At 39.3% G+C, this 144,179-nt stretch overlaps 1 protein-coding gene across 3 annotated transcripts; it reads right to left on the reverse strand.

The window, feature by feature from the left end:
* Positions 1-22,472: 22,472 nt before the first annotated feature.
* Positions 22,473-98,359, reverse strand: ADGRL4 (adhesion G protein-coupled receptor L4). Of its 3 annotated transcripts, none has more exons than XM_075156120.1 (17): positions 98,248-98,359; positions 97,664-97,868; positions 96,017-96,166; positions 58,974-59,126; positions 52,523-52,678; positions 51,940-52,010; positions 50,035-50,208; positions 49,758-49,941; positions 47,558-47,674; positions 46,275-46,468; positions 44,842-45,012; positions 43,124-43,327; positions 41,880-42,100; positions 41,719-41,785; positions 26,488-26,579; positions 24,732-24,900; positions 22,473-24,197 (listed from the first exon to the last, which is right to left on the reverse strand). In XM_075156120.1, the coding sequence occupies exons 2-17, from the start codon at positions 97,683-97,685 to the stop codon at positions 24,135-24,137; spliced, it is 2,208 nt and encodes a 735-aa protein (XP_075012221.1). In that variant the 5' UTR covers positions 97,686-97,868; positions 98,248-98,359; the 3' UTR covers positions 22,473-24,134. The 3 variants fall into 3 exon arrangements, with proteins under 3 accessions (XP_075012221.1, XP_075012220.1, XP_075012222.1); XM_075156119.1 differs by having other exon boundaries at positions 97,664-97,724; positions 98,248-98,353; XM_075156121.1 differs by lacking the exons at positions 52,523-52,678; positions 97,664-97,868; positions 98,248-98,359 and having other exon boundaries at positions 96,017-96,160.
* Between the last annotated feature and the right edge of the window lie 45,820 nt (positions 98,360-144,179).

Consider the following 144,179-nt stretch of genomic DNA (forward strand, 5'->3'; position numbering starts at 1 on the left):
TTAGATATGCATATGACAGGCATCTGAAAGTCCAAGTAGCACCTTTCCTGATTACCAAGAAGCTCTAGTACAAAGCTTCATATAGAACAGTGACATGCTTGAAAATACCTGTCAGCAATCATACTGTATGATACACTAACTTTTCTGATGTAGGTATGAAAAGGAGGCAAGCAAAGTATGTTGGAGCTACTTGGTGCAGTACAGTTTAAGCAGGAGTGCACTTACTTCTGCACCTGATTTTTTAAACATTTTTAATAGTTTAGTACTGAGGAAAAAGGGCATTCTTATCTAGCACAGAAAAGCTGTAGTGGTATATAAGCTTGAATTCAAACATGACAAAACACAGCAAAGTTACAAACATCGCTAGAATGAAACAACTCTTTTGGCTTCAGTAAGACCCAATTTACAGGTACTAAGAAAAAGAGACTGTGAAATATTTCTGAGTTCCAATTGCTAAATAGCCTGCAGGAGTCAAAAAACTTGGTTTCATGGTTGAGGCACTGGATACAGCCTGGGAAGAACTGGTTTCAATTTATGGTTTCATGTTGCTCTTAGAGCAAATCACTCTTAATACATAATGTGGATAGTATGTCATGCCAATTGGACTATAAAAGTTTTAAGGCAGGGAAAATCTCTCACTAGGTGAAGACTTGGCATCTACCTCAAAGAAATATCTATCTTGACTGAGAGGCTGAGGTATCCCTATGTTAGAAATACTGATCAATAACAAAAACAAATATTGCTGTCTCTTCCCAGCCTCTCCTGGTTGCTGAAGCTTATCTCAGATGTGAGATTGGGTACACAGATTTTTTTCTGCACTTAGCTTTGTTGGGATGCCGGGGGCAGACAGCTCTTGCTTGCTGAAGATCAGGAAGGCTGGCAGAGACGAAAATGAACCAGAGAGGTGAGGGAAAACAGAAAGGAGGAACTGATGGAAGAAAATGTGCTGGTAAAGATATTCTGGTGGGCAGATGGCTGAAGACCACTTTGAGACCAGGGCGTGATGGCTGAACTAATGCTATTGAAACGAAGACAGGGTGCTGGCAAAATAGAGGCAGAGGCTCATGTGAATCACACATGCTGTATGAAAGGCATTTCCTTGTCCACATGTTTATAAGCCAGGAACAAGGGCTTTCCAGATTTTTTTTGCTTAGTGTCAGTAAGGATCAGTGCTTATCCCAAGCGATTTCCACTTCGTAGTCTGGCACCAGCTAGAATAGAAAGTTCTCAGGGAATTAGAAAATGCTGTTTTCACCTCAAAAGTAAACCAAGTATGGGGTAATGATTAAGGGGAAAAAATGATTATATAGTCAAGTATCCACAGTTCAGAAAGAGGGTACAAAGAATAAGAAACAACAAGGATGAGAGCTCTAAGTCTTTTTTTCTAGCCAGCAGTCAGTGCAAAAACTAACCCTTGCTCTGAATTATCTTCTCCTTGTTTCTGTATTTGATGCTTCATGCAGTCCTCACCATCCCACTTTTCTCATCCTTTCCTTTCACAAATCCCTGCGTCCACAACACTGCTGTGCCTTGCTTTAGGACATAACCTGGCACATGGGATGAGGGCTAATGGTTTCAACAGACATATATACTTTTTGTTCAGAATGGAGAGGGCATAGGTTAGAGAATGAACTGCCCCTCTCTATCAGCCTTATTCTCTTCCTTCTCTAAGGGACATTTGGGGTATAATGTGGTGGGAAGACATGTTACAGATGGATAAAGCATGGTGAGAAGTTGGTTTTATCTGCCTCAAATTAGACATGGAGATAGAAAGGACAGCAGTTTCTGAATATTAGAAAGAAGGTTTGTTTGGCAGGGGTTTTGAAACTTGGTCACATATTTTTTGTTTAACAGCTTACAAGATAGTGTATTATAAGACTGAGTGAGTGTTTATGATCTGTGCTGGAAAAGGACTATGGGATGAAGGTTGCTGGTGAAAGTAGTTTCAGCTTATGTCTGAAAAGGCTGGCAAGGATGAAGGAGGCACTATTTAGCTTGGCCCTTAACCCTGGAGAACTGGACGCCGACCAGCCTACTTCTGCTCCATGGCTCCTCCTGGGCCAGAACAATAGTCGCTACCATTTCACCACGAGAATTCAGCACACAATAATTACTGCACTCCTGTGCTTTTGGAGGAGGACAGCAACTTCCTTCAGTTTATACAGGCATATGCATTTATTGCTAAGGGAATCTAGCTTCCCATTAAGTGCCTCTCAACTCAAATAGCTCCGATTGTTCTGTCTTAAAGATGTGAGACGTGCTTTTTTGTGAAAGCATGTAGAAAAAGACCTATACTACCAAAGACAACTTTTCTTGCTTCTTACCCTTTAAAGGCTTTGCAAAATGTTCCTATTTAATAACAGTTATCTTTATGTAGTAGCTGAATCTTTTCATAAGCTAATAGTTGTAAAGCACTGTCTACTTTGCTTAATGATACTATTTTCCCAATATAAAACAGGGCTAATGGGTGTCAAATGTGAAAGCAATATTCCTGCAATTTATCACTTAAGCCTTCTTTCACTCTTTTGGGGTGAATTGTTGTATTTTTAAAGGGAAATTGATTGCCTTGAGTGAATTCTTTTATTCTTCTACATTAACAATTCATGAATGAAGCCAATAGCTGCAACACAATCTTCGGTTCCTTGTCCCACCAATAACCTCAGCTGTGTCCTGGAGGGTAAACTCACACTGCATCAATCAACCGTCTTCGTGGTCTGTAGCATAGCCATGTGAACTGTGGCTTACACTATGTTCTCGTTTGCTCCCTTGACTTCTGGCAGTTGAGAACTGCACAAAAATGAATTAACTGTTACAAAGTTTCCTGGCATGTTGTACTTTACATGATTGGAAAGTTACATTACTAGAAAGAACAAAGAATATAGACATTTACTCTGAGGTTCGGAACCAAATGCCAATGGTCAAATGATCCTTGTGTACCTTTCTTCTCTGCTCTCCCCCTCTCCCTGCCATTGTTAAGTGTTGGGCAAGTCCAGTTAAAAAGATTCTGGGAGATTAAAGAGATCTCAGTTAAGGGACATTTTGGACTACATATTTAAAAAAAAAAAAACCACAAAAAGCCCAGCCCCCAAACAGCACTATAAAACTGAACTGGGAAAGGCAAAGAGGCCAGCAGTTTAAGAATACATTAAGATTACACCTGCAAATGAGTTCATTCACTTCTTTCCATGAGCAAACCCAGTGCTTCTATTCCCAAATGAGAAATAAACACACAATGTTGGGCAGGCAGATATCCAAATGCCCAGACTTAGTGTAACTGTGTGCCTACAAAACTCATACACAGAAAATGGAAGCCGTAAACGTGGACTTCAGACTAACTTGTGAAGCTGGAGCTGTTGTGGAGGTAAACTAATCAAAGTGTGGTGTACTGGCTGCCTTTGAGTCACTGGTAAAACTTATCTCTGGCATGTCCCTCTCCTTGCCGCTGCTGACTCCTCTCATGAAAGCTACCTGTCCTTAAGCACATTTTCCTCCTTTACCAGCTTTTTTTCGCTCAGAGTCTCCACATAAGCGTGTGTATTCACGTGCCTTTTGCTGTTGTGGCTCCTCTCCAGCCAAATTTATTGTCTCTCTATGCTGCAACCCGTACCCACACACCCACACACAGCTCCTGCACAGGGATGTTGCTGGTCTGCACACCCCAGGCTGTGCTACAGCAGACTTCACCCAGGGGTAACCCCGTAACCCCTTCGAATTTATGGACACCTGAGCACATTTACATACTCAGCAAAGCATCACTAGTGTCAGCACATAAGAGGTTGCTTCTAAAATGTGGGGCTGATTTTCAGCTCATTTCTACTAGATCTGTACTGATTTAAACCTGTGAATTAGTGCGTGTCTTAAAAGAGAGACACACATATATGCACACACAAGCTGTCTATTTATGATTTTTTATAATAATTTTCATTATTTTCCTGTATTTCCCTATATATGTGCTAACTTTTTTCATCAGACACTTATTTCTAGCTCAGTTTCGTCGTGGCACTTGGTGTGGCTGGTTATATAGCTCTGTACAGCAAAAAAACCAAAACAAGTGGTTTACAGAAAAATAAAGATAAAAATCTGAATGTCTTTCATTAAAAAACCCATTTTTTTTGGTGACCAAAACCCAATAAAACTTAACGAACTGTTACTATATTTTCTTAGGAAAATAACAAATGAAAATACAAATAAGTAGCCCACCCTTGTCATTGAAACTATATTTAAGAGAAGCTGCTATGGCTTCAGTTCTGAAGCATTGGACCTCCTTGGGACAGAGGGGATACAAAAGATTTTTATTTGTTTGCAGATTGTAAGATAACAAGCAATACAGCTGAAAATACAAACCTGAGATGACTATTCTTACAAATGATCTCGGGAGGAGAGGAACAGATACAAGAAAAGAAAAAAATGAAAGAGGCAGAGAAAGGAATGTCAGGCGTGCAGGTTCTATGAATAAAGAGCTAAGAAAAGACCTGTGGAAATAATTTCTTTTTCTGATTCACTACTGACATTTCTTAAAAATCCCCAAGTAATTTGATGTCCACCTGAACCTCATTTCTTTTTTTTTCCAGACTGATCCACAGTTGAAAGAAAAATTGCTTGGGGTTAAATAAAAATGTTTAATTTTATCTGAATTATTTTTTAACTTTGATTTGAGGTATTTTCTGAGACTTTAAAAAAATAAAATAAGAAGAACTTGAAAACAAAGGATTTGATTCACAGGGACTTAGGCAGCACTGCTAAAATTGAAGAAAGAGAAGAACAAGTAATGATGGTGCCTTTCACAAAATGGAACAGGGACAAGGTCTGGGATGTGGAAAACCCAGGCTCAGATTTCACCTCTACCAAAGCTGCCGTACAGACATTAATCTAGCTCTCCTTTCCTATCCTCATGTAATTTATTCAGACAAACATTCAATAAGATTTTGATTACATGTTCATTATTCAACATGTTACAAAATAATGTCTATAGACCCCAGCTGAGATCAGGGTCCCACGTACACCAGTCAGCGTTAAAGAGATGACATTCCTCCAGATAACGAAGAGAGAAGATCTGCATCCTGTTCTTAAGCTGTGGCAATACACAGAAAGGTTAAAGGTTTCTTGTTTGTCCAAAGCAATGCCTGCAAACTGAGGTCAGAAATCCCAAGTGCTGGTTCAGTGGCTTTTCTGAAAAATATTCCACAAGACTGCTATAAAGATTCTCTCTCTGATGACCCTCTACCCCTTTGCTCCATGAACTGGTGGTGCTGAGACTCCAGGAAAGCTCTGACCAGATAACCTTGATTGACAAAACGTTTTACATGGACAAGAGCAAGGTAAACTTCCCCAAACTAGTCTGCAGTGTCATAAATGTTTGCAGGATTGACTGTTCCCTCCAGAGGCAGCCCCAGGCTTCACAGTCCTTGCTGCATACAAATCAAGTCACTCCACAGCACAATCGAGTGCATATGCTGTGGTGTGACCTCCTGTTCGGTGACATCCATCAGTGAAATGTTCTGTGGTAGCGGCTGGCTGAAAATCATCTGGTACATGAATTTTTACTCTGATTTCACTAAAGCCCAATCAATAAGGGCACATAGCTTTAGTGTTCTCATATACCTGCTCTGTGAATGAAGTAAATGAAATATTTGCGCAGACTTTTGTGATTCATTTTGAAGGGCCTGACCAGAAACTGGAACGTGTTGGGAGCTAGGAGGAGGGGACTACTGACAAGCAGCATTGCGTGCACATGAACGGCAAAGTCCTCCCTTCTGGGTAGAGGAAAAGGAAAATAAACCCAAATATGAATGAACACTTAGAAAAAATCCTGAAAGATTCATTTGGCATAAGTTAGTATTCACTCTGTGATGCTGGACCCTAGTAAGCATGTAATTCTGATTAAATTAAAGGAGCATTATACTTCAAATATAAGTATATAGCCCAGCTATACCTATATTTGCATAGGAACTTGTGAAAAAGGTTCTCTGGGCAAAATACTTGTAAGTATATTATGGGGGAATTTTGTTTTTCCTATAAAAAGTAAAACCATAAACCAGTCCAATTACCTTTTAATTATGGAAAGATTAGGTAGCAAGGGAAACAACTGCTCACTTTGTATTCTAATAAGAAAACTGGGGCAAGTCAAACAAAAATGCAAGTAACAGTCTCAAAACAAAAGGAGATTCCTCTTAACTGAGTGTGTCGTTAAGCTCTGGGCTCCTTTTCACAAAGTGCTCTAGCTATTGAAAAATTTATATGACTAATTGGAAAGCTTCTGAAACAACTAGCCATTAAGCTAATACAGAGCTGTCACACATGGATCAAAAAAGACCCAATGCCCCTGGTGGCAACACTGAGAAAATATCATATATGTTTTTATTTTCTGAAGCTCGTTCTTAGGTATTGTCTTTTAGTTAGTCTCACAGACAGGACGTGTGGCTTTGCGAGTAAGAATAGCAATGCCTACGTGAGGCAGTAGGATTATTATTCCTAAACATTAGGTTATTGTTCTTAAAACATTCTTCTGCTAAAAAACAATGCAAAAGATATAAAAACCATAGTAGTATACTCAGAAAAACAAACAAACAAACAAACAATGACTTTAAAACAACTCTGGGAAATGGAGAGGAGATTTTGCAAAAGAGCTCTTGTTCATTTTAAAAATCGGGCAGGATATTATGTTTTGCTTTGCAAGGGTTTACATGGGAATGAACCCACAAAATGGCTAAGAGCAGAGACCAGAGCATTTTAAATGAGCTGTTCAGATGTTTGCTAAATAGATACATGTCTTACATCAGGGACAGGTGATAGTAACCCTTCCTTCCTCCAGGTTTTCGATTCTCATAAAAGTGTGGGTAAAAGATAAACACATCTGCTCATGTTTATTACTGTTCTAGTGAGAGAAAGACATTTGATTAAAACAGTAATTTACTTTCTAGCTACAGAAGTTATATGGTAGTCTTCAGTGTTCAGTGAGAGATTGTTATGTGATCTCAAGCACTAAAACCGGTTGGTGCCCTGTCTTAAAATCCTTCATCTTCTCTCCAGTTTTCTTAATTTTTGCTCCTATCTTATTCCCTAACTCCTTTTCCAGCTGCCCACAATTATAAAAGTAAGTGATTTCAATATGATGTAAAAGAGTAAACAAACCCTTACCCTGCAATTGTTCTAGGCACTGTGAAAGAACAAATAATCATTTTGACAGGTAGACAGGAGACAGGTCAAAGTGATCTGCTGAAAGTCTGCCTTCAAGAAAGGTCAGCATTGTAAAGCTCCTTTCTCCTTTCTTTTCTTCTACCTCTTTGTTTTCCTTCCTTTCCCCCTCCCAAAATTTCAGGGTGACCCAACAGCACTAACAGATATTGAGCTAAAATAATCAGTGACTTTATTCATAGCAAACCACTTCATTTCTAAGGCAGGTGTTGCAGAAATATATGATCTTTTCTGTATTTTTTTAAGTAGTAGTATGAGATCCCCTTGCTTTTGCATAATGATATAAAAAGCCAGTGCCATTGTATAAAAAATTACAATAAAATACACTCTGAACAGTAACTTGTTAGAGGGATGGTAATAAGTAACTTTCCTCTAAGATGAAAAGTTTGGACACTGGAATGGAAGTCCAGTTCACCAACTTTTTCTTTCTGCTTCTTACTATTGCAAGAAGAGCTCCCATGCTGTTAAAACAAGGTACATTCTTTGAAATAATGATCCAGAGCCCTAAAATACGCAGGGTAGCTTAAAAAAATCGTGCAGATACTGCAAAATATTTATAGAGACATCTAAATATATGTATATCTTTGTATGAATAATACATTTTTTATTCTTTTTAAGTACCTCCTGTCTCTTTTTGTGAAAATTCATTCATGTTCTCAAGCTTTTGCCCTCCCCCAGGCTATGAATATTAGACTTTTCTCCCCTCTAATGGCAGCTGGCACCATGCTGCAATCATTGCTTCCCAGCAGCTGGCCTTTTTTAGCTGGTGGACAGCCTTATCCTGATCTGGGGACAAGGGGCAGTTGGGACAGTTGTTCTGGCACTCATGGCCTCATGTGATTCATGGGGGATTGCAGCGGGAACTGTGACAGGGAAGAGGCAGTTCCTGGCCGCAGCGTCCTGGGAGCAGGGTGGTGGCTGGAAGTCCTGCTGCCCCTCCGAGCAGGGCTGCCACGTGAGGAACGGAGGTGTCAGGGCACACTGACGGCCCAGTGCTGGGCACAAACGTGACACAGACTCAGTCCATTTCTGTGTGTGTATGGAGATGGGTTCCAGAAGGCATCACCAACCCACATTGGAGACCTTTGTATTCTGGTAGTGCTCAACTATACAGTTGCTTGTGTTATTATTTCTCATGCTAGCTGGCTTAAACTACCAAGGGTAATTCTAGGACAAGCTACAATTACAATTTCTTTATGCTGTGTAGACATGACCTTTGACCATTTGATTGCAACTGGCTTTGGATCAGGGCCTGTAGCCAAAGCTGTGTCACTAGCATAACATGCAACACTCTCTGCAGAGCCTCCAAGTATAAGCCATCACCTCTCTGATCTAAAATACACATAATTGCAGTGAGCTGGGAGATCCTCCAGCATTTCACAGCATATAGAAGAGATTTATTAACAAAGATTTTCTGTTTGCAGATACAGAAATACACAGAAGGCCAAATTCTTAGCTTGCATGAAGCAGTGAAGTTTAACCTGTGAAGAAGGGATGAAACTCTGGTGTATGTGTGCGCGCATGGGGACACACCGTTTCCATGTACCACTCGGTAGTTCTATGAGGATAGATCTGTGAAGGAGCTGGAAAAAACTGACAAAATGATTGTGGCTTCACAGTCCAATTTAGGCTAAAAGACCACTATTAAAAAAGGTGATTTGGGCATTCCACATTCTGTTGCTGGATAAACTTGGGTCCTGCCTTTTACATGCAGTGCGATGGCAAATTCTTGTTAGTATTTTATACATATGCCAGAATTACAGTTCTGAGTTCGTGGAAGAGCTGTGGCTAAGACTAGTTCAGTAATCAGAGAAATACGAGGAGTATGTCAGCATCTCAGCTTTAGGCACAACATAGGGCCGTTTGGATGAGTGAGCCTCTGCCTTCAGCTCTCCTACGCTGTGCAAGCCTACTCTGACTCTAACGACATAGTGGGTCTGTCAGAGGAGTGCTGCAGCTACCAGTGCATTGAATATCATCGAAGCTATCAGCAACAAAAAAACCAAACCCAAAAATCTCTCTCAAAAGCAACTGCCCTGTCAACCTCTACATAATCTGATTTATCTGTCACACACGCTTTGTAAAAGCATCAACCCATTAATTTCAACAGGGTCAACTTCGCACTCACTAAAAATGGAACAGGATGCGATGAATAGGTTTTGGTCAGGCACGGTACAATATTTATGACCTTTTTCCCCCACTGCAATTATGCTACAAATGCATTTTATGTGAGTAGATCTCGTTAGACAAGCAGGAGTTTGCAAAACATTGCAAATGCAACAGAGTATAATGAGTACATTTCCAGAGAGGATATTCTAGTACCCTCCAGGCCTTGATCAGGCAGCTCATTTAAACATCAGGTTAAATCCTGTTTAAGTGAAGTGCCTTATAGAAGTTTTTCAGCAGTGCTCTTAATGGCTGCGAAAAAAATGACGGGAAACAGAATGAAGTCGGTTCTCATTTTCTTTCCCTTTTTCAGCTAGCCACCCCAAGCAACCTTACTTTCATTTTTTTTCAGACACATGAATTCTGCCTGGCCTTATTCCCTCCTCCCTCTCCTGCGAAGTGTCATGTCCCCTGATGCTACACCACCACCATTCGCTTGTACGATTTTTTTGTGCCTCCGGCTGCATCGGGCCCAAACCTTATGTCCCCTCTGCCTCCCCATTCACCTTGGGCTGAGGTTTTCCGCCGGGACCCGCTGTATCCAGCTGCTTCCAGCTGTGCCAGCCGCTGCCCCTCCGCGGGGCCTGCTCTGCGGGCCCCGGGAGCGGGCGTCCCCCGGCAGGTGGCACTCGGGCTCCGCCGCCGGCCCCGCGCCCCGGCCCGGCAGGCAGCGGGGAAGGGGCGTTCGCAAACACCTATTTCGTCCCTGGGACAGAGGCAAAGAGGCGCTTTCTGTGCTTAAATTGCTAGCAGCGCCTGCTGTTGCGGGCGCGTTCGTGCCGTCCCGGGGAAGTGAGGCCGCGCTGCCAGGGATAGCCCGAGGCGGGCGTGCGGCCGGGGGGGCTGCAAGGTGCACCCCTCCTGGAAGGAGCCAGGGCTTAAGTCTGAGCATGTAGTAGCACAGCAAACCATCATGGAAGCAGAATTTAAAACGTAGTTATTATCCTCGGGGGAAATCTCTGCATCAAGAGGGGAATATATGTGCATACTGTAGCTCCTATTAGTGCTAATGGGAATTATGTGTGTAAATCCCCAAATCCCAGTGTACGAAGATGAGAGTGTCCCTGTAAGGGTCTGAAATATGCATTTGAATTAAGCTTGACTGTTGGGAAACTCATAATGCTGTGGCTGTTATTATAAATTTATACTTACTAGGACTAAGTTTCACCTGAAACAACAGAGCCTGAAGTGTTATTTGTCCCAGCAAATTATTTTGTTAGATGTGATAATCAGTTCACAGCAGGACTATGAGAGGCTACTCAGATTGTTGACAATTCTGGGCTCCATCCAGCTTCAAGCAGCTTCTGAAGCAGCTCCAAAGGCCACAGAGGGGACTCCCAAATCCAGCTCCTCAGGGAGACCTGGCCAGGGCAAGACTAGCTGTCCACAGCTACTTCCCAGGACAACCCTTTCCCAGGGGCAGAGTTACCTGTTCTGCCAAGCACACTCCCACCTCAAATGACAGGCGAGACTCAGCAGAGGTGCTGCTGTTCCCAGCCCCCTGTATTTTGCCAGGTGGATGAGATTTTCTTCTTATGAGCTAAGTGCCTAAGGCACAGTCTGAGGTGGAGGAGGAGCTGCAAATCAGTTCTCCTTGACTTACTGGGCTACTCTGTAGTTTATTTCAGGAATTATTTCAGGAAAGGGTATGCCTTCCATTAGCATCACCTTTGAATTAGAAAGATGCCTTTCACAGAAGCTTTTGTCCCACGTTTATCATCTCAACCTCAGATCAGATTTAATCCCAGGGTATCCCTCCTCTCAAGGCTGCACATTTTCCCTCGGGGCTGGCAGGAAGGAAACCCTGTCCTGACCCTCATGTGTCAGCAGCTGTGTCGGGTGAGTAGTCATAGCACTGCAGGAGGGATGCCGTGGGGTTGAGGGGGCTCCTGATGGGGAAACATAGGTCTAAAAAAGCCATGGCTGTGGCTTCAGCCTGCCCTGTGTCACCTTATTATATGACCCAACACCTAAAGGGATGTGCAAGCATAGAGGACAGGTGTGGAGGGCCTGAGCCAGCAGTGTGTGTATGGCAGGGAGGAGTCCTCTTTCCAGGGGTGTTCAGCTTACATGCTGCAGGGCTGCAATGGTGCTGGGTGCCAGCATGAGCCTCAGGGCCACTGTGTATAGGGACTGCCACAACCATGGTGGGAAACACCTGCCAAACAGCCCCTCACACCCTCCCATTCTGTCATATTTTCTCCTCCTTCCTGTCTCTTTTCATATCAGTGCCCAGACTCTTTGTTCCCCTTGAGAGCAGCCATGTGTGCCCTTTAATCCTGCGCAGTCCCAAGGTTAGGCTGAAGCAGACCTGCTCGTAATACCACCCTGGATTTAAATACCGTTCATAGAGACAGGGAGTTGCTTTATTCTGAATGATTCCTTAATCTATTGAGTTATTTGGAATAGCACAGTTTTAGTTAATTATTTTAAAACCCCACTCTCCTACTTTAAGCCTGGGTGTGACTCCAACAAATTCACTTTTGAATCTTGTAATGGAATAGAAGTATTGCCAGTCCTCATTAAAACACCGCAAAAGCCACAGCAGCAGCAGCGCTGTGTTCCTTGTAATGATTTGTTTCACTGATAGATCAAACGGCTTGTTGACAATGGTTGACTGCGACTGACAGCCTCTTCTAATAAGATAAAGAAGTTGTACATTTTATTGATTATAAAGCAAATTGGGTTTTTGTCCCTTTAAATTTTTTATTGGCTACAAAATGGAGGACTTATGCCTTTGAAATTGCAGCTTGCCATGACATTACAATGAATTATAATCCTAACCTATTCATGCTTCCTCAAAGGCCTAACCCATTTGCCTGCCTCGCAAGCATGTTGTAAAATGCCCTGCATTTACATACATATTTTCAGGAGCTTTTTATTCAAGAACTGCGGCAGATTCGAGAAGGGGAAAGAGGCTGAATGGGCAAGAATTCTCAAGATCCTGGAATTTTAAGAGTCTTGCAATATCTCATCACAACCTACGAGCTCGAGGCAGACATTTTCGGATAAGGTTCTTAGTTTTTTGTACACAGGAGGTGACGTTTTTAATCCCTTCTGGCTCTGAAGATCTATGTTGCTGAAGATTCTGGGAATGGAGCTCATATTGCCAAAATAAATCTAACACTTTCTAGATCAACATTTAGGGTCAGATCTTATAGAAGCGCAAGGCACATCAAGGAGCTCTTTAAAGGCCAACCACCAAAATCAGGACCCCCAAATCTGCTCTCAGCATCTCTCTTGCAACCCTAGATATCTCCCTGCCTGACCCCAAGCCGTGCAGGTGCCTCCAGCTCTGCCTGTGCCTTTGCGCAGAGCGGAGCAGGTACACCTCCATCTGCGGCGATGCACTGCCCAAGTGGTACCCGAGCCCTCTGTGCAGCAGTGTTCAAAGGGGGAGTCCAGTGAACACCTATGACTATCAGGGCAGAGTGCCTTAAAAGCACATAGTGTCAAGTTTAGTCTCCTAACATAGTGAGAGAGGGAAAAGGAGAAGAAGGCAGTTGCTTGTCCCTTCCCTGGTACATCTTTTTGGGTAAGAAAACCAGAGCACTTGACTTTGGTAGTAAAGTCACAGAGTTGAGACAGTGGCAGGGAGGAGTCCTGATTTCTGGTCTCTAGTCTCAGGGCTATTTCGGTTCTCTCACTCTAGTTCTGCTCTTTTCCTGTTCATACCTACCAGCTGGACAATATAAATGGGCAGAGGAGAAGAAAAGGAAAAAAATCTTGGAAGGAGCTGTCAGAGTACAGGCTTCCACTTCCTGGCTCAGTGCACTTCCAAAGGGAGAGACATTCAGGCCCCTCTTGGCCCCATCATTTTTTTGCTTTCAGTAGCTGAGATTTGTCAGGAAAACATGCCCTTACCCAGCCAAGTCGTAGCTCATGGGTAGATGTCTGGCAAATGCCCCCGACAAGTAAGAGATGCAGATCTGAACCCTTACAGGAGCTGGGGCATGCCCTACCTAGATCCACTGCTCCCAGCTACTAGGGACTTATGTATAGGTGGATCAGTGTCACCATTGCTGTTGGCTGTGAATTAAGAGGGGGAAAAACAACCCTTGCTCTGTTATCAAGGAACTGGATGTAGGTTACATCTCCCACAAACGCTGGATCTAGCACATATGATGGCAGTTGCCTTCCTAGCAATCACTTCTGTAATGAGAGGACAGATTATCCCCATGCTCCTCCTTTTTCAACCTTGTTCTTATGTATGAGAAAATAGTAGAAAATGTCAGATACCACACCACCCTGAAGAACATCACTCTGGACCAAGTACTTTATCCATATGCATGACCCTTTGCATGTTCTTGTCTTCTGCCTCTTTCAGTAAGGAGACACACTCAGACACACACAGAGCCCACAGTAGGTGACCAGGGAAACTCTGTATTGGAAACTCAGTTTCCAGCTGCTTTAGAGTGGGCAATTCATGAGCTGCTGCCCACAAAGTGATGAGGCACCACAAACAGATGCTACTGGCCTGCAACAACCATGGGGCTTTTACCTCCCAGGGACTACCCTCCCCATGCGGAGACCAGCTCCCAGATCAGCACATCTGGTCTATCGGTCTGGAAACTGGAACTGAAACACAACTCTTCAAAGTATTTCCACAAGTGGTGACCAACTGATTAAACCCATAGCTTGGCAATTACATACCTTATTCTATTTTAAAATTAGTACCTGAAGCGGTTTAGTAACTCCACCATTGATTTCAATGCCAGTGTTTGAGCTTAGGACACTGGTTCGAAATTCTGGCCCAAGTACATGGGTTATTACCAGGTAACAGCCATTCACTCACAAAGAGGATCAGTTGAAAGAAGCTTGCAGTGCAGCAGTTCATGCTATCTCTTTCCTACAGGGGTTGAAAGTCCTTTGGTTTCCTGTTTGTCGACCGGGTAGTTTCACCAGTGCTCAAGTCAGTCAAAGGGAGAAAAAAAAAAATTAACAGAGCTTCATAGATATATTGCATTCTTTCCTAGAGTGGAGGCAAAACAAACAGAAGTTTAAAGTAAACAGTCTCTACCAGCAGATCTTTTCCCCTTTTACTGCATGAATTACAATGCCCTTCAGCCAGCAGAAGGCGGAGAAAGTTCTGCCAGGAAAAAGAGTTATTTGAAAAAGTTTACTTTAAACTTCTGTTTGCTTTGCTGCACACACACACACACAAAGAGAGAAGAGAGACCCTTTCTTCTTCCACTTTAGTGCTAGGTAGAAAGAAAATGGATTTCTCTTTATCGACTGGTATACAGCTGGCAGAAGTAAAGGCAAGTTTCCTCCTGGCCATGCCTCTGTGCCCCACCATGATCTGGAATAACATTTTGAGAGATAAAGCAGGACTGTCCTGTTCACCTAGGACGTGCAGACCAGTGGCAAAAACCAAATACGAGCATCTCTGATCATTCCACTGATATAAACAAGCACAAAGCTACCAAAGCCAAACAGCATCATTTTACTCTAATAAAACTGCTCAATGAATCTTTTTCTTCTAAATCTCTGTCCCTTTTGTAATGGAGACAAAAGTTGTGGTCTGTTTTCATTCACACTCCTGTAAATCTGGAATAACTGTAAGTCTGCTGGAAGAGAGCTAAAAAAGCTCTGTAGTTGGTTAGGACAGAAATTCTGCATAAAAAGTAAAGCCATCTCAAAACAACAACCGTCACCTTTTGTGAAAAATGTTCCCATTTCTGATCAGTTCTAATGTTTCCATTTGAAACAGACTCCTTGATCTGTTAAAAGCATGTCATGTGAAATAGGCAGAGCACTTTATAAAACATATAAGAAAAATAGGGTTGTGTCCTGAAGACATTATAACAGGCAGAATAAGAAAAAGAAAAAGAGACAAGGGAAGATAAAAAGAGACTTCTAGTAATGTATAAGCAAAGCAGGATAAAGCTGAATAGCAGTCGGATTAGTGCAGCATGAGTTTGTTTTTAAAGTACATCCCTTTTCTGCACTTCCACCCTCTCCAGTCTGCTCCACGGCCCTGACCTGTTCCTCCCCATTTCAAAAGAGCCGTCCCTCCTTATTTCCCTTCCGACCTGCATTCCTCACCGCTGGCTGTAATGTGGTGATAAAGGCACCAGTAAACCCAGCCAGCTTGCCTAGATGAGACGATACGGAGGGTGATGTTAGCAAATTAACTGATTGGTATAAAACAAAAGGGGGAAAAAAAGTTGTCAGGAAGCTGAGAACTTTTGAACCCATTTAAACAAATAAGTGGCAGAGGAGCAGGCTTGTCTGTCACAGGAATATCATCTCCAAGAGCCAAGCCAGAAGCTACGACAACCAGACGCAGCCCCCAAGAGCAGCCCCTGGCAGGGGGACAGAGCTGTTTAAGAAAGGGGGGTTCCTGCCTTTCGCGAGGCAGGGCGCAGCGGGACGCTCCCCGCTGCCATTCCCGCCCCTCGCGGACCTGTGCTTGATACCCTCAGGTCGCTCCAGTCTGCAACACGTGCAAAGAGACAATGAAGCCTCTTTGTGTGCTCCCCTTGTGATTATGCTTTCAAGGGCCCTGGGCTGGTAAAGAAAGCGTGCTGTACTGAAAATAATTGCAGTAAGGCTTTGAGATACATGCAGACTCATTTATTTAGTAATATTAACTGGCTTTCCTGCTTTTCCATCAACACTAAGAGGGTTAATACCTTCCTCCTGGGCTGGCCTCCAGAGATTTTGCTCTCTGTGGCTCCAGATGGCTTTCAGAAATCTCTAAAGTTTTGCTGCCCTCATTAGTGACAGATGTGGGAGTTATAATTAGAAATTTAGGTTCACTAAAGTAAAGCATTGTGAAATCCCAGGAACCCGCAGAAGCACTCTTAAATGGGCCAGTGGTACAGATCACAGAAAACATGCTCTCGTGTAATGCTGAACAAGAGACTTTGTTACCAACAACATCACTTTCCTTTTCCCTCTCCACTTTATCTCAGAGTTCTAGTGCAGCCTTCCCTGGGAGCCCCCCCCTCGGCTCCTTGCTGCCCCCCTAAAGCAGCACCCCCGGAGCCTCGCAGCCTGGCGGGTCGCTGCGGCGGGCACGCCGGTAACAGGCCTGGCAGCACTTTCCCCGGGGCCGGGTCTTGCGTGCCTCCCACCCCCCCAGCTCGGCGCCGGCCTCCTGCCTCGGGCCCTCACCCCCTCCCTCAGCCGAGCCAGGCGCTAGTTCCGTATCGGTATCAGCCCTGCCTCTTCAGCAAGTTTAGTTCAACGTTCCTAAAGGAACCTGAACCAGAACCCGTCTCAACCACTGCTTTTGGCACAAAAGTGGAGAGGTTTTTTCATTACCTCCACGCAGCACGCTTGACAACCACGTCCAGAGCATGCTTTCGTTACAAATTCCCTTCCATTCTTCCTGCTATAGAAAGGGGAGATCCGAAATGTGGCCGCACTCCGGGAGAGGATGTTTGCTTTGGCAACCAGCCCGTAACACTCATCTGCACGACCTGGCAGGTAAAGTCTCCGCGGTCAGCCTGCATTGGTCCTGTACAAGGCCTGGAGAAGACACTATTGCTTCATTGCCGTTACGTAAAGCCCTTCACCAGCAACCCTTGTACACAGAAGAGACACGGTGCAACTGTCTCTGGTAACATCCTCCATTAGTATTGCTTGAACTTTGATCTGGGGGAGGAGGCCTAAAATAGCCATGCAGCGCGTAATCGCTTCTGAATGGGCTTGAAGAAGATGGTACATAGTTGAGAGAATCTAACTTTTTGGTCATTCAAGTAGTTAAGATAACATTGACCACTTGGAAGGACAGCTTACTTTAAAAACTGGTTTTATGTAACTGTTGTACACTACGTATAAGTACAGAGTACATTTCTGTTCATCCTTCTCAGCACACATACAACACATGCAGAGAAGAATGTTTCTGAGATGGATGCACCCTGAGGTTGTCAGATCCGGAAGGATGCTACTCCTTTGTGGCTTACAGCGTATGTATTCCATGCACACAATTCCTTTCTGAAGAAAGCAATGTTTTTAAAGGAGAAAAAAACCATCCAAACAAGACCATTCAAGCCACGTGATGGTATAAGCAAGTCCCATAGGCTTACATGGTTTCATGGAAGCTGAGCAGAACCACAGGATCTTTCCCTTTTCTTCTCTTATTGTAAACTTTTTCCTGCTGTTTCTGCAGGTTTATGCTGTCTGATTCACTAGCCTGTAATATTTTTAGCCTAGAAGTCTTGCATACAAATCATTCATTAAAAAGGTAGCATATAGGATATAATTGGGAGTTGCTTTAAGATTCAGTTGATTTTTTTTCAGTTTTGTTTAGCTTCAGGGGAGACATTCTTGCAGACTGTTACCATTTGATGCTTCTCCCATTTTCCCAATAATCCATAAATCTGGTTGTGGTTTTTTTCCCCTCCTTTAAATGCCACCATCTCCTCTTCCCCATCACTATTCCCCTTTTCTGTTGTCAAGTTCAGTTATTAGACAGGGAAGCGTGTGGTTCTCTAGATGATAGCTCTCAACTATCCATTTTGTCCCAGAATTCATTATTTCATTTTTTTCTCCCTCTTTGAAAACTTCACATATTTGGGTTAGGAGACACTCACGCCTTAGTTCTGTTACCCACCAAGCACCACCGTTTTTATCCTTGTATCCCCGTTCTCTCTTGTTCTGCCTCCCTATTGCAGCACTTACATCCCTTACTCACTGCAAAGTCAGATGTTGCACTCCAGCCTCCTCAGTTGTGTGGTTAGACTGGGGACTGGAAGGCAACTGCAGGTAGACTGTGGGTGCTGGGTATACCATGGAGGGGTGTCCTCATTAGTACCTGCCAGAGGAGGGTGGATACATGGCTCTGCCCCATCCATTTAGAGAGGGACTGTATGCTCCACTGCTTCTGAGTACAAGGAGTCAAGCCCCAAAGTCTTTACGATTTATATTATAGGCATTAAGTGCCGATCGTAACAGCGACAAACCAGAGCTGAGCATAAGAAGGAAGGTTATCCTTCACTAGGACGTGCACTATAATTTCAGTGAGGACATACCTTGCTTTTCTCTGCTTCCATGCGACCCACCTGCCGAAGAGGTGCACAAGCTGCCTCTCCCTTAGCTGACATCTATACTAAATGGGTTACAGCTGCTACTAATTTCATTTAGGACCTAACCCTGTGATGACAGAAGCCATGACTTGTGCACAGGAGTTTGATGAGTCTTAGCTGGGTATTTGCACATGGTATTTCTGCAGCGCTCTTATACAGCAAGGAACATATTTTCAGCTTAAGAAGTGTGACCTGATCTTTCATCACTGACGTAAATGAGCTGATACTAACATGGGTAAGGTGGGCATTTATAAGTGTGTCAATAGGAGGGAAAACCCCCACATACGTTAAGGAAGACAGGGATGAAATCAACAATGGCTCAGGAGTGGCAAGAAAAGCAACTTTAAGTTCACCTTAAAAAAAAAAATAAGAAAAAGGCTCATAACATCAGTAAATGAAAAACAGCTAAACAAATTTCACTATTGATGATGAGCAGGAAACCCAGTGCTTGGGATCATGAGTTTATGCAAATCTATTATTACTGCAAATTGGCATCCTAAGACCCTGATCATGTAACACTTGCACATATGCTTAACTTTATGCACATGAGCAGTCTCATTAACGCCAATGACTTAGTCGTGCATAAAACTGAGCAAATGCATGAGTGTTTGTAAGACTGGGATTTAAACACAAGGGATAGAAAACAAATTTACTGTATCATCAACAATTATTTCTGAAACCCATCAGAAGCCAAGGTGGTACCAGAAGTCTGTTTAGTGCAGAAACATTCAAAGAGAGAGAGGAGTGGGATTTTGAAGATTGCTGCCTTTAACTCAATCCATTAGGCCCAATAATGGTGGGCCAAACACAGGAGGAAAACATCCCTGCCCAGATTAAAATATATCTGATTATGGATATTGGAGACATAGTATTTCCCATCACATTTTACAAGATAAACTGGATTGCTTCTTAAAAACACGATTTCAAACCTGGTTATTGTAAAGAAGAACTGGTTATAATCAACTTAGATTTGACTAAATTATTCAGCAGTGTCTCACAAAAGTCTTACAAAATTAATTTAAATGGTGTTAGGTTTATGTGGATTCAGAGCTGACTGCAGCATTTATATAAATAGTTACAATAAATACAAAGGCTTACATTGGAGGAAGGTGCCTGTTGTGCTGCAGTAAAGGCTGATGGCTAGTCTTAGAGCTAGTTTTAATTAGAATATTCGGCAATGCTTCAGAAAACAGAAGAGCTCCCTTATGTTATGAAACCTGATGAAAATATGCTATCTCCTTGGGAATCCAAAAGAGTAAATACAATAAAATTTGAGTACTTACCAGCAAGACAAGAAAAAACAAAGAGCTGTAAAACAACATCTGCAGAAGTAAAGCTTCTGCCAAATTTAAAGGGATAGTTCTGGAAAAGGAATTCTGGGAAAAGTGCAACCCTACATTTGGAAGATGTAAAAATAAGGCCTCGGCAAAAAAATAAGGTCTTGTTATCATAAATATAATCAGTCAAAAGCCATGTTTATGTTTCATGATAATTTCTGTATGCTTTTTAAGCTTTTTTTTTTTTTGTTCTAGTCTGAAAAAAATTAGTACACTCTCAGCAGTCAGTTTTACTGCTACTTTTTGTTGTGTGGGTTTTTTTTTTTTTGCATACTTTCTGTTCTTTTCACCCTATAGAATTGCTGCTGTCAATTTTGCTGTGTAACAGTAAAGTTGACGGAATTATGGTACTTTCTGTTTGTCACATCTTGCAGCTTGTTTCAAAGCAGCAGTTCCAGGACCTCCGGGTACCATGCGTGGCCATGTATCTGACTCCTGGTGAAGTCTGGATATTGCAAGGGCTCTTGGTTCTCCACAGGGTTTGTTCGGGAGGGTTGTCAGGGAGATAGAGAGTCTGAAAAAGGCAGTACGGTCTTTCACATGGCTGCAGTCTATATGGACAGGCTGCCTACAGCAATGGCCATGAGAGCTGAGCTGGCAGGGAGCCAGGCAACTCGTGAAAATGCTTTAGCACATTTGCACTTGACATTTTGGTTGTGGTTAAATGGAGTATCGGTGCATTGATGACCAGCTGTTTTCAAGTCTGCATCCATCTTAAAGGCTTAATTTTATATAAAAATGGTTTTGGGGGATGACTTTGGTGAGGTAGCTTCTTCACTTCTGTAATCTCACAGCACAGTAATGCTGCTTGTCCTGAATGCATGAAAAAAAAATGAAAAGAGGAACAGAGGCTGGAGCAGGTTGTTGGCTAGGAGCCCTCCTCCCACTAGCTCTTTTCCCAAAAGAAAGTAAGTTTTAACTTTCTTCATGGGTTAAGTTTTGGCTTTTTTATCTCATCTATAAAGGTTTCAAAGAAGGAGGTAGGACTTCTCCTGTGACTAACTGGCATCTGGCAAGAGTGTGATTCTGAGTGTGATTTTAAGGGACTATCATGACAAAGATATAAAAAGTGGTATTATTGGTGAGAAAAGTGATGCTGGAGGCGCAGCAGCTGGAGGAATCAGCCCTGCAAATATTTGTTCATTCTGCCTAACGCCACCATGTGCAACATTGCTTTATATGGCTGGTCAATAAGATGCAGGAGTTTGAAATTCCTGGCTTTGGGGCACCACCATGTTCTGAGTTGAAGGACTGTGACAACTGGAGAGAGGAGGAAAGTCTGAAATAAATTTGAACAGTGTCTATGGTGTTTTCAATGCCTATCCGCTTCATTCCAGTAGGTAAAGAGTGCAGACGATCAGCACAGCTCTGGCAGACAGAACCTCCCAAAGGCTGTGATGGTAATTCACTCCTAAATTTTACGGTTTCTTTGAAATACACTTCCAATTCTTTGAGGAAATAATTATTTCAGAAAAAACAGTCTTTCTTCATCCAGACCCTATTTATTATATTCTGAAGCACACCTTGAAATGCAACATTGAACACGAATATCTCTTTGATTAGTTTAATGGAAACAATTTTTCTCTTCAGCAAGCATTTGCTTTCAAAGTGAAACCTTAACATTTTACTTTTTATCTGTCTTGTCAATCACAGATTTTTTGTTTTTTTCCTGCTGGCCCCACCTGGAGATGTCATATACCTCTCAAAAACATGTAATCTGAAAAGATACCGAACGAAGTTTTTATTTTTCAAACCAGTCAACTAGTTACCGGTTGATCCGACAAATATGTCACAGAAATTTATTTTTGGAAAAAGTTTTTTCAGCTGATGCATGGCACTTGAGTGCAAGTTTGCTTAACAAAATCATAACTAATGCCCAACTGTTATTTTTCTGATTTGATATTTTGTACCATAGACTCATAGAACAATTCAGGCTGGAAGGGACCTCAGAGGGTCATCTCTTCCACCTTCCTGCTCAAAGCAGGGTCAGGTATGAGATCAGGTTGCTGGGGGCTTTATCCAGTCTTAAAAGCCTCCAAAGATTTTAACACAACTGCACGACATCTCTGGGCAACCGTTTCCAATGCTTGACTATCCTCATGATGAAAAGGTTTTTTCTTCATAACTTTATGAAACCCTTCTTCTTTCAGTTTATGTCCATTGTCTCTCCTCCTCTCTCTCTGCTGGGTTGGGGCTCGTGTTAGTAAGGGCTGTGACAAATAAACCTTTTATTTCTCGCCAGTATTTCTGCATGCATTAGGGAGGACAATTACAATATCCTTCAGGTTCTAAGGCAATGAATCTAAACAAAATTTTTCTGCTCCTTATGTGCTGTATTAAAAGATGAAAACTCATCCTTGCATGTAAAGAAAACAGAGTTTCAGTGAAGATCTGACCCAGAGACTGGAGAGCAGAGTTTTCATATAAAAGATGTTCTTTCATTAAAAAGACTATTGTAACCTAAACACTTTATGATATATTTTCTTTCCAAGGAACTTTTTCAATCTGACTGAGCATGCTGAAGTCATTATATAGTTACTAGAGATGCTTCTTTGTCCAGACAGACTTACTATAGGTTACACTTCTGCAGGAGATTAAAAATGATATATTAGTAGATATCCTTCTAAAAATACTCTTTTAAGTAATATGTATCTGCATCTTCCCAAGCCTGGAAGAACAATTACAACAGCAAAGGAAATACAGCAAATAATTCAGGGCAAATAATATATAACCATGAGAACTTTTACTACAGTATTTATTTAAATGAAGGGAAACGTCAAAATATGAAAGCTAAGCACTTCAGTTTATTCACATACTTTACATTCAAAGGACCAACAGAAATAATTTTTTTTCAGAAAAAAAGATTCCTCTTGTGGTTTCCAAAATTTTGACAGAGACATGGAATATACTTAATGAAGCATGTCACTGCAGTGTATACAATGAAAGCCTTGTGTATATGGAAAAAAAACCCAAACAAATTTAACCATTACCAAAAAACCATTTCCTTTAATATAAATAAAATTCAGAGTAGTGCTTTATTTTAACAGACAACACAACAGTGGGATTTATTAACAACTACATATTTACAGTGCCTCACTGGTAAAAATACTGGGCTTCATCTGAGATCCTAGACACTTCCTGAGAAGGCAACGTGGACTGAGAATTGCTCAGGACTTCACATAAGCTAGGTGCTAAAAGGGTGAAATTAAAGCATACTTTTAAAATAAGTAAGATGGTAAAGGTGGAACTGCTGATGCATCGTGTTTATGCGCTGATCCAGCAAAACTTGCACTTCAAGTACTCCCTTTGATTTCAGCAGATCTATGTATGCTCCTCAGGTTAAACACAGGATAAGTGTTTCAAAACCAGGAGTCTCAGAGGAAGACAACTGCTTGACTCAAAGATGCTATGAGTAGAGAAAACTGCTGTAATTACAATTTTACGTGGTATGGAGGCACACGACCTTGAATTTAAATCTGTATTCTTCTGCACGGGTGATTTCTACCACTTTAGTTTTAATTTGATCCTACAAGGTCTGGATTCCAAATATCTCTATCGAGTGACAAACTTGTGAAAGCATCTTCTTCCCACAGCCTCCAAAATCATAGTGCCAGTTTAGCAGATCTCAGTCTTTTTTGCAATTAAATAAAACAAGAACCAGATCTTTTTCAAAGTACTCGTAAAATAATCTTTCACTTATAAAATGGCTGTCCCATCGTTCTTGTATCAGATCTGACCTCAGCTCTTTAGATCTAAACAGTTCTTTAAAAGTTATAAAAATAAAGAATTGATTAATATACAAATATATATTTCAGAGTGATAAGAGAATAATATTAAACAAATTCCTTTTTTAATCTACTTTAAATTAAAAGAAATGTTTTCAAAAGTCTGGGCTGAAGCAGATCTTTATCTATTGACTCTTTAATGGAACCCATTCCCTGCAGATGGCCACATACAACTTAATGTAAGAAGCTCATTACTACAAAAAGGCAGTGAACATGTTTCCACTAGCAAAGCAATTCATAAAATCTGCTGCGCCAGTTGGTTTTTGGTATCTTGCTTTCAAGAACTGCAGATATTTCTAATATTAGAAACAAAACTTAAATCATGAAAAGTCTTGAGCTTCTTTAGAAATTTGCTTCTTTCCCTGATCTTCATTAATATTTTTTTTCAATAGTCCACTTTGTTTTGTATACTGTTTGTATACAGCATAATATAAATGCTCTGCATGAATGCACACATATGTACAACACCAGTCAGTAATTCAGTTAAGAGATATGCCTGCTCACCGGGTCATTTCACACTTTCACGATACCATATTTTTCTGTAATATCCATAACAACATCATCTAGGTTGCTCCCTTCTTCCAGTGAGATGCTCACGCATGTTTTCCTTCCATTTATCTCAAGCAGCCAAAACAGCAAGGAACATTTTTGAACAACCTATAATACTCTTCCTGAATCTGAAATAAAAATATTGAATTCAAATATGGAATAGATTTATTAATAGGTCTATATGTCTTTTAACTCATTTTGTACTGCTCCTGTCACTAGATGTTTTAAGGTGGGGCTGCTTTTGACTTTAGGACAGGATACTGAAGAAAGTATTGTCTTGGATGGTGTGGGTAGCGTGAATCCTGCTGCTAACTGTAAAGACTGAAAGTGAGTTTTATTGCACCCATTGCGTTATTTCATTGGGTTAATGGCACTATAACCAGTTTTACAATTTTAAAAAACATTTTTCCATGTTTCATACATTGTTTCTAAAACTGGGAGAAAATATGTGAGAAGGTAAGAACTGGGCAGAGGTTCTGTCTCCACTGAAGGCAATAGCAAAATTTCCCCTCTTCCGTCCTCTGCCCCACCAATGGCACAAGGATTTCCTCCCTTGCTCTGATAAAACGTTTGCACCAGGGCTCTGCTTCAGGGCTGGGCACCTGCCTGTGTAGGTACATGTGACTACCTGAGTCACTTCCCACAAGGCATGGGACACTTACCTTCCTAGACAACACGCAAAGAAATATGAAGATGAACATCCCCTGGAATGCGTTGAAGATTGTAAAAAGATACGCAGTAACCACAGATCCCTGCACGACATGGAGGACCCCAAAGATCCACGTAGCCCCAAGGAGGAACAGGAGAGCAAGAGCACCTCGGGCACAGGATCTAGACGGGAAGGAAACATTCTGAACAACATGCAGGCACTTGCTATTTTCCTGCCTTCACCGCTTTGGATGGTGAATGCTGCCTGGGCAATTTTTTTCACAGCTGCAAAGGCCTGAGAAGTGCAAATGCATGGGCTGCTCTTTAGGGTGTGCTGTAGCACTGTGGCACGAATAGGCTCACGTAATCACTGCAGAAGAGCAAAGGAGTAAGACTGGAGGGCCTTAAAATACTGGCTTCTTTAATCTTCAGATATGTTTTCTCTGGTGTACTGCAGCACCATATGATTTGATTTAAATCTACTGTTAGTGTAATTCCCCAAGGAAAAACATATGTCTGTTATGAAGCATTCCCCCACTTTTCCTCCTCCCCCTTATCCTCCTCAAAAAATAACCCAGAAAAATGTACAGTATGCTCTTAGGTCAGTACATGTGCATGACATCAAAGGGTTCCCAGGCTGCCTCTCAGGTTCACTGCAGAAGACGGTGCCAGTTGTAAACTTAGACTTTCTTTCTTTCATTCTTTCTCTTTCAAAAAAAATTATTTTTGTTTTTAGAACACAAATACTCTCAAATAGTTCCTGGGTCAGCATATTGATGCTTTAAAATTATAGGAACTGATTGGCTATGATTTTTTTTTCCAACACGCTGTAGAGCCCTGCTCACAGACTTGAGCAAATTACAGCATGTTGTCTTGGAAATGAAGCCACTGATTACTTTCTTATTCATTCTCAGCCCAGTCATTGCAGGACTTCCTTTGAACAACAGACGTTTTTAGCACTGTTCCTCTGAAAATGAATAATTTTCAACTTCATTAAAACCAGCTCACCACATGAAGCTACGAAGGGTGAGGAATAAGAGAAAGTAATCAATCAAACAATTGCTAAATCCTAACTATAAATCTAATGCAATGCATTGAAACTGCAGGAGTGTTCCTAAGCAACACAAACAGTAAGTTGTTTTCAGTGTTCCCTGTAGTACACTTCAGCTTTTCCCACACAAACGGTTTTCAAGGTCCCTATAAATCAGTTTTAAAGAGAGTAAGCTGATGGAAAAATCATAGCAGCATGCAAAGTAAAAATCTTGGAGAGAATCTCTCCCCCCCACCCCCAACGCCACAGAAGCACAATGTCCTACTGTAGATTTTTTACAAATAACATGAATGGCTTGATTCTCTTATCACTGTATTACTTGTTACTTCAAGGCAAATATTTTGGTCCCAATGCAGGCATAAGTTTTGAAATCTGGTTTGACTTGCATAAGGGCTGTGGAAAGTACTTAAGAAAAAAGGACAATTACTTCTTTAACCTTGCCATCAGGCTTTACCCTCTGGTTGATACGGGCCACTCATTGTATTCCTCATACACCTCTCACACAACCCCAGCGTTACTGTACAAGGTATTGCTCATTGGGAATAAAGATTGCAAAATCTACCTCCAAATCTATATGAGGGGATAACAGAAAAAAAAAAAAAATCTTTCTTTTTCTACAAATCTTCCAGAAGATTAAATTGTTATTTTTGAATACTGTTTTATCTCTGGCTGTATTTAAACTTACAGAAGGTAGAATTTGTACTAAATGGCAAACTTACCTTATATTTTCATAGCAACTAACTTCTGGCTTTAACATTGCAGTGTGTCGAAATACTTTATAAATAATCACTCCAAAAGCCAACAAATTAACCTGGGGGGAGTGAAGAAAGGAACTTTTAGTGCAAACCAGGATGCTTTTGAATTTCAATAACTGTTACACATTTAAATGAAACAAGCCGGATAAAGTTTCTGTGTATATGAAACCTACAGAATCCAGTGCCGTTAGGTGAAAAAACCCCACGCTTTTCTGATCCACTTCTATTAAAAAAATATGAGCCCTGTAATAAACATTGATCAAACAAGGCTGTAACTCTACCTTATCTTAACAGTATCACTACCAACAGTCTGCAAATGTTTATTGATTTTATTGGTAAATCTCTTAGATTTCCTGCTGAAATTTTTTTTCTCTAAGTAGAGATGTTTAAGAAGAGAAGATGAAAAGAAAAGAAAAGAAAAGAAAAGAAAAGAAAAGAAAAGAAAAGAAAAGAAAAGAAAAGAAAAGAAAAGAAAAGAAAAGAAAAGAAAAAAAGAGAAAAGAAAAGGGAAATGGAGAAAACCAAAAAAGCCCCTCCTCCATGGATTTTATTTTGTAATGTATTACATAGATCTTGACAAAATGTATGTCTTTTGTTGCTCAATAACATTAATAACATCATATATTCTGAGGTCTTTGGGGTGTGAAAACTTTCAAATGGCACAAAAAAACCTTTGAGGTTTACACAAAGAATTTTTGAAAAACTAACTTTGGTTGAAAGGCTCCTTGCTGCGTATTCTGTCTTATATTTTGTGTTTGTTTCATAGGTGAATAATTTCAGTATGTTTTTTTCCTGCCTTCTTTATAATGGCATCACTTTATTTGAGTTTGAAACAGAAAAAAGCAACTAAAAGAAGCAGTTTTGCAAATGATGCTCAATTATGGTTCTGAATCTCTGTTTGCTTGGCTAGGCTTCACTGATCTTTCATTTAAATTTATACTACATTCCTTTAACAGTGTGGATGGGTTTGCTTTCTTGCTTTTTTAAAAAATTCTTTTTTCGCTTTGCAGCATTTAACATCAGAATCTACTAAAAATGTTAGTAAATGAACCAAATTTTAGCTAGGTGTCATCCAGATACTATTTGTAGATTCTTGATTGTAACCCCTTGGTTGGTTCCTGTGGGCTTCCAGCTGTAGAATATGTAGAATAAATAGAATTAATGTATTCCCCAACTTGTTTCTCCAGAAAGACTGTGTAGTTTTCCTCCCTCCTTCTTTTTCTTAAAAAAAAAATCCTCTGAAATGCAAACAAAAGGCTGCTGTAGGAGCACAGCATCACTTTAAAAAGAATCACTTTCATTTGTTAACACTTGTTATGTGTGTCCTTAGAACATTTTTGTTGTGTTAAGGGGGGAGAATCTGATATTAAATGCAGGCTCTGCTTTAATTAGCTGCATGCTCGTACTTTAATACAGCACAATGTATTTACAATTTGATAAGACAGGAGATAGAGCTGATTAGCAGTTTAGGGAATTAATCCTTCACTGAATACCTTGTACTTGCGCTGATCATGAGAGCTATTCTGAAGCTCCTTATATTTAAAATTGTAATCTATAATATCTCCTAAACCAGCAATTTTTCAAAGTTAATTATAAGTCAGTCAGCAGTTGTGGGTAATTATATGCAGACTTACTTTTTATCTTATATTTGTTGGTGAATAATATATCAAATAACTTAGTGCACGCATTGTAATCTGCATAACCCACCTAATGTACTTATTAATCTGAAAAAGGTAGGGTGAAATGTGATCAAAGTACCACGAGCAGGGAGAATACACACCGCTACTTCTTCAGAAACTGTTATCAAGATCGCAAGCACAAGCCACGCGACCGACCTTCCTCTCTGCCGGCCCCTCAGAGAGGGGTCTTCCTATTGCCATTCATAGGCTCTGTAAGAAGCTCTATGGGCCAAACCCCCTTATCCTTTGGCCACATATACCAGCTGCAGAACTGGAGAGGTTTTGCTGAGCAAGGATGGGGCGGGCAACAGGCCGATGTGGGGCCTTGCGGCAGCGGACTCCATTTCTCTTTGTCCCAGCAGGGCTCCTTTACACAAATACTATTTACACCGTCCGTTGCACAGTATAATAGGATTTGGCCCTCTGCATTAAAGTAATACCCATTAACTATGATCTTTTCATTCATCAATCCATTCTAATGGGAATAATCTGTACGTATCGGGGGAACGGGAGAGGCTAACTCCAGCTTCTCGGAGTCAGCTGCCAGAACACAATTATTGTACAATACGTCTCAGGTAGCCTCGCAGGAGGTAGTGTTACAGGGTAATAAGGGTGAGCTTAACTTCTGAAATACCTGGTCATTTCCAAGATTTATTAAAGTCTTAAGTCGGTTTTTGCCCCATTTTGAAGCACTCCATTAATAAAAAATATCTATAGCAAAGTGCATAGGCTGCTTTTACACAACGTTCAGTGTCTCAAAACAGTAGCTTTTAGGCAACGTAGCATGGTTTTTTTTTTCTTTTTAGCCTAAGTTAGAGGCCTCTGGAACTGCATTTTGTCCTTTGGGGGACAAAAAGGTAACAACAAAGTAGTTGTATCTGTCCCGTGACAAAGAAATGCAGCAAAACTTGAGGGAAAACCATAACACGAACTCATGGGTAAATCCAGGAGAAAAAACTAGCTAATGTTAATAATGTGTCAGAAAACTGGTAATCCAACAGGTATCCTAAACTTAACATATTCTGCTTCAACCTGGTACTCTGCATGTTCTTTGCTATGAACATACCGGTAGCCTCAGCTATTTCTGGGAAATGTGAAGTAAAAAGGTCATGTTGGATGGTTGGAGTGAGTAGGAATTCTGAGAAGTTGGACTGAGCAGGACTAAAGCGGAAATGGCCTTTGTATAACTGATATCCCTAAAGACCCATACGTATTTCAACAAATGGGATGGGAAGTCAAATCACCCAAAATGCCTGGCCAAAGATACAACCACTTAAGACATTTGAATTTGTATCCAAAACTGAGCTTCAAATGAGCAGAAATGGAGGTAGTAGGCTATAAAAATCATCCAAAATAGAGATCGGCACAAAGAATCCTGGATCCCCAAACCTTCCAGTTTGGACAAACTGAGGGACTTCTGGATGAGATACTCTGAAACATCTAAAAAGGCTTCAGCTGCTACTTATAGCCAAATATTGTGTTTGATACTTACTTTGGTTGTAATCGCGTGTTTTCATTTTTGTAATTAAAGCACGATCTTCAGATCTTGTTGAATAAACCTTCGATGACATTATAATTAAGGCTGCCTTAAGGTGACAGGCAAGGTGAATGAGAATGAAACGGCAAACATAAGGCACGCTGTCTCCGGAGAGGCAGCAAGCTGGAGTAGAGCAAGACGTGCGGGCCACTGTGAAACCAAGCTCAGGACAGGCTTTGCACAGGCCTGGAAAGGGCCAGCCTGGGGACCGCTGCTGCCACACGCCGGCTTCGGGGAGAAGTTACCTGTGTAATGAGCAGAGCTACTCTGCAGCTTTGGGTGAACCCAAAGCGTGAATTGTTGTGGCATGGCTACAGTTTTATCAAGTGAATAACGACGTTACAGTGTGACACCATAAGTTCTTGTGCCTTTGTTTTCGGTGTTATTACATGGCTGAGCAGTCAGAGATACTGCTGCATGTCCTGAGAGTGGCTTCTCAGCAAGTCTAATAGGCTAAAGGGGAATTGCATTGATTCCAAGCCCAGAACTGAATTCTTTTTTTTTTTTTTATTTAACAAACCATCCCAAACTGCTATTGGGCAAACAGTGTACTCAGTCCTTACTATTTCACAAAGGAAACCTCTGACTTTCTCCCTGCAAGCCCAATTCTGTGAGGTGCTGAGCATCCTCAGCCCTCCCTCCCTCTGAGTTTCAGTGGGAATCAGGTTTCACTCAGTATGCTCAGGTGCACTACAGGACTAATCTTAATAATTAATCTATTCCTTTTTTTTTTTTTAAGTGGTTAATCAAAGACAAGGGCTGATATAGGAACAGCCTCCACTCGTAGCATCTTCAGGGAATCATTTCTCCTTAAAGATACTAGTAAAAGTATTTTTAGTTTTCTTAAATTCTAGAAACATTGTGGCATATTTATGAGCAAATGGTAGGAAACTTAAAATATATTTACGTGAAATAGATATTAAATAAGGGCAATTATTAGGATCCTGTGAAATCAGGATTTTGTAGATATGGGCAACTACATTTATGTATCTGTGTAACCCAGGATAATCTCCATGGAGCCACAAATCTGGATGAGCTAGGTGTTATTGTACACCTGTGACTGAGTTTAAAGGGAGGATGTAAGTGTTTGGTACATCTCTCTTGGGGAGATCATCTGTGTGAAGGGTCACGAAGATTTAGGACTTTGGAGCGACTTCTGGCCCCACTAAACCAACGGCAGAACGGCATTGTTAAATGCCAAATGGCATTGTTAAATGCCAAACTCCCATTGCCTCCAGCGTTGTCAAGGCTTTACCTCTACAAATCATAGAGAGCGACAGTCTCAAGGTATTCACGGGCAACAGTAGACACTGCCGTGGGTTTCACCCTGCAGATTAGCACTTGCATGTATCATGGATGCACACTGTGGTATAGAGCAGGACAGTGAAATTTTCCTGCAGCTGTGTTTTGGGGATCTCTGTGGTAGAGTTCCCATGTTCACAACTGCGATGTTGGTGGGTAAGATAAAGCAGGCATGCAAGGAAGAGTTCAGAGCTGTCTGGAGTGGTACAACTCCTAGGATCAGATCTCACCCACAGCCACAGCATTGGTCTGGATAATTTCCTCTTGTAAAGAAATTCGCAGGAGAGAAAAAGCAATTGCAAATTCAATGAAATTTCCTGGTGCTTTCCTAATCATCTTGTCAACTATAAGGAGGTTTTGCCAAAGGAATTAGCCTGGGGAGTTCTGTTCAATCAATCACATGTATTTCAGGATAGGATGGGAAAAACTGTGTGTGGTGTTAACCTACCTCCACCTAGAGCTAGGATGGCTCTGTAAATCTGTTTGCAGATGTATCCCTCCCTCTGTCTCAATACTACCACAGCTAACTGAACAGAGTACTTCTGCATAGGTTTCTGTAATGAAGGAAAACTGCCTAACAGTGGGCACGGGTAGCACAAGATACTGCTGCTTTGGCTTCTACTCCCAGCGGTTCTGGGACCACCGCAGCAGAATTTCACCCATCCACAGTTTGTAGAAGAAAATACTAGAGTTGTATACATATCAAGACGTAATAATATTTACTTGATTCTTTTTCCTAAGATAAGGATCCAGAAGAGCACTGAGAAACAATCTCATCTATTGTCTAAGCAATGTACAAACTTCCCTGTTGATTACTAACTGTATTTTGCAAGCTAAATAATAATATAAAAATGAGCACATAGGTCCTAAAATGCCAAATGTTCCAAGCTGTTGGAGTTCTGCTAATAGCACATTGCTTAGCAACTGCTATATTTAAAATAGGTCCTTAATTCCACTGTTAAATGTATGTGTTTTACATACTGGCAGAGTAACATAATGTTCTATCCTCAAGTAAATATGATGTTAGTGCTTCACACTGCATGAAACACCTCTATATAGGTACAGAATGATAGTTATTTTTAGTTGAGCACTGAATGGCATAAAATACACAAAATTTAATAAAGCATGCAAAGCATCTGCCTGCAAATAAAAATATTTGCACTCATGTTGAAGAGTTGTAGTTTCTTTCATAATTAATTACAATTAAATTGTAAGATACTGAGTGAAGTGATATATCATCATTTTGCCCCATCAAGGTAGCTGACAGCTGTCAAATTTGGCAACTAAGAAATCTTTTTTCCTTCCTCCCCCCCTCCCTTTTTTTAAGCAAGACAAAAGAGCACTTGAAAGCTCAGAGGGAAATGGTCCATCTTTCATGGCAGTAGCTGAGTTAGCACCTGGACATCTGGTAAAATGAAAGAGATCAAGATGAGAGGCATTCAAGAAAATTTTGCCCAACATTTTTTGTTGAAAAATGTCAGTTAATTAGCACTAAAAGACATTTACTGTTTTAGACTATACGTTCACCAGCGAAGGCTTCCTGACTAGGACAGCTTTTCTGATTAAAACCAGAAAGGACACTCCTGAACAATGAAAATCCCTGTGGACAGGGCATTCATACAGGATGTTGGAGACACAGGCACAATTTTCTCTTGTACTTAATATTCAGACTAGGCTATGACCCTTAGATTCTCCAGCCTCTGTACCAGCTATTCACTGCTATTGCTCCATCAACCCTGCTGGATCTATTCCATGCCATATAAATAATCAAATATTCACTGGAGCAGGGAGACCTGGATCTCCCTCGTCCCCCAGTTCCTCATCCAGAACTATCTGAAGATAGTTCTTTTTTTAACAGTGGAGTAATTGTTTAATATAAGACTGAGTTTTTGAGGCTATTTCCAATACACATGTATTTATAGAATGAAAAAGGAATTGGTAATTTCATATATGATATCCTTGTGTAAAAGATACACTCCAGCCTTTCAAGTTATTAAAACACTTTAAATACCAGTCTTTTAAGGCTCTCTAGTGTTACAAAGAAGAGAAGGTATAAGAAAGCAGCAGCTAATTCTAAAGATTCAGACATACTAGTTCTGATTCAGTCCGAGCACTTTACATTCAAACTTCAAAAACGAAACCCCAAATCATTCCCTTTTCCTTTCTTAGTCTCTGTCTCAATAATTGATGAAACCATCTATATGCTGATGTCAGATCTCACAAAAAAGAATGAGAAAATTTCTCCTGCTGCTCTCTTAGGCATATACTTGAATTTTTTACATATATCATATTGAATTTGGCTCTTTCAAAAAATGTCTGAAGTTCAGAGCAGCTGTATCTGTATCAGTCTTTACAATGACCCTCATTATGAGTGTTTGAATTAATGAGCTTGTGATGGTCTGAATTCTGCCACAGAGAGCAATACACTTCTATCTCTCTGGCTGTATGGCTAATGGCTGGGTAAAATGACAACATTCAGTGGGTCATCGTTATTTCAGTCGGGGAGAACGGAATTAAGCTATTAACGATAGAAGAGTTTAAGCTTCAAAATGAAAATGTATGCCATATTAATTGCATAAAATTGGACACAAGCTGGCAGTCAAACAGTCTGGGTTTGTCTCCTGACTGATTTATCTCATTATCATGTCCCCAGTGAATACACCTTCTCGAATGTTTTAGGTATACAACACCAGTCTTACCTGAGAGTAGAAAATGTAACAAAAACATTAACAAACCCCCTTTAGGCTATATTTTGGGGAAATGTCTTCAATAATGCAGGATTAGAATTTTATGATTCTAAGATTTTAATAATTTCACTTGTTTTAAAAGTTAAAACATAGCTAAACGAGTTTATTTCAAACCCTGTCTCAGGAAATACCTAATTTTCACATAGGGTTTCTCTTTATATATAAATACTTCAAAGTTGTTCTTTTACATACCTCAGGCTGTAGATTTAGACTCAATTGGATGTTTCCTTTATATTTTTAGAACACTTATAGCAAGCTGTAAATACATAAATAAATAAATAGGTGGGGTTTCTATGTTTTTCAGAATAAACAGCTTCTCAGACTTCTGGATGTGATGTTGTTTCTTATTGGATTGCAAAGCTAATCACATATTGACCTAAATATTTTTAGTTAACCTCAGTTCTACAGCCAAGGGCAGGAGGGATGAACCAATAGAGCTGTATCTGACCTCAGCCATAAATGTTAGACCAACTAGATCCAATGGTAGGACTGGGGTCCATCATGCTCGCAGTATAATTAATTACTAGATTTACTCTTCTCCTTTTCCAAGAAGCTTTTAAGAAAGTGTGTTTACTTGGGAGTTGGTAATGGCATAAATCAGGCTGTTTAATGAACCGATTCCAGGTGCATCAAAGAATTCAGACTACGTGTTACACATCTCCTACGATTTCTTTGCATAAATGCAAACCTGTCTTAGGCTGCATCTAGAGTCTTATGCAGGAGCCCTGCAGAATTATTTTTACCTGGGCAAAGAGGAGTGAAATAGTATTATCTTTTAGCACAACTAGCATCAGTGAACCGATGAGCTACCAGGAGGGAGGCAGCATCAGGAGCACGACTCATACGTCGAGTCTGACAACAGGCTATATTTGCCATTTTGGAGATGTGAATAGTTGGCAGAAAGCTGCCCATGCCTTCCACAGTTTGCCAAATCCTCTAAAGGATTTGTACCTTTGGTTTTTAGAAATACTAATTATTCTGCTGTGGATCTGGTCACAAAATCCCATGCTGTGGCTTACGATCTTACTCAAAGCCACAAAAAGTTCTTTCAATGACCAAGTGAGATTTCCAAACTGAGTATTCACATGCAATTACTACTGTGAATTTAAATTTGCTTCTCTAAATGCCTGCAAGTGATGAATCAAAAGGTCAGTAGAATAATGGAAGAAAATATGATTTGAGTGAGAAAATATGTAGTGTGGATGTAGTCGTTACGTAATTACTAAGAAAGTCCAAAAAGACATCATCAGTCTATGTTAACTATCTGAAGCAAACCTATGGTGTCCTTTCAATGAACAATTTAGGGTAAGCATATGTGTTTATAGTAATTGTGCTTATAGCAAGGCAATGTAAAGAATCACCAAGAGCATATTAAGCAGTTAAAAAGAAATAAAAATGACTGATTCAAACAGTTATGTGGCTTTCCTGAAAAAAATCCTCTGAGGCTTAATATACATGGCTCCATTAAAATAGTGGGCACAGTTTATCTTGCTAGAAAAGAAGAGGGATGCCTGGGACATCGACCTGCACCGAGCTGTGGGACGTCTCAGGAAATCTGCACAGCCAGCTGGCACCTGCGGGTGCTCTTCCCCTTCCCCTTGGAATCCACCTGTACTCCCTCACCTGCTGTTTCTGCTTGCTTCACTCTTGACAACAGAGGACACGCTTGACTTTTCAAGTCTAATGTCCTTTCAGTGAATCTGGGGGAGAACTTCTTCACAGGCTTTTTGTTATAACACTACTAGCTAAGTCGATTTTTTTAAAAAAACCTTTTATATGGAACATTCTTCAAGGATCTTTGGGCTTTACGTGGTGAGTTTTTTCCTATGTAACAACATAAGAGCAAGTAATTTTCATGTTGTAGACTAGTGGCCACAACCTTTTTTTCAAAGTATTTCCAGGGACTTTAGAACAGGGGCTTTAATGACAGAGGGAAGGAAGGAAAAACCTTAGTTTCACATGAAAGCTCTGGTCTTGCTGAGAAACTGCATCCATTGGGTATGGCAGTATGGAAGCTGTGGCTTGGAGATTAAAGCTGATCCTGTCCGCTGAACAGGGCAAGTACTTTCCGACTCAGTGATTATTTAGCACAGCAGGTATTGTTGTTGCTGAACAACACTGCGTTTTGAACTAATCTGTTCCAACCAAAGTTACAGACTCAGTCTTTAATGCCATTATGTAATTAATTATCTCCACTTTATCCACAATGGCATAATAAATGCAATGGAGACACCTTTAACTGAAGCCACAGAGGGGCTAATGAAAAGGGGACTATTATTCTTTCACAAAGAATAATAAAACCATTGCTAGTCCCTGTAGGAAATTTATTTCCACTAAAAAGGCAGACTGAGAAACAAGAGTAGATATAAAAAAATGTTTAAAACAGCTATTTTCTGAAAAATGTACAGTAAACAGTACAGAGTAAACTTTTCTCATCTATCTAAGAAACATAACCAGGCATTTATCACAAATAACCCTTTGGAAAAAAAAACACTGAATTTTCCAAAGCGTAAATATTCACTAAAATATGTGAGGTGATGGTATGGTTTGTTGTGATGGAGTCGGAGGTCAAACAACTTTTTTGATAGCAATCCTTAGAATATCAAGAAATATCAAGAGTAACGAACATGAGCTGCTTTACTGAAGAACAGGAATAATACTGTGAAGATGCCAGAAGAGGCAGTGTACCTGATTACACCAGCGTGGTGTGATTGACCTCAGAGGGGCTGCTTTTATATTTTTTCCTTTTTTTCTTTTTTTTTTTTTTTTTTAATGGGAGCAATGGACTGTCAGATCATGCTCAATATTGAAATCAGGGAAAATGTAAAACTTTAAACTCTTGAATATTTACTTTTCTACAAGAAAGATGTTCAGTTTGAATGGCCTAGATTAGAGTATTAAGTACAAGATATTTGTGAATATATGAGAAAACAGCAGAGTAATGGATTTGCCAGGAAAATTTTCTGCATTGATTGCAGCAGTATTACTAATCCTGAATCAACCTAAATGTACAGAACTGAATAAGTATTAGAGCTGTCCAATAAGATTTGATGAATGCACTATTCCATTAATTTTACCTTTTTTGTTGAATAAATTATTTGACAAATAATGGTAAAATTCATCAAATAAATTAACTGATGAATATATTTTTTAAGTAATCGACTAGCTCTAATGAATATGCAGGCTGTTCCTTAATGAAAAGCATTACTCTACTGTTAGCCTGCTTTCATCACTCATATGTCACTTTTTTGTATTTTGCAACTGCAATCTGTATATTTTATTCATTTAGCCATTCATTTATACATGGGAAGTTCAAAACAGTATGGTTAATCAATCACTGCAATTCTTAGAATATTTTTGCTTTACAGTTGATTATTCATTACATTTGTTACATACAGGAATGCTTAATAAAAAGAACTTGGTTATTCTGAGGACACCTCGCCCAAGAACTATTCTTGGCTTGTATGTTCCAAGTCAAGTTTACAAGAATGCTCTGAAAATTACAGGGTCCATTTATAAGCCATTTTTGTAGTTGTAAACACTACAATTACCAATTGTTTCAAGAAACTGGAGCTTGAAGCCAAGCCAGACACCTTCAAGGGCCTTGAAAACACGCATTAGAGGAGTAAAACAAGGAAGAGCATACAAGAACCACTGCACAGCGCTAGGATGTTTGGATAAAAGCCACAGAGAGGATTATTTGGATGATGTTCAATTTTGGAGATGTTCCAACCTCAAAGAGCAAGTCTGTATTTTGTTATTACAGAGGTCATCTCGACAAATGATACTGATAGATTTATACTGTTAAACAGCAAATTGCACCTGTTAATGTTACAACATGTCACACTTCTGTGTCCTTGTTCCTCACAGAGGTACGCCAATTTATTGTGGCAGTGACAGTAGGTACCATAGTCAAGCCTACATGACTCTGTCAATACGGCAAAGGTGCAAATCATGTTATAATGGGTGACTTTGAACTTGCTGCATGAAGCTCAACTGAACAGATTTAATGGGAGAAGGTTGTGGAAGAGAGGTATATTAGAAGGGTTGCCTATTGCTGCACTTGGAGTAGCAGCAATTCTCTTCCAAATTTTCCTTCCAATAGCTTGTAGACTTTCATAAGTACAGTGTTAATAGTCTTTGCCCAACCTTTCCAAACGACATAATTTCTGCTGCCAGCTGGACAACTAATATATAGCTATTTCTCACAATAGGTACAAGTGGAGGGACTTATCCCGCGTCCAGAGTTTAAAAGATGAATTTTCCACAAACATCAGTGATGCAGAATAAAGCCCTTACATAGGTCTGTTCCCACTCAACACAGAGCGAGCTGTCATGCCAGAGGTGGGAAAGCCATGTAGAAGTCCTCCACAATGGGAAGGAGTCAGTTTTTGGCTGACATTATGCTCATCAAAACTGCAGCCGCATTACCCTGCAGACAAATGGTTATTTCCATTCTACGCACTTCCTATTACAGGGAGCTTATTATTGTAAGAGTGTATTACAAAAGAAAAGAAAATGTTCTAGGGATTTTTTTTTAAATTTTCATACCTTTTATCTCTGGAGCTTATATTTGTATTTGCCTCAATCAGACATGGGTTGTGGTGTGTGTGAACGTTTGTCCTTTAAAGCTTGTGATAAACTCACTTTTCTATTAAAAAGTTTAAATACTTGTTATAAATAATTTCTCCATACTTGTATGCTTTGATCTAATCTACTGCATAGTTTTAGCTAAAATTGTTGTGGTTCTAAAGATTGCAAGTATTAGGAGGAAGAAATAAGTTGTAGAAATTATCTTTAGCTTGCAGCTTGCTTTACAAAGGTTTAAAATGCCCTTTCTTTCCTAACTCCATCTAAAGAGCTTCTGACCTGCTCCTTTTCATGTACAGTCACCAATCTAATAATAATAATAATAATAATAATAATAATAATAATAATAATTTTTAGATGGGATCAATAAGGCCGTTGCTTTACACTTAAGAATTCTAATAGAACCTTAATATTAATAAGCAAACACCTTCAGAAGTTGTGTTACCGCTTAGGTGTTCAGAGAACTTACTTTGTACTCCTGATAAACACTTGAGCTCCCTGTGCTTCACTACTACTGCAGATTTAAAGCCCAGGGATGTGTTTGAAATAATGTGCGGAAAATCCATTGGGACAGAACCGGTTCTGTTCTTCATCGTTTACATGCTGTCTCAAAGGCATATTACGGTATAATCCAAACCACAAATCTCCTGGGCCCCCATTCACAGAAACTAAAAGTGCCATTTGGGTACCTGGGCATTTGTGCTGACAATGAGTTTAATGATTTTGTGCAAGAATCAGATTTGTGGTGAGCAGCTCTCCAGAGGTTTGGTATCCAAACTCTCCAGGCTATCTTGGAAAACCTGCAAACTCAATGGTATTAATAGATGAAGCTCAGGATTAAAAGTAAGCTTGAAGCTGCCAGATTTTGCAGCTTTCTAGATGAAGGTTGTGGTTCTCTAGCTGGTTACCCCAGAACAAAAATAACATTTCCTTTTCAGAGTCCTTAATTAGTAATCTTTTTTTTTTTAATTAGCTGTGGGCAGAATGGGACTCTTGGAAAGAGATTGACTTCTGTAATGAAAGCGACTTCCTGAGTGCCACTACTTTGGAAAGAGTTTAGTCTTTGTTATGGTGGTGTCCATGCAGCACGCTGCACAAGAAGACTGGACAACGGAAACAGAATTACCACCACCAACGTGCCTTCCACAGAGCAGACATCTAACACCAACTTTGTCTTCTAGAGTCAGTACCTATTTTCATAAAGTTTTCCGTATTTTCCTTAAACAATAACCTGGCTAAGGCACGAGCAAATTAGCTACCTCCCTAAACTCTTTGAAAACATCCCTGTTGCAGTTCAGGCCTCAGTTTGCTATCACCACATCAAAACAAGCTGTCCAAACGCTAAAAAAAATCACACAGCAGATGAAGCAGCTTGCTGAAAGTGGGTTGCCTTTCCTCCCCAGTCTAGTAGTGCATGATTATGAAGAGACAATAATAAAGGTATGTGAATACTGTGAAAACAAGTTATCACAAGATACTTCCATAACACAAACAAAAACAGCAAACCAACCGCAGGGCTATTTGCAGTCCAGCTACAGCTCCTTGTGTGGCTTCATTTAGGCAAAGGAGTGGGAGGAAAAAAAAGAAACTGTCTGGCTGTTATCCTCATCCAGAGGAGGACTGCATTGGTGCATAGGGCCTGTATCAAGTTCTAACACTTCCCCTTTTTCTTTTAATTTGCAGGGATTGCTGGAAGATCTGGAGAGCTCAAAGAATGGCTACAGGCCTCAGAGCCCCGCTTGCCGGATTTGCCTCTGTGGCCAGCTAGACTGCTATCAAAGCCACTGCAGACCTTCTCTGCCTCTGTACTGCGTACCTGAGATCCCGCGTCAGGCACAGCTCAGCTGGAGCTGAAAACAAGGTTACAGATGCACAAATTTGGGGCATTTTGTGTATTTTGATAATGCAGTTTTCCTGTACTAAGAGTGCAGTGATACATCACTGCCCGTAAATCTCCACCTGAAGGCAGATGAGGAACAGGAATGAGAGCAACAACAAAAAAATCCCAACCCTGCTGCCTTCATGGAAGAAAGAGATAAGGTCCAAAGAGGAAATAGGAAATTGTCAATTTAAACCTAAGAATTGTAGGAATTTCCTAGTAAAGGATGTCTCTCCCCATGATTTTGTTTTACCATAGTAGCCTGTCGGCCGTCAGGGCCACCTGGCCCCAGAAGCCCTGAGCCAAGGGAGGTTACGGTGCCTTGCCTCTCTCGAAGTCTGCTCTGCTCGCCAGGAGGGCGAGGTGGGGAGGCATCACCCTGTAGTTGCATCTGCCATGTTTCTCCCAGCCTATCCCCAATCTACAGTAGGAATTTGGAGCGGAATTTAACCAGAATTATACCTGATACTTTATTCAGCTTTGAAATCGCTAGTGCATTGAAATAAAATCATTTTACTATCATTTTGTGTGTGTTAGGCACTGCCACTTCTTCCTTTTTACAAATCCTTACATTTATCACCAAATAGCTTAAAAAGCAACGAAGGGTTATAACTGACTTGACCATAGATGTCACGAGACCTCACCATTGCACCTTCTCCTCCTGTTAGCTCTAGCTATTGCCAGATCACTGTCAACCCAATCATACACAATAATGCCCTATTACAGTTGGAATGGTTTGTTATACTTTATAGCACTTAGAAATGTTCCCAAGGCACCAAAAATGTCTTGATTCAGAATTGAACATATAATACCTGCCAAATTTGCAGGTTTGAAACCACTTCCAATAAGAATTAAAAAGGCCCTCTTCACAGCTGAAATAGGGCTATCAATACTTGACTTGTCTGCCCATGTGAAATAGCGGGTTCTTTTCTCTGACGTCGCAATTTACTTTAAAATAGCTTTGGTGATGACAGGGTACACGCGAGTGATAAAACCATGAAGATGACAGTCCAATCTTACAAAGATGACCGATCACTGATAAGAGATTAAGTCACACAACATTTGAAAAACCAGATTATCTGTCTGCTAGGATAGTGTCTGTGTACACCTCCTGCCGAGCCATGCTGAGATGCCAACGACATACAAAGATGCTACTTCTTAAAAACCAGAAATGCTTCACAGAATTTCTCAAACCCTTGGGTTAAAAGAAAGAAAGCAAGTAAGAAAAAACGCTCTGATCTTAGATTGAGCTTTTTTTGTCAAACATTCATTTTTCAGGGCTAGTAAAGTATTTAGATGTACAGCATATAAATAATTTAGAGACACTATAAAAAGGTCTAAATTAGCCAATTCTGCCCTATAATTAGCACTCACAGCTATGCTGGCAATGGGTGGGTGATTATTAAACACCTTTTATTATCGGTTTTATGTACTACAATAAAAAATTAAAATTATACTTACAAGAATTATTAGACATGCTGGTCCTATAAAACTCCATATAAAGTTATTCTTTGTGCTGAGCCAACATCTGAAAAGTAAACAGCAGAAAATGCCTTGAAATGTGCTGTTGTGACTGTTGCACTCTTATGTATGTTGGTTTGGACACAGAAACAGTGACTTACACTTCTGTGGTGCCATAGTACTTGTATCCCAGTGCAGCGGAGATTCCAACGACCACGGCTGGACTGACGTAGCCAAAGACATAGAAATTCTTATGCAAGAAACCCTTGTTGTAGATGACTCCCACAACTATAAGGTAGAGGTGAATACCTTCAATGCACATCCACGCAAAAGCAGCTAGGAGGAAATAATGGAGTAATCCAGCAGTAATTGAACAGAAGAGCTAGAAATTCAATCAGAGAAAGCAGGAGTCATAATTCTATTAATATGTCTCTGTTAATATAACAGCAACCTAGTGACTCTAAAGTGGTAGTCCAGCAGCCCAGATGTAATGTTGATTGACAAGAACTTGGCCTACACCCACGAGCACACTTGTTCATTAGTGTTTTCCATAGCAACTTGTAAAATAAAGAGACTACATTCAACTTTTAAAATTGGTGCACGTCTTCCCAGTATAAACAAATTGTCAAGGTTGATCCCATAGTTACAGCTGAATAGTCTGTATGCTTTCCTGATCTAGACAAAGTTCATTTCTATGATTTTTTGATAACAATGTAATTAGGCATCACAAGGAGTTATTTCTGAAATAACTTTTGTTACTACAAAGTGCTTGTAAAATGATATTACTCAATCAATCAATACTGGAGTGCTACCTCATGGATAACAGTTCGTATTTTTTCAAGTAATTTTAAATCTTATTCAGCTACTTATAGTAGGGGTATTTTGATAATTTATGTATAATTTAATTTCCTAAAACTAGTCTGAGATGCAAAAATAAACAGCCCAACTTGTATGAAAAGTAGCAGGGACAGGGTCAAGACCTCACATGTAGAAGGAAAAGGGGTCCTCCACCCAACGGAGCAATATCTTAAAAGCGAGCTTGGGACTGCAGCTCTGGCCTGGCTTTTAGGGAAAATTGTCACCCAGAGAGCCACCAATGTGGCTTTGTACAGCATCCAAACAGATGTGAACAGTGAAAATGCTAAACACATTGACACCACAGTCTCAGTAAAGGTGACAAAGTTTAAATGAAACCCATGGAGCAAAGTCAATATACACCAGCTCAGATGAAGGCCCTGCTTCTTTAAATGACCATTTTATATTTCCTGTTACTAGACTGGGAAGTCAGTGTCACTGGAGTATTCATACGGATACAAGGAAATACTGGAAGTAGGTGGAAGATCGTATCTTATACTGTATATTTACTTTACAACACAAAATCAAGATACAAGTGAAAACTACCCACCTTATTATTGTTCATATTAATTCCAATCAGAAAAATAAGTTCCGCCAGGAAAAGGCTGCAGCAGAGGTTTTTGTGAATTGTCGTTCTAGTGCTTTGAATTTCACTGAAGAACCAGAATGTAAAAATGCACATGGAGAGGCAAATCAACGAAATAATTATTCCTAGCTGAGTGATTCTTGTAAGAATGTTATAATTTGTAACACCCTGGGGGAAAATTATAATATAATATTTAAAAGAATAGCTTTGTACCTTCTCAAGAAAGACCTCATTCTATAACACAGTTCTTTTCTTCTTTTCTACAAAATATTAATCAAAACAGTTTGTAGAGTTTCACTGCAAATGTACACTTTGGATAATCTAAAAAGTATTGGGTTTTTTGTGAGACAGATATAATTCTAGGGGAAATTAGTAATGAACTGTATACATTCCTGCTCTTGCATTTTCTGATATTTCTTAACAAAACTTTTTATTAACATGAGTATCTCCTTATATGATTTTAAAAATAGGTCATTTTAGTGAATGACAAATAGACTGGCAGTAGGATATATATTAATATGACATGAACATTTTCTAATATAAAAGGACTTATCACAGTAGTGACTTAGATAAGCAAAATTGAATAACCGTCTTACTGAATTTGCAACATGATCAAAACAAGACTCTGAAATAACAATCACTTCAAGCAAATGTTATTCCCAATATGTAACATGAACATTCTCCAAAGAAACACAGGCTATTTTAATATTGGCTGTGAATATTTTCTGTATAGGAATACAGTTACATTTGCTGCTTGGTATTTGCACAAAGAATCTCTGAAATACATGACTGTGCATCAGCATAAGGATTGTATCCAGCTGACCATAAAATGTATCTAAGTATTTTTTTTTTATAATAAAGGACTAGAGATTATTCTCCTCCCAGCCTTACTTTTCAAAATAACTGTATAAGTACCTGCAAAGGTTTTAAATTTGAACTGAAGACTTAGGATGCTATTTAGCAACCAGGAAACAGCCTCTACCAGCATGAAATTCACAGTGTGAGAGAACTGTCTCAATACAGTATATTCATGCTAATATTCTGCTTGCTGTCAGTTCTGATACCTTATAAAGCTGCCTCCTGAGGCAGGACCTCAGCTCCTGCAGATCCTCACGTAGACCCTGGAAATCTATGGGGCCTCTTAATATAAGAAAGACATAAATTGAGTGGTCATCCTCAGGATTTTGTGCTGATCATGAGTGTCCATGTTTAAGTCATAAACTTCAAATTGATTATGCTGTTGCAAACTCTCAGGAGAGAATTTAAAGCGGAGTTTTAGATGCCAAGGTTAGACAAATGGGTGGCAAAGTTTTGTGAGAGAGAAATTCAGGGCCATATGGTTACTGACCACCGATGAATGCCAGTTAAATCCCACAGCAGTCTTAAAGTGGGATTTAAAATTAAAAGCAATGCACCAAAAATAAGCACAACAGACTGTGTATTTGGAACAAGATACTTTGCTGCATCACTGCTCTGTAATACTGCAGAAAGGACATAAGTAAATTCAAACACATATGGGAGGAATTTTGTTTGCTCTGTGCACAATAAATTGCGTGTTTGCTGAACAAAACCAAGAGACAATGTAAAGGGGGAAAAGTACATAAGTTGCACTGAAATAAAAACATAAGGAATGAAGACAGGAGAAAGTATCAGGTAAAACATTAAATTAAAATAACACTTACAACAGAGCCACCTGAGGACATCAAAACAGCAAAATGAGTCAGATGATTACATTTGCATGAGATATGAGTGGAGTTGGAATGTGTCAGCTCACAGCCTTCTGTAGCCCAGTTGCCATTCATTGTGTCTGCTGAGTAGTTCCAAAACGCACATTTAATATCTTTATCCGCAGCCTGGAACAGAAACAAGATGTTTTACTGATGGCAAAAGGCAGGATATTTCCCATCAAGAGACCTTTCTTACGTTAGCCAGCGCAATTCATTAAAAATTGCTTGTTACTGTTGGAAGGTTGGGAAACAAAAAGCACATTCTCCAAGGCCTATTCCAAGCAATTAAAACATTGCTGGGGATGAAAGAATTTTATCCACACAGCTAACACCCCACCAAACATGTAGGCTAATCAGATTACTGAACCTTTCTGGCACTTGCAAAGGTGTTGGAATTTTTACCTACTGAAAAATTTGTTATATGTACCCCTGCACCTGCTGAACGTGGACTAAACCCCAAAGTCACAGCCACATTGCTTGTCCTGCTCATAGTCCCTTCCAAATGAGCAGTTCTAAGACTGAGACTTATTCTGTGCATTTTACAAAGTAATCTGGGACAAAGCCAGGGTCATATCACACCTGCTATATCAGGTGCGACGACAGCAATGAATAAGACCATTAGTATTATTTATTACAGTCAGTGATTACTAACACTAGTCAAAGGTAAGGTCCCCACTGTACTAGAGGCTGTATAAATATATGCAAATTTATATAAAGGTATCTCTAGCTCAAATATTAGAAGGCAAGTAACAAATTTAAAAGCATAACCAAGGTTAACACATTGTCCCACTGCCCACCTCCCTACAGAGTCATCTCATTGTTATGTTTCTGATAATTCTTTGTGCCCTGTAAGGTGATTCTTCACATACAAGTGAAGTTAGCAGAATCTATATATACTGGAAGTAAAACTCTCAGTTTTAAATAAATGTGTTCAGATTTCAGAAATAACAAGGTTGCAATACCATAGGTTCTGCTATTACCTCCTAGCTCCAAGTTAACTTTTTGAGTTAACTTTGAAGCATTTGTTCACTTTTTTTAGTATGCATGCTTAAGCACCTGATAAACTTTCAGAAAAAAACCCACCTAAATACAGAATAGTCAAGATGGTTCAGGCATCTACATTTTATTCATACTACAACCCAGCAAAGATGGCATTGTTGCCCTTGCTTTAGTTCCATAGCAATTTTCAGCTGTATCATATTTAGTATATTGCACTTAGGATGTCACATTTGAGATTACTCTTATTAAAGAAATAAATGACAAACTGACATCAGCAAACAACAGAATTATGTGTCAATATATCATACACTGCAGGTATGGTTACGCCACATAAAATGATTAGTTATTGTTTTGTTTTATTTGAAGTTAATAATAAAAAAACCCCTTACCTTGACATACTTTAAGGTAAATGTTATTTTCTCAAGCTCATAGAGTGTAGGTGGATTTGAGCTAATTGCAACGGCTATAACTGATGAGCTTACTGTCTGTCTCTGCTCTGAAGTATCTTTCGAGGAGCGGTTTTTAGGTGATGAAAGCAAAGAACCAATATTGCTATACCGCAGAAAGACAACTGCGACGGTGCCTATCAATCAAACAGACCACGTTTAGTAGTTTGTGGTTTTTTTACAGAAGAACAAAATTGAAGACATTAAGGAAACAATAAACAATAGACATTATTACTGCTATTGCATAAAATATGCAAAACAGATGGAATCTTTGTGGAATACTTGTAAAAATGTTTTAGAGACAATGAAATATAGCTTTATTTAAAACAATGTAACTGCCATTAGAAATAAAAATGTGTGTTCGCATTGGAAATTCTAATTAGATATATGCATATATATTTTTTCTAGAGTAATATATGTTTGTTGTTCTGCAATTGGCTACACATGTGATGTCAGGTCTCATAAACTAAAATGGCTCAGACCTGAGGTAAATACTGGGTCTCTCTGAATTACCTGGCTTGCTTTGACTTCCATTACAGTGGAGCCAGGATGGAAGACACAGGGAAAAAGAAAGCAAAAGGTATTTTAGGATGCAGTGCTGGTCTGAAAAAAACTCATGATTTTTCTCCCTGGTACCAAGATAAATCACATTTTTAGGTACTGATAGGTTGTGAGATTCAGATTAGCATTTTCCTATGTTTATTAGGTTAGGTGGTTTAATTCCAGAGCTGATTAAACATGTTTGTTTATTTTTAGTGATGACAGTAGTTGTAAGCTGTTTCTGTAGCACTCTGAGGTCCAAGACAAGATCTGGGCCCTGTTGGTTTTGGTACTGAAGAACGCACGTTCTTGCCCCAGTGACCTACTCTCTAAATAGAAAAGATGCACTGATTTTTGGAGGAGGACTAACACAGAGAGTTGAAGGGGCCAATCCAAAGTCACACAGCAGATCTATGGCTGAGAAAAGTATAACGCTCAGGTCTCTGGTACCAATATCCAGTGTTAATACTCACTGGATACTCACTGTGCCACTGGAAATGTTAGAAATATCAGTTTTGAGACAATAAAGGGGTAGGAGAGATGGTGATAAAAACACCTTGACTCCTCCGTAGTTAGCAGGGCTGAAGCTCAATCTTGGTAAACTCCACATTTGGTTATTTACTAGGGGGTACAAATCTATCCAAGGTGTTTATTAACCCACCTACTCTCTAACCTTTGTTTCTTACCATTAGGATGAGATTCCTCTCGCTTCTTTGGAGAGATCTTTATGTAATCTCCCCCTGTGTATACATGAGGGTGAATGTGTTTCATGTGGTGTGAATCAAAAGCAAAAACCTTGAGTGCTGCAAAAGAAGAAAAATACTGTACAAATCACAGCTCCATTACGGTCTACCATAATTTACAGTTAGGTTAATAAATGTGCTATTGGATTGCGTAATTACCATGAATTTTAAGAACATATCATTGTGCCAAATATTTCAAGAAAAATGCTATTAATATAACATGTTTGCTTAAACCTCTATGTTTTGTTATTTTCATGCATACATTTTACTCTCATACTTTTTACTCTTTCCATGAAAAATATAGTGTTTTATTTACCTTGCATTAAATTAGGCACTGGAAAGAATAATGTAGGTTACTTTAGGAAGAGCTATTGCTTTATTAAAAATGCATTTCTGAAAGGGACCACAAATCACAATTATAAAAAGCAAAGCATAAAATTCTCTACTGAATAGTAACATTTGATAAAAGCCAATTTTTGAAAAGTATATACTTTATGGTTATCTATCCATGCTACCAAATGCACATTGCACCATGAAATAATGATGTGTCTTGTCAAAAAGCAAACAAACAAGCATCACCCCTCAGGACAAAAACTACATTAGAGGACATTGAGCTCTTTACTTGGTTCATTATAGTGCGGAGTTTCAATCACCCAGGATGAGAACAAAAAAAAGTCAATCAGGCCTTTTTTAAAAAACAAAACAAAACAACAACAAACAAATCTAAAACTTGACTGATGGAGGAATATGACTAAGCTAGACCATCTGCATTGCTTATAGCACAGCACACAAAAATAATATGAGCTATTCAATAGACCAGCTGTCAGAAAATGTTTGTCAGGACGTAAGATATAGTTTTCTGTGGCTGGAGTTTTTAAAAGCTTGTAGTTCAAGAGCTTGCACCATAAAAAACAGTGGGGAGAAAGGGGTAGTGTTGTAGGTCTTGTCCCAAAATAGATGCGTGGGGCACTTATGAGCCCTGTGGAAAATATATTTATGCTGAAAAACAATAACAAAAAATTTTGCCTACACTGCCACTGGAGGCTGCACCCGAATCCTCTCTTCTTGACCTTCATGGCCTCAGCTCTGCGGCCACGAGAGCCTCTGCTTTCAGCCAGGGTGGCAAGGGAACAGGGGCTTTACAGCCAGCTCCTAGCACCGCTCTGGATCTGCTGCAGACCCAGAGGTGCTCTGCACAAATATAAATTTGTTTCTACAGAGTTTATGTCATGGAACAAACCCCTCCCTATTTTTTCCTCACTCTTGCTCATTTAGTTTCAGAAAGGTGAGGGAAAAACAGGTGGTTTGACCTGCCTCGGGACCAAAGGAGGAATCTTTCTCATCAAGTCATCTTACAAAATGGCAAACCAGTAAGAGACACTGAAGGACTGTACTGAATCTAAAATAAGAAATCAGGTCACATACAGTTTGGGTACATTCAGAAAAACAAAAATGAAAGAGTGGCCATTGCCAAAGGAATCAGCAGTGCTTTCTTAAGATTTTCAAAAGCAGCTGGTATTAACCTTACTCTGTTCCCATTGAAGGAACGGTAAAACTATTATTAACACAGGAAAATTGGTAGGAGTTGATGTGAAGACACCAGCACACAGGGAGAAGGTAGGAGAGCAAAATGGTGCAATTGAGACTAACCAATTCTCCTTCTCTGAAAAGGAGAAATGTCTCCGAAAATAAAGCCACGCAAGATTTGACTCAGTAGATACGATCCTTATTCCAAGTTCATTTACAATTCTGAACCAAAAAGAGTAAAAAAAACTGTATAGAGCAAATCCAAATTTCATTCCACCGGTGGTTTCTATGCATATAAGATGCATAGGATAATTTTGTGCATGTAAAATGAATCCAGATTCACTGTGACAGTGTGACTATAACAAGAGATTGAAAGAGACTCTGAAAGGACAACTTCCCACAGCCTCTCAAGTTTTTTTGGGCTCTGGGCTCAAATGTTCAATCTTTGAAAATTATGATACCTACACTGAAAGTCAGGTGTTAGTTATGAAACTCATACAAATTAACACCTGTGTGTTTCACATAACACCATTTCTAATCTTCATAATTGTGCTGAAAAACTCCTTAGTGTAATCCACACCTAAAGTATACCTTAGATTAATTTTCTTTATTTTACCTATGTCACTTGCATTAGCATCTAGCTGTGTTGTCTTTTTGAAGTTCTGCGACATGAGAAGCGTTGCTTGTTCTGCAGTATGCAGCAGCTTAGTCAGGCTCCGCCTTTGGTTTTCTACAGGAAGAGCTTCCCAGACTGTAATTTTGTCTTTTTGTAAAAAATTGTTCACGGTGTTAACAAAAACCTGTAAATAAAAGAATATTTTTAAGTGGAAGAGTCATACGTTATTTGTAAAATAAGAAAAAAAACCCACAACTTTAAGGTTTGATCCACTCACGTTAATGGTTGTATTACAAAGTGCTTCGTTGTCAGAAACAGAGTAATGCATGGTATTCAGTGATGAATAAGATAGTGCTTCAACATATGAAATCACATCTACAGGTAAAAGTGGTCCCAAAGTATTTTTATTAATTTCTTGCAGCATCTCCAGGGGTGTTTTTAAATGACTAATCTGAAAAAAACAAGAACTCACATCTTAATGAAACAAGTAAAGTCACATTTCTGCAAGTGAAAGTAAACCCAATGCAAATGACTGATTTCTGTGAATTAACACACTGGCTTTTAAGATGCTTGTGCATAAAAAGAGGCACTATTTAAATCAACAGCTTGACCTAAAAGTAATGGTGTTACACATGTCTGGTATAACCCTAACAAGCAACTATGATTAAAAAAAAAGGCATGTGCTATCATTACACATTTTTTTTTTAACTACTGCAGCTCAGTTTTATTTATCCTAATGCTCCAAAATGAACAAGTAAACATTCTGCAAAAATAATTAAATATCAGTGATATGGTTACTCCGTTGACTCTTTTCTGTTAAATTTTAGCTGAAGAGGTGGGAGCAGATGGACAGTATTTGTATATTTTGTGGTTGTTTTTTTTCAAATGCAGATTATAAAGCATGTAGTTTAGTAGAACTGTACTGCCTATTTCACCTTCACCACTTCAGTTTATGAACTGCTAAATGTACTTACATAAAAAATCAGTTTAAAAAGTAATAGGCTAGAGAGGGCGAGATGAAGATTAAGATTGCAAGCTTCAGTGTCATGGCTGAATAAGAAAAGAATTCTTACTTCACGATACTGAAATATAATGAGATCCTATTGATCAAAAAACCCCCCAACACCTGATTCTGTAAGATCCGTAGTCTCTGTGGCTGAACAGCTTTTACAGGACTTGCTTCGTCTTTGACTGCAGCTGAATAGAACACCAGCTAAAAACTAGGCTAAAATCTGACACACTGTTATTTACATGAAATTGAGGTATTTTGACTTATTACTTTGATTTAAGTTTAGTTTGACTATGTATTTAAAAAAAAATCTCACTCTAAGATCCTGCTGTGCCATTTACCATGTCTTTGCATGTAAATGTGGTAAGCACATATTATATTTAATATAATGTATTACATTGCAGGTTAACATAGAAAGTATGTTAATACAATGTATACCTTACACTAGGTTGATAAAAAGCCTTTAAATTAATATCTTTCTGAATCCCATAACTTCGGCAAACTGCTTAATATAAAATGCAAACATATACAATTGGCTTTAATTTATTTATGCTTATGTTTCATTTATCCTTTTAAATTAGACAATACTATAGCTGTAGACTAATGAATAGTGAATTCATTAATTTTTTTTAAATTTGCTTCAGGAATCTCTGCTTCTGGTGAAAAAAAAAAAAATCTAGAGTCTTTGAGTCTATAAATCCTGTACCGCTTTACATACTATGCTTTGAGGAGTAAATATGCTAGCATACCAGGATATTATTGCTCCATTTTCTATTTTGTCACTTGTTGACATTACTTTTGTAAGCTATCTTGCTGCCTTTCACTCTGAACAAGCAAAGAATTGCACATCAGTAAATGCAGCAGTGTGTAACTTCAGGAATTACAGAAACAGTTGAGTGATTACCACACTTCTGAATTTTTCATGCATCATGACTCACTTTGCTGGAAACAGAACACACAGATTCCCAGCAAGTTATTATCATGATTTGAACATACAACCCAGTTCAAATAATTTGAAATTATTAAAAAGACTTCTGTAAACATGCTTAAGTTCAATTGTATGCTTCAAGCATTTGTTAAAAGCTCCTTAAAAACGATTATAATTGAAATAACAAATTCAAAGAGAAATAATTAAAGGATTTGGAAATGAATCTATAAACCAATGCTACTTACTCCAGCTAAAGTTCTATTAACATGTTCAGTTATACAGTCTTTGTATAACTCACACTTGGCTTTCGGGTTTTCTGTAGAAATTAAAAAGAAACTAATTATATATTGCAGGTTAATCAATATTCATTGTAAGAGCTCTTGTCTAAGTAATTCCCCAAACCACCAGCATTCTGAATTTATGCACATAAGACGCAGCACTCCATTCTCAGACTTCAACTACTAAGACTTTATCTTGGCCAAAGTTGCAGCACTGGATTGGACTCAGCTTTTGTTTTGTTCAGGTAGAGAGTTTGGCCCCTTTCCTTGGGACTTCCACAGGTGAAGTTAAGAGACAGCTCAAATTTACAGAGAGGAGTGTAGATCTGACAGCTATGAGGAGGTAACCATTATTTCAAATGGATTTCATCACACTGTTTAGCAAAAATACATTTACGAAATGATTCTATTCTCAGGAAATGTAGGTGCCACTGCCTTGCCTCTTTTTCATATCTCGCTGATTAATCTAACTGAAGATAAAGAGGCACTGGTGGGTTTCTCAGGAGATGTAGCTCTATAATAACACATAAACCTTTATAATATCATGTACCTTGGCAGGAAGTGCCATCATTTGGCTTAAACTGCAATTTTCCTGTGGATGGTTGATAACCTTCCTTACAGGAGCAGTTAAACCCTCCATCCACGTTTTCACATTTTGCATGATCTCCACAGGCAACAGTTCCTTCATTGCTGCACTCATCTACATCTGCAAATATTGTGAGAAATTGAATTTTTTATTAAGTATTTACAGACTAAGACCTTGTTGCTTTATTGATAATAGCCCTGCACACTGCAAGCAGTTTCATAATAAAATTTCATGGAATAAAAAAAAGCAAAAACTAAAAAGGCAAACTTAATGGCAAAACAGCTGCCAATCATAATACTTAGGGATTAGAAGGATAAATCATAATTGATCATATTTTTATACCACCAATTTTATTACTATATAATACTGCATTGTTCATGTTTTAAAGCCATGAGTGTAAATACTAATTCTATCGTAACAAATGCTCGGCATGATGCAAATCATCTGAAATCCATTTTCCAGAGATTAGACTAAGTAGATCTTCTCAGCCTTATGATTCAGTTAGAAAAGAGGAAGAAAACTGCAGCCTTTTCTGTTAAGTCACGGCTTTAAAAAGATGCTACAAAAGATCACTCTCTCCATCTCATTAATCTAAGATTTAAGCTCTGTGCCCTTTAAAGTGCTTGGCATGTTTTCTTTTTTTTAATCCACATTTAAATTACATTTGCCTAAAATGGCTTTTGTGCATCTAAATAATTTGCCATTATGTAGACAGGTTCAGTAACTGGGTGGGGCACAGTCCAAGAGTAAAACCGATGAATTCCTGTAAGGGAATCCATGAATTGATCCATTTAGGAGAGCTGGGTACTAACTTTCTGGCTGGAGTAGGGATTATTTTGCATTATTTGGTTGGCTGAGGATAAAGATCAAATAACTCAACTGAGAAAGTAAACTGGAAACAATACCAAATAATTCTGAAGAATGAAGTAATGGACTGTGAAGTGCTGTGCTGGAAAGGAGAAAATAGTGAACAGCTTTGGGACAGCTATATCTGACAAAAAGAGGTGAAAAACGAAGAAGTGACACATGAGCAGATTTAAAGGAACAGCCTGAGAGGAGAAGAGGCTGCAAACTGAACTGAAGGATAGTAGAGAGGGGAACGGATGAATCAGAGAGGAAGACAACCTAAGTTAAGAACTGACATGACACTGAGTTTGGGAAAGAAACTGGTGAAAAAGGAGAACCGATTAAGCGATTAGTGGAGGAGAATAGCTACCTGAACTGATAGGAGGCCTTTGTGCAGCCAGATAGGTGTTAAGAACTGACAGACAGAAAGCAAATATAGGGGGCTGGAAATGCACTATTAGCATATAGTAACTATTTTTGCACTCTTGATACAAGACTGTTGGTGGTTTTCAAAAAGGAGTAGAACAAAAATGAGCAATAATATATGTGAAATAAGGTTGCTAGAGAAACGGAAATTGTGGAAGAATGGAAAAATGTGCTGCATCTCTGTGGATATATCTACGGAATGCAGAAAGATGTCTGAAGGATACCTGGGGGCCATCTGCCTATTTGGGCAGCATTTTTGGTAACTTGGTAGACTAATGGCAAGAGAGGCTCTATAAATAATCAGATGAATGTTTCTTTTCTTTTTTTTTTTTTTTTAATACAGGGCAACAGTAAAATGCATTTAAACTTTTAATCGAGTATCCCAACAACTTCTGCATCCACAAAATTTTTGCTGTTTTGTGCTTAATTCCCAGCTCCCTTTCTTCTGCTCGTAATCCTAGAGGTCTTCCTGGGGTTCAAGGAGATGGTTGAGGTCCCACCTCACTTTCACATCCTTATTTTCCTCACTGAACAGTGGCTCTGATGTGCACCTGAACTGCTGTGTTTTAAGCCTGAGGTTCAGAAGTTCCCACTGAAAAGCCATTCAGATTCCCGCATGGCACAGGCGGGAAGGAGAGGTGGGGCTGGAAGCGCATTTGCCCTCCCCAGCACAACCACCTCTGCTCTTCAGGGAGAACTGCCAAGGAGGTTGTGTGTTTGAGGTTGTGTTTGGCGCAAGCACTGAAGTTTAAAGTATGAGGTTAAATTATAATTATCTGCATTAGGGCAATATTTTGTTTCATATTTAATGCCCCAAACTGCAAATGTTTCTCTTTAGTGAGCTGAGTTTTGCATTATCTGTATTTGTACAGTTTCTGTGACCTCAGTATTCATAGTCATGGAGCTAACCACGTTATACATCAATGAATCTGGCAAAAGTGAAGAAAAGGGGGGAAAAAGGCATGATACAGTGCTACTCACAGGCTACCTCATAATTAAATGCTGTCATTTAAAGACATAAGGCTTTTAAGTAACCTTTCACATCAGTAAATTATAAAGCTCTTTTTGAAACAAGTGGGTGCCTGTGTGCTCTGTTGTGTGACTCTGTGTAAGACAAAAAAAACTTTGAATGAATTGAAGTGGCAAGGGTGAAAACCATGACAATACCAGTTTGTATAACAAGAACACACATCAGCCTTGTACCAAAGATTTCTTTGGCCTTGTCAGCTACACGGAGAAGGACGTGTACATCTTAACAAGATATTCAGCATATAATGCAGTGCTAAAACACCAGCAAATGACAACAAGCCTTGCTAAAACTTACAATGACTTATAAATATAAAAATGTTTGAATACTTTCCAGACTATCATTGCTAAGTATCATGTTTCCATGTGATTTACTGATGCAAATATTTAAAAATTATTATGATATTTTGATTTCATGAATCTTTAGTTTGGTAAATCATTTATTTGTCATTATTGGCCAGTCACACAAATTACCCTTCCTTTTGTAATTATGTCAGATATTAAGTGTAATGGAGATTTTAATGAGAAGTCAGGATTATCCAAAACAACAGCAGAAACTCAAGCACCAAGGCACATCTCTGGCAACAGGATGGCTATTTAAAGTCTGATAGAGACACCCTGTTGAGTATATGCAAATAAATTTCCTGCAGTTGAGTTGTCCATATGGAATGAATCCATATCACGCCTATCTAATTTACTGTTTCCTGGAGAAAAAAAATCTCCCGGATGACAAAATTAAAAGGCAATATGCCTGATCTTGCAAGATACTAATCAGCTTCGTATCCCTTTTAAATCAATGAGATTGTCAGGGGCAGCCAACAATTTGTGACAGTTGCAAGAATGCTGCTTTTAAGTTCCTGCTTTGAAATACTGCGTGCAGTAGCTGTAGATTTTTGTTTCTTTATATTTTGTAGTTATGCCTTTTTAACCAAATATGCAATTGTTGGACCACACACGGACAACAGCTTGTCAGTGCTTTCAGCAATCCGATTTTACTGGAGCTTTGGGGCGAGGATCTCAAACCGTCCTCCTTGATCTACTATGGGAGTGCGACTGGGCTGCCAAGGCTTGTGTGAGCAGTCTTCACAGACAACATTCCAACACAGAGCAAAGGTTGAAGAACAGCAGCTTTTTAAACAGAAGAGCATTTGCCATAGCTCTGCAAAGAGCCCTGGTCTTTTAGTAAATATTCAAAACAAATCCTGGAGCTGAACTTTGAAGATTTTATAATAGGTAAGATCAGAAAAATAACATCACCAGCACCACTTAGGCTAGTGTGAAAATAAATTTATAAACTTTCATTTTATTTCTGTGCTTTGTCACTCCTCATTTACTGCAGCAGGCAAGGAAATTCCAATTAAATTAAAAATACTGAGAACAGTTATTATGTTCAGTCTTGCCAATTACTGGATTGTACCTACATCGCTTTGATTCTTCACCAGTCAGTCAAGACAGCTTGATGTCTACATTATACCTTCTGCTTATTAGCAGCTTGCAAGTGATTGAAAAGTCCAATTGCAAAGGACTAGATGTTCCCTCCCCATGTCTCCGTACTGTGGAAGGCAGCAGCACACACAAAGTAGAAATTAAAAAGCCTACGAATGGCACAGGTAAAAGAAAAGTTAGCAATGTGGCATAATGCCATATCCCATCCACTGTACAACTCCCCTGTCACAGAAAAGGATGTGATGGAGAATGGGTGTCTTCCCAGTGCTCTCAGAAATACCTGAAGAAAACTAATAGCATGTTCCTGGAAAAGGCAGAGTGGCACGAATGTCACTTTCATTTTACAGATGGCCATTTTCACATTTTTACTCTGTTGACTGGGGTGAAAAAAGTAGGTTTATATTTCACCTTTTTATCTGCAGCCGAACACTCAATAAAATGTGAAGTCTAAGGAAAAAGCATGGCTTTTACACAGTAAATAGATTTTAATAGCTCACATTCAGGACAGCAGAAAAATATCTTGAGAAATATCACATCTTTGCATTCCTCTCTTTTTCTTCTCCATTTCCTTTCTCCTTCTCTTTTTTTCTCTCTCTCCCTTCCTACTCTCCGGTTCCTCCTCTAAGTGCATGTTTCATTGTCATCTCTTCACCAATTCTGCCTGATAACATGGATGAACTACTGCTGACCCTCAACTCAAAACTCAACATTCTGGTTGGATTAAGGGTGAACTGACATTTCCCAAAGCTGTTGTCCCAAGCTTTCTTTTGATCCACTACCTTGAGATTTATAATCACTTTGTATTCGGAAGTTTAGTATAGTATCCAAAGAGGGGAGGAACACACATATGTGTGCACATGGACTTTGAGATGGACTCACACACGCACAGTGATGTACCATGCTTGCACCACTGGGAACTCCAGATAGGTCTGATGGCATAAACAAATAGGTTGCATAATGGCATGCTCTCCAAAATTCAGCCGCTGTATTTTTAAAGTTGCTGCCATATACGTTCTACACATATATTAAAAAGAAAACTTAAGACTTTGCAGAATCTGAAAATATTTTGGGGCCCTATAAACTTGGGTAGGATGGATACTTAGTAGCTTTGTCCTCCGATTTGTACCAGATAACTTGCACTGTATTTACAACGACAACTTTGTGTTTGCTTCGGCTGTGTATACTACACCCTGAATACACTGTCAGCTGCTTGTGTGCAAGTCATATCCGCTACCTGTAGCAGCAGATCCATTGGGTACAAAATATCCTATTATGGTTTCCCTGACAGATAAAATAGAAAATTAATTGTGGATCAAAAGGTTGTCTTTAGGACTCTGCTTGGTAAAGAAATTGGTACCCTTGTTTAATGAGAAAAGGTGCCCACAGGTAATTCTTTATTTCAGGGCGAGTTTTGGAAGCTCTCAGCTCCTCCCCTATGGATTTGCAAAAATGAGAAGAAAAGTGGTAAACTAACCCCCAGTAGAGGATAAAAAAAGATCAGTCTGCCCAGTAAAGAAACGAGGGCAAAAAAAAGAAATTATCAAGCTAATGTTAAAAAGCTAAAGTGACACAAGAACAGTCAGAGAAATAACTTTGAAGACAAAACTTCTGAAGCTGAGGAAATGTCATAACGTAAAAATCAAAGCCTAGACCAGAAACTGCGAGAATATTTACAGCTCAATGTGCTAACAGTCTCAGTCCCAGCTAATTTAAGAACGTTTCATAGCAGCTGAATAAAGCAGAGCTCTTTGAGATGGATGTGAGCAATGGGCAAGAAATGTTGATTAGATCACTTTCTGGCTTAATATGCAGCCATTCTGCTGATATTAAGAGCAGTAAGAAGAGAGGTTGTCAGCACTCACAAGCTCACAGGAGATATATCTAGAATGAGACATAGTCAGCATAAAGGTGTAAAGGGCAATAGATTTATTTCTCATTTTCCCATTCCCTGAGGACTGTTGCAACATACAGAGAAAATTACCAGGAGTTTGAAAAAAGAGAAATAGCTACAGTTCTTCTATTCAAAGGAAATTCTAAAGGATTGCATAGTTGTTCAGAAATAACATTTTTCCAGAGAACTTTTCCTCCCCTGTAATCTTGAACATATTCCATCCAACTGCTACAGAAACAGAGGTTGATGGATGGCACAGGATGTAGGATAACTATTGATCTTGCTCATTGCTTTTGATCAGACTTGAAAAATTACCAAAAATATCCCAAACAAAGCCCCCAAACAAAAGATATTTGGAGCATAGTAGGTCAAACGTGTAAGGAATTTTGTTGGTCCCAAGCAACCTGAGTGCAGAATACTTTGTCACTCTGCTCTGTTTTAAGAATATGACCACCTTCCTCACAGATCAGTGAAACGGGCATAACTGGGTGGGTTGGGGATTTCTGTGTTACCTTAACTATATATTAATCATCTAAAACTGTGATATGTGGATTAAAAATATTGTGAGCAGAATCAAGATTGAAGTGTTACTGAAAGCAGTAACAGCTGCTGTGTTATCAGTGCGAAGTGTGAGCCTGAACTTGAATATTGTCTGTACCAGTCCAAATTGTGGGAATTTTATATCCAGACAACAAACTTCACAAATCTGAAAGCATTTGGCTAGATTTCTATAATTAACAGAAGCAATAAGAGAAGAGTGGCAATGTAAAGGTAACTTACCCACGCAGGAGGTTCCATCATTAGGTACAAAAGTCTGTTGACCGTTGCTGGATTTGAAGCCAGGCACACACATGCAGAAATAACTTCCCACCGTGTTTGTGCAATTGGCATGCTCTCCACAAGGCTGAGTAGCATTTTCACATTCATTATCATCTGTCAAGACATAAATTATGGAGAAATATATTTGCATTTGCCGATTGAAGAAAACAGTAAAGTAAAAGCTTAATTTGGCCTCCGATATTTTATTTATGTAAGTTTTGAATGCTGAGCTGGCACTCTTGATGTTTGTCTATGTAGTTTTCCCATTGCCAAGGATGTAATCAGGTGTTCAGCAGCATTCTTCCGCCCTCATCCTGTGTGAGTCAATAAATGAGAAAACCAGTGGGATACTGAAGTGAATGGTTTAATTGGATATTTACTTGGAATAAAGGATTGAGACAAGTACGTGTTCTGGCATGGTTGTATTTGATAACATTTTTTTGCTACCCAAAAATCTACAGGTAGAGAGTCACCCTGAGGATGCATCTGGGAATTTAGAATCATAGAAAACAGAGCTCAAAAGGATATCAAGAAATCACCCGTTTCATTCCCTAACACCAAAGCAGGATCAACATAGCTAAACTGGCAGGTTTTTTTCTGGCCTGTTTTTGAAGACCTTCTGTGGTATTTCTCAGCGGTCCTGGACAACAAACTTACAAAGTTTGTCCTACTGACTGACTTGAGTCTTCAAGTATATTGTTTTTTCTTAGTTATCCCAAAGATCTTAACAAACAGATGAACAAGATTCATGGCTTAATCTTTACCTCTTAGCAATTGCTGTCTAAGTCATCAGTTTTGTACCTGCAAAATTACATGATCTATTTTACAGGGCTAATCCCATGCCCCCAGTGATACATAGCATGGGGATCCAGCTAGCATGATCAAAGATCAAATGAAATCATAACCTCATGCTTTGAACAGTATAGTTGATCTTCTGCAATGACTCAATAAAACCATTTCCTCTCTAGAATCTTCCAAGGTCCCTGTTGTCTATTAAATAATTTTCAGACCAAGCTTTAGAAAAATTTCAACAGCTTCCTTATTCAGACAGTATACTTAGGAAACTGAGAGCAACACTCACAATACTGATAATTCCATCTTTCCAAATAGTCCATTTCTCCCAAAGCACCCCAAAACTCTGAAACAAACAAATCAGCGAAACTCTCCCAAAGAAGATGACACTCTGAGTGGAGTTGTCCATTTTCTACATCGTGAGAAAGGAAAAGAGTTAAAGGCTTCCTGAAGTCTACTGGGATTTTGTTCCTGTTCTCATGCAAAAGGTACTCATAACATGATGAATGACAGGAAAGAATTCTAACAGGGAGAGAAATAGCAATTTATTACAGAAGAGGAACGATTAAGGAGCGTGACAGGGAGAAGAAATATGATTTCAGAAAAGGTGCCCAGGGATGAGTTTCAGAAAGGTGCTTCTGCTTCCTGATGGTCAGTGTTCTCATAAGGTGTTTACAGAGATAGGGTACAGATAAGTAAAGTGTCACGTAAGCGAGGGAAGTGGCAAGGTTAAAGTACTCCAAGAGCTGTAAAGCGTTGCAGGAATACATTTCTGCAATATAAATTAGTCCCATTCCCTAGAATAACGTTGAAAAAGGACATTTTTCAGATTTGAAGTCTGACGTGATTTTGAATGTTACTCAGTTCACTCAGAGATGTGGATATAAATTCAGAACTGTAACTTTCCTCAGGGGAATTTGGGTCAACAGTATCAAATGGATTATGCTCGTTATAACTAAAATTGAATATAATTTAATGAGGAATCCAAATATAAAAGCACTTTGCCAACACATGTCAACAATATTTATTCTACAGCTTTGGTATTCATGAAAATGCAGCAAAGAAGGTGTATGATTTGGATCTTACTTAAAGAATGCCAAAGTAAAACCAAATTAGACTAAGTGAAATTATGATAGGGAGGAAAAAATGTGGTGTTAATCCAAGTTCAAAAGCTAAGCATGAGAATATGAAAAACCCAGTTTGGCACATGGCATTGCAGAGACCAGGCCCCAGAACACTTTACAAATCTTGGTAGCAAGGTCCACTTGTTCAAATATCATGTGTGTGTCTCTGTGTGTTTGGCTCTTTTGCAATCCCAGTTTGCTCCTGGACCCTGGCATTTCATGACAAAAAAAAGTGGACTACCCTATTTAGCTGTCAAGTAAACTTGGTCTTGGGAAAGTATTATAGATCCTAGAAAAAAATATGTGTTTATGTTGGAAAGCTGATGGGATAATAGTCATGGAAGATGAGAAGTAGAAGGACACTGATCACTACAGGACTTCATTCAAAGTAGAAGAATAACAGAGCTGATGAAAGAAAAGCTACAGGCTACATACAAGAACTTTTATTTTGTATTTGTTTTCTAGGAACTCAATTATAGTCCTCAAAATCCAGCATTAGTACCTTTCTCAGGTGGTCCAAAAAAAAAAAAAAATGTTTATAAGCAATATTAAAATGACCTATGCAGTGGTCATCAATAAATTCTTTACAATTATACCTAATTATCCCTACTGGATTATTGGTGTTTTTCCCTCAATATTTAGGATGTCTGTAAGGGGTTAAATGGTGACTATATTGCCATAGAAGGCTTGCCTATTGAGAGAATCTTTTTGATAATTTGAGAAACCTTTCGAACATCGAAGAAGAATAGCAGTATCTTACATTGCAAAGACAAGAATGGGTATTTTAAAGAGTTAAATTCATAAGGAGCTTTCTTTTCACTGTTCCCATGGTCTAATGTAATACTGAGCAGACCATGCTGGGGATAATTTACTGGACCACATCCTGCTTCCATTGAAATTAATGGCATAAAAGTCACTGACTTAAGTAGGCCCAGGGTGGTGCTCGCTATGGAAAACTACTGAGTTAATGAGAAAGGCAAGTGAGGAAGAAGTTTTCAAGAAAAAAAGGAGTTCCATATACAGTTTGACTAGATGTGTTTAAATAATCTGCCTAATTTCACGCAAAATATTTTACAAGACCAACAGTGATGGCAAAAATATCTTCCAGTTCTCTGTATAAACAATTCAAATTTTTTCTTCAGATAGCAGTTCAATGTGAAGCCCAGGGGCTTAAAGTCATTTTCCAAATTTTACATGATTTATAATATTATTGGATTTGTGATTTAAAGGACATCAGGAAGCAAAAACCAGGATTTATAGATGGAAAAATGCTTTTGGTTTTTTTTGTGTCTGTTTTTTAAGAAAATTTTCTGTCTATTCAGAGAGGATACTTTAAATGACAGCAAGCATATAATCCACCTGCTTTGTTGCTACTTAATTTAATTATGTCATGTGCATTCATTGCTGGCACAACTGAACACTACAAGCAATATTTCAGGAATGCACGTTCCTTTAAAGATTTTTTTTTTTTTTTTTTTTTCTCCAATAACTGATGAAAAATTGGGAGACTTTTAGAAACAAGATTGTCCAAATGACAGGGTTGATTATTGTGGCTAAATGGTAATACTGCATTCAAGTCTGTTTGATACACAAAACATTTGCTGAATAGCTGAACTGTCTTGAGAAATGTTTTTTTTTTTTTTTTTTGGGGGGGTGGGGAGCAGGTTGTTTGTGGGGTTTTTGTTTGTTTGTTTGTTTTTTACATCACAGTATTTAGGTTGCTTTAAAATATTATCATTAAAAAATCACAATGTGAGGAAGGTTATAAATAGTTTCCTATGAAATTTGTGTTAAATAACCCAAATATGGGTGGATACAGGAATGTGTATGCATGTGCACCTGAATATTGGTAGGATGTTTACATGGTGCAGGTATAAAATAAAAGCAATTCTCCATTTTCACCTTAAAAATGCAGCTACTATGTATTTTACTGTACATAAATGTAATCACGGTTAGAAGGAATAGCTACTAGCTGCATGTAATCATTTCTCTACTAGTCTCTTGAAAATGTATAAGGATCTTCAAAAGCAAAAAAATCTGAAAAGCTGACATACTCCTTTCAAACTCAATTTGAGTTGAAGATGGTAATTCTGTATTAAAACTGCATGTGTTCATTAATATGAGAGTACCATTGGTTTAGGATTGAGTAGCCCCACTCAGAAGTTTGGGCATTGATGGAAGTCTTCCTCTGTCACAGGCGGCTATAAATTGGATCCAGTTTTTGAACAATCACTTTTTTACATCAGGTAACATTATTCATTAAGTAAAACATGTATGAATCTTGTTTAGCATTGATATAATACATCTTTTTATAAAAAGCATTCAATTCTTTTGAAAATTTTAAAACATATGAAATACAAAAAGGAAGAATGTTTTGTGGATTTTAAGGCCATGACGCAGTTGGAAGCTAGAGGAACCTAAGATTTTAGGAAAAAAGGATAAAGGAAGTTTCTTCTATCATATTCCATATACTTTCTGAAGTGCAAGCTTTACCCTGTCATATATTCTGTTTTAATACCGGGTGGTTATAAAATTATAATCTACAGTAGGAAAACGCTGGGGCAACTACAGCTACAAAATGACATAATTTGTTATTATTGTGACAAGCATGAGAAAATGCTTTGAATTATCAATTTTAAATATAAGATTTTTGTAACACTGTTTACATATTTTACATGAAAAATGTCATGAGGGAAAGTCTTATGGCAGCGGATTTATCAAAACAACTTTGAAGGGTTTCCATTGCACTGAGCACATTTCCATGGTAGACTTTTTGATGATATGATAATATGAAGAGTTAGTTTTGGGGTGAAACTTGTCATATTGATTCACAATCACACAGAAGTGTTTTTTTCTTTTTGCTTTTTGTAAATTTTGAAGTAAACTGTTTCTCCCTTCACTTCAAGTAATAAACAAACAAGGTTGAAATCACCCAAGTTAAACAGAGTGATTTGTGCCTATTCAGTCCTCACCAATCCATGCAAAATGAGATTTTTATAGAAGTGAAACTTTGTGTTATAGAATATATTCTGAGCTCTCTGGCATTGAATTAAGTTGGTATCAGTCAGGCTGATGGCCTTTATAAATTGGTAAGTGACCTACTGGAAAACTAGCAATGTTGAACTTGGAGTTTGGTCACTGGTGATAGCCACCTGGAGGACTCCTGTGGTGGGATGGCCTATAGCTGAAGAAGCTTGCCGCCTGGGATCCCACCACATGGAAAGCCTGTCCTGGAGCTCCACAGTCTGTGAGCTCAACCCTTGACTTCCATGCTCCCGGCTCTTCTGCAGAAGAGCTGGAATTCTCAAAGTCTTGGATCAAAATCTGCCAGCTAGACCTACATCTCCCAAGGCTTTTTACTGGGGCCTTGCTGCAGGCAGAATACTTGAGGCTCTTGTTCCTCTGCTTCTCTGGCAGGGGCCACACAGGGTAATCTGTGCTGTGGCCAGGGTGCTTTGTGGGGTCTGACCTGGATACCCAAACTGGCCAGAGGGAACAGGCTTCCCAGCCCAGCAGAAATCTGGCTGTTGCAGGTGAAGTCTTTCGACACCTTGACATTCCAGAGAAGGATTTTAATGAATAGAGAACTCCTGACTAGAGCTTGAGTTTGATAACCTGAGTTTTCCCAAAGCCACGCCTGAACAAGCATAGGCATGCTGGTGTAATTTTCATAAGTTTAATGAACACTTGATGTTACTAAGGACCACAAGCAGCTCATACTGAGGCCGTTACCGTATACTACAATACATTCACGTTCTATTCAGTGCATTCCCCAGATGACATAAAAAGAAGCAATTAAAACATCAACAATTAATTTTGCCTCAATCCAGGCCTTTTGAAACCAAGGTTGGAGGCCTCTGGGGCATACCCGCCTATCAAGAACAGCAGTGGCGGCACAGGACTGGGGACCAGTGTTGGACACAGTAGTCTGAAAAGTGGACAGCGCTGGGTAGGAAGGAAACGCAACCGGAGCGGCTGGGGAATACATTGATTCATTGCATCCGGCTGTTCTCTTTCGACAGCAGCCTCTGCTGCCAAAGCTGCTATGGAGCCCCCGGGGGAAACTAAAACTACCCTTCCCTAGTGTAGCCCTCTTGGGAGAACAGTACTTGAAGTGCCTCACTTAACCCCTCAAAAGCAAGGAAATGAAAGGCTTCCTGTAAAACAAATTCCAGTGCTACTCACCCTGCTGTGCTTAGCTTGTCTGGAGGTCTCAGAACAGTGGGTGATCTTACATACATTACTTCTGTGCTGCAGGACTGCGCGTCTGCAGCCATCACAGCCTGAGTTACAAACAGCGATACCATTAACAACCTTGCCTTTCCTTCCTTGTGATGTGTTTCCATTAATGGCAATTTAACACAATTTGTTTATGATTCTCCAAAGATTCAGCATTCAAGTTTGGTCTAAATCAGCATGAAAGAGCAGATGCTTAGAAAAATCACTTGAGACTGCAGAACTGGGCTGGAAATCTCATTTAAATATGAATTGCTTTCATAATGGGCCCGATTCATCTCTGTCCTACACTGGGGCAGGGGACCATGCAGTTGCTGCATAGGAAATCTTGCTACTGCAAGCTCCGTTTTGCTAAAATTTTGTAACTCTGTCTCCTTGCAAGAGCTTTTCAGAATGCCTTCTCGGGCTGTTTTTGTAGCTTGGCAGGAGTTTTTAACTGGTTTGAACTTGATGGCTCTGCAGCTAGCCGGACTCCTAGAAGTCCTTAGTTCAGCAAACAAATATTTTCTCTCACATTCTTCACAGGCTATGTTTATACGCAGAGATGATTTCAAATCAGCAGTTCTTTCGTGTCTGACTGAACTAAAGGGCCTTAGAACAAAAAATTCCCTTAGTCCCAGTTTAAGGAACAGGGCAGAACATTCTAAAAGAAGAAGGAAAGACATGTTCCTATATATTCAAAACACACTCAGGTTGAGTTTCAGAGAATGGACAAGGTTTGGAGAGATTAATATATTACCTAAACTCATCTCTTGCTGGTATTTTCAGACATTACAAATTAAACATGAAAAACATTTATTATTGGGTAAGTGCCAGTGATGAAACTGTCATTTGTTTAGCCACACAGAACAACCTGCCTTTTCAACACTTGTGAAGTATCAAACAAAGAAAATCTATAATTTGTGATCACTCATATGTGAGGAATAAGGAGGGTGGAATCTTTAAAAGTGCTAGTCCTTGACTGGAAACAAACCATTTACCCAGACAAGCATCTGCAGGAACTTGAGAATAAAAAGGAACAGGTGCTCAAATTAGTGAAACAGAGGGAAAGGGGGGGAATAAATAGCTGTTGAGTGGCCCTGTCCCACCTTTTCCCCAGCACTACCTCCCCTCCTCCTCCGGAGAGCAGGGGTCTATGCGCCCGGCAGGCAGCAGCGACGCGCCCCCACCGCTCCCCCCAGAGGAGACCTGAGAGCTGCACTGGCCAGCAGAGACTCGGCAAGAAAGCTTCAGAGCTGTGCAGCTGCAAGTGGGGAGCTTCAGTTTGGGCGTCCAACCCCCAGATTAGTTATTTATTGTCTGGCTGACACCCCTTCCCCGAGCAGATCATGAGGGGAAGACCTGTGAGCGCTATGAAGATTCACCCCTTCTATTACAGGCAAAACTCAGAGCTGGTCAGGCATCCCCTGCGGATGTGGGGAGCGGGGTCTCAGGGCACCTGTCAGGGGTGCAGGTGAAGAGCGCAGCCCACACCGCAGCTCAGGCACAAGGGACCAGGAGCTGCCACTCACTCTTCAGGGAAACAGACCGTGACCTCCTTGCACCTGGAGCACTCCAGGCTCCCCTTCTGCCTTCCTCCCAGGAAGGTGGCAGTAATTCGCCAGCTGAGCACCTGGCCTGATGAGCTGTTAAAATGCAAAGCTAAAGAAGGAGAGAGACTGTAGCAGAGTAATGTCAGAGACAGTAAAATGGAAAAAAAATCCAGGATGAAGATGGTCTGCTGGAGTTCTCAGACTGGCTTTGGAGGTGAGGAGTGATGACCAGATGAATTCCCTGGCAAAGTGGATTATAGACACTGAATAGGAGGAGATAAAATAATAATCCCGCTTTTAGTTCCAGTCACACGCAGCTCCTGGTTAGCCATACCATGAACTCAAACAACCCAAGGCTCCCATCTGACAGGATGTGAATGAGTGAGACGTCACCACTCAAATCTAAACACTTCGGTCCCAAGCAAGAGAGAAGACAAAAGGAAAACAGCTTAGCAAACAGTTTGATTAAGGGGGAAGAAAAACTTCCAGGCAGCACTTTCCCAAATTTCAAAACAAAAAACAGAAAGATATTTATTCAGAAAACACAGCCGGGAAAGGGAAATGCATCACCACTTTACAGCTTGTGTATGAAAACCACTGTGCACCATCATGGTATGGGTAAGCAAGATATGAAAAAGGGGGTAAAGGAGAGACAAAATGGCTTGAATGAGGCAGAGGAAAATTAAGCATTATCTGATGAGCTTTATCGAACTTGTTACAAGCATGCAGCAAAGGCTGTGCTAAGAAACAATGCTATTCTCTGTCAGGATATGGACTTATCCTTCAGTCACACAGGACTAAGTCCTGGGGTCTTGAACACCACGTAGCAACAGCAGCACTTCATTCCCACCATGCCAGGGAGCCAGGGCTCGAAGCACCCAGGTGCTCATGCAGGATCATCACTGTGCTACTCTGGGAGCTCTCCACAAAGCACAACGGGTGGTTTCAAACAGTTAATACCGGTGACACTGAGGCATGCGAGTTCCATGGCACAGATCCAGGCATAGAGCTAGTTGTATGTTAAAGGTACTTTCAGTTGGAGTTGATGGGAGCTATTGATTGTCATTGTGTTTGGGGTGGTTCATATTATATATTCAGGAGCCAGAAATTAAGATCCAGTTCTGAATTCCTCCCTGGAATGGGCAGATGGGTATGTATGAACTAAAGGGCAAGTGCAGGTTCATCTCTAATTCTGAAAAAGGCTTTCCCTCAGTGATGACCTGCTCCATCACTCCTTCTTGTGGCAGGCTCTGAAACAGCAGGATTGTTTTTGCGTTTACTTCTGAGTGAACAGAACATGTTCATGTTTGGTTTAAGTGAGTGAAAAGTCTGTTTCCATAACAGAGCCTGACCTCAAACTCACTGAAGTCCAAGGAGTGGCCCCCACTAACCTTCGCTTTTATAGAAGCAAAGGGGCAAAACCTGCCAAGAGCAGAAGTCAAGAACGAAGACCACATCGCTCTTCCTTTCCTCACCCCACACAGATCTAATTACCAAGATGCAACCTCAACATCCTGGCAGGCTCCCTGTGTCAACCTTACTACTCAAGGATTAGACAGAACGTAATTGAGACACATTACCAGTTTCTTCATTTGCCTCCTTCAAAAACATGGAATTAAAACAAGAAGTGCAGCTGAATAGGAATATGCTGGATTCGAACTGCCAACAGCGTGCAGGTGCCAATATTTTCTCAGTGCTACCAGAAGAAGGGTTTTAGAAACTTCCCCGTTATTAAATTACATCATTCCCAATCCAGTTTTCAGTTTTGTTGCTGGCTTGCTTGTTTTCACTGAAAATCATCCTTTAACTGAAAAGTAAAACAGCACATGCACAATTGGAATATATTTGCTTAAAGAAAAGCGAGCAGCACAGCGGTCCCTTACTAAGAGGTATTTGCCAGTGGATAACTATGCCCCATGCAGAACTGAATGGGCAGCCCAAGTAGAAGCAGTGTTTCAGCACTGCAAATAGAACTGTATTTAAAAAACAAACCAAAAAACCACAAAACCAAACAAAACCCAAAACAACTTATAGCCAGACAATATCTGCATTGTAATTTCTTGCAGACCTCCCATTGCATTTTCCATTTACCATAATGCTGGCATAGAATCAGCACCATGAAAGAAGATGTATCAGAATGTGAGGCTGAAATTTTGATTACGTTGTTTAACCCTTTCTTCAGTTCATATAAATAAATGCTATGATTTATTTATGCTGTGTACACATATCCTCCCAATACTCCAGTAGCCATTGTATAATAGCATTAAGGAAAATAAGACTCAAAGTTGTTATTCGGTTCCCAATGCACTTGGTTCTTGTTATTTCCAACACTAATTTCCAAAAATTCTCTTTGCAGAACTTTCTGAACTAAAATACATAAACTCAGTATGGCATATTCTGGTATTTGCCTAAATCCAAACTTCCTTTTGCATATTACAGCAGATTCTGTAAACTGTTTTCGTGTAGAGGAAATAGTTCCCTAGTAGCTGCAAAGAGATTGCACACTACCATGCACCAAATTTTGGGATCCATTTGAACTGCATCCAACAGATGTTAAAAGCATCTAAAGACAAGCAGTATAACCATATTGGGATTACTCTGTCCATATCTAATCCCCAATAACTACTAGATGGATGTGTCCTACAGCCATTTACACAAGGGCTGTCACTCAGAGGTTGTGACCTCTCTGGCTTCTTCAACAATGCCCCACCCAATGGCAAGTGAAACACGAGGCTGGAAGTCAGGATGAACATGGGTTCCTATGTCTCACATTTCCAGACTACCTTCCTGGCCCTGGGGAGATAAACTCTGTCAGTTTACATTTACAACTTTAGCAGCATTTTTGGAAGGGAAAAGAAAAATTGAACTCTACCGAAAAGTTTTTTGCTAAATCATGATATAACGTGATTTAAAAGCTTTAGTATTAAGTCTTTATTTGGGCAACAAGGACAGATCCATATGTAGAAAGGACAACCGGGCTCAGTGTTTAACTAGAAGTCCCTTTTCATGCTTTTGAATCTGCTACTTAAAAATAGGTGGTACATTATGAAGTGCGGGTGTTATTGTACTACATTACCTTCAATAAATTTTGCCTTTTGAAAAATAATTTTCTGTAACATATCTGAAACAGTATTAAAAACATTTCTTGCTTTTAGATTCGAGATCTGTATTATGTTCCATTTTGGATTTAAAAAGCAGAATACAATAAAAGATGTGGTAAAATTGCTTTGAGAGAAGTAATAGCTCAAATAACATGGAAGGCCATAAAACAGTTCCTACAGGAGAAGCTATTTTTTCCCATTGTGGAACAGTACTCATTGATTTCTGAAACCACAGGCTAATTATGCTCCAAGTGAACAAAGTACTTTAAGTAGTCTAGTCTGGGCATCAGAGACATTGAGTTCACGATGTACTTTTGTCAAACCCAAGTTACAATACTCAAGACGAGTAGCTTGGTGAAATTTGATTGCCAGTACCATTCAGGAGGTTAGATGAGGTGACCTAATGCTAGTTTATGAGATGCATGGACCTATATTGCTCTAAGTTAATATTAAGTTTAGGTCATTAGAAGAAGAAAACACCAACAGCAAAGAATAGTATGGTGTTTTTTGTTGGGGTTTTTTTTGGTTGGTTGGTGTATGTGTTGGTTTTTTTTATTATTTGTTTGTTTTTTTTTTAAATCAATACTATTTCATTCTTGTCAAAAATTACATGTGAACTAAACATCTTCTACAGGCCCACATAGCTTTCATGTGGCTTGGTGACAATGTGTTTTTTATATTAGCTCTATTTGTAAGTTATCCCATTTAAATGCTCTGGAATTCAATAGCTTCACTACTGGATAATAGACTAATTCACAAAAGGAAATAATTTCAATCTATAACTGAGAAAAGCCATTAATTACTGGAAAACATCCAGTCTCCAAACCTAAAGATATCAAATATGGTCTGGCAAGGAGGAGACAATTAGACTGAGGAATTCTACCCAGAGGGAAAACATGCCAGCATTACTTCAGCTAGACTAATGACTTCAACAATAACCACTGAAGTATTTCCAGCTACTGTCAATGCTGTAAGTATTTAACTCCATGGTGAAAATGTCTTAACTACTGACAGTCATATTCTCAGAAACTGACCCCAGCGGTTCATTTCTGATAACAAAAGTCACTATAAAAACATATAGGGTTCAGTTCCCCCCTGGCCTGTTTTCTTCTGGTGTGAATTAAAGCTAAATATAATGATGCAAGTGGAATTAGAGGTTATAAAACTCAGGAGAAGTTAGGTCTTTGGTACTGCTCCAGCTAAGTTAAAGGGTTGCAGATTTTTGGGTAATCATAGTCATCTTCCCATATAATAGCCAAATACCATCTTAGTGGAATTTTCTCATTTGAAAAGCATATAGCCCTCCTCCTTTCTGGAGCAACCTTTTCAAAACCAGACTGTTCTAAAGGCCAGATTTCCTCTTTCATCTCTCCCTCCTGAATGCTACAGCTTTGAAGTGATGGAGCCCATGGTCTCCTCATGCCAAATGGTCGATAGCTCTTTCTGGACCTTTCTTTCTAAGGCATACAATCTGGAAAACTTTAGCTCCATGTCAAATGGCAGAATGAATTAACGCACTCAGGTCCCTTAATGAATTTTGAATGTGAGGGGAGTATATAGCATCCTAATTCAATCTAAAGTGACTTTTCCCTTGCTGACTACACCAACAATTCTGCTCTTCAATAGTTATTACATGCTAGGTTGAAATATTCTGTTTATTCATAATCACTGTTGTCTACATAACTTTGTTATTTTCTAGTGAGGGTGTTTATTCTTAGATACAGGGGCTAAGGACTTTGTTATCCCAAAGATATGAAACACACTTAGTAGGCAAAAATATAAGTGTTCCATTAAAAACATATCTACAATTTGGACAGAAGTAATACTTATAACAGGAAATAATGTTGAAACGTGGCACAAGTCAGAACTGAAAACATTTGCAAGTTTTCCTACCATAATACAACCCGCCACATAAAGTGTTATTATGTGCATTTTATGCCTGGGAGTACGGACAGGCGGGAGGGTGTAGGTATGTTGTATAAACGCTGTGTATCTTCCGGCAACGGGAGATATGCCCGTATGCCACACTGGAGGGCTGTGCAGAGCTCAGAGGCAGGTCGTACCACAAGCAGCAGTGCTGCGTTAGTGCCGCGCTCTAGCCAGGCTAATTAGCCCTTAAACACAGTCTCTGTTAGCCTGGACATAGCACCGTGCTGCACAGCCACGCTGCTTACTATTGCTTGACTTGGTTTCTCCAGGACTGCACTGTGTCACCTCAGCAGACACTTGGAGACAAAGTCCCAATTACAAAACACAGAGGGAACACTGCTGCCACTGATTAAAGTGAGGGGTATAATTTACATACTAAGACGACAGAAGCCACAGAAAAAGAGGATTGTCATAAGGTACTGCATAAAGGCATGTAAAACATAACAGATTTCCAGACTGCCATGCTGGGGATCTGTCAGAGAGGGAGGTACTGTAGAAACCTTCAGTACTATTTTTCTAAGTATTACTCAGCTGCAAAGTTCTCAGTTGGAAATGCTAAATCTTGTTTCCCACTCAAAAAAAAAAAAAAAGAAGAATGTAACTTCCCTTCATTTATTGAAATAAACCTCTCAAAGTAAGGACCTAAATCTAAGTTCAAGCAAATATAATCAAGATAAACATCTTGATTATCAAATAGACTGAACTTGCAGAAGCATTGGGTAGATTTCTACAGCATGTTAAGTATCCCTGAAAATTGAGCCATTTATTAGATATGTGGAAAAGCGCTGCAAGCTTCTTTTTTGAAAGTGTTGGACAGGAAACAGGTTTAACAAAAAGCAACAGTAAAGACTGTTACTTTATTTTTAATCCAGGAAAACTATTACATCATGTATCAAATGTTTTGTTCATTAAAAAAAAAGTCATTGCCTTTTGTCCTCTGAGCCCATCTTTGGATGTACCAGCACAGGCAGTTCTATAGGATATCCTCAATTTTGCTCCAAAAGTCCCAGCTCAGTCAAGATACTGAAGATCCCAGAATAGTTTGTTGGGAAAGGTTCTCTGTGCTCGGATTTGTTGCAAACTTTATGTTACAATAAGCATCAAACATTTCTTTTGTTTATTCAGTCAAGTGGAGTAGGTTTAGATCTCCAATCTAAATACAGACTATGCACAGAGAAAAGTAGTGTTTAAAAGACATTTATTTTCAAATGGTCAAGCTGTTAAATATGAAAATACTGGATTAGAGCTTAAATTCTTACTCCAGCTGCCTTGGCTCCAGATCAGGCACTGTAAAGTCAACCTCCATGATCTCCTCCAGTGACCCACCGAAAGATCTGGGATAGGGGACAGCCGGAGCCAGGGAAAAGGGCATGTTGGGGATGGGACAGCAGCACACACTGTTACAAAAAGGGTAATGGCGCACTTTGGAAAGGCTGACATTTTACAGGGGGCTGACTGTTGTTCAGAGAAGGGCTTTACCAGTCCTCAAATCCACCCAGGAATTTGAGTAAGGAAAGGGCATTCCTTCCCTCTTAACTGGTGACATCTGTGTTACATCTGTTAGAGGCAAATGGCAGAGTCACCCTGTGAGTTAAGGCCCAGGAAAGAAGGAAAAATTGTTTTTGAAGAAGGTCCAGTTTTAGGCCATTAAACTGCAAGATAATGATGGGTTTCTTGAGGCGCAACAAATTTCTTTAGAGCTTCATTTGGTGCCTGTTTTAGCCAAAGACTGCACTGTTGTGTTATTTTATGTTTAAACATACCCTACTCTGACAAGCCACTGAAGTCTTTAAAGTTTTCTCATCTTTATTGCAGACAGCACTTTGATCTCAATGCCAGAAAAGGTCAACCCAAGAACTTCAGCATTAGACTTATTTACATCCAACATACAATACAAATAAATGAATGTGGCAAGGACATCCCAGGCAGATTAGATGAGGCCATGTTTTCCTAGTTCTACTTAAAATGTTTTTGTTTTAGCCAACCATTGTGCAAGTGATGTCATCATCAAATCCAATGAAATTCACTTACTGAAGCGCTTCCCCCCTCAAAATGTTTCATCAGTCATAGTCCAGAAGGGCTCTGTCGTAGGATAATTGCAACTTGGCGTACCAACAAAGAGCATCCAAACGTCCTCAGCTTCCTTATCTATACAATGGACAGGGATGACAGCCATTTTATTAGCTGAGATATTGTTACCCCCATCAGATAAAATGGTGTGTTTTGTTGCTTTGATGTTTTCTGTCACCATAGCAGACCTGTTGTTTTCAACTGCATGTTTAAAGAATGGCTGCGGTGGCAGCTTATGTTCCTTCACAATAACACTGCCTACAAACATCTCACAGAAAGAGGCAAGGGGCGTATTAATTGCACTTTATCAGAAAGTGATGGGAAGAGCAAACAGAATTTCTGCCGCAGTTATTTCTAGTCAAGACAGAATTATGGAGTCATCTCTCGTCTACATTTGTTTCCTTGAGGAAGAAAAGATCCCTGGAGGGTGAATTCCCTCTGAACAACCGATTGAGAAGCCACCCAAAAATTATTTCAGCCATCCTTGTTCCCCTGCCTCCACATACAGCATTATTAATCCACAGAATATTTAGTGGATTAAAATAACATTTGGGGTAACTACTTATATTTAATGCTTCTCGACAATAACTACAACTATTACAGCACTCAGAAATATGTATCTTACTTCCACATGCTTGGTTAGATCATGCAGACTTTGAAGGCTAACAAAAAAAATTGTCATGCAGAGCAGTATGCAAACCCATTTAATTTTCTATTTAAATCCTTCCTGACAGAGTGGACTTTTGCTGAATTTCAAAACAGCAAGCCTGTTAACAAAACTCCAAAGGTGGAAAAGTCTGCTTGTCGACACCAGGCTTATCTCACTGTACTATCACTTGGGCAATAATTATATGAAGTGCTGTAGACACAATTTAATAATTCAACATTTGCCAGCTGCTACTGAAGACTTCTCATCTATACTAAGGACGGGGAAGGGCTGTGGACTCTCCAATGGACTGCATGACAAATACTGGCCATATCTTTTATGTCAGCAGTGCTCTAGCACACAGATTTCTGCTGAGGGATGTTGTTGGGATGATAATGGGAACAGCAGAATTAGAAGTCATCAGCCCAGCAGGAAATCTCATCTTGGGTGGCTACTCAGCAAGAGGTTGCCCCTGATAACAAAGGGCAAAGTAGGCAAGTGTAAACTGTTCTGGCAAATACAGGCATGTCTGTTGACCTTCATAGTTCTACACATACAAAATGCCTCTAGACAGTCGAAGCATTTTCATTGGTGCCGAATCCAACAGCCCTGACATAATGACCCCCTCCAGTAATTCCCAGATACAAAAGGTGGGTTCTGCCACATTTTTCCAGCTCTATGTTGCTCGTTCTTCTCCTGGAAGGCAGATCTTGCTCCTTCTTTTACACAGTAGTCTCCTTTCCTGATTTTCCACCTCCATCCATGCTCCTGAAGCCACGTCCACAACTGGAGGTTGTAAGCTGGATGCACCCTTGGAGAGGTGACCTTGAGAGACTTACAGGTTTCATTTTCATTTATTGACTTTGGTATAGACTGTGGGTGGAAGTCTGGGATATCACCTAACCTGCCTGTGTCTCAGTTCCCCATCTACAAAATCCTACCTTTTCTGTTTTGATTTAAACAAAACACACCCAAAGTCCTAAAGGTCACATGTGCTTCGATAGCAATATGAACTCATTTGGCACCTTAATCTTGTTTAGGTAAGCATAAACCAAATAATGAATCCTAAGAAATGAAACAAACTGAAATTTCCTTTCAAGCACTGCTCTCCAGAATGTTTTTACTTTGAGTGAAGGATGGTGCAAGAATAAGTTGCATAGTTAGAAAGGTACCTTGTTTCCCCACTAACAAGCAGAGCTAAAAAGGAAATTCTGTCAAGGATTCAACTGGTTGGTAGATTTAACCTTGAACACCCTTTTGATATCCCAGAGAAGTTACACATTGCACGTACTTGTTTCTAAACCCTGTGCTATTGTTCCCATTGCTGAGCACTGAAGATGGTCTGGAGACACAGAGGGGAGGTACTCCAGCCCAGTCAATGGATGCCCTCCTTGCAGTAACTGAGTAATGCATCTCTCTCAAGTCAACCAAACCTGTCCCTAAAGCAAAGTTTCTTCTCCTGTAGAAAAGATTGTCTAGCATGGAATTTAAGATAAAAATTGTGGCCAAGAAAGTAGGTTGGGGTAGTCTATTTTGAGCAGAATTGCTTGTAATTTTTAAGCATCAATGGGCACCTCAAGGCTACCGTGCTCAGTGTTTTAGAAATGTCTTCAGTATATGAAATGAATACTTTTACAATAATCAGTATTTATTTTACTTAAAGCTTTAACTTCTGAAGTCACATTAACAACTCTAACACTCAAAGCATGTACAAGACAAAACAAAACAAACCCCAAGTATCAAACTCCTAGCAACAGAAAACATCTATTTTAAATAAAAGAAAATCACATATTTTCATGTTTCCAGTTTCCTGGTTTGCAGGGTGCATGCATACATGAGATCTGATTCACATATATATAACTTGGCAACAAAGCTTCTGCAAATACAGAGGTCCTACCACTTCTCTCATGAAATTATTTCGTTTTCCAATTCTGCTTGCACACCATGGGTATACCACATATCAAACCTCTTGAAAATTAATAAAATATTAAGAGTTACATAATTGTGCTACCTGATTTTGTTAATGCATTTTTTAAATCCTCCTCACAAGAATTTGACAGATGATAAACTAACAATAAAGAGAATAGAGACTAGCAAATAGTTACTGGGAATGTTAGGGGCACAGAATTACTCATTGTAATTGAGTGGCTGCTGCCACACTTCAGACTTACAGCTCTGACTAACACCTATTGACAGACTTGGATCATGTCTGCCTACCTGCTTCACAGAAAAAGTAACTATGTAAGGGTCCCGCCTTACTGTCTGCATTTAAAAACATGGAAATGCTTACCCTTGCCTGTTTTTTTTCCTTCTGCTGCTTATTGTCATGATGTCTGCCTATATCCTGAAGCAGACTGTCAGTGGAAATCTCAGTGTTGTTTCCACGTCCTTCCCTTTTAATAGCTAGTTCAAGAAAGAGGTAGTAAATTGGCATCTGGAGTATTGGGGCCCAGGAAACTACTCAGCTGCAGTTGAAATCTGGTGTGTGTCAGGTGTGACGAGTTCTGGGAAAAAATCAGAAACTTCCACAAACCAACTGCAACTGCCAGAATCGCAGCACGGTGATGAAAGGGGCTCTTCAATGAACAGAGTGCTCCTTGGTCACTTACAAAGGATTATTCAATTATCTAATAATTAAACCTTTAGGTAATGAAAAAAATTTTAAAAGGAGGAGGGGAAGAAACCAGCAACAAGGACTTTGCTTCAGCAGATGTAAAACTGACACATCTGCCTCCCTCGATATTAGCAAATTGGCTCTTTCAATATGTTTCATTTGTTCTCCTGCCAATTGCTGATCTCTTGTCAATTTACTCTCAAACTTGGAAGAAAATTAAATAGTTTGATGACATATTGGTTTCTGTGTTTTATCTTTGAAATGCAAAATATATATTTCAATGATCTTAGAAATGTTTCACATCTTTGAAATCTTTGCAATTGTAAGCTGTTGGGCTTGATCTCCATCTGGAACATAAGGGTGTAACTCCATCTAACTAAATTAAGTTAGGCAGTTTATCACAGCTGGTGATCTTGTCCATAGTTTTTCCACAGATTAACATGGAACATGTCATATACTTATTTAGAAATATGCAGTGTGAAAGGGCTGACTCCTTATATACTTTAGGCATGCTTGAAAATACCTATACTAGATGATTGCCTAAAAATGCCTCCTAATAGCTTTAAATACTCAAAATGAAACGATGGAGCTGTCATCACAGCAAATCACACAAGGAAAGAAAAACGATAGCAGCATTAACTGCATCAGCCACCTGCTATATAAAGATTATTAAAATGATGGAAACAATATGTTGGCTATGCCATACATGTAGGCTAAAACCCCCAGCAGGTCCAATATCCCATGCTACAAGTTGTAATTTATATGTCTATAATTTATACAACATTTATCAAAATGCCGGCTGGAAAGGACTGGCTACTGACTGGGGTACTCATTTAACTCCTTGTTCTGTGGTTACTTACTTCTTTAGTCACAACCTGACAAAAGGATTTTGACACCAAAAGCAGGACTTTGACAAATGCCTGTATTGTACTCCTTGACGTGCTCAGGCCCACCTTGACCCTGCCAGCAATAAGCAGCCCAGTCTGTATTTTTTAGCGATGCCTCAATTCCACTGGGAACTCTTTGCCAAGGGGATGGGGTCCTATAAACATAATATGCCTAACACATCAACGGGAACCTGCTCTGTGCTCAATGCAGCGGCAGCCACTTTTATTCAAACACAGGAAGAAGAAAAGGAGAAAGAGGAGGCGGCAGTGGCAACGTCCTCTTCATAGGCGGTGTTTTAGCATGCAGGAGTTTAAAGGCAGTCCTAAACAAACCTGCTCTCCCCTGGTCCTGAAAAGCACCCTGATCGCCCAGCTGCGGGCAGTACCTGGGCAGAAATGCACCCCATCCCTCCTACTGAAGCTACTCCACTTGGCAAAAGCAATTCAATCACCCCGAGCCCATGAGCACATCTCTCCAGCTGGGCAGGTAGCATCTTCATGCAGGAGTCTTGATTTCAAGTTCCTGCCCTAGGGATGCCTAATAAATTTTATCCAAGAATTGTTTAAAGTAAAATAATCTGTCATATAAACGAATGGAAAGAGGCTCATTTTCAGAGCCACTGCCACTGTGGATGGCCAATATAGATGAAAGTGCTTACATTTAGGCATTCTTGACTGAAAACAAAGGCTCCCCTCTCTTTATGCTAAGTTTACCCATCTGTAAAGCAGACACATTACAGTCTACCTAACTCAGAGAAATGGGATAATACAACTTTGGCAAAAGAAAGGCTCCATCACATTGCTTTACTAGACATAAAAAGGTAGTATGAATATATGATTTTAAATCAACATTAAGATAGTGTAGGTTCTGGGACATTCCTGATATTGCTTTGGCTGGATAATGTAATCCATTTTCTAACAGGTCTCTTGCCGTGCTTGATATTCCACAGAGCCAGCCTGTGTTTCAAGATGTACATAGCTAATCTGCTGAGAAAAGAAATAATAAACAACACTTTATCCTGCATTATTTTATTCATGAAAGCATTATTCCGATCGGTGCAATCTTGAAGTATGGGTTGGATCTTGGGATCATATAGCCATGCTGACATACCCAAGTTAGTCTGCTTTAAACATTCTTTAATTCCAGAGGAGGAAGGTGGTGTAAAATCTTTAAGGCTGTCATATCAGGTTTAAAACTTCCTTATATTCTTTTTCCTTTTTTTGCTTTTGTTTTGGCATAGTTATGTAATGAAAAATCTCATTACACTATTACCCATACTTTCCTAAGTGAATAGTCTGAGCAGGGTATTAACTGCATTAACAGTTCGTTTCCAGGGTGGAAGTGACAGCATCTGCCTCTGCTTGTCCCCAGCACAGGAAGTTTGGCTTTCGGGAGCTCCCACAATAAGCACTTAACAATGCAAGAAACAGGAATCTCTTGAGCAAGTTTATGTTGGTTTTTTTTCCAGGAGCTGGACTGAAATTTTTGTAATATGTACAAAGTGTCTACACATTCCTTACAAGTCAGCCATCACATATTTTCGGTAGTATTGTTTTCACAGGATAATCCTTAGTGATATACAAAATGAAACCTGTTATCTCTTTGATGAATGCGTTTTAAAGTCCAAAGATAAGTGTGGGTAAGCGACACAAAGAAGACAGTGAAGATTTGCAGAGCAGTGACAAGAGCTGGCAGAAAGGAAAACCGGTTTCTTTAGAAGTGGCTTCTCAGGGGTCATCTCTCAATATAATTTAACTGTACGAATCCACACTTGTGCAGTATATATAAATTAGTACTAAAACTTCATTAGACACCATCCTTAGAAATTGTTTCAGAGAGGTGGATCCCAAGGTCATGCAGACACTGACCAGAAGTTCTTGCTAGATCAGGTGCTGAGAGCTGTCTCCCATGACAGTCCTGGATACTAAGCTACTGTTAAATGTCTGTCTTGTCACAGATTTATTCTGTATGTGTTTGAAACTGAACCATGTCACATATTTGGCAGGAAATGTAATCCCTCCACAAAGAGGATTTGATCCTTGGTGTGATCCTGCAGTTCTCAGGCTCTCGGTAAAGCCAGTGCGAGTTCTGTCCGTGTATTTCTGTTCTGAGTAAGGGACAAGCCCCAAACATGGGGTTACGAGAGCAAAAGCTCCTATCCCCAGTAATCCACATGGCCCGGATGGCATGAGAAGAGATGGGTTACAGATGCAAACTGCACAGTGCACAAACGTGATGCCTACATCTGAATTCATACAGAGAAACTGCATTATTTTTTAAATTGGTTCCAAAGCCCCAGGTGGCATGTGATGCAAAGAGCAGCACAAGAATTACTATGAAAGAAGCAAGGCATGGCTCCAGGTTTGAACTGCACCAGACAAAATCACTGAATGAATGACAGCTTAGGGATCATCCCCTAAAGCCAACAGCTCCAGAATTCCCCCATCAAATCGACTCCCAGTTTTGAGACTGTCTTTGACTTCCCCTGCTCCTTTCTTCTGTTCAGACCATCATGGCAGTCCTCCTCCCCCTCCCAACAGCCATGTCATGCCTTTCTGTCCTTTCTCTCTGACTGTATCGCCTAGTTAATAGCTAGTCCCATCTCTCTTCCATTCCTCGTGCTCTGGCGGTACTCCCCACATGTGACGGCCCGTGGCTGAAGGGTATGCTGCTCCCTTTGCCTTAAAACCCTAGGTGTGAAACTCAGCAACTGCTGAAAGTCTTCCAAGAAAAAGGCGAAGAGAGGGAGAGCGAACCTGCAGTTATCTTCTGGTATGATTGCTCTTCTAAAATAACGGAATAAATACTATGAGTGTAAAAATCATCTGGAACAACAGGGGAACCATGGCCAATAAACAGTTTGTATTTTCAAAGAACAGATCGTGCCAGACAAATGTAATTGCTTCTTCACCATTTTCTGGGTTAGCGTACGGAAGGAACAGAGTGGCTGCAATATATCTGGGCTGTACAGCATTTGATACAGTGCTCACAAAATCTTATTAGAAAAATAATTTATAATGTCTTGGATAAGAGTGCTGTCATGTGGGTTGAAAACTGGCTGAAGGAATGTAAATAAAGGATAATGAGTCATGACAAACAGCACTGCACTGAGCTGTGAAGAGGTATCCAGTTGGGTTGCCACAGGAGTTGGTGTTAAGCCCAGTTTTATTTTACATATTTATTAATGCTCTGGAAAAAGAGATGAACAGCCTGAGAATTAAATTCACAGATGATACTAAATTACTAGATGTTGTTAATACCAATCAGATCAGAGATATTATATAGAGGGAAAGCAGAGAGGATAGGAATGGGAAGAGTCAGTGACCAGATTTACCTCTACAAATATGTCAGGGAGGGTTTTATGTCCCAACTGATAATAACAGGAGCCCACTGACAGACCAGCCGAAAGCAGCTTACATCTGGTCTGTCAAAGGCTGGAGCAGAGAAATAACAACAAAACCAGCTAGGAGATAATTATTAATTATAACACTTCCCAAAAACCTCCCATTTTTTAGTCTCAATAAGTTTCAAAGTTTGGAATTTTCTAAGATTTTGCCTGGTCACATGCTATAGAGTAGCATATAGCAATGTAATACAGAGTCATCTGTCTTCACATCACTATATTATGTCACTTTTCTGAGGAGAAATCAGTGGTAAAAATCTCACCATTTTCTTTGTATACCTTGTTTACTTATACTATTAACATGAAGAGAACAGAAGTAGTAAAAACTGACCCAAAGGTAATAAGCTGTTTCAGGAATTTCACTCTCCACAAGAAACTCAACCCCCCCAAATTGAATCCGCTTAAAGGTGTTAAAGCAAAAATAAATTCTCTACCTATTTGCAGCAGCTGCCTGATAGATCCCATGTTACAGAATGAAAAAAGTTTTTTTTTCAAGCACTATGGTCTATGTGCTATAGAAAAACCTGTGAAAGTATTCCATTGTCCGAATCTATTTTAGTGAAACTATGTGCAGAGTGTTTAACTACAGTATGTTTTTATTTATTTCTTATCCATTTATAGAGCACATTTGTATGATGAATTTGATATGGATCTAAATTTTGTGAATTAATCTTTTATATAGATTAAAGGAATTCAGATGGTTTCAATGCTTTTTAAAAGTACATGGTCTATATATGTGTTGTATTTATAAAGAATCTTTCCCTACTACGTTATAACCCAAGGAGTAGAAAAACCTAAATAGACCGTGGGTCTAATGAAATTCTTCAGTTCAAATAAAATTTTGCCTCTTAAGATAACATTATATTACTCAAAATGAAGCCAGATCTCAACAGTTGCAGGTCTTAAGGAATGTTTTGTTTGCTTCCTACCATTTTACGTCTTGACTTTGCTTGACTTTGGTGGCTAGGGAAATGCAAGCTCAAGGTCAAATTTTTTTCATGGCTCAATGCAAACTAAAACTACCCTTCTGTGTGGATTCTTCAGTATATGCATTGTGAGTAATTCACACGGAGGTGCCTTCAGGTTGCTTCAAGTTATGACAGAGGATGACTTCAGCAAAGGAGTGAAAACCATGTCTGGCTCCAAGTACAAGTCCTGAATACTTGAGGATCTGATTTCTGACACTTAGCACGGTACAGAGCAGAGTCTGTCAAAGACTGTCGTGAGAGATGAAATGAATCAGCCTTTTGAAATATCTATCATTGCCAGTGGCCACTATTTTTTCGTATAAGTATCCCCAAAGAGACTACTAAGGGAGTGGGGTTAAAAATTTCCAGGAGGAATTTAATTGTAGTAGTAACCAAGTAAATATAAATTTTGGTTTTGTACAATGCTATTACTTGCATAACATAAAACAGTAGCGTGTGGATGCTTTATTTTTTAAGGGAATGTTACATCTCATAAAATTCTTAGGACTAGCAAGGGAAAAATCCCTGGGTCTGAATCTCATTTGATGAAAACTGGTGTAGTTACTTTGAATTTAGAGAATGCCTTTCAAAGACAATAAAAAGTCATTTCAATGGGTTCTATTATATTATAATTTTCTCTTTTGCCTCAAGAATTGAACACATCTTTTCTGTGGAATATTTGCAGAGGCTTTTCCTTCCACCAAAATTTGTGCAGAAGTTAAACCCAAATATGCCTGGAAAAGTAATGTTGAGCTTGTTTCTGGCAGTGATCCGGCAGCATCTTTATATCTGCACAGCATTGTGAATATCTCACAAATTCACAATACTTTAATTCTGAACCATACTATTTTCCATAGAGGCAATATCCTCAGTGCTAGTTTGAATGCTCTGAATGTTAAGTGTCTGGCTCTGGCTAGATTCTCTACATTTTCTGTCCATGAACACGTAGCACATGGCCCTTGATTACTACTTTTAAATTGATCTGTGTCTGCTATGAAAATATATTGCTTCATAAAAGTCTTTCAGAGTATCAGCTTCCAAATTAATGATTTTTCTCTCAAGCTCTGACTTTGAGAGCTTACAGTACAGAATCGTGCAGTCCAGCTACTTGAATCAAATTGAAATCCATCCATCTGCAATTTGGATCCAAATTCTTTCAGTGCTGTTGGCTCATCTCTAGGTAAAGAGCAGCCATTGTCCTGTTAAAGTGACTGTAAATAATTCTAGCTTCAAGGGTGAAATTCACCCTGCTTCACTGGGGACCACTTAATCCCCAGGACGTTCTTGGGTTTGATCTTCAGCTGGTGGGAGCTGTGTAACTCTGCTGTAATCGATAGAGCTGTGCTGCTTTACACCAGGTGAAGAGGTGGCCCTGGCAGCGTCGGTGCACAGAAGTGCAGTGCTGCATGCCAGCTCTGCAGCCAACAGAGCAGCATGCACTTGCTGGGTGCAGAGGGATGTGGGGTCACTATGTTGAGCCAGAAACCCTGACTCGTTATGCTCATTGCACAGGGCAATATACTCCAGGTGAGGAGGTGAAAAAGGCTAGTGTTTCATTCTGTGCTGTGACCATCTCTCATTTTTCATCTCCAATGATTCTGTTACTGTGCCTTTTTGGGGGTTACATGCGTTCTGTAACACAAACAGTACCACACCAGAGAAAGGCTTATTTACAGCAGAGATTCAATAAAGTGTCAAAAGGAAAAATTTTCCGATGAAAAGAGATGGGCCCTAACCAAGAAGGAAGGTACTTGTTGTTAATGCAACTATATCAGAACAGGAGATGAATCATGATGTGATAGCACTATTTGAAAGGATGTTTTGAATGGAGCTGTCAGCAAGTATTTTCATAGCAAGTCTTCCATTTCTGCTTTATGGGGTTTTTAACCACCAAGAAGAAAACATAAGTAACAAGGAGGGATTTAGGAATTGTTTAGTGTTTGGCTGTTCAAAGAAAGAAAAAGAGCCCTCCACATGCATTGCAGCTAATGAAAATTGCCATTATGGGTTTTTTCCTCCATTTGCGGGTGTTAAGCACTGTAATAATGCAAAGTCCTTATGATTTTCTAAATCTTCTCTATAAGGAGGACATTATCTACTTATTTAATTACCGAATCTTCGACAGCAAGGAGCTGCTACCACCAGCAGCTCCAGCTCATTCACATAGTTCCCCTCCCTAATTAAAGGGTCTTTGGAGTTAAAAATAAAGTAATAAATCAATCAAAAGCCCAAACTGCCAACAGATCATAGGGGAAAAAAAAAAAACACTTCAGGGACAGATTTTCAATTGCTCAGCACCCACAACTGGGATTATTCTTTTGAAACCACTCAGTCCTCCTTTAGGCACCTAGGATAGAGCCAGACAGTTTAAAAGTGCTCAACAAATATTTCTTTGGAAAATCCACCCCTAACTGTGGCTTTGTGTCCTACAGCCATTGTGGCTTGCAAGAGTCAATCGCAAGTCACTTCCCTGTTGGAGGAAAGTCACCAGCATCACCCCTTCTGCAGGAAACTGTAATAAAATACATTACTGTAGTCATCTGTGCTCTTGCCGTTGCTTACTGCAACAAGAACAGAGGCAGCAGGCATATCAAGAGACTATTTTTACCACGCTACCAGTGAAAGCAGCAATAGCCCTGCGCTTGGATTTCTGTTGCAGCGCTCAAAACCAGATGTCCATATTGCAGCACAGACCCCTTACTAGTTTGAATATCAAGCTCAAACTTGAATGCTGCTGTCTGCATGGCATTCCTTGAGGGTAATGTGCCCTTGTCAGGTTAAAAGTTTTGCGAATGTTCATCAGGTTAAGGCCAAAGCTTGAGTAATAATTCAAGAGCACTTTACAGCTAATAAAAGCTGCAATAGGTTTCTCTGAGACCAGAGAATACAACCCAGAGGCTTTTTAGCACATACCTCCACTCCAAGAAGAAGCATTTGGCGGTATTAGCATACTACCTGTTTATTCAAGAGGATGTACAAAAAGTTCAGTTAACAGTTCTTTTCTTTGCAGCCCACAGCTGTGCAAATATTATCCCAGCCTCTCCTTTGACATCCGTCTAAGCCTCAGACCTCATGTGCAAAATGATACAACTGGAGCTCAACACTTCTGTAGCCCACCACTGTGTACCGACACATCTAGAACTGAATATCTAGCTTCTCCTTTGAGAGTGGTAGTGCTGTATGATGCACCCCTGAAGCGACCTCGTTTTCTAAAAACAGCTTTCTAAGAATTTCCTAGATTTTAACCATGGAGCTGAGGATGATGAAAGCTTTGTTGAATCAACGTACCAATATTTGCATGACAACCCTAAAAAAGCAGCCAAATCTCACAGTCGTTTACAACTGCTACCCCGCATAGTTTCTATTTTGATTGGCCCAGATGAAAAGCTGTATCAAGTTTTAGAAGCTTCTCTCTATCTCTGCTTTCAAGTCAATACACTTTTGAAGGCTATTTGCCTTTCCCATTTTCTCTGTGGTAGTTAAGGAGATGAAATTCTTTCTGTATGCACCAGATATCCCTTACACAATGGGACAGAAATATTGATATTTTTATATTGCACAGTGGGTCATATTTATGAATTGATGCATGCTTCATCATAGCTCTAAATAATGAAAAGTTTTGGATAGGTACCAAGGGCCTGAACCTGTTCGCCTGAGTACATCCAGCTTCCACAGATCTCCCTTCTGAACTTCTTACAGGCTCATTTTGAAAACGTAGTGCTTCCTCATGATCAATGCTACCCACCAAAATGATTTATTGAAGACAAAAAGTAAGGCAAAGCCTCCACTGTAATACGATTTTCCACCTACTGCTTTCCCATCACCACAGAGAGCTAATGCAAGGCTCAGCGCTCCCATTTAGGCCCACAGAGCTGAACTTCTCTTTCAGTTCATGCCAACATCTTGAAGAATTTCTCTGGTGATTTTTCAGGGCCTCTGATGTTACAGAGATCAGTGATGAAGACCTTCATGTGGTGCAGAGATCACTGCTGCAGTACCCCCCCGCCCCCCACGACACTCCTGACGCAAACTGCGAGCCAGAGCTGTGCTGCCCTCAGCCTATTTGAATCTTGGGGATATTCAAAAACCATTACAACATTAGGAGGGCAGTGAGGAACACTGGACTCTCTCCTAACCTGGAACAGAATATGAGAAGATAGTGCAATGGTCATGAGAACGGACCTGCAACTCCTCTGCACGGATGGGGCAGGAGAGAAGCAGTGGTCTCCTGGTCTAGGATGAATTCACCTTTTCTCTTAGTCTTCCTTTGGTAACTTTCTGGGAATGAAAACTGCAATACCTCAGCCTAATTCCACATTCTTTAAAATTGAGATCCAGACACTTTGCCACAAATAAGTATTAAAAATATAAATGTGCAAGTCGCCATCTATGCTTATGTTTTCCCTCTATGTAACTTACGTAGATTGCTGCCTATGTGCATAGCTTTCATTACAAATAAAACATAAAAGCCAATGCATATCCTGAAGAGCTGTTTTTCTTTATTGCAACACCATTACATGAAGCCTACTAACATAAACAAAGATTGGACTCGGCTGTTTTTGAACAAATAACCATTTATTGTTAAGGCTTTTCAGGAGCTTTCATTTTCCTTTTTGAAAAAACATGATCCTGTGCCAACCTAACAAATGTGTAACATTAAGTAATAAGCAAAATAATGGGACACCCTGCCACACTGGTTTATAGACAACTTTAGACTGTCACAGTTGTACAAGTCTAAGCTAAGACAGAAACCCAGTTAAATAAAGCAGACACATTAAATCAAAAACCCACCAGCGGAGTCCCTTGGGGCATAGCTGCTGTTCCTAAACACTACAACTGGCCTTTCAAGCGGGAGGATGCACAGGAATAACAGGAGGATGCACATGCAGCCCATGTGCTGCTCTCCCCGCCCCACCGCTGGAGCATCGTGCAGGAGAGCACAACCAGAGAGCCTTTTCCCTGTATCATCTCCTGGCACAGCAGCAGCGAGCACAGGACAGAGCCATCTCAACCCTAAATAAGCAGCCACGCGTACGGTGGGCAGATCAAAGGAGAAGCCCCCGCGCCTCTGCCGTGCAGACCTGCCTGCTTCCTCCGTCCGCTGCACGGCAGCAGGTGAAGCTCCAGCCCCTGGTGCTCGTTGAAGTTAATTCCACCAGAAGTCTCCATTTTGAAGTTATCATGAATCTCTTAAACTTAGCCCGAAGTAATCACACAACAACCTATCCATTAGACAATGAACAGAGATTATTCAGCTTCCTTGTACCACAGCGAAACAGCAGCTTCCTTCCTGTCAGTGATTGTGGTTGTGATTAACTGCACAGTTCAAGGTGAAAGAAGAATGCGGTTCCAGGCATATATGGCTTCCTTTAACCTCAGCAAAATACAGTGCCAGATATTTCAATTAGTGTGTACCAAGGTCACAAAATCAATTTCTTATCGCTGAAAAACACACATACTGTAAATTTCATTTTCAAGCCATAATCTCTAAATTAAATCTGTGTACCTAAAAAATATGTGCAAAATTGCAGTCCTTCAGCCCCCTCCTCCTCCTGCAGCTGAGCAGCATTTTCACAAACATCACCTGGCTTTGTACTCTATATTTAGAGCACAATGTTTGGTTAGATTCTAATCTTCTTGGAGAACGTCATTATCTCTTTCTTTGGCAAATAGAGGCCCAAAGTGTCAATTACCTTCTTAAACTCTTTCATACACACAGGGCTGAGCGGGGTTTGATATTCTGTCTGCCAACAGCTCAGTCGGCAATTTTTCACAGTCATACACAGAAAAATTGTGCACCAGCAAATCATCCTAGATAAATTACACATTTCAAATGAGGTTACAGACAACTTCACCACTCCTGGCCAGTTTGTACTGGAAGAGGAAAACCAACAAACAAAAAAAGCAAAAACACTCCTAAAGAGAACACTTTTCTACTATTGAACTCTATGAGTTATTGAACAGAGACAAAAGTAAAATCAGTATGCCAGATTGGTGGAATATTATATGGAAATCAATGTAGCTGCACAAAAATGACATCATTGTCTCTTCTGTGTGTAATTCCTTACAATACGTCCCTTGTTATGTGGGTAACACTAATTTCATAACCCCAAAGGCAGCTGCAGAATCTGATGGCTGTAACAGGCTCTACCGTGTGCAGACCTAGGTACAGAAGATGTCTCAAGGAAGTGCAATTTATGGTAGCAATTTCTTTCCAACAAATGCCGGTCTTTCCTTAACAAAAGCTAATTTCAACTACACAAGTACAGAACGAGTAAAACTGACAATTTTGAGATTGCTTTAAATTTTTTTCATAGAAAAGGTGGCTTTTTATTCACATACCTACTTATACGTAGGTCCCTTGTGCACATTTGTGTACATTTAATATACATGTATGAGTATACATGTTCTGGAAATATCTTCCATCCTTTTACTTCAAACCAGCAAGTGAGAAGAATGTATTGTTACTGTTGGACCTTTTGGGACCACTTCAGATGCTAGAGATACAGGAAGTGAATCATATCTCTGGCAGACACAAAGTAAGCAGACTCTGAGATAATAAGTTTAAAGCTCCTTAAATGAATTTTCCCACATCCTCTAAACATGTAACATATTGATTGATTCTTAGGACTTTAAAGCAGGATGAAAAGAGTGTTTTCTCAAGAAAGGAAATTAGCATTATTTGGCAAGGGTTAAAACACATTTTGAATTAAACAAATAAGAAACCATCCATGTGCAGCCGATCAGCTTGAAATTTTGGGCACATTTTTGAGAGGGACAACTGACTGTTTTCTACCACATCGCCTACACACATTTTAAAAACTCTTTTTAGATGCAAATAGGACTAATTTAAAAGAGAGATTGGATATGATTAAAGATGTAACAAGAGGAAGTTTTGTTTCTTCCTGGCCCATTCAAAAAATGCATTACTGTATTTTAGTCATGCTTAAAGTACTGTTTCAAGAAAATGTAAACAAAAACATGGAAAAAAAGATAAAGCTGCCTTTCCCCCCTTAAATTTTGAATGTTATGAGCCGATCATGGCCTTGGTCCGAGGCTTATTAAAAAGAGGGTCAATCTTACAAATTATTATAGTGGGCTGTACCTCTGGCCCAGGCGAACTGTGTTTTCTAGCAGTAGGAAGGAGAGCTAACCTTCTGAAGATTTCTCTCTATCTCATTCAAGTGAGAATCTGGGAGGGATTTTTTCATATGAGTGAGAAAACTGCATTTGGCACTTTGAATGCATAAAATGCTTCGAGTCAAAATTTTATGGACACAGCCATTTACAGAGGTAAGACAATTGGAGTAAGACAGCCAACACTGTGTCTTATTCAGCAGGATCGTATTGTTATTTCAAACACATTGCGCTGCTTTCCATCTGACTAATGTTCTCAGGCATCACCAGGCACTGTTGTAACACACCCTCCCCTTTCGATTTCCCATCTACTCTTAAACGCTTCAACTAAAATATACTTCCAATAGTAGTTACAATAAGCAATTTCAGTTATAAAAAGTAAAGTCAACTCTACAAAAACACTGTTTTGACTAACGATGTTAGCCAAGGGTATGGCTATTTTCAGGAACATAAACATAGCTCCATGCTTTGCGACTGAAAGGCAACCATGCAACAGCTGGTTAGTCCCCAGCAGTCTACATACATCATAGCTATCAAACCCTTCCCAAATTCACAGAAAAGTGTAACATCTTGCACATAAAAAGGCAAAAGCCATACATAAAACCGTAGGTCCTGAAATGGCCTAGAACCTGCTATGTTAACCTGTACATTAACACCCATGCTTTCCCAGGCAAGTGGACTGTCATGCACTGGAATATCAAATCCTCCCGGTTAATTTGTCCAGGTTTCTTAATTCCATGATTTGCCTACAGGTTTAATCTGGAACGTGTGATCAAGATACCTCGCTGGGTAACATCGCACAGCTCAGCTCAGCAGTCAATCTCTGCACTTCAGGAAAAGACAAAAAACATTCAGCTACATTATGACCGACGAAGACATGGAAAGGAAGAAAACTTTCTGTCCCCCAAAGAGGAACCCTGAAGGCATGGGCTAAATTAAATATAATACATACATATGCAACAAACAGGATGGTGCCTCCTAACACTTCTTGGAATCACCAAAAAGCCAGACACCTAAGCCTGGAGTAGGAATTCTGAATTCAAAGACGACTTCTGCCCTTTCACACAGCCCGCGCTCTGGTTTGACCACTCTCCACCTTGAAACCGTGTAAAAGATCCAACAGAATTTGGAGGCAAAGCAGCAGAGGTTGGGAAACACAGAAGGAGGGGGGAAAAGGAAAAAGAGCAAGGAAGAGTGAGAGACAAGCCCAGAGGCTATGAGGAGCATGTCAAAAGGGCTGGGAATCGGTTGTCTGCTTTGGCCTCCTGTGCAGCACATCCCAAGTTTTCCAAGCTGTCACCCACTGTGTTGAGCCCTGTTATTTGTGTTTGGCTAAGGCACATCTTTCTCCTGCTGTGCTATGCTAGAGCAGCTGCAATTTGCCTTTTTATAGCTTGTGGTAACTGATAGCAGTGAAATGAATTTAGGAAGTGTGTGGATTGGATCTTCCGTGTCAGTGATTTCAGACTATTTGGTAAACACAGAAGTGACATCCAGTGATGTATGCCTGCTGGTAACAAAAAAAAAAAAATTCTCCTCTGGTGAACCAGCATTTGGATTAGATCGTTTTCTATTGAAGGACACTTCTGGATAAAATGAAATGATTATACACAGTGGTTTTACAGGGTCATGTTAATTTGAAAGGTAAAAATTCCCTCAAAACTATACACCGATCGGGTGCTGCAGAACGGCAATGGTGACACCAGTGAATCAAAACAAATTCAGTGACTGCAATAAAAGTTGATGGTGGGACACAGTGACATCACCTTAGAGCAAGGAGCTGATGTCTCTCAGGAAAGCTCCTTTTTACAGCTAGCAAAAGCCAGAGAGTTGGTTGTATGACCCTCAGTAAAACAAGAAAATATGTTTGTGTTCAGATGTTGAGTAGGCTTTCAATTTGATTCAGCTGAGTTTACACAAATTGCCCTGTGTTCTAAGAGGGAATCTGTATTTTGATATAAAATACCATTTTGCACTGATGTATTTTTTGCCCCTGGAAAATGCTAAATCCTCCTGCACTTCAAAAAGAGTCAGTGCCTTGCTTCAGTACAAAGTTTCTCTGATAGCCTAAGTCCCTGCTCACTATTTCTGGAAGAGCTGTAACTATTTTACAAGTAAGACTGATTAATTTTGCAGTATAATTTGCAAGTGACATTTACAAGGGAATATTGTGCGGGGATATCTGGGAGGGATATTGTGTTCAGGCTTTTCCTGCCTGCCTGCCTACCCTCCTGGAACAAACAGCACTGCTTCATTTTCCTTCCGTATTTTGCAAAGTTAAAGTAAACACTGTGATCACACTGTTTACTTTAATTTCCTGCAGTGTGCCAGCAAAGCAGCAAATTGGCAGTCAGCAATCAAGAAGCAGCCAGTATTGAAACAGCAGAGCTGCTTAGGAAAGCATCAATGATGCCAACTCATTTTTCCCTCTGTTTTAAAAATAAAATATTGGTTTCTATGAAGTTTTACTTCCACCCCAATCTTTTCTGAAATTTTGTTTGTTTCCTTTAATTTTCTTTTGGAAGAAAGCTGGGATTATGAGCAACACCTAATTTACATGTCCAACTCTTTTTATATAAAGAAATGGATTTACAAAAGTGGCAAATATATGCTATTTATCTGTAAAAAAACCATGGCATTTTTGCACAAGAGGAAGTTAACTTGTCTATAAATCGGTCTTATCTGGAAATATTTTTATTTTTATGCCAAGAGCTCTAGCTGTGCTACTTCAATTAGGTGTATGATAATGTGAAGCTAAAGCCTTGTGCATTATATTCAGAATACACATCTGCCCAAGAACGGAGTCCGAAAAGGCAAATAGTTATATTTTCAGAGGCGGTTCTTTCTCACCTTATACTACATAAAGCAAGGAATATAAATACAAAAGAAGTAGCAAGAAGAATGGGATAGTATTTTGTACCTCAGAGGTGTAAAGCTTGACAAGGTGACTCATTTATGGCTTTCTGGAAGATACTGTACAGAAGGAATTTATTGCTATGTAAGTTATAATTCCAATATATAAAAGAGGCCAGGTCCTACAACCAGTTATTTTCCTGACTATGTGCATTCCTGCACATATTCTTACGGAAGATAATGAGATTATGAAGAGGATTAGCTTTTTGTTAGACTGGCCAAAGTATACCTTCAGAAAGTCCAAAACATGACCTAATTTAAAGTGGTTGAAATCTTGTGGGAAAGATTGTAAGAGGATAATTATTTTAAAAGCCATGACTTTGACACCAGGAAATTAAATTCATATCTATATGTCTTTATCTATACACAGCAAATCCAATAATCTTGAGCTCTCTGCAGTCACTTAGCCAGCTGGCAAAGGGAGCAAAGTAAAAACTAACAAACCCCATTCCTAAGGTATGCTGACATTAGTGATTCATGATTCATCAATAGTGGTGCTAGGAAATAAATGTAACAGGGCATTATTGCCTTTTGCAGCACAGTAAACTCCAGGGAAAATGTCTAAGTATATTGCATTGAAAAGACAGAGCTAGCAAAGAAATAACTTTTACAAGTATTTAAGAGGTGTCACAAGCAAGTGAAAGTAGAGAAACAAATGTAAATCTTTTAAATACAGTGAGAATGTACCTATAAATAAAAAGGGACAGTTTTCCAGCTATACAAGCTTAAGAGGACTAACCTGAAAACTAGCATTTTTTGTTGTTCAACGTTTTTACAAGGAGAAAGAATTTGAATTGCTTCTTCCAGAATAACCCCTCAAAACAACCACTGTTCTGGTTCAGTTGTCTACCAGGATAAGCACAATAAAGAAGTTAGTTCTACGCTATGTGAAATTATTAATGTTGTTGACAGTAATTACGACTCTCATAACCTATCTAAATAACTAAAAGGGCAAATATGTAAACACAGCATACCATATATACTCTTTAGAAAATGCTTGTATTAGCACATAATTGATGATCCTCTTTGAAGGTGACTGGACTATCATTGTAAAAGCCTAAGATTATTAACTGAAGAAAAACGAGCAGCTATCTCTAGAACAGCAGATACACCTGCTGCTTTTGCCACACAGAACAGCAAGATCTAATACATCATTAAACAACTGAGGCTTTGCTTTACGTTTTCGTAGCTTTAAACTATTTATGATAGGACTTAGCCTACATTTCTAATCCTTTTTAAAGCCTACCCAATTAAAATTCAGGTTACTTGTTTATGCTATTAGAGGACTACTGCACAATATTAATAATGCACCCTGTAACATGCTGCCCTAGAGAAACATCGTCTCTCTTTCAGGGGCAACAGCCACATAGTTCTGATACAAGCTTTGCTGCTTAGCTGGGGGTAAGTGACTTTGGTGGCTGTTGAGGTATTTTACCAGAGAAAACATTGGTCTCCTGACATGAGGCTTGCTTCAAACCATTGCCACTTAACTGCAAAGCACCACAAATACATCTAGTAGCTGGTTGGCCTGGACTGACATTGGAAATTTTATTTTAAAGATTGAGTTGCCAAACACTTAGTATGATTCTTAATAAACAATTAATTGAGTCACACAATTTGTGAATGTGTATTTCACTGTACTGAATTTTCTTTAAATGATCAATAAATGTTTTTATGAATTTTGAATGTAGATTTCCCTAAGAAAATACAGGCAAAAGAGAAAGTAAGAAAAAGATACTGTATGAGAAAAAAGAACACGGAAGGTAAGATAAATGCATCCTCACACAAATGGATTTAATAACACCATAATGGGTACATATATAATGGATGGATTTAAGAATGTCAGTAATGTCAGTGAAGAACAACAGGTATCTCTATTGCAAATTTAATTGATGATTCATAATCACAACTTTCTAGAAAAGTACAGACAATGTAGTGGACACCAGATCATGGTAGATACGTAAATGCTGGTTTGATTGGTTCCAGGTAGTATTGCTAAAATTTGACTTGTTTTTCTTCTTTCTCTGCATTATTCACAAACGTAGGCCCTTGACTCTGCAAACATAATGTGCACTTATCTTTCAAATCAACCAGCTTGCTCATGGTAGTAAAATTGAATTAGTGCAAATACAGTACTAGTGTGGTGAAGGCCATTTCTTCCTATTTTCATTTGACCAGCTCAATAGACAAATAATGATTGACCTATATTTAGGGCAAGGTTAGCATTAAATTGAAGAAATATGTTTAGTGACTACATAACACGTGATGCAAAGAAGAGGCTGAGAGAACAATGTTTGTTCAGCCTTAAGAAGAGAAGGCAAAGGGGAAATTATATTGCTGTCTACAGCTACCTAATGGGGGGTTATGGGAAGAGATGAAGCTAAACTATTATTGGAAATGTACAGTGGTAAGTGCACATGAAAGGCAAAAGTTACAAGCTGCAATAAGAGAAACTGCAACTAGATATCAGAAAAAAGTTTTCAATGGAACAGGGGCCCAGAGAGGTGTGCAATCTTGGAGACACTCAAAACTCGGCTGGACAAGGCCCTGAGCAACCTTCTCTAAGTTGGACCTGCTCCGAGTGGGGAGCTGGACCAGATGACCTCCAGAGGTCTCTTCCAAACTAAATTATTCTACAATTTTTGTGATTCCTTTTTGTTTATTATTTTAGCCAGCTATGTTTCTCTCTAAGCATTTCCAGCTTATAAAAGGGTAGGCAGCTTTCTTAGGAAAAATGTATTTGCATTCTAAATTTTCCTAAAACAAGCACACTTCCAAGTACACCATGGCAAATGAGCTATAAAAACCCAAACTAAAGGTGGGCTGCTTACCTGTGCTCATACCAAACAGAAGTGCCTCTGTTACTGCTAAATTTCCCAAGATGCATGAAACACAAAAACTGACCAAACGGCTGGTTAATATTCATAACTACTTCTCAGGACATTGAAAGCTGACAAGATTCATATGAATTTCAGCCTGCCTGCAGCTGGGCATAGCTATATCTAACAGTGAAATAAGTACTAGAGCTATTCATAGTGGAGTACAACTCAAAAATGAAGGCAGAGAAAATATCCTTTTCTTTGGATGGAAGATACAGGCATCCAGAGGCAGACTCCTCTGTAGGATTTCTGGCATATTTCCCTTGCAAGCAGCTGTAGTGGAAAAATTAACACTGGCGTCACACGTGGGCATGTCTCTGTGGCACACGCACCTCCTCAGTCTTCTAGAGTAGCCCACGAGCTGTATGATTTGATCATGATCAGCTGCTGGGAAGAGTGGCCTAGCACTATGTGCATGTGGATGAGATGTGAGGGCTGTAAAGTAGCAGTCATGCCAACTCCAAGCTTCAGAAGTCCTGAGTCACAAGGGAAATTGCTGAAGCTAAATTGGAGAAGATACATTAGCATCTCTCATGGAAAAGGCAAGCTGGAAAACAGGTGATACTCAACTGAGATGCACGGTATGCTATATTAAAATACTAGGCTGAGAGTAAGTTGTAGAATTTCTCAGAAACTGCTAAAGGTTTTGGCTTTGAGAACATGTTCCTGTAAGGTGTTGTGACATAAAGTTTAATCCTTGAGCTAAAGGACTCTTGAGTAAGTTTTTCAAGCAAGCACATAACAGAAACGCATATAGGTAAAATCTGTTTACCGTAACAGAACGTTATGCCATTTCCCGTATATCCTTGGGAGCAATAGCAGCCTGTTGTCCCACCCTGAACTTCACACCTGGCGTCTTTGTGGCATGTCATGTTGCAGCTTGCAGAAGTGCAGCCATAGTCCAGCAGACTGGAAATCAGAACTGGAACACAGGAAAATCAGACTTGTTTCTTTATCTAAAAACTCATTTCGAGCTCTAAAACCAGATCTGGGCAAAAGGTGTCCACAAAATTGGTGTATTCCAATAAACTTAACATCACAGACTCGGCTATATTGCAGAATGGGGCAAGGAGTACCAACTACAGGGACTTCTCTAGTAAAACTACCCAGGGGCTAGAAACAGCAGACACACTGTAGATTAAGAACTTGTGCTCTACCAGTATAAAATTGGTAAACAACGTAGAAGTTACTCAGTGATCTGGGGAAAACATTTGAAAGGCTTTCAAAGCTCTCTAGTACTTTCCAGTAAAGCACAGACATTATTTGCACTCTGAATTATGGACTGAGTGTAATTCAAACTGCCCTGCACATATCAAGTGAAGAATATCAAAGAGGGTTCCCCTGATCAGTTTTTATTTTTATAAGCGCTTCCATACTTGTGTAGCTAACACATATGCATGGTCTGAGAGATTAAAATGACATGTCACAGTATTTACAGCATTATGACATTAGGGTTTAAAAACTTATCCAAATTATTTGAAGTTAATCTCTTAAAATACCGATTCTATGTTATGAAAGTATTGTCTTCTTTTTTCCCTCCACTGGGTGATTCCTAAATGGTATAACTACTTTCCCATTGTATGAATACATATGGTTTTCAACACAAAATAAAAAGGAATCTCTCCCTTTGAGAAAACTAACAGCTCACTGAATAATTATATACACCTTGTAATAGGTTAGAAATGAGGCAGTTAACTCGGAAGGGAAAGTAAGTATTTTACTTTGTACTTTATAAATTGTTAGCAGGACATAATGAAAGTTGCAGAATACAAAAACCCTTTTGGATGCTGTCTTCCCCTGCAGTTCTGATTTTCCCTACCCAAATATTATTCTGGATATTTGCTAGATTAGTGTTACAATTACAGGTTTTCTTGCTTCAGGAAATCTCACTGATGTGTTGTTTTCTTGGACAAATTAAAATTTCATGAAAAATTCAAGACTAAAAATTACACACAATTTTTTAACAATCATATATAATGCAAATCAATTTAACTATCACCAAGTTTCATCTTTTCATGTTTTTGAGAGAGGAGACCATCTTCCAGAGATTAAAACAGAAACCTGTGGGATTCTGTTGTCATATTACTGTTCATAACATGTGAAATCTAAAAATTTTCCAAGACGGAGGAAGAGAGAAAAAAAAAAAAAACACCAAACCCACAGAAACCCACAATGTTTCTGTTTTTTACAGAGCAAAACCCACAGTGAGCTAAAGACTGGCATTTGTGGGATTTGGTTTTGGGATGATCCTAACCATGCAATTACCAAATCCAGCAGCAGCATTAATCAAAGGTATGGAGACTTTCAGCCCCGCGTACCCAGCAGCTTCCCACCACCCCCAACACACTCGTTTCTCCTTGCCAGACCCCGCTCCCTTCCCACCTGCCACTTGCTCCCCAGGGAAGGAGATTTCACCTACCTAGGAATGGAAGCAGTTTCATTGGTGATGCTGTTGCTGTGCCGTGCCTGGTGCAGAGCCCCTGTGTCACAGAAAAAAACTCCCTGCCTTAAAATGTATGACCATGTGCAAAATACACACACATGCCTATCAAGAAAGCGATGTCCTGGTGCAGGCGCAGCCCTGACACTGCTCTTTGTCCCGAGCTTCACGTTTCCAAAAGCTCCTGAGAATCAAGGCAGGACAGGGAGGGTCAGGAGGGGCTGAGGACCTGGTCTTCTGGCAAGTATGGAATAAATGAGAAGGGAATAAAGTAAGTAAAAGAGAAAGTAAAAGAGAAGCAGGAGCCTGGGTCTTGCAGGGGATAGCAGAGAAGATTTGGGCGTGACCAGGTTAGAGGAGCATGGGTTAGAGGAGCTGCTTGGGATAGTGCCTGGGGCGGGGGGAGGATGAAGGTGGAAGGGATGAGCTGCTGGCAGAAGGAGTAAAGGAGAAGAAGAAGAATGGTGGAGCAGATCAGGGAGGGTGAGGAAGAGGTAGAGGAGATTAGTAACTAGCTCAGGGTTTACGAGCCCAGAGGTAACGGTCTACATGCTTCCTTCCACCTTTTCCTGGTGAGCTGAGTATATGTGAGCCCCAAGACCCATTTTTTTTGAGACAATCTTGGCTGACTGCAATCGTTCTTCCTACTGCTTTCTTCGGCTTTGAGATAGAGCCCTACTGCAGCCAAGCAGTGTTGCTTTAAGGGTAATGGCCTGTGAGGAGGTACAGGAAATCCACTGAACTCTGCTTTGTGAGAAAAACAAAGACGTATAGGCAGGGAGGAAAGAGGCAGGAAGGCAATTGTATGGCCGGGAATCTCAGGAGCCGAATAAGCCAAAGTTTCTATGGGTTCGTGGGACTGAAACAGGGTGTGTGTAATAGGACATATTCACTATAGCCAATTTGGTAAAGCATTTGGCATGTCCTTGTGTTAAACGTGAGAGCAGTTCTACTCTCATTATAGCATCCTAAATGACGAGACTTCAGCATGTACTTATATTATGCATAGACATGGCAGTATTTTCTCTAATCTTGTTATGGATGATGTGCATACCATCATTTCCCAGCTTCCTGGAGATGACGACTCACATATTGAAGCATTGTAAAAGTGAAGCATTGGTGTATGTCTGTCTTTACAGATGGAAACAGAGGGACATGCACAAACAGGTATGCTGCTGGAAGAATGGAGAATATCTCTAAACTAAATAAAACGGACATGAGGCTGTGGAATGTCTTTGTGACAAAATACCTCATGTCTGACTAGAAAGTTTTGAAATCGGGACTTTGATAGGGAATTGATGGGAAGGCATCAGCCTGCTTGTAGGAATTATCTTTGGTTATGGATGTGGAAACATTTTTTCTAAACTTTTAGGAACTATTTGCTCACTATCATTTTCCAGCTTCATGAACACTGCTGGCTGGAGTTCAACGGGTTAAACTCTAGTCAGACCCGGGAGGTGTGAGGCATGTAGAAATAGCACGTAGGTGTCTGGTTGGCACAAAGTACTTCTGTAGCACCTTGGCAAAGAGAGAGGAAGCTCCAGTAACCGGATGTTAATTTTCGATGAACTGCAGAAAATGAACAAAGGGTCCAGGTGTAGGAAGACTGTTTTTCTCCTGCTTGAATTTGTGAGGGTGGGAGGACGTAAAGGGGAAGAGAGGAAGGGACTGGGAGTTAGTTTGTTTTGTTAAGTGTTCCCGTAATCTAATGCACGGAGACACAGAGGAACAGAAAGTCAGAAGAACTGAGGGGAGCTTTGATCTGCATGTCCTGCCCTTCGTGCTGACATGCGCCGTGTTGTAAGCTTGGCTCGTCTGAACTAACTCAGAGATCCTGCTGCTGAATTTCAGCAGATTAATAAGGGCTGGGTTTGGAAAGCCTATAATGCAGAAATTAAATCTTATTGTCCTGTGTCTTTTTACTCTCCAAAATCAAGCTGAGAAATGTTTAATAGTAAGCAAGAGGAGAGAGTAAGAAGTTACAACCTAAAATTCAGGTCTTAGTTGCTGGAAACATATTTTTGCAAAGTCAGAGATGTACGTTTCAATTTCATCAAGACATCAGCTTTCTGCAAGGGGTGTTTGGATTGACTGGTTGGAGAGCAATTTCATTAATCATAGTGACAGTATATTTATAATAAAAACTTTAATTTCTTTTCTGATTCAAGGCCTAAGTACACAGGAGAGATTGTGGATGACTCAGAAAAAAATCAAAATCTCTCTATAAGACGACAAATGTCTCCTTTCCTTTTTGCTAGAAAAGCACATGATTACTTGCTTTTTAGTAGTCACTGTTTCAAACATATCGAGGGGCCTAGGCAATCAGATCAGGTTACTTTCCATCTGGAATAGTATAACTGAACTACTCCACTCACAGGTAGAGTGGACAACATCAAAGGTGACACAGAGGTCTAACTGGCAAATGGTTTACATTGTGACTGGCAATGGGTGAGGAGGGAGCACGTAAAGAAGAAAGGTGTGGAAGAACAGAGCAAGGACAGAAGAAGGAAGGTTAGGTCAAGAGGAACTCTGGGTGATAAAAGGAGCTTCGATCAAATTTAGAAGGCAATAGGAAGACAGTGAAGAAGGGAGATTTAGGAATATCTTAATGAGATCTCAATACTGGGAGCAGTGGATTACTTTTGCATTAGACTACTTTAAAAACTGCCTAATGTGAGTGTCAGTTAGAGGCTGAAGACAGCAAGGTCGCAGTAGGCATGGACGTGGAGAAGGATGGACTTGGCAAAGATTTTATGGGGAGAATGAAGAGGAAAGGTGAGATTTCTGAGACATTTTGGAGATTAAACCAGGAGGATTTACTGATAATATCTATTGGCATATAGGGATAAGGACTTAAACAAGTGGAGATGACCAGGTGAACACATGAGAAAGCAGACATTTTCAAATTTGTGCTGTCAAAATTTTAAAAATATGCTGAGAAAAAAAAATTGAGGTGTCATAAAATGGAAGTATTGATGGGTGCCTGTTTTTATAGCCAGGGAGGAGGGACATGCACAAACATGCATATTCCTAGAAGACTGGAGAATATGTCTAAACTAAATAAAAAAGGTACAAGAATGTGGAATGTCAGTATTGCAGAACCCATCCCTGTTTGCCTCAAAACAAAGAAGCATTAAAAATAAATGGTTTGTGGAAACACTCCAAAAGACAGCTTTTCCATTCTTACACATGTGAAACAAAGCCCCAGTTCTATACTTAAATGTGGTGTTCGTTTTATAAATGGGTTCATTTATCTTTGCAAGACTGAGTTAAGAGGGCATAAGTAAATTAATATACACAGGTTAACATGCTTGACTTCAAACCACACATTTTTGATTACTGATCACTGTGATTACAATATCTTATGTGTGACTGTAGAATTCTCAAGTTGTTTTTTTTTTTTGCTGGTGAACTGATAGGAAGACATCAGCCTGCTCTTAGAAATTATTGGATATTTTCCAAGCTTTGCATCATGAAGAAATGTATTTATTCACAGTGGTTTTAAAGGTAATTGGGATGCTGATTGTGCAGACAATGCTATGAAACTAACACCCACAGCTGATGAAGGAGGAAATTTAACACTTCCTAGAGCTCAGTCTTAGGTAGCTTTCAAAAGATAAATATAGATAAATATAGAGCAACTGCTTGCATTCCAGAAACCGCCTACAGTACCAATAAAGGAGCAAAAACTGAACAAAGCTAGTATTAGGTGTATTTCCTTCAAATGAATGTGAGCATGATCTACTGCATTAAAGATATTTATTCCTTTGGTGTGATCACATTTGGACTGCTAGCTGGATATATACCAGAGTCTGACCACATTTGCAGTTTTATATTACAGTGGGGAAAAACAAGTGTGGTATATCAGGATATATATTTATTTCTCAAATTACAAGTATGTCAGTAGATACTTAGCAAGAGCCAAAAGATGTTTGATGGGCGTCTTACAAATGTATCTGCCATAGGTTGGGGACCCCACTTTCAGACCACTATGGATCATCATTCACAACAGATGGGGAGAGTGTATATCAGACTGAGAGATCCTGAACTCTCCAGGTATGGTTCGTACATCTTCAGCCTCCTTGCTCTTGAGTCCCACATATATTCAGCACCCTCAAACTCCGGTATCTAATCCACCAATGGTGTGCTCCGATATAATCCACTCTATGTGCAGAATAGCCACATACACGTGCATGCAAACACTCACACATTTATCTCTAGCACAGAAAGACATATATGTATCTATTACTGAATTAGGCTGATAAATATTTAATGCCAATAATAAAAAGATGATAATGATCTTTCCTTTCAGCCTTTGCTTTTTTGACAAATGACTGTTCACTTGAATCACCAAGTTTGCTGCCAAAAGGAAAATGGGATGTAAAACAGACTGAGGATGCACAAATGCCTTGGATAAAGATTTTTCTCTGATGCTTCTATTTTTTTAAAGTATCAAATTAATTTATTGATTTCAAACCAATTCCTATCACTTCAAGAATTTAGCTGGTCTTTATACTACTTCAGAAATGTTTCGTTTATCCTAGTCACTAGAGCAATTACAGGGTTTTTTTTCCTAGTCAATAAAATCCGGGTACAATTGAAAACATACTTAATGTCAGATCAAAATAATGAATTTCCATGGTTGGTTAAAATTATTTTCAAATAAAAAATCCAGGGAAAACATTTTTAGAACACAGATAGTCTATCATAGAGCAGCCTACCTCAGAGGACTCCAGACAAAACTAGTGCTAGCATCTGTTTTATAACTGCCTCACCTCACCTTCCTGTCTGAGTGCCTCACGAATCCTTGTCGTTTTATGTGCAAACATCATATTCCATCTGAGCATACAGGGCTGAATATATCTCTTGGGATGATGTAACTCTAGGCAATTCTGAAACAATAAACACACAAACACACATAAACATATGCATGCACACATCCTACTAAATCTGCATAGCTATGTCCATCTGAAAGAAATTGCACATTTCAGTTTTCAGAGCAAGTTTCTTTCTGGTCTTTGCTTTATCTTGGATAAAGTCATGAAATGAGGGAATTTAAAGTGAATGCAATGTTTCTGAAAGCTAGATTAACTGCCTTGAAATTGGGCTCTGTTTCCGCATCTGCTGTAATACAGAAGAGATGTACAGACTGAGTATAAAGATCCTTACAGCTAAAAGGGATAAAGTAATTCAGTTTCCGTGTCTATTTATGTTCTCCTGGGACTGGTCATGCTATGGTAGTGCTAGTGATAGTCACATCTCTGCAGGAGGAATAGAGTGAACCCCATGAATAATGACATCAATGAAATGCCAGATTAACAGTTGCTTTTAATCCACACTCGTTTTATACCAGAGCATTAGATGTGAAGGGCTCTTACAGCGCAGTGCTAATATGTTAGTCACCAGACAACCAGACTAGCTCCTAGAAAACCACAATTACCTCTTCTTTGTTTTACTTACATGGGAGAAGAATTCTGACACTTCTTGTTCTTCTAACCTACAGTCTTAGACTCCAAGTAGTGGCAGTCACTGTCCTAAGCTATCCAGCTGTTTACCCTCACAACACTCCAGTCAATATTCCAGGCAGGCCATTATGCCACAAAGCCACGCTGGCTTTGTTCTCCTCAGGTAGCAGGCTGAATAATGGTTAAATTATGATATAGGATTTGGTACTTATTGAACTAACTTCCATGTCTGTTGAGGAATGACTAGATCCTAAGTCATGATCTCGGGATCTGGTCCTACACTTCCCAGGAACCTCCAGCTGCTGTGGGACTGTATCTTGCAGAGATGCAGGCCCACAGGGAGCAGAGGAGGAGGTGTGACCAGCTAGATGTGGCCACAGGGATGGAGAGGACTGTGGTCAGATGAGGTATGCACAATGCTAGAATACAAGGTGCTCTTTTCCATCCTCTCAGTCTCTCACAGTTACAAGCGTCTCAGTTAACAGCTCCTGGAAGCGTCGTCTCTCTGCTGCTTTTGTGCTCTGCCCCCCTTCTCACTATCCTGCCATGGCCAGAGGCCTCTTCCCCGGCCCTATTCCTGCCTCACCACCTCCCCCCAGCTGCATCTCTTCTTCCTTTCTCCCAGTGACTCCTCAGGAATTTGTGCACTTCCTATCTGAGAACACTTGCAGAGGGAACAATGCTTGAGGACTCTAGCAAGGAACAAAATAATACTCAGAAGAGGAAAATATTGGACGATCATTTAGGACTTAGAGTGGAAAGTTCATCCTATGAACTGCCAAGAGTGCTATAAGTCAAATCAAAACACCTGCATTAAAAACAACAATTGTATCATCACTGACTTTTTGCATTATCCCTGCCTAGGCAGAAGGTTCTCTGTGATGCATGGGCCAAGAAACCAATTATTCTGTAATATTCTTTCTCTGTGATATCATCTCCTTCATTTAAGGTTTCAGGAATGTGGTAGTCTACCAGGAAGTTGTAAAGTTTGGAGGAAAGTTGGCAGTAGCCCACAGAGTGCAAGTGAAATCCCTCCACTGAATGACAGCATGGTGAATGCTTTGCAGAAGGAATGGGTACTCAGGCATCCTTGCTATTATTGACCTGATTGCTTTTCTAGCATCCCAGTCACTTGGCAAACCACATTACTCATGTGGACTGACTCCAGAAAGAGCTTCCTCTGGACCCCAGTACTACACAGCAGAGACTTCGTAGCAGCTACAGAAAAGTTCATGCTTTGTGGCTGCCTGGGACAGTGACTTAGAGCCGTATTCTCACTCATTTCTTCATGCTAAGGGCTCGTGTACCTGCAGTGTTTGGGCACGGTTGAGCTCTGGCAAGTGCTGTTGAAGCAATTTAAAATTAAAGCCTGTAATGTGCTGGTTTGACCCTCTGCTAGAAACCAACACTACAACAATTTGTCTCACTTGCTTCAACGAAAAGCTTAGCATCTTAGTTTAAACCTAATTACTCGTTGCTAAACCTTTCTGTTTGTTCTCTAATGCTAGCTACTGGGTTGTGGCATGTCTTGAAGAAACTCAAAATATGCCCGTCACAGAGTTTCATATTATTTTGTATGACGCTGATGCTCTTTTGACTCTGAAAATAAACTGTTTGTTTAAATTGCATCCTTCAGGCCACTTTTCACATGTGTCTGCCCTTTCCTCTGGACTAGTTTATTTTGACTGTCCTTTGAGAGTTGCCTTTTAGCTTAAGTTGGTGTAATTCCACCCCCAATATGAGAAATTAATTATAAATGAATAAATCTAGTGATTTTTTCCCCAGCTTAGACTCTTGCACAGAGGTCTAGAGGTCACTATTTCTATTTTACATTAGCCCTGCTTATGGCTGAAGTAGGACTGCAGAGATCCTTCTGATCTGGACTCGCCCTTCCCCAGGAACGGATTGCAGCCTTTTTTCCTTCCTCACTGCCACGACCATCCTAACCCAGAGAGGTTAGAGCTAATACACGCCCCATCAATACGTACAAGTAGTTCAAATGATTTCTTCCAATGTTCATTATCTTGTACTTGTCTGCATTGAACTTCATCTGGTATCTTGTTATTCAGTCGCTCAGGTTTTATTAGCTCCTCTTGAAATTCCTTACTTTGCTCCTTGGTTTACATTAACTTAAATAATTGTGTATTGTCAGCAAATTTCAGCACCTTGTTATTCATCCCATTTCCCATATCATTAAATATGAGTGGTGAGCAAATAGCGGAGGAAATTATTCATGAATATTCATTTGAAGTTAAAAGCAAATCCATTTTGACAGCATTCGTGACTACTCCTTGTTCACTTTCTGCAAACAGTTGAGTGCTAAAGATTTACTAGTGCAAATGCATGCAGGAAATTCACATTTTACTCCTACAAATAATCCCTCCAAACAAAATTCAGCCTGATGTTTCCAGGCAAATCTCACATTTCAGGGGTAAAGGGGGTATCTCTAGAGAGGGGACAGAGTCCCAGAAGCTAAGAGTATGTTTTGGAAGATCTCTCTCTTTCTCATGCAGAGACAATCTGACACAAGACAAATAAGGAGAGAACTGCATTTCTGACACATCCCATTCGCCATCTGTATCAGCGCCCACCCAATGTCAAGCAAAGACTGGCAGTCCTGACCAGCTCTCTGTTGCCATCTGCACTGACTCCTGACCATTCCCATATTTCCAACTGGATTGGCTGTGCGATGCATCCTGGCATTCTGGTTCAGTCCCATCTGGTAGGGATTATGGACTCCCAGCAGGTTTGGTTGTACAGGTGCTACCTGGTATTGGTCAACTGAGCCATTCGCAGCTCCTGCAAACAGGCTGCTGGCCATGACGTCTCTGGTCTCCTCTGCAGCTACCACCCAGACAAAGCCCCAGGCAGGTAACTGGATTTTGAAGGACCCTGCCGATCTTAGCCATTTCAAAAAGTAACAGTCTCCTTCACCCGTACAGCAGAGATTGCACTGCTTACATGAAGCACAGATTCTTTTTAAATGTGACCCCGTGTATTTCTAAAACAACGTCATAAGATATGTCATAAATCAAGATCATAAAAGAATGAGATATTTTATAACAGCAGTTAAGAACCGGTCCAGTCCGTTACCACTTTTGTTATGTGTTGCACAGCAACGCTAACCTAGATCAAGGTTATCTTTGAAATCCATGCAGATGCTAGAAGGGGAAAACAGAGAAGCAAAGCCTGTCAATAAGGCAGGGAATTTGCAATACTGTGACACAATGCATGAGAAACATTGCTATAGCAGAGAGATTAAATTGATTTGACTTCCATACGCCAAGAAGAGGTTGAATGGAGGTAGCTGGTGAGCAGTTTAATTTGATTCTCCCCCATCCTTTATTCCTTATTATTTTTAAGTAGCATTGATACTGTGTTAAGTGCGCATATAAGGACAAGAAGCCTCTTCAGTCGCTACAGTAAATTCAAGTCTATGCTCCACATTAAGCTCTCTGTGAACACAATGTCAAAGTTCTCACACACACACTCACAGAGGACCATTTGGCCTTTTGGATGATTAGCCTAAATTGTTTTAAGGTCTGTTCTGCACATTAGTATAATGACAAAAACAGAATGGAATATAGTCGGCAATGCTCAAAAAGCAGCAAGAAATATGTATTTGCCTCTGTCATGTATAGTTCACTATGTGAACACCCAGGTATTGCAGGCAGTTCCTGAATAAATTCCTGTCTGCAACTAAAGTTAGTGGAAATTTTGCTTATGTATGGCTATAGGACTTGTTCTTTAAAAGAACTGAAATACAATGAGTCTATTCATGTACTGCTTGAACCGGTACACTGAAGTCTTCACTTACTAATTCAGATTTTTCAGATTAACTATTTTAAGTATTTTCAAAATACACTGCTGCTATACGTATGTTGCATAGTCAGTGCTGATTATACCATATGATACAGTTTTTTTCATGAGGTTGCAGGAAAGGAGACATGCAGATATTCATATGCAACTTCCTTCACAGGAATGCCTGTATTTAAAGTAAAAGGAAATTAAAATGAGATTCCATTGTTTAGATGAGAAAGAGCAAAGGTTCATAACTAAATTAATGTAATTCTGATTTTGACCTTTAGACAAAGCATTTAAGAGCTTTCCAATAATGACATCATATTTACTTGGTGCCTATGCCTTAGTTTGCATTGTTTTAATTACTCAAAGAATAAAACCACTATAAATTTATAGTGTATGCATGACGTACCATATACGTTATAATCCTAACATTCATCACAGTTGCTTTAATCCAAATGACGATAAGCTGGACTTCAGCTCACAAATCCCTTCCCTACAGCCTTACAGGCATGATCCTAGAAACATCTGGGCACACAAATGGGTGTGTGTGAGAAGTTCCAGTGTGTTTCAGGGAACTACAGGGATGTGGAACATGCACATGTACATTTGCTATTCTGTATTTTACATTGTTTGCCAATCTCCATTCTTTAAAATTCTCCCCTAGGTATCTCGAATAATCTTTTATTTCAGTATTTCAAAGCCTCCCTATCAAGAAGAGGATTTCCTTGGAGATTTTGAGAAGATTTTGAGCTCACTGAAGTCAAGGGAACTATGCTGCTTTATGCAAGCTGAGGATCCAGTTTGATAGTCTCATCTTTGTGAATACAGAGCAGAATGAATTTATTCAAACTTATGAAAGCTACATGAATAACTTTGTTTGAACAATTCTGTTGTATCCCCTCTGCATTCACAGTGTAATTTAGCAGACTGAAATTAATTTTTCTTCCCTGATTATGTTTTCTACAGACACTGGAAAGGTTGATGAGTACAATATAGTTTTAAATGATGTGCCTTGTTTATGCTTTTTTCTTTATGGTCCATTACTGTAGGATTTGAGTGGAACCATATGATTACAGTCTTAGGTTGTCATGCAAATGGACTCATTTTGTTCCATTTCCCATTCCCCTTGCCGTCCTTGTCAATGCGATGGATAAATCTTGCTCTGTGTTCTGTTCCTCATAGACTTGCAAGGCTGTCATCAAAGCGGATTAATCTCTGCCTGTGTTATCACAAAATTTTCTGTCCTAACAATGACTTATCACTGAATTTAAAGCCTGATATACTTTATACTCAATCTGTAGACTTAGTCTTGCAACAAAAATTGTAATGAGAGCTAAAAATGGTACAAAACTAATCCATTCTTATCACAGTCTTTGAATTGTAATTTCATGGATTTCCTTGAATACGGCATTTTACTGAACAATACCAAGAGAGAACATGGTAGAATAACGTACTTGAAATTTCAATTTTAAATGTCACCTGAAGTAAACTTCCAAATTGTTTAATTAAGTGACCATGACTGTATTAGAGGTTCTTGCCAGCACAACTGCTGCACAAGCGGTTCCTTCAATAAAAACCATGATGTGGACAAACTATTACTAAACAGCACATAAAAACACCATTAAAAATAATGGTAATGGTGGACTTAAACTTAGAATAATACAAATTTTAGAGTTACTGCTTCCACATATAATCCCTTAACTCTCCCTTTCATGCTTAGCTATCGCAAGGTTTTTAAACAGACATGTGGTTGTTATGCATGCTTGTAATTTATTCTTTTCTCAGGGTTCTCACGCTGGTCTACATTATAAGAAAAAGATGTTTAAACGTTTCTTTAAAATATGTATTTATGTGTGTGCTCAAGATGCTAGACGAAAAAAGAAATGTTTAATATTTCTTGCTGTCTAATGTAATGTATAAAAGGCCAAAAGAAGCTGATTTATGCTACTCTGGCTGAAAATAGTGTCTTCTAAACTTTAAGCTATCTTGATGTTTTATTAGCATATTAGGGTTGTCTACATGGGGATTTTAACATGAGGAAAAGAAGTCAGTACTAGACTATGTTAAACGGAAGTAAGGGCTTCCACACCACTTCGTAAAGCTGATTTACAGAAATTCCCATGTTAACCATTTCATTTACAGATTCTGTTTGTTTGATTTCATTGTTGGCAATTTTGGCCAGGAACCCCGTGCAAACTCTTGCGTGTCAGCTCTGTGATTTTTCTCACCATGCTTTATGAGATGCCTCCTAGAACTGGCAGGAGGCCTGAGACTTGCTGTGTTAAACAGCAATGACGCTTCTCCCATAACTCAGCTGTGTTTTGCCAGCTCCATTTCTAAACTGCCATGAGAGCAGCCTGGAAGACACACTGCTCACTTACAGCAGTCCTTAATATAAACAGGATAATGTCTGGTATTGGCACTCACACAGTCAGATGGATTTGGCCTTGTAGCTCTGGAAGAGTAGCATTATGGTTTCAGGAGAAGGAAATCTGGAGGATGAAGTAAAAAGCAGTGTGTGGTTTGGTTTTTTTAACCCTTGGAGGCATTTTAGCCTGGAGAAAAGGAGGCTCAGGGGAGACCTTATCACGCTCTACAACTACCTGAAAGGAGGTTGTAGCGAGGTGGGTGTTGGTCTCTTCTCCCAAGTAAAAAGCGATAGGATGAGAGGAAATGGCCTCAAGTTGTGGCAGGGGAGGTTTATATTGGATATTAGGAAATATTTCTTCACTGAAAGGGTTATCAAGCACTGGAACAGGCTGCCCAGGGAAGTGGTTGAGTCATCATCCATGGAGGTATTTAAAAAACTTATAGATGTGGGGCTTAGGGACATGGTTTAGTGGTGGAGTTGGCAGTTCTAGGTTAACAGTTGGACTTGATGATCTTAAAGGTCTTTGTCAACCTAAATGATTCTATGATTCTATGATTTCTCTGCAAATGCTTTCACAAAGTGCAATGTTGCTACTTTACTTGGCGAGCTGTGAATGCCTGCTAGGATGCAATCCTGGGAGGAAAGGCAGTGCTGAAGAATTTTATGCTGGAGAAGGTGATGATCCTACTAAGCTGTTTGGCACTCATTTGAAGTGACAGAACATCCATGTGAAAACCCTCTTCCTCCCCCAAATTTAAAGTGATGTGGTACCCTTGTTGCCTACAATATTGAAGGACGAAGAACTTGAAAGGCAGCAGCAACAAACAGGGAACGTACTGGGTAGTTTCGATGTTCCCTAGAGGCATTAAGCAAATTCAGCTAGGCCTGTAATACACAGTGCTGCCACTGGGTGAGAAATGACTCCCTCAGAAATGGAAGACAACCTGGTTAGAAGGACAATTCTAAGGATAAAACCCATCTTGAAATGAGCATGCTAAAACAAACCACCTGCTTTGCCATGAGTTCTCCTTTATGACACCCACACATCTCACTTTGTACCCACAGTACAAAGTATGTTTTAAAAATTGTTAAAATTTTTTAAGAAGTGTTCCTAGTTCAAACATTAGCCCATCAATGCCCACATCTATACATTCTGATTTGTGGATGCCACGCAGCGTTTCAGCCCCGATGCTCTCTCTGCACCTCAGCACTGACATACAGCTCAGTGGGACCCAGCTTCCGTTCCTGGTTTTCACAGGTTCCACAGCACAGACTCAGAAATGTCTGTGCACGAAGAGCTCTCGCCTGTCTGCTAGGTCATATAGTTTATGATCACTGTTAAAAGTCTCCTGCTGGTCAGACGTCAGCATGTATGTAGAAAGGGTTGTTTTCTTCCCTTTTCGGTATTTTGGGAGCCTGTCACCTTTTATTGGGTGCCTGTCAGGATACAGCAATTTGTGAGAAACTTTCCCGTGTATTGGTAAACACGCTGTATGTATGCATTGGTAGAACGACTTGCCAAAGTACTGTCCATTTCCCAAGAAAACAGGCAGGTGTTGGGAGCATTGACTGAGGCTTAGTCCTGTCCTGCCTCCAGTCACTATCACAGAACATTTTTCCTTTGACTTGGCACTGGGAGTAGGAGCAGGAATTACCATCTCGGTTTTATTTACTCCAACAACATCTTGTATACGTTTGCTTTTGTGACACTCCTCCAGATGGGACTGAGCATGCAGCTCTTTGAGTCCCAGAGCTCTACAGATGTCCAGATGGAAGACTAGGGAGTGCAGCAATCAGTGTGTAATTGGGTAAGTGATAGACCTGCTGCAAAGCAGCATTACCTCAGCCTTGAGGAGGATTAATTACAAAAGACCTATGATGCCAATTAATTCTCTTTAAAAAGTTGTGTGTGGATTCAAGACACTTTAAGTCGAAGAAGCTGTGGTTAATTCAACATAATGTGCCTACATAAATAAGGAAGTGTTGCAAGATATTAAGCACTTTATATATCACACAAATGGAAGTATCTGAGTTATTTTTTTGTAAACTTATTCTCTAAACAGTAAGAAACTGATCCCCCCTGCCACCAGAGATGGTCTTCCTAAAGCAGACTGTAACTTCTAGTTTTGTCTCACATACAGCACCCAGTGCTGAATACTGAATGTGAAGTTTGATCCCAAAGTGCTGATAAAATACAGCTGATTTCACAGCTTAGGCTGACAAGATTTGTTCATGCTTAAAAAAATAACATCTCAAGTGACAAGCCCTCAAGATTTCAAAGGAAGCCTAAGAGAGTTTTGTTCAATCAGAAGGTAACAGAGATGCTCTTCCTGACACATCGCTGCAGTCTCAATGGAATAAGATAGACACCGAGGAGGGGGAACTACTACTGATCAGGTTAACAAGAAAACTTCCTTTGCAAGCGCTAATTGGAATGCAAATCTTTGTACCGTAAAAAACCTGAGCTATGAATAGAGCATTGGAGTTTAATTGATTAAATCTGTCAGTTTCTAAAAAAGCAGGAGATACATGCTCTGATATACTTGACTCTCAACAGTTTTATTAATAGGTATATGGTGCTTCAGCTTCCTTAGAAAAGCAGGTATAATACACTGTATATTTTTACACTTAAGTGGATTTCCTGTGAAAGGCACACAAGAAAGAGTCTGATCCATAAGGTGAGCTGGAACGCCCCTGGCAATGGGGCGCTGGCACTGCCCGTCACCAGCTGAACTGTTGAGGCAGCAGAGGTGTACAACAGCAAGAGGTGGGGCTGGCAGTGACTGAATATCATTGAAGTACAGAGGTTTGCCATTGTTCCATGAAAGAAATTACAATAAAACATATTATACATAAGCTTATGAAATAGCAGGAAATCAAAGAGAAACGAAAAAAAAAGTACTACCTTGGCTAATTGTTGTTTTAATTTCATTGCCAAATAAGTTTTAGCACTAATATGATGATATTTTTCCAAATTTACTGCTGTAAGAAGCTAACAAATTTATGAATCACATGATGCACTGGGTGATGCACTCACCTTTGGATGGCTATGACAGTGTATGGGTGTATGTGTGCAAGGAGAACGTTGGCCCATCTGCACAATGCTTATCAGTATGCAACGTGACAAATTCTCCCACAGCTGCTTTCCCATTATAACTCAGGTGGGTTAGTTTCAAAATTCATATATCCAGTAAGTCACTCTACAGATGTTCACTTTCACCCTATGAATCCTCTCCCTTATTTCCTCAAAGTGAATTATATTTTTCTCAAATCCCGGACCAACATTTATCAGAGCATGAATTGGAACTTTTCAAAATTACTGTAATTAATGGAAAGCCTGTAAAATCCTTACTTATCCAAGGGCAAGTATAAAATCCTGCAATGAAGTGTCATTAAAAATTATGGTATAAATTAAAGCTGAACTAGAATGCAATTATTAATCTTCCCTCCAACCCCCAACTAAAAAAAAAAAAAAGACTTCATGATCCTGTAATCCAAAATAACAAAACTCAGGTATATAGCATGATGTATGGTATCGGTATCATGTTGTTTCACTAATATGACTGCCATATGACTGGTGTTTTATTACTGGAATAATATTTAATAGATTATGCCTGCATTTTGTGTTGCATACCTGGTCTCACATTATAGCTCAGAGATTTATTCTTTGAAGAAGAGAATATGAAAAGAGGAAATAAAAAAGGTAAATCAATAAGCTTATGTTTCTACTCTGTGTATAACCGCATGAAGCTTTTCTGATTTTCTAGCAATTCCGAAAAGCCTGAAACAGTTCCAATAAACCTGAGTCAAAATGAGAAAGCATGAACTGCCTGAAAACATATAATTTTAAAAATTAAAATAATAAAGGAAAAAATCTTCAAATAGAAAAATCCTTTTGATTTAAAATACTGAAATATCAAGATATTGAATTAGAGCAAAGCATTTTGACCTCTGTTTCAGTTTTTATTTAAATTTCCATCCGTCTTTTCTTGACATAAACAATTCAGAGAAATTGAAATGGAAGCAAGGAAAAATTCATTGCCACCCAATCAGTGTTTTCCAACAAAATTTGACCTACCTCTAGCTTTCTCCTGATACTTGGCAAGAAGATTAATTTATTTATGAATTTTTCAAGTATATTTTTATGTTTTTCTAGAAAAAAACAACCACGATTGGGGAAGAAGTGCCAGCATAAATATATTTGACAGCTCATGGAGAGATAACTTGTTGCCATTAATCCTGCTGGCTAAGAATAGCATAAATTTACCTTGCACAGAGTCCTCCTTCTGAGGGTATGAACCTTCTTCTGAGGTTTGGAGAGATTAAGTAAAAAGTGAGTGACTTGTTACCATGCAGGTGCATTGAGGCTTTGTGGGTGTGGGGAAGGTGTGGGCAATGTCTTGGGGACCAAAGCCCAAAGCCATGGTGGGGCTGTGATGCCCGAGGGTGGGTGATGAGGGGCTGGCCCCAGCCAGTGTTTCATGGCCAAAGCAACCGCAACAACACGAAATTTCTGAACAGCCACGCACCTAACAGCCCATCACTGCCCTTACCCAAATGAACCCTTGGGGGTCAGGGAAAATGAGTCCTGCGGGGAGATGGTGGTCAGCAAACCTGGCTGCCCACCTGCACTCACAGGACAACGCACACTCGGCGGGGACAGACAAACCAGAAATGTGAAATGTAAACCATCCCTCCCTGTTTAGGGGAATCTCAGCCTGAAACTTGTATAGTGTGACTTTGTTCAAAATGTCATAGCAGCCAGTTTCAGGGCTCAGAGCATTTCAGTAGAGGAGCAGAGAGTATAAATATTGCCATTTAATTAACATTACACAATATGTTTCCTATACAAGCTGACATAACTGTCTATATTTCAAGTGGTAGGTTTATACAGCAATGGTTGGAAACGAGCAGATTTACTGCAAATGCTACCATAAATAAACTTTCCCAAACCAACATCGGTAACACAAACAAATGGTTATGTCTGTTGTCTGAAACGCAGCAAAAAGCAAAATTGTGGCAGGTGTGACACCTGATAGCTAAATTGAAATTTATAGAATGCATATGGCAAAATTTCATTTTTCTTTTTCATTTAGGGATCAAAAACTAGATGACAGACAGTGTAAAATGAAAACAGATGAAATGAATTTCCGCATGGATCCTGCCAAGTTTCATTTTCTCCACAAGTTCTTGGAAAGCCCAGAACCTATTCCCACGTGCACGGCCAGAATTTGCAGATTCTGCGCTTTACCTCTTCATCCTGCCATCTGACAGTTTGCCAAGTCCTGTGTGCTGCAGAGTGATTGCGAAGACAAGTCTGTTTATTATGGTACCAAGATCTTTCTGTCAGACTTGATAGCCTAATTTTTATATGGAGTATAAATAAAATATAATAATATAGAAATATATAGATACACATACACACACACAAAAGTTATAAAACTTTTCAGTCACAGGCATAATGCTTTCTCTTGTGAAAGTAGAAAGACTGGATAATAAATGAAGTGCAATGGAAATTTGATATCAGTTTTTAAATGTGCGCTGAGGTAAAAGGTGAACCTAGTTAACTAAGCAACAGATCCTTTTACTTGTCCGATATGAAACAAGATTCTCTGTGGAATAAGTGTCAGACAGGCATGGAGAATTTATTTTTAATCAGCTTTAAAATACAGTCTATAATAAGCGTGCCCTTAGGCAGTTATACTGTGCATGCCATCATAAAAAGAAAAAAAAGCAGCTTACAATGAGGCTCAAGAAAAATGGTCAACTGGATGCTAGTTTTTTTAATCCGTGGTTGTCTTTGCCCCTGCTGAGGATTCCTATATCATCTTCTCATCAGGAGAGTTTGGCAAAGCCACTCAGCGGGTGCTGTACGTTGAATCCCACAAAACCAATATAGGGAATACAAAGGCAATTTTTAAAAACTAATGTGTGAAACATGAAAAATCCATGCAGCATAAACCATGTATATTCTTACCAACTCCACAGCTCAAATGGACCAAACACAGCAGAAATTGTGGTATATTGTGCACTAAAGTGAAATAACTTTTGAGGCTTAAGATTGATTCCTTTGGGAAAGTTTTTACAGTATGGTATATTAAGCACTTCAGATAAAAATAACGTCTTCTCATAACAGGGAAATATGCTTTTGAAAGAAAACAACTGGGCAGTGATCTTGTGGGTTAAATGAAGGGAATTAAGCTTACAGTTCAAAGTATAAGAAAAGTATCAGATAGTTTTCTTTTCAGAGCACAATGTCATTCAATTCCAGCTTTGTAATTAGGACTAAATAGTTAGAAAAATGTTTAGTGTTTTCTTGAAGACAACATAATTCATATAACATTAAAATTATTTTGGTTAAAGCTTTATATACCTCTTAAACAGCTGATGAGCTCTAGTGCTAGAAGAAGAATTGCCCTTGAGAACGTTTTCATGCACTGAAGTTATAGAATCATAGAATCATAAAGGTTGGAAAAGACCTTTAAGATCATCGAGTCCAACCATCAACCCAACACCACCATGCCCACTATACCATGTCCCTAAGCGCCTCATCTACACGTCTTTTAAACACTTCCAGGGATGGTGACTCAACCACTTCCCTGGGCAGCCTGTTCCAAGGCCTGACCACTCTTTCAGTAAAGAAATTTCTCCTAATGTCCAATCTAAACCTCCCTTGCTGCAACTTGAGGCCATTTCCTCTCATCCTATCACTTGTTACTTGGCAGAAGAGACCAACACCCACCTCGCTACAACCTCCTTTCAGGTAGTTGTAGAGCACGATGAGGTCTCCCCTCAGACTCCTCTCCTCCAGGCTAAACAACCCCAGTTCCCTCAGCCGCTCCTCATAAGACTTGTGCTCCAGGCCCTTCACCAGCTTCATTGCCCTTCTCTGGACAAGCTCCAGCACCTCAATGTCTTTCTTGTAGTGAGGGGCCCAAAATGGAACACAGGATTCGAGGTGCGGCCTCACCAGTGCCGAGTACAGGGGCACGATCACCTCCCTACTCCTGCTGGCCACACTATTTCTGATACAGGCCAGGATGCCATTGGCCTTCTTGGCCACCTGGGCACACTGCTGGCTCATGTTCAGCCGGCTGTCAACCAGCACCCCCAGGTCCTTTTCCTCTGGGCAGCTTTCCAGCCACTCTTCCCCAAGCCTGTAGCGTTGCATGGGGTTGTTGTGACCCAAGTGCAGGACCCGGCACTTGGCCTTCTTGAACCCCATACTGTTGGCCTCAGCCCATCAATCCAGCCTGTCCAGGTCCCTCTGCAGAGCCTTCCTACCCTCCAGCAGATCAACACTCCCACCCAACTTGGTGTCGTCTGCAAACTTACTGAGGGAGCACTCGATCCCCTCATCCAGATCATTGATACAGATATTGAACAGGACCGGCCCCAAAACTGAGCCCTGGGGAACACCGCTCGTGACCGGCCACCAACTGGATTTAACTCCATTCACCACAACTCTCTGGGCTCGGCCGTCCAGCCAGTTTTTTACCCAGCAAAGAGTACACCTGTCCAAGCCATGAGCCACCAGCTTCTCTAGGAGAATGCTGTGGGAGACAGTGTCAAAGGCTTTACTGAAGTCCAGACAGACCACATTCACAGCCTTTCCCTCATCCACTACGTGGGTCACCTTGTCATAGAAGTAGATCAAGTTGGTCAAGCAGGACCTGGCTTCCATGAACTCATGCTGGCTAGGCCTGATCCCCTGGTTGTCCTGGACATGGCTTGTGAGTGCCCTCAAAATGAACCGCTCCATAATCTCACTAAAATCAAGGTGACCCTTCTGGGGAAAAATCATGCAAAACACATAAGCATGCTACAATCTACCCCAAAAAGATGAAAGACAGGGAGTATTTTTGTCTTGGCTGGATAGCTGGGAAATTGAAGAACAGAGAGATGAGGGGACATGCCAAGGTTATGTAGGAAGTCTTTGTCAAGGCAGGATCTAAATATATATCTTGGGAATCCTAGAGGGCACAATATCATCTCATTTCAAATCTAAGTACTCTGTCTAATTCAGTGCGATCTTCCAAAACAATTATAGTCTACAGCATACGCACAATATCCTTGAAAAATTTTAACATGTATTTTGTATACAATTCCTACCACAAATATCCTCCTAGTACGCTAGTGTGAAATCAATAATAAATACATAAGTAGGTAAAAAAGGTATCAGCAATACACAGGAAATATTAAAAATGGAAAATCTTCACCAAACCCCAATCAGGGAATTAAAGCAGCCATTCCCGCGCTCAACCATACTAACTTGTCCCTGTACTGGCCGACTGGATTAACAGGGCAAAAGCATCAAAATATAAGCCTACTTGGAAATTATCTCAGTTCCTGTACAAATACACACACAATGCCTCAAAAGAAATGTACTTTGTAAGTTTGCCATAGGAATAATATCTTTCATGGTTCCTTTCTTAATTATTTTATTGAGACCTATGGAAGTCCCCTGTTAAAACTTTTGCTCTGATGTGAAGTCATGCTTTTCATTATTTAACATTTTAGTATTGTGGATTTTGTATTTGAAGAATTTCAACTAAAACATTAAAACCCTTCTCCTTCAGAACAGAAGTGTATTAAGTACAGAACAGATTTGCATGAGACTTCTTAAGAGAGAGAGAGCGTGAATGCGACTAAAAATGCCCCTAACACACCTGAAATACATGCTAGCAGTCAAGAACTGAAGGAGGAAAATGAGATGCTTAAAAATATAATGAACTCCTGTGTGTTTTAGTAATAAAGAAAAAGAATAGAATTTTCAAAAATGTCCAGGGAAAGAAAAACAAATGACTACGTAAGATTTCTGAATAACAGAGAAGGGGAAACAACTACCAAGGCTTAGGCATGGCAAAATTCCTGTGTAAATACTTCTCTTCATACTTTTAATAGGAAAGAATCAGAAGCAGAGATGTATTGGGAGCAAAATCCAAGAAACCAAAGGGAAAATGTAAAACTAATCTTTAGTAAAGGGAATGTAAACATATACTTAAGAAAAATTAACCAAAGAGGACTTCGGGATTTGAAGGGCTTTGCTCCTTGGGACAAGGAACTAGCAGGGAACATCTGACAGGTTTTGCAGACCAGGCTTTACTACCCAAATGTTGAACAAAATGTAGTACTCGAGTTTAAACAGAGAGGAAAGGATGAGTGACTGGGACATGTAAACTTTTAACCTGGCTTTTGTTCCAGGTGAAGAACTTGAAAGGATCACAGAGGAATTAATTTATGAGAACTGATGGAATGGAAAGCATCTCAGTGGAGTTGGCCTGGGTTTGCTGAACTCAGGCTAACATTACCAATCGACTTTTTCCACATACTAAATTGGGCAAAAAAGGGTGAGGTAAAATTAATCTGGACTTCAGCAAGATGTCTTGATCTAGTTGCAATCAGAAGAGCCACTGAGATAATGGAGATGAATTGCTGGCTCAAGATGATGATATGGTGGATGGTGATTAGTTTTCAGATAGAGTATTATCAGGCTGAGTCATAGTTCAGCTCAGCCAGCACTGTACTACGTAATCTTTAATGATTTTAAGGCATTGATTAATTTGGTCTTGATCAAATCTGTTGTTGGAATTGGGAGCAGCAATAAATAATTATTTCCTTAGAGTTGATGTTATATACATTAAATGTGTCTGAGGAGGATTCTGGGTCTTGACGGAGCAGCAGTTATGAGCTCTTATGTCAAGGAATGGAAGACATGGCGAGTCACCATTTATAAATCCATTTTTAAAGTGTTATTTAGAAAATGATTACAAAAATAGTGATGTGGAAAAGCAATGGATAAAGTAGGGGAAGAATACACATAAAAAGGCCATTGAAAAGCCAGTTTTCTCCTGGGATGAATACGTGGGGACATAAGTTATGCTTATTGCATAGTAATCTGTACCTGCACAAGCTGAGTACAAAACGCTACCAAGCAGGAGCACCTGCAGTTTCTCACCACATTCAGGAGCGTGACAGACGGCTTGCAATAGCGAGTGGGAGAATTCAGGTCAGCAACATTCCTGATCCAGTGAGAAGCTTCAAAGCAATTCTAAATTGCCTCAATTATATTTAGAATACCACAGACTATGCTTTTTATGTCCAAGTAGATTTTTTTGTAAATGACATCATAAAAGAAAAAGCAGTTCATGAAATGGAAATTTAACATGAAATGCAGATTTCCCTAGTCGAGATGGAATTGAGCCTTCCTTCTCCACAACAGCCCTACAAAAGCTCTTCTTTGCCTGCCAAAAACACCATTCCACATAGCCCCATCCTTTATCCTCCACTATAATGCCCAGGCTGGAATTTAGAGAAGAACAAAGTGTATTACTACTTGGAGAGTGAAATAATTAATTTGCACTTGTGCAGGGGGAAGGTTCAACAGTGCCTCTTGCAACACCCTGACATTGTTACTGCTGCGGTGGGTTTCATATGCTTCTCCCCAGGTAGGGAACAGCCTTCTGGACTGTTGGTCTTATCGTTTCCCATGCTGGTCACCTTTCTAGTGTGCAGGGTACCCCCAGAAGAGCAGATAACAGCTCATAGGAGACCCTGATCACCGTATGAATATTCTGAACCAGCCCTGCTTTCTTACAACTGGATCAGTTTGATGGGGGGAAAAAAACCTCTCAAAACCAGAAATGCTGGCAGTAGCAAAGTTATGCTGATTTGCCTCAATGTGCTTATTCAGAAATCAATCATTCTGGTTCCAGTCCAGATCTGCTGGAACTGGAATACTAATTTTTATTGTCTGATGTTGTATTGATTTTTCCTTTTTATATACAAAATTTTGTATTCCCATCCCTTTAACTGGATGTGGTTTTAGTTTTTCCAGTCTCCTCTTCCTGGCAGCAAACCACATCAACCTCTCTGTATTTAGTGTAAAAAGAGATTAAAGACTGTGGCTTTGGCCAATATTTTACCATGACTTATACTCTCAGAGGTTGCTACTCGACAGTAGGTACCATTTCCAGAGTATTTCTCCCTGCTTTTAAAATGTCTTTTCTCCAGGAAAATGAAGAAGAATAAAAACATTTTATTTTGGAGTGTCTGCCATCCTGACAACAAAAGAGAAAGAAACCAAGCTGGCTTTATGTAAGCAAACTAACCATATGCCTGACATCAGTGGGAGATGTGCCCTGTTGAGAGAAAAGAATAGCCCCGGATTTTATGGAGATCTTTGTCAGGCTAAGGGCTTGGCTTCTGATCTGCACACAGAACTTTTATCGATGTTTACAGGTTTGTCAGAACTTTTCCTCTATGCTTAAGTTGATAAATATCAAAGCAGATGAGAAAAAGAAGACACATTGCTTTAGCCTTACTTCCATAGAAGGGACCTATAACATAACATAATATAATATAATACAATAAAAATGCAATAACATAATATAAACATAATATTACAAGATTATGGTCCAAAACATGATGATGTTCCACATTTCTTGATACAGTTGAAAGACAGAAACATTTCCTTTTCCTACCTGTTAGAATAGACAATCCAAAGATTCTGACCCCAGAAATATTCGTGCACATTTTTAATAGTGCTAATAGTACTACTAATAGTAATCAATCCTTTCCACTGGCCTCATCACATATTTAAAGTTGAGTATAAGACCAAAGTATTCACAAGGCCAGAAATATGAGTCAGGCTTTACACAGAGAGAACTGAGATGCAGAGGGATGAAGTGAGTTGCCAGGAAGTGACTATATATCAGAAGTAAAATTGAATTCAGACCTCTGAGACCCAGTCATCCAACTAAATCACAAGAGCACATTTCCTCTATTTAATCATTAGATAAAAAGTGAGACTGAAGAAAAACTTAACTTCAATTTGTTTGGAAACATTTTTGCTTCCAATTTTGGGCCAGATTTCAAAAGTACTATCTGTTTTCTACACCTAGATCTATCAAATTCAGAAGAGTAAATGCCCACGGGAAGTGCCAATGGAAGACTGTGATTTTCTGCTTGCTTGTTGTTTTTTTTTTTTTGTCCCCTAAAAATAATTCCTAAAATAATCTAAAATGTCTGTTGTTTATATCTCAAGTAGACAACAGTTTGAAATATGCATACCTGTTTCTGGTGAGTTGGAATCACAATGTAACTATGATTTTATTACCATATCTTTTGTTCTCTGGGTTTCTATTTCAAGGGGTTGATCAAAATTAATGTGGTGTCTCTACCCAATGGCATTTATTTTGGTTATAAGATTAGAAATGTAAATTTGCAATAAAAGAAGAAAATAGGAAGCTGTTTTTAATGAATATTTTACACATGACTAATTAACAGAATCCCCTACAGGAATTTGGAAGTAATAAGGAATTGACTGAAAATAAATTAAAAATTAATAAAGGGGTCTCCAAACAACTTTGTTTATGAGCATTACCAGTTGCATTCTTAGTTATGAATATTTCAAGCTGCTTTGCTATTCAGGATGTTTTATTCTTGGAGTGTTCATAATTTTAGAGGCGATTAGACAAAAAAAGAAGAACAACACAAAACAAAATGTCTTGAAATGATAAAACCTACCTGGGGAAAACTTGCTAATGTACAAATAATGGCTTAATATCCATTGTTTTTGTCTAATAATACCTGCAGTATGATGTTCCTCTTAATCTTCACTTCTAAACGGAATGAACAGAAATGCTCACTAATTCATTGAGAAAAATGAAAAACTTTTCCACGATACTATCTTAAGACAAGAACTGCAAACACGCAGCTGAGTGTAGTCATTAATAATTGTTAGCTGAGCCTGGAGAGGGGTTTTGGAGTATGCACGGACTTTTGCAGCAATCAGAGCTGGTCCAGCAGCAGTTTGTGGATGGGGGTGCAACATCAGAGCTGGGATGCCAGGCAGCCATGGACAAAACCTGTATAAATATACTTTGCAGATAGTAGAAAGCATGGCTACCACTTAGCTATTCTGTTCCCATTTTTTCTACTAAATCTATATATCAAAGTATATTGCAAGACAATGGGATAAAAAAAATCTTCCCTTATTTATAGTATATCTTCATTTGTAACAGTATAGCAGAAATGTTACGGGGGGGGGGGGGGGGGGGGGAACACATGAATGCCAAGTGTTCTCATATGTCTGTAATATTTTAGCTTGCTAAAAAACTTTGAAATAAAAATGAAGTGATTTAAATTCTGTGGTATTGCCTCTGATACAAAAACTGATATAAAAACTTCCTCAGAGAACCTAAGCTAAACTGTTCAGCACCTTTAGCTGTGGAAGGTCGGAACATAAACCTGAAGAACGGAAAAGAAAAAGAAATAAATGACCACTTCAAAATAAGTTAATAGATCCACTTCACTGTAAGATGATCTGAGATGATCCAATCGATCCGATCCTAATACCAAGGACAAATTATAGCAAAACTGGAATAAAATAATAAACATTGAGTGAGGTGTTTTTTTTTTTTTTTAATTCAAACCAAAATGAAACCATGGCAGGTTTTGCACAGCTGATCAGTTCTTTCTCTCTGAATTTTAAGGACTGAAACTTCTTCTTGGGTCATATGTTATCACTGGGAATGGAGTTCCAAAAAAGTGACACAGAGGATTTTTTTTTTTTTAAAAGCAATGGTGCTTCCTGAAGATATCAAATGTTCATAGAGAAAATACTCGGGGACATATCTTAAGAAGTAAAGAACCAACACATTTAGTGTAATCTGTGAAGACTGCATAAGTTTCCTTAATGAAAGCTTGAAGATCACTGCCCAGAACAAAATGATTGGCATTGTATTTTTGTGAACTTATCTCCCCAGAGTAAGTGTTAGTAAAAAATGTCCTTGTCGTTGTCGTAGTAGTAGTATTAGTAATAATAATAATAAAAAATAGACTTGGTCACATACAAAAAAGAAAAAAGTCACACAGCTTAATGTAGGAAATTCTAACTTTTCACATCAGTGGCATAGTTTCTCTGTAAAGCAGAGCTAAAAGATATTTCCCAGCTAAGTCCCTGTGAAGTGTTTGGGCATGTATCAGTCCCGTTTTGCTTCAGATTCCAGGCAACCACGTCTGCCAGAGGGTGCATGTCACTAGTGTTTGATGGATCTCTTCAAAGGCTGTTATCAGACAAGATGTATATGTCATCTCAGCTTTCCCCCCCCACCCAAGTAGACAGATGAATAGCAAGAGGATGCTGCTACCTCCCATGACAAAAATACCTTGATAGAAAACAAGATTAAAAAAAATTATGAAAAAGCAATTCTACCTTCTTTCAATTCACTAATTGTTTTTACACTTTCACTGCCACCTGAGAAGTCTAAGGTAGCTTAAATCATGAATTAGCATATAGGGTGTGAGCTCCTTCCTTGAAAAAAATCTGCAGATCTCTTGAGAATAAAGAAAATGACGACTCCATCATGGTCAAATGCAAAACTTCCCTTAAAGCCAGTAAGAACCCATTACATTTCAGGCATGGCAGTTTTCCTCATAAAATGACAAGTTTCTGCTCCAATGCATGGAAGCACTAGAACTTCTCCATCACAGAGGAAGACCATATATTTCCCTTATCAACAACACAGACTAATTAATTTTGTTTAAGCTTTCTAAAATAGAACTTCTTCCCTGTGTCTTTCAGGATGAAGCTTACAAAAGTCATGGACATTTTGCAATAACATTTGGCCTTAGGCACACTCAGATGAAACCTGGGAAAGCTCCTGAGCTGCTGAATTCCTATCTGAGCATCACGATCTTCAGATATCATGTGTTAGTAGTTCACACTACACTAGGTACTCTTGAAAAGCCAAGGAATTCTCTCCAAGTGTGAAGACACTGGTTAGTCTCTGGTCTCTTTTTCCAGTGTCCTCATCTAACAAAGAACCAACTAAATAAAGGTTCAAACAGTTTCCACCAGTCTGTAAATGTGATGTGTTTCTTAAAAATAAGTAACTGATTATGATGATTTAACTATCTCCAAAAGCTTTTAAATAAAACCTAAAATATATCCTCATTGTAAAAAGAAATTACAGTTTCTGAGGTTTATTGATAAGGCTATTTATTAAGGACTTCTGAGCTGATTTGCTCTTTTGAAGATAAGCTCTGAACAACATTTGTTGGATATTCATTATATTCTCCACAGCCTCTAGTTCATTTTTCCTCTTCCTACCGGAAATACTTTTTTTTTTCGTTTTCTTTTTTTAAGGTAGCATATCACCTTGGGTGTTTCTGACTTGTTTGCAAAGACTAGACCAAAAAATGGTTGAAATTTAAATATCAATAGCTGCCAGTAAACATTGGCAAGGACTCCAACCATTGGCAAGAACTTTTTATTGAAAGAAATAACACTCGTCTTCTTGTTGGGAATTAACGCCTGTAGCTGCAGTAAGAGCGGAGCCGTGTGGCAGGAGCTCACCAGGAGTGCGGTGTAACCATCAGCATTAATAGGGCTGCGGTGCTGGAGGAGTCGGCAGGTAGTGAATGAACAGCTGGGGAACAGTTTGATTCACAGATGCTTCAATATTGCTAGAAAGGCCTGTGGTGAAATTCATGGATGTTTTACAAATAACAAACCCATAGCTATTCCAGCTGTGAATAGTCAAGTTGCAAATAATAGTTTGAGGGTCCAGGCCAATTTTCCCCAGAGGTACAACATACTGTAGCGGATCGCTATGTGGCTCTGCAATACATTTTCCCCACAGGAGTGGTGGAAGGAAGGAGCCGCAGCCTCTCCTCCCCTCCCTTTAGCACCCCAGACCACGCACAGTTCCCGTCACATGGCAGGGAAGCGCCAAATTCAGCTGCAACTTTACACAACCAGCTGCCAGATTGTAAAAATGTTGAACGTCAAACCTTTCAAACTATGCTACCAAAGAAGTAAACTTTTCTTTTAGGTAAAGGAAAAGCCAAATGAAAAGGTCAAATACAGTTCCTGATGGACATTTTGCAAGAGTCTTTTTTTGAAAAACAAAAGAGCAATTTGTATATATTTTCTAAGGTTTTGATGCATAAATTCCTGAGAAATCTCTGGCAAAACTTTCTCGCAAGACACGTGTAACAGGGAAGTAAACAATAAACCAGACTTCTCAAGTCATATTGTTTTGTGCAAGAAAACTGGAAACAAACAGAATAAACAGTGACAAGTAAATGAAATTTTTGAAGTCTCTCAGGTGTAACTTCCTCAGGTTCTCATCTTACACTGAGTCTGCATAGCAGATATTACAGGGTCCAACTCTATAATTCCTATTTATAAAACAGGAGCAAGTAGGTGATCCGTAGAGGTAGCAATAATTTGCACTAGCTGTTGTGGAAATACTTACAAATTATAGCTGCAATGTTCTCTTATTATTAAATAAGATCAACTATTAAATGCTGGAAAATGGCATGCAAAACAGGCTTATAAGAACATACTAACCATATATACACTGAGTCATGCTCCATAGAAGCAACATAATTCCTTTCTTAGAAAAATAAAAATAAGGACTAGTAATGATTGGAAAAACAGAAATCTGTCCGTGTATAAAGAGCTAGAGATTATAAAAAACAGATTGAAAAATGTCTTTAATTGACATTTCTAGCATCTGTTTTCTTTTCATCTTCAATTAGGAGCCAAATCCAAAGAAAAGAAGTGTTTTGGCTCTGAGTCAAGTTAGATTTTTCTGGCTTTAGTTCGTTTTTATCAAGTGCAATTTTACTGACTTCTATTTATTTATTCATTTTTATGGCCCAGTGTTTTTGTAGCACATTTTAATCTTGCATATGTGGGTGAATTTTATATAAGTAATATGCATTAATATTTCCACTAAAAGCTATAGAAATGCCATGAATCTCTGACATGCCTTCCTCCCCTTTCCGTGCCCCCCCCGCAACCAGCAGTAATATATGGCAATTATTTGGATCCATTGTCTCTAATGCATAAAGGGTCTTGAGTCCTGGCACAAGCAACGATCAGAAATAATTTAGTCTTTTACTTCAGTCTCCCGGCAGAACTCTGCCTACAACAAAATGAACATAATTTCCTAATATGTTTATCTCTTTGCAGACATTACCCTGTCTTCTGTCCTTTCCCCAGATTTCCTACTTGCATGCTGTCAAGACCGACAGCTCAGGCTATTTTTGGCCTGGTGGGTACTTACTTCACCTTCCTCTGGCTGGTTTTCTGAAACCTAGTCCACTCACAGCCATCCCTCTCAAAACTTCTGGGGATGCAGGTGGTGAACTGCCACTGACCACAGCGATGGCTGTGGTGGGTCACGCATGCCATTGGATCTACAGATCAAAATTCACATCCTAAATCAATTCAGGGGCCCATAAGAAACCAGTACCTCTTATCTACTTACTACCTGGAAGCCTTGTTAAAGGGGCAGCCTCCTGCATACAACAGTTTAAATATGATTGAGCTAAGATACAGCTGTGTGTTAGTTCCTTGCAGAAACTAAGGTTGGGATCAGAGAAATAGGATCCTTATTGGAAAAGAAAAGGTCCTAAGATGTGAGCAGGTGCCAAGCAATTTTTGTCTTTAATGACAGTACAGTGACAAGGACAGAGCTTTTTAAGACAAAACCAACTATTCACTCGAGCAGTGAGTTCAAATAAGGTATATTTTACTGCTTATTTTCCTTCTTGCATTACCCAGAGACTGTAATGTAATTTGCTAGTGCCACCTGTCCTATTCAAATACATTAAAATAAGGATTCTTTGCTGTTTTCCGAAGAACATAACCACTTTGTCCTTTGATCTCAAACTTGTATTAAAAATCATGTTTGGATGTTTGATTTGTTTTTACAATGAGTAGGCAGGCAGTGTTTTGCAGTGGGTTTCCATAATCAGATATTCACTTCTATCATTCACTTTTAAATAAAGTATAAAGTGTTGGCATGGAGGGAAAGTACAAATCTATTTTAAAATGAAGCACACTGATTAAAAATGAATAAATATGTTCAAATAATGAATCAGACTATAAAAGAAGGCAAAATCTACATTCCAGTGCAGGCAATGTATGAGGAACACAAACGTTTACCTTAAGTTTCTGTTTAAATCTACTGACAGCTATTCTCAGTAACATTGAAATAATGATACACTCCTTTCATTCTCTTTCCCTTATATATGTGCATATATATATATGTACTATATGACAGATAGATACCAGTACTGGTGTTTCTTCTGAAAACTTAAGTCTGATTCAAACCTCAACCCAGAAGCCTAGGAGACTGAATTACCTCATCTCAGTGTTTTCAATGAATGGTATTTCTGTGCTTACAAGAGCTGAATCCCAGGAATTAAACTGAGTGAAGTAAAGTGCTTACACCTGTCTTGCCTGGGACCATCCCCCTTTGGTACCATATTAAGCTCCTTATACGAGATAATTAAGCCCTAAAAGCGCTTTCATGGAAGACCTTTGAGCATTCATGTACATCAGATCAGGGCTGGAATGTGTGGCTTGCTGATCAAGTCCCTTTCTCTCATAACATTAAAGTATTTCTTTTCTATTTCATAAACAGTCCTTGAAACTGCTCCTCTGTCCACTAAAAACTATAGCAGAGTCCTATGTCATATGAAATTGATTGGGCATTAAACTGAAAAATCTATGTTTAAAGTCTTGCTTTACACCTGAACTGACCTATAGCAAATAGTCAAGACCCTCAGAAATGGTATGATGGACCATTGTATAAATGGAAACTTGCAATCAATCAGAAGAGTTTGCACTTCGTTGATCAGCTAAGATGAGAAAAAAGTTCTGTAAGTGCAATTCTGAAAGTCAGGGGAATTCTTACACATCTTGTTTACCTGGAGCAGAAACTAAAATGCCTGGATTCCTCAACACTGTGGAGCTGAATTTAAATATTCAGCAAACCACTGAAATACTGCCCTAAAACAATCTGTAGCCAAAACCTCAGACAAAAGAAAGAGCTAAGCATCTGACTGTCATGAGCATTTCTGGACAGTTAACATGTTGTAGCAAAACCACCTTGCATTTCACACAAAGAAGTGTACTACTTTTTGCATAAATATTGGCAATTCTAAAGGTACACAGTAGGTCTAAATGCTACATACTTGCCAGCATGAATTATGTTATCAGACATATATAGCAATTAAAAAGATATGTCAGAAGAAACAGGAGAATTTCACATAAAACCTGTGTAAATGGTAGGATTGGATTTTGGCCAGTAGCATCTTTTATCCAGCACCTTATCAAGTAGAAAGCTCTCCTTCCTGGTGAATGGTACACTGAGGGAGGAAGGATGGCAGAAAAACAGAGCACTGTAAATACATTGAATGGTTTCTTTTATAATGGTGTGTTGCTAATGACTCCGGAGTTAAGATAGGGTTGAGATTTGCATTTAAATCAAGGCTGAAATCCATGTTTCACACTTTAATGGTTCAGTAATCTCTAAACTTGGCACAGTAAACCCCAGAGGAGAATTTTCCTCCTTATTTTCTTTAGTAAATATTTACTACATAGTTATTAAGTATTTGCAAAGGAAAGTTGCAAAGGAAACAGCTTTTCTTTTTTCTTGGGTTTAACAGTCCTCAAGCCCAGCAAACTTCACAAATACATAAGTGCATATATGTGTATGTACACACCTTACATCCCTTCACGTGTCTTTTACCTGGTAACTTACTGTCAACACAGACCATTCTAGAAATTCTGAATTCAACCAACCAACCTACTGGAGCTGTATGTGGAGGAGACCCTTTATCTGAGCTCTTGTTCTGGTGAAGGTAAGTCCTTTGTTCCTTGGGTTCACTAGTCCTTTTTTTCTGTGTGGAGCCAGGTAGCTCATCACACATATATTATTATTATTTTTGTATTAAAGTTTGCTGTTACAATCATGGATTTTTATGATTGCACACTTTGATCCATAAAAATGGTGCAATCATAACGGTTACGGGAAAATAACACTCTGTTTTGTTGTAGAGATGCATAGCAAGGTGACAGAATTAGACAACTGACCCACAGCTAATCATAAGGACTGGAAAAGTGGGTTGTGAAATATGACTGAATCTGAGTCAATTATGTAGTTCATTCATTCCTGCTCTGAAGCTTTTCTTTGCAGACCTGCTGTTAGCCTCATAACTCCTTTACTTATTCCCCTTTTTTATTCCAATGGCCAAACTCCCCGCTGCAGGACAGCCACTATCCAACGGGCTTCATCACTGATGCGAGTTGTTTCCTTTGTACTAAACCAGAAGAGACTCAAGCCAGGGAAGAGGTGAGGATTTGAGTTAGACTAGGTTAAGAAATCTAAGGTTTAATGTGGAGAGGGTTAAAGATGAGGCCAAGGAGAAAAATAATAAATCAAATGCCAGCAGAATATTAGGTAACTTCAGAGATTATTTGCCTTTCACAGCTTGCATTACTGGGATGTGCAATCTAATAACCCCATCCATTAAAAAGAAAACAAACAACAAACCTGTATGGACTTCATACAATATAGCAAATATTTGGCTTTATATATAATATTACAATTGGATTATGAATGAAGGGTGGAATTTCTCTTTGTTTAAGTAGAGCTGGATTAGTAAAAGAGTAGACTCAGATCAAACAGCTTGTGGAAAAAATTAACACAGTTCTTGAGAAGCATAGCAACAAGCAAAAAATGAGAGAACAACATTTAAAGAGCACAACAAATAGTTCCTGATTTCAGAGGGAGAGGGCAACAGACAGCCTCCAAAGAGCAGTGAACCTAGGGTGCAAGTGAGAGGTTGCCGCATCCTGCCCCATGAGAAAAAGCACTGAAAAGCTGCGTGCCAGAGGGATTTTCTCCTGTGTCCATCATGTTTCCTCCAGTTCCTCCACTGTTCTTCTGTGTGAAAGACCCTTTTTTTCAATTACATAAAAGGACAAGAAGAGATAAAAGCTGGGTTCAGGAAGTTATGCTGCCCAGATAATGACCCTTTCTTTGTTAAAATTCCTAAATGTGAAATCCCAAAGAGAACAAAATTCAGCCTCTCATCTTCTATCTCCCTTCCTCCTTTTGTTCCTGTTGCTGTCAGTCTCTTTGACACATTCTTCTTCAAACACTCCCTATCAACTCTAATATTTCCCAAGAAGGAGACTCTTTTATGTTCTTCATCATCATGAAGACACCATACATTTCTTCAGGTCAATGAACAACTTTCTCTCTGACCATTCAACCTGACAAATAAATTACACTCAGACTTCAGAAGAAAATAATATGTCTATGACCAAGATCAAACAGAAAACATACTAACAGTGATTCACCATGGGCCCTTTACTCATTTCAGTGTTACTGCAAATATAGCTTATCAATGTTAACTAACCTAAATATTTTTGTGCTTTTAAAATCAAACAGAAATTTTAAGATATCGGTTATTTCTAATCTAGAAAGCCTTTGATTATTCGTCATAGCTCCCACTGATACAACAGCATTTAAAGGGAAAAGCTGCCAGGCCAAGCATAGACCAAATGAGTAACGTGTAAATTACCCATCTGGGAGCCCTAACTGGCTGCAAAAGAGACACCACTGGTGCACTGTACGTGAGCACAAGTGACAACGAAGTGCTGTAGGTCCTGGAAGGGAAAGCAAGTGACTGTCAGAAAAGAGCCCAATGATATAGTATAGGCAAAGTAGCAGACAACAGAAGCAGTGAATATTTAGACCCAGGACTGTAAACAACTATTTCTGTGGTAACTTAATTTTTTTTTTTTTGATAGAAACATTTGAAAATTATTAAGGCTGCAACAAAAATTGCAGTATAGGTTTGTCTTGAAGCCTTTATTTAGGTAAGGGCTCACAATTTAAGTGCTATCCTGCATCGTATACCAAAAAGACAGCTAAAATCAATAAATGTTGCATGGTTGTCTTAATATTTGAAGGATTAGGGCCATAAAGGGTGTGGCATAGACAAATAGGTAAATAATATGAATTTAAGAGACCAAAGTGAGTTATATGTGGGATTTTACAGCCTGACGAACATTTCACTGAGATGTGTATAGCTTACCCAGCTATTGCATAGTATGTACAGCAAAGTAGAAGAAAGGAGGAGATAGGAAATTACCTACAAACCCCAGGACAGTCAGTGTCTTTTCTAAAGTACCTAAAAACTAAAGAAGTTTTAGATGTCATTTTTCATAGTCTTATACAATATTACTGATAAATAAACATTTTGTTTGTTTTACAAGAACAACTGCGTTAACTTGTAACCTGAAAAAATTGCTATTAAATAATCAATATTATACAATTCCTGAGCTGAACCAGAAAAACTGTCAGTTAAATACAGGCATTTCACACAGCTAAAAACAGGTAAGTGAAACTCCCAAAATACTAGAAAGGACAGCATCAGATATTGCATCTTCCTTCAATAAGAACAACAATAACAAAATAATACCAGTGGTTCATAGTCATGCAGAGAGATGCTCAGCTGCTGAAACGTGCTTTACTGCTACTTTTTGTCCCATAAAGATTTTTAAGATTTAAACCTTCATGAAACTTTTTAACTCCCAGGGATTTTTGAGTAATTTGTACTTTAAGGAGAATTTTTTTAGTTTTCTAATGTTTTCCAAGTTCTGGAACTTTTTTTTTCTTCTGTGCACAGAAACGTTAGCATGCTATAGAATCTGTGGGGTAGAAATACTATACAGAATATACATACTTTGTGGGCAAATTTTGAACTACTGAGAGATGGAAATTCAAACTTGTCAGAGTTAGTTGTCTGGCAGTATATGTAAGATTGTTTCTGCTCATACTTTAACAATCAAATCATTCTGTTAGCCCATCTCACCTATTGCTTTTTTCAGATCAAGCTTTCTACCTTGTGATAGTGTATTTTTGTCTTGTTAAGTAAAATAATATTTTCCACATGAACCCCCTCCCCCACGGAATCAAATCTGGAGTTGAAAAAAATGTGTTGAATAATAAACTTGCTAAAAAACCAGCTAAACAAACAAAAAAACCCCCTTCTTGAGTGGGAGGAGAGAACCTATTAGCAAATTCAGGCTGACTTACGCAAATAGTTTCAGCCAAAAAATGAAACAAGTTGTTTTAACATCTTTTGAAACTGAAATGTTCCATTTTGGAAATGCCAAAAGCTTTCATTTTGACATTTTCTAAGTGAACCTTTCTGAATTTTTATTTTGAAATTAATTTTTCAATTGAAACAAACTCAAATGAAAATGGATTAAATAAACTAGTAGGGGAGCAGAATATTTTGTTTGGGGTAAAAGAAAAGAAATTTTTTGCTTATCTTAAGGAAAACAAATAAAAGGAATATTTTTCAGTTTTCAGTATTCCTGGACCTATAATTTTTCTGTAATTTTTAGTTTGCTGTTAAATCTATGGCGTACTCAGTTATAGTCAGAACCTAAAATAAATACTACGGTCCGTTCACTTTCACTGGGCTCTATCACTTTACTTCAGCTGGACCACAGTGTTTATGGAATGAGCAAAACTTAGGATCCTCTATACTCTCTGTTTAAAAAGGAGAAGACTGTAGGGAGAGGAAGGGAATATTGTCATCAGCTGTGTGCGTATGTGCATCCCTGACTGTCCATCCATCCCTCCCTCATAACTGATTCCCCATTTTCCATCTGTTTAATCTGCTTAAGCAGTTAATTAATTTATAAGCAGCTTCTGTCAATACATTTAGTTAGCAAGTAGCTGTCACAGGAGTATCCCATCTTACTAAAGAAGCCAGGGCGGCCAGGGATTAGTGGGAAGATGATTTTCAGTTGTCAGATGAGAAGAGAATTTAATGATGTAAATGTTGTTTTTTTGTCAGAAATCCTGCTTTACATCACGGGAATAGGCACAGGACGTTGTATCTACCTTTTGCTTATGGTGGAGGATAAATAGTCATGTCCTCGTGGGAGCTGCCCACCAGAGAGGGGAAGGGTAATTTACTCCAGCACTTGCAAGGCCTGCTCAAAAAAGGCACTCCTGGCCTTTTTTTGCTTTTTATACCTTTTAGAGAAAAGTTCTAGAAACTATCAATGTCCCTATGAACTATGAGTTGTTTTCTTTACGTTTTTACAGCAAAAGAGAAATTCCCTTACTGATTCTCTTAAGACCTTTCCTCCCACTGAACTCTGGTCCCATTTGATATTCCATAGTTTCCTATTTCATAGGTACTTTTGGTTCTCTCACTAGAGTGGGCCATTCATGCATGGAGACATTTATTGCCAAATCAGGCTTGAAATGCCACTGCGCTTTTGCTTTTATTAACCGCCTTTACATGATGATCGTCATCTTGCTCGCTGTGACTCAGCACTGAGCATTAGCGATCTATCTGCAGCAGATCACTGCGGTTGGTGAAAGATTTGGGCTTTTTCCTCTCCTCCCTGATAATTGAGGCTTCACTTAGAGAGAGAGAGAGAGAAAATATTAACACCTGGAAACGAGGGAAAAACAAACAGAGCATTGTTGAGCTTCATTATAACTAAGAGCTTTAGTAAAGGGAACATCAGTGTAATTAGGGTGTAATCCAAAGCCCGTTAAAGTCATCGGGAATCAGTCCACTGACTTAAATAGGCTTTGGATCAGGCCCATATCGCATATCAGAAGGCAGTGCTATCCGAGGGAGACTGCATTTCAAAGTGTGAATAACACTGCTGCACACAGCTTTGCTGTTAGAAATTCCAGCTCTGTCACATTTTCTGTTGCTGGCATCCTCTTTTCATCAACATTTGTCTTGTAGCAGATTGTGGTTATTATTCTAAATCCAAAGTACTTTTTGAAAAAGCATCATCATCATCTGGGCAGATCTGTTGAACAGTTTTATAACATGGTGGGCATGGCCAAGGCTGACACAGTGCAGTCATAAAAAGACACCCTGGAAACATGTCATTTTAATGTCCTATCAATTTTATGGACTTTTAAAATGTTTTGTAGTGCTGACCAAAACAGGCTCTGTAAGCAGAAAAAAAGGACAATTGAGGTCCGTTGCTCAGAATACCTGAATGTTTTGTAGAAGCCCAGTCTCAAAAGGCCTTGAAATAACCACACATTTCTTCCCATGATACTGCCAACAGAGGGAAGGTGGCAGAAAGTATTCTAATCAATAGTAAAAGCTTTGTCCCTAAATTCATTACTGGTATCGATTGCTGGCCCAGCTAATTATGGTGAGTCAGGACAGGACAGAACGTTGCATTTGCTGAATTTAGGATGAAAGCAAAGAGAGCATGCTAAGGGAGCTGGTGGTAAACACAATCCCTTTACCAACTTGCAGCACACACCAGGGCGATGACTTTCTTCTTTCTCTTTCCAGGTGGATAAACTTTCTTACAGGAATTATGCCCTCTATCTGCCAGCTACACTTATCATCAGCCATGGGTAGAGGACCTGTGCAGAACCATCATGCCCAGGAGGTGCTCGAGGCACCCCTGTCCCGTTGTGCTGGGGAACTTTGCTTTCTGCTATATACCTCTATGGCTAATCCTACTTTGAACATGGGAGTCATTGTGAGAAAGACAAGACAAGTCCAGATGGACCAGAAGGAAGGGATTTTCTGAGTTCTTTCTATATTCCCACCTGAGTCGCAGGACAGTTTTCTGCTTTCCCCTCACTAGGCACATTTCCAGGACATTTCCAGAAGTTGTGTTTGTAGGAGAAGTGACATAAAGGTAAGAGAGTGATCCTTATTGTATGCCTAACTAGGGACTAGGGGATGAATGAAAAAATATTTATGAAAGAAAAGCAGAAAAGCAACTAAGGTAGCTACTTAGCTTGATGTAGGAGGGTGAGAATATACACTCTGCTCTATATGGCTCAATCTAACGGGCAAGCAAAGGTGGTGGCTCTCTGGGGTTGAAGAAGGCAGTGGAAGAGTCTATCAGGCTAACTCAAAGGAAATTGATGCAGCTCACAGGAAGAAAAAGTTCTCTGGTGGGGAAGGTTGTACAAAGCCTTGAACAAATTAGCCTTGATATTTCAGGCCAAATGAGGTGATATTAATATTGCCAACTAATTTTCATTGTTGTCTTTTTTCATTAGTGGCTTTCAAAGAGATTTATAAAGGAGGTCTGTATCAATATCTGACATACAGACAAAGCAAAGAAACAGTACATGAACTACAGTTGAAGAGCCCGGACACTCTTTTAACAAGCCACGAAGAAGAGATAGAAATAATGGGGAACAGAAGACACATTTCTTTTTCACCCATTTATGACACAATTCAAGATAACGATTAAATTAATTTATAAAAGCAGGAGAATATTCCTTTATCAAATTCTGTGACTGGACTATTAACTCTTGGATATAAGAGTTTAAAAAAACCCAAAATCCTCTAGAAATGCTGTTGCTGAGAGCATGAAGTTTTGCTACTGGTAGCAAGTAATAAAATATGGGAAGCCAGGATGGAGAGAGTTTGCTATTTGTGTTATAAATATGCATCCTCCTTCACCCAGCACAGAAGATAAATTTAAATTCTCAGTTCTTCAATCCAGCTGCATCATTTGGAATTAATTTCCCCAAAGAAAAAGCAAGGGATCAAACAAGGTTGATCTCTGTTACAGTCACTGAATAAAATTGAACTTGATGCCAAATATTAATAATCCTTGGGCATAACCAATGGCAGCAACAGCAAATTTCTGACTCAAGGCAAAATGTGTTAGCTCTTATAAAAAAGCTTGAATTAAGTTTATGATCTGATTTGCAGATGAAGCATCTAACACAATTATATTCTGATGAACTCCATGTCAGAAACAGGCCATCTTTTCTTTTACCAGAATGTTTTGTCATGACACCCAGTGTCCGTCTTGGAAGAAGAAAAATAAGAGTTTGCACTTCTGTAGCTACTTTCTTCTGAAAACAGCAGAATGACTTACAAACATTACTTCACTTATTCAAACAAATGAAGATCAGATAATTAGAAGCTGAAATAAAACTATCTCTGGTGTGAAACTTGGAAACAACCCACTAAAATGTAATCAGGCAGGAAGTTTATTCTCCAGTGGAAACAGCAATAACAGTTAGGAGATATGGTCTGGACATACTTACTTTTATGCAAAGTGGTCAAGACCTCAATTTCACATTTTGCATTAAGATTCACATTCAATAGCTTATTACCCTGAATACTTTCCTGTATCTTTAATTTAATGATAACCAAATACTGAAATGATGCTCATTGAATAACCAGTACCACTTCCTACAGCATATTTCTTTATCTATTTAGAAGGTCTGACAGGGTTACCGTAGAAAGTGGCATAACAAAATGTTATCATACTGTGAAGTGAAGGAAATCAAATAAAATTAACACCAATTTAATTCTGAATACAAATGTCCACAATAACCTCCACTATTTTAATGGCTAATTCAGATTAATTTTCTGGTAATCATGTAGATAAACTCTTATCCAATAGTTGATTGATAGTCTTCTCACTTCTGGGAAAGGATTTCAATGACAATTTAGAAACAGGGAAAGGTGTTCATTAGAAATGTGACATGTGAAGAAAGTTTGGCTATATTTACGGTAAAGCTTTGGAAAGAACTGCTTTTTGTTATCGATAACAAAAAAAAAATATCAGAAATTCTTATTGTATTGGCTAAACCCATATATTTAAGAGCAAAAAATCAAATAAAACACTAGAAAGTGAACAAAAGATTTTGTTTCTATTGAAATAGCATTTCTTATTCTGAATTTTCTTTTTTTTAATAAAGATTTTTTTTCCCTACAGAACACTGATATATTTTATTTTAAAAGTCAAAGTGAAATGATACAGCTTTCTTAGAATTCTCCTCTCCTCAGAACACAGAAAATTAGTTTGCCAAATATTTGGGTTGAACTTGCAACTTTGGAAGAAAAAAAGTTTTAGCCAAAAAAAAAGTGTGCAGCTCCAGGTTGTGAAAGAAATGCCCATAAGAATGAGCAAGGCTTGCACCAGTTACCTGCTTTATCTATTATCTATTATCTATCTATTGGATAATTTAACTAGGAAGCAGCAACAAGAGGATTACATCCAGATTACTTTAAACCAATACTAAGTTCAACAGTCATGGGCAATATAGAAGGAAGCGGGTGAATTATCATATGCTTCTTGAACTTTGAATAAAAACAAGGGCAGGAACTAAATGTATCAACATGCAAATCTTTGAAGAATGGTCAAGTCAGAGAGCGATCATTTTGCAATTTTAAACAATTTTGATTTCCATTAAGGGCAACTTTCATCTTCTGTTTTATCCACTCTGAAACAAGCTCTTTGTATCACAGTGTCAGGCATTGCCCTTTTAGAAATGAAATTTTATCTGTCAGATATTAGCGGAATATTACTATATACCCACATTGTCACACCACATATGTACTGGCATTCTCAAAATGATTTTGTGAAGACAATATTTTAAGCCATACTTAAACAGAACAAAATAAAATGAGTTTGTATCTATTCTGTGTATAACAGAAATTGATTTTAATGTTACTTTGAAGCACATACATCACTTCCACACAGTGCTACTTTTGGATTTTCTGCGAACTCCATTTCCCCTCCAACAAAACCAACAAATACAGAATATTGCTAGCCAAAAGCACATGGATCATAAAATGTTGTGTCTGATGGATGTAGGTATCATGTGTTGAATGGCTGAATTGGCGTACTTCCATAAGCTGGTTTGAATAAATCCTTTTATTCACTGTGCTTTGCTATTAACATCTTTGAGTTTTCTGTCCTCCCAGCATTTTGGTTTTAATATTAAAAGACCTGAAATAATTTACCTACACTTATCTACAAAAAGACGTGGTAAAGGGACTAAGATGGAGGTGGAAGAAAAAACAAACCAGGCACCTTTCATTTGCTATTCACCAGCATTTCCATTTAAGAGGACTTTGCTGTATTTCAAAACGGCAGTACTCTTGCAATGTATAAAAAGACAACTTCACCTTCCTGCTTTCTTAAAAGGTTTTCCCAAGGCAGCTGAAGGAAACCAGTAAAGATAGAAATATAATTGTTTTGATTTCAATGAAAGTAACCAATTTCACCTCTCAGGTCAGGTGTTATGGTGTGATAATACCATTTAGATGCAGAGTCATTTGTAAAGCAACAAGCATTTTTATAGCCTAAGGAACAGTGGTCCAGCTCTTTAGCTGGCATAAATCAGCACAGTTTTACTGAAGCAAATGGAGCAACTCTGATTTACATAAGCCGAAGACATGGTCCTTTATTTCTCAGAACCACATTTCGTAATATCCTGAGGATATGTTTTGAAATAAATAAATAATTCAGTGCCGTGTTATTCACCTGGCAAACTCGGCTAGCTTTGTTGAGCTAATACTTGAACACACCCCTTACAGTAGGCAGGCACTGCTAGCTCACAATTTCACAGCAATATCGACAAATCTTCAAGAATATTATGGCAACAATTTCCCCACCCCAGATCTCTTTCATGGAAGAAAATCAAATTGATTCTTATGCAAGAGTTTCTTCTGAAGAAATTGGCCATTGGATCGACATCTTATGCTTGCAGAGAGCATGAAACTCAAAATCCTACTGTAATTAGTGTTTGATGAAGATGGAACAGCCAAAGCCGGGCAAAAGCAAAGGAAAATAGAAGATGACTGTTATAAATAAAACTGGTTTACACTGGTTATCAAGTGCTATAATTTAACAATATAAGAATTTTCTATATTAAACACCAGGAAGTATGTGGGACCTCTTGGTAATTCCCCTCAGGCCCACCTGTATCCCATACTTTAAATTAAGGAGAGAGAAAAATACATTGGTTTAAATTTTACAACAATTTTGGCCTGAAGCAAACCACATATTTTCCCCAACACAAATCAGCTGCATTTAATTCCCCAGACAGCTGGCATGAACACAGCCTCTCCACAGGACACCTGAATTACAAAATTAGCACATTCAGAACTCTAAATCACATTCCATTACATTAAGCCCTAAGGTCCGACGTTATGGAGAACGAGAACAAATTGCAGAACTTCTCCTGAATTAACCCTCTTAGCACATTCTCAAAGTTAAATTGCCCTTTCCTCCCCTTTAAGGAGACGTGGAAACTTAAACACTCCCTCCTGCCCTTTCTCATCTATTTGTTTTCTTGCCAAGTGGCACAGTTTATGGGACATAAATTGAACGTCTTGTCAGAAACTCACATTTGTAAATTAGCCCATCACAAGCTGTTTTGACTCACTTAGGAAATCTGCAGGTTAATGTTTATGCCTGGTCCTTCAGACAACACTGACCCATCTACTTCTTTTTAGCAGCACACTTTATTGCAATGCGATGGCATGCCTTGCTAAAACAAACATGTACCAATCGGTTTTTTCTTGTGTGCAAGCTGCTGCCAACAAAGTAGTAATTCCTAGGAGAAGTGATGCGAGTTTGTGAGACAGTTTTGCTTACAGCTATACAGCACTGACCTGATCTGATTAATGCAAATCTGCCAGTTCTTGCTATGTTATGGTTATGTTATTGTACACTTAAAGACTAGTGTTTTACAAGCTCAGCTTTTAAGCCAATAGATACAGACAATTAAAAAGATAATGAAACAGTACCAGCAGGCCTTCAAGGAGGAAGAATAGGATCAGAAAAAATGAGAGTCCTGTGCTTCTGAGCAAGCACAGTATTATATTTGACAAAGAACCGTTTCCAAATTTTAGAGATTCTTATTAACATTAATTATCGAATATCAACACAATGCTAAGATATCTCAAACAGGTATAAAAATGTGTATATTTACTCTACATATGCACTAACAAAATGCTGATGTGTGGAATTTGGTGCTTTCACCCATACACCTCACAACAGCTACTGGGCAGTTCTGCACGTGTCCGTTGCAGCCAAGCTGCCTTCAAGGACTCGGCACATTCACAAGTTTGAATGTGTTTTGAGCTGAAAGTATAATCAAGAGCCACTGGTATTTGCAGGGAAGTTTTATCATTTGTCCATTCCTTGCTTCCAATGACCTCATTTTGCAGTGTGATAGGAAAAGAATCGAGTTGAATCATTGCTGGCACACCCAGTACTTGTTGCTTGAAATTACCTCACATCAAAACATTAGCAATATCTGCACGGAAATGCCTCTCTGCTCTTGAATCTGCTCTCTTCCATTTTTATTACACTGGATTTCCATTCATTGTTGACTGTCACACAGAAGATAATTTTTTAATGGTGACATTCATTATTTATCTACCTGAGATGACTTGTGCTGTGCTAACCCCAGCCAGTAAATGCTGTCCCTGCTCCAAAGCAAGATAGCACTATGCATTGCTATTGCACTCTTTCAACTTCTTTAATCACTTAAACCAATTATTTCTGAGGAGTTTTTGACTACGTGTACACACAGTGCATCTTTTTCTATTATTTCTTGTAACAGATATTAAGTTACTATTGTATGGGATGCCAGAAATCCACGACAGCTATGGCAATGGGTGCTGTACCTCGTGGAAAGTTTCAGTGCTTGGAGAATGAGAATAAGCAATGACCCAGTATTTATCACCAAAGCCTTCCTGGATCCATCTTTGCAACATGTATTTTATAAGCAAATAACTTGTGTAGTTTAAATTCTGTTTTAAATAGTAGATGTAAAGCTTGTGATAAACAGACTGAAACAAATTGGTTATGCTAAGAAAAAACCCTGGCAGCTAAGCTGGGAATTTTGATCTTTTATAAGATTGGCAAGGGAGTTGCAATAGTTAGTGGAGTAATTTGTTTATAGATGTCTGATTTGAGGAACCAACTCTTGTGTGAATGCAGCCTGGTCTGGAGAGACTCCTGTTTAGGCTGTGAATTACGGCTACATTTTACGATGCAGCGGGACTGCCAGGACCCTTGTCTCGCGCTAGTTCAAGAAGGCAAAACATCAAGCTCTAGAAATCAAAGTTTGCTGAGACAGAGACTTTTGCAGGTAGGCAGCAGGTGCCTAACAGCTCACTGTGCTTCAAAAGCAGATGGAACAGGTATAGACACAGCTACTAGCACTCAGAAAACAGTCACCTAAGGGAAGAGGACAGCCACAAAGGTTTACCTGGGAGAAAAATAGAAGATCCATGGCTGTTTCTACATTGTTTGTTGGGCATGCCATCTAGTAGGCTCAGAAGGGGTATCACTTTGCTTGAGGGTCTTCTTGTCTTTTGGAGCATCGTTTATGGTTGAGCCCCGCATCTGCATTTACCTGCTAAGGGAACCAGATGAATTTCTTCAGGCTCACACCACATTGTAAGCAAGAGGTAGGTAATGCATAGGTAAACTTTGCATGAGGAGGTTAAAAAAGGCGGCATCATCTCCAATATTAAGAAGTCATATTGTAGCAGAGGAGAAGAAAAAGAAAGTGATGGTGGAACAGTTGCATGAGGAAGGTAGGCAACTCCCTCCCCTCCAGCGATGTTTAAGGAAAATAGGTACTGGGTATTAGTTTTTAGAACAGAAGAATTAAACCAATGTTGTCATTTGGGCTGTTTTTTTTGCAGTGATAACTAAAGGCATAGAATAACTAGTGAAAACAGACTTAATTTAAAGATGTGCATTGCTGGGTATTCCAAGAAAGGATTCACAGAATTCAAAGAGCTTAATGGAAAATAATAACAGCCAAAGAGAACAATTTGCAATAAGTGGAACAAATAGAAAATAATCAAAGCAAACTGGATTCAGTCTAATCTACTGAAACTAAACTCTTAGCTGAGTACATGATAATGGAAATAATTAAAATTACTGATTGTATGGGGGACAAGAAAATAGCAATGAAGAATACTGAGCTGAAGGATGGGAGAAACAGATGTTTTTGCAAATATTGCGTGTGTTCGGCTTAGTGAGAGTAAAAAAGTGGGAGCATATTTGAATATAAATAAACTATCCATCATAAGCAGTGTTTCCAGTTTTTTCCATGGCTTTTGCTGTCCTGTTAGTCAATTTAGCGAGAAATTATCCTTGGGCATACTTTCTGCTTTCTCTGTCACAGTGCATCAATTATACTTCACACTGTACAGTGACACTGGCTTGTGACATTGTTTTATGCCCTATTCTGTTATTATTTATAAACAAAATCCTATAAAACACATTTTAGAGAAAAAATAACTCTAATACATTTAACCATGAGTTCTCACTCAAGGTGAATTTTAATGTCCTATATTATCACTGCTAAGGACAATGTTAAGTTATAGAATTCCAACATCTTTTCCCTCCACTCTGCTTAGATTCAGTCGTTGTATATTCAAAGTCCATGGCGTGTGTCAGCTCACACTCAAGAAGCCAGCAGTGACAGAGAATTGAGATCCGCTGCCTTTTTGCATTCTTTATCAGCCTTGCCTGGGACAAAGAATATTCTTTACTGCACTCCAGTAGCTGTGAAAACACAACTGAGTATTCAGTAAGCATCTAACTAACATTATTTATGAAAAAATAACTCAAAGAATGCCAACAAGAGGACAGTGTTCAGTGGGAAGACTAAGGGTCAGAAAGTTTGGGTCATGTAAGTGATTCTGCCATCTACTGTTCTACTCGTACCTTCTATTTCTGCATTAGGTTCCTGACATCTGGATGAGTATGGGGGAAATTACTCTGAAGATATATCTTGTGACAGATCATTATCACCATCAGTATATGACTTAGATAGGAACACTGCAAACCAACTCTTTTGTCAGCTGAAGCATATTTTACCCCTGCAAGCTGACTTTGTGATCTCTCTCTTATTCTTCTGCTGTTTGGAGGCTAAAGTATAGTCTTTCTTCTAAAATACAATCAGATAAGGTATTGGTAAAAATATTACCTAATCTGTGCCTCTCTACTCTGGGGGAAGCATGGGTGAACTAATTTATCAGAGTATAGATCATCGTTTTCTGAGAACAGAATTTACATGGAAATCGTTAACAGAAAAATCTTCCCTATTCCAATGTAGAATTCCATCCTCTACAATCTAAAAAGCTTCAGGGATGTCCCTTTCTCTCCAGAGAAAGACATAAACTTGCTTGGGATGTGATCTTAACTGGTATCTAATTTGGTAACACAGAGCTCCCTAACATTAATAAATATCATCAAAGAGCCATGAAGATGACTGACGGACTGGGACATCTGCTATATGAAGAGACACTGAGAGCTGGGACTGTTCAGCCTGGAGAAGAGATGGCTCAGGGGGATCTAACCAATGTCTATAAATACCTGATGGGAGAGAGTAAAGAAGATGTAGCCAGACTCTTCTCAGTGGTGCCTAATGATAGGACAAGAGGCAATGGGCATGAACTGAAATACTGGAAATTCCATTCAAACATAAGCAAAACCCTTTTTTGTTCCTGTGCAGGTGACCAAATGTAGGAACAGGTTGCCCAGAGAGGGCTAGGAGTCTCCATCCTTGCAGATATTCAAAATCCAACTGACCATACCCTGAGCAACTTGCTTTAGTTGACCCTGCTTTGGGCAGGTGTTTGCACTAGATCTCCAGAGGTCCCTGCCCACCTCAGCTATTCCATGATCCAGAGGCCAGAGCTTACCATGCATTTTTTAAAACCTCCTAGAAATTTCCTAGGTGAAAAAAAATCAGATTTATTGCAGCTGTAAACTTTTCTGATGCTTGATTTTTACCCTGATCAGGTCCTCAAATTCATAATGAGAGACAAAGACAGCACATTAATATCCTTTTCTTAGAGATAATAGCATCTCCTAAAAGAACAGATTTATCAAATACTATTCGGGGATACCAACTGTGTTCAGTAAAAAGATACACAAAATCTGGATGAAGACAATGAATTTTGCTGATGATACATAAATAGATGTATTGCCTTTTTAATATTAATCCAGGAAAAAAATCTACATTAATTCATTTTTCCTTTGCCAGAGAGCTCATGAGCTGTCTTGAGGGAATCACCCAGAGATCTGCTGTGATCTGCTCAGAGACATAGGATGAAAAGTTTCTTCTTCATTCCTACAAGGCAAGAAAGGATGAGAGTGAGAGAGAAAGACAAGGTGTCAAAATCCCACAAAATTTGCTATCACAAGAAGAGGAGATTACTGAAGAGT

The sequence above is a fragment of the Calonectris borealis genome, chromosome 8 (genome assembly GCF_964195595.1).
Source record: "Calonectris borealis chromosome 8, bCalBor7.hap1.2, whole genome shotgun sequence".
NCBI lineage: Eukaryota > Metazoa > Chordata > Aves > Procellariiformes > Procellariidae > Calonectris > Calonectris borealis.

What these genes read in the sequence shown, in the direction of transcription:
- ADGRL4 (XM_075156119.1), bottom strand. Translation starts at nt 98,289, where the DNA reads ATGGGTCTTGGGGCTCACATATACTCAGCTCACCAGGAAAAG. An exon ending in GAAACTGCTTCCATTCCTAG is followed by an intron (nt 96,167 to 97,663) that starts GTAGGTGAAATC and finishes CCTGTGTTCCAG; the next exon opens with TTCTGATTTCCAGTCTGCTG. An exon ending in TTTGTAATACAACCATTAAC is followed by an intron (nt 49,942 to 50,034) that starts GTGAGTGGATCA and finishes TTTTATTTACAG; the next exon opens with GTTTTTGTTAACACCGTGAA.